The sequence below is a fragment of the Zootoca vivipara genome, chromosome 3 (assembly GCF_965207765.1).
Source record: "Zootoca vivipara chromosome 3, rZooViv2.hap1.1, whole genome shotgun sequence".
In the NCBI taxonomy this organism is placed as follows: domain Eukaryota; kingdom Metazoa; phylum Chordata; class Lepidosauria; order Squamata; family Lacertidae; genus Zootoca; species Zootoca vivipara.
The window spans coordinates 12209125-12353303 of NC_142586.1; the positions used below are offsets into that span (position 1 = coordinate 12209125).

At 44.9% G+C, this 144179-nt stretch overlaps 1 protein-coding gene across 2 annotated transcripts; it reads right to left on the reverse strand.

Moving 5' to 3' along the window:
• Window positions 1-7073: 7073 nt before the first annotated feature.
• PAK5 (p21 (RAC1) activated kinase 5) lies at window positions 7074-66138 on the reverse strand. 2 transcript variants are annotated; one of them, XM_088665593.1, is made up of 10 exons: window positions 66088-66138; window positions 59704-59785; window positions 51296-51510; window positions 34521-35306; window positions 22726-23220; window positions 20726-20859; window positions 18113-18239; window positions 13545-13670; window positions 12200-12334; window positions 7074-9651 (listed from the first exon to the last, which is right to left on the reverse strand). In XM_088665593.1, the coding sequence occupies exons 1-10, from the start codon at window positions 66136-66138 to the stop codon at window positions 9496-9498; spliced, it is 2307 nt and encodes a 768-aa protein (XP_088521719.1). In that variant the 3' UTR covers window positions 7074-9495. The 2 variants fall into 2 exon arrangements, with proteins under 2 accessions (XP_088521719.1, XP_034965976.3); XM_035110085.3 differs by lacking the exon at window positions 66088-66138.
• Window positions 66139-144179: the final 78041 nt, after the last annotated feature.

Here is a 144179-nt window from a genome sequence, read left to right on the forward strand (position 1 = left end):
ATCAAGTGGTGGAGAATGTCATGCCTGGTGGCCAAATTCTGCCCTCCTGGGCTCTTCTATCTGAGATCCTTTCCCCTGGAACATCCTTCACTAGCTCTGCTTCAAACCCTCCTTAAGTGTTCTTGCCTGGGTGGAATGTGTCCTTCAACTCAGATAATTACCTGGATGCAAGACAGAGAGGCAGATTCATTTGGATGTTCTCTCTCTGTGATTATTAAAGTTTCTAACTGCTAAGAAGACTCATTTTCCTTTGTTTTGCTTATCTCAGGGGTCAGCAAACTTTTTCAGCAGTGGACTGTCCCTCAGACCTTGTGGGGGGCCGGACTATATTTTGAAAGAAAAAATGAACGAATTCCTAGCCCCACAAATAACCCAGAGATGCATTTTAAATAAGCAGACACATTCTACTCATGTAAAAACACCAGGCAGGCCCCACAAATAACCCAGAGATGCATTTTAAATAAAAGGACACATCCTACTCATGTAAAAACATGCTGATTCCCGGACCATCCGCAGGCCATATTTAGAAGGCAATTGGGCTGCATCCGGCCCCCAGGCCTTAGTTTGGGGACCCCTGGCTTATCTACTGCCATGGGGGGTGGGGTGGGGGGTGGGGAGGAAGCCGATTCCCAGAAGCCTGACATTTTGATGCAGGGGGGGGGGAGGTGGAAACTGCAACCTCCCTTCCATACAATCACAGCTCTCCGGGACTTTGGGGAAGTTGGGTGAATACTATCCAGAGACTGTGAATCTGTTAACTCTTTCTCCTCTAGTGTTTCTTTCTGCTAGCTGTTCCCCATCCAGTATTTCCCAGCTTCTGTCTTCTGAACGATGCCCCTTTGCAAACCACTGCTCCAAATCTATATTGCTCTCCTGCTACCGGAAAGATTCAGGATCAGAAGGAGGGGGTAGCTCCCACCATTCTTCCTCAGTGAAACCCTCCTCAGCACAGTCCCTGACACAAGAGTATGCTGTTAAAAGGATCTGGGGTATGGATTCTGTCCAATACCTAGGCTAGGGCCATGCCACAACCCCAATGAGGACCCCTCTTGGTGTCCCTATTTGATGTAAGTCATAGGGCTCCACGTAATGGTGGTTTGCCCTTAGTTGGACTCCCTGCAGATGGGCAGGAGTTGAGACACAGTCAGGCTTCATCCAATGCCTAAGCCAAACCACTCACATCTGTAACCAATAAAGATGTGGCCTATTTGAACCCATAAACCAAAATTACTTATGTTAAAGGTAAAGGTAAAGGGACCCCTGACCATTAGGTCCAGTCGTGACCGACTCTGGGGTTGCGGTGCTCATCTCGCATTATTGGCCGAGAGAGCCGGCGTATGGCTTCCAGGTCATGTGGCCAGCATGACAAAGCGACTTCTGGCGAACCAGAGCAGCCCATGGAAACGCCGTTTACCTTCCCGCTGTAGCGGTTCCTATTTATCTACTTGCATTTTGACGTGCTTTCGAACTGCTACCGGTAGGTTGGCAGGAGCTGGGACGGAGCAAGGGGAGCTCACCCCGTCACAGGGATTCGAACCGCTGACCTTCTGATCAGCAAGCCCTAGGCTCAGTGGTTTAACCCACAGCACCACCTGGGTCCCTATAAACCAAATAAACCAAAATTACTTATGTTACGTGTGTTTATTTACTACTAGGGATCTGTGGGTCACGGGGGCTGGAGAATGACAGACAAAAGCCACTCCTATGATTGGATGTAAGGGCTGGCGGAGGGTGGACTGAAATTGGTGGGGGCAACTGTTTACCCTAACAGTTCAGCTTCCAGTGGACATTTGGTCCAGTCTAGCAAGGACTTTTCTTGCATTACGGTCAGCTTGGTTTCATTTTAAATGTGCGCTCTGCTCCTTTATAGATTAATCTCCTAGAGCAATTATTGGAGTGGGGTGGGGGGAGAGGCAAGGAGGCTATTCTAGGACCAACAGACATTGCCTGTCTTTTGAGAAGGAACACTTGTAAACAGTTCCTGTTTCAATGGGACTGGTTGTTTGATGTGTGAGCATGGGGTTCTTGATTAATCTGTTGCATTTTATACATGTTCATCACTTTGAGGAGTCTAGTCAAAAGTCAGAGTATGAGTCTACCAAATGAACCAGTTGGCTGAATGACAATCCACAGGCCACCAGACTAGCACCTCCACAACAACCGATTTCACTTCCCCGATTGAATGAGTTGCTGCAGTGCAATGTCTTGGATTATTATTAACATCAGATCCAAATCAATTGTAATAAATTAATCAACTGAAGGTACACATAGATAAAGACACTCATGCCCTTCAGATGCAATTACTCTTCCATGAAGACGACTAAAATCATAATGTGAGCTTCCCCTCAACCCTCCACCAGCTAAATCTGGTACTCACAAGCCAACCCCATTTGAATTTATATGTGTAACCAGAGTTATTACTGGAATGTATTTCAGTTAGAGAGGGATTTGATGAAATGTTATAAGTATCTGAGCCACTTGAGGGCTTCAATTATTATTATTTTCTTTTCTTTTCAAAGAAAAAAGACAGGCCATGCTTACATACTGAAGCTTTGGCAGAAGCCATAAGTGCATGTTGTTGCTTTTCTCATTCCACCCCCTCTTCCATTTTAGCAGCCTCAGATTCCCCACATGCCAGAAAGGCCTCCATGCTACTCTCTCTCTCAGCTGTAGTGCAACCAGGGCCGTCTCTAGGCCCGGGTCCGGTGGCGTGGGGCACCAGGTGCGCCTCTCAGCTGTTCAGGCCGCTCTCCGGAGGCGTGCGGGCCTGGGGCCGCCTCCGCCGTGCACAGGGGCATCACAACAGGGGGCGACCAGGCTGGATGGCGCAGGGCGCTGGCCCTCCAGGCGGCAGCCGCGCCAGCCTTTCCGCCCGCCGCGCCGGGAAACGGGCGGGGGGCGCCGGAGCGATCCGTCACGCCAGGGCACCAGGCATGCTTAAGACGGCCCTGAGTGCAACATTTGAAAGCCCTGATATAAACCGAGGTAGATTTCCGCTCGGAATATGCAAGTTAAAGACATTCACCACAGCAAGATTGCAAATATGGATGTTTTTATTTGCCCCTGCATTTCCCCTGCTGAGTTGTTTGGTCTGCACAAAATCTTTTGAAGAGAGCAATGACATCTAAACAATGCAATGGATACTGCTGGCGGGGGGGGGGGGTGAGATACCTATGGATCAGAAAATTTGATGCCCCCCCACATTAAAATTTAAAATGTGGCTCACTTTGCAACAATCATTTGATCAAATACTCATGGAAATTTTATTTTTAACACAATCCTTTTTATTAATAAATACATTTTTTTAGTGGAAAACAGATCCCCATTACAGCAGTACCTTGGTTTAAGAACAGTCCGGTTTAAGAATGATTTGGTTTACAAACTCTGCAAACCGGAAATAGTGTCCTGGTTTGCGAACTTTACCTTGGTCTAAGAACAGAATATGAACGGTGGAAGGGCCCCGGCGGTGAGAGGCCTCATTAGGGAAAGCGCGCCTCGGTTTAAGAACAGTTTTGGTTTAAGAACGGACTTCCGGAACGGATTAAGTTCGTAAACCGAGATACCACTGTACTTTCATTCTTAATAAATTATCTGTTCTGGGCACATGGGCTCTGCTGCAATATTCCTTTGTCTTCATTAAGGCCACTTTGTACAATACACGTTCTGATGTGAAGATTAATCTTCTTTAAAAATAAATTTATAGTTACTGATACATAAAAGGGGCAGGGTTGTTGCACACTTATAGGATGGGCTGTAGCTCAGGGTTAGAGCTTATGCTTTGCAAATTATCCCAGGATCAATCCCTTGAACCCATGGGAGCAAAAAAAAAAAAACCATTGTGGGACAACACATCCCCAAGCACACACATTCCAGTATATACCGGTAGTTTTTGTGTTGGAAAAGGTAACATCAGCCCTCGCTGAGATTGATGACAAAGATCAATGTTGGGAATTAATCTCTTGCTGCTGGTAAACACCAGAACACAGAAAAACGAGGGCGCCCATTGAAAAGAATGCTCTGGGTGTTTTGTTTTGCCCTTTCATTGCAATCCCAGGAAAGCTATACTACCAACCAACATTGCCAGTCGAGGCAAAGATCCAGTAAAGGTTTGGGCCATTATACCTTTGCAGCACATCCCCTCCAAAGAATCTTGGGAATAGGGTTGCCAGACTCAATAGTGGACAGGACTTCTGTGCCTTTAACTGCCCTGCTCTCTTTTGAGTCTGGAAACCTTAAAGAGAAACCAGCAGATCCTTTGCTTGGAAATTAAACAAAGGGTCTGCTGGTTTCTCTTTAAGGTTTCCAGACTCAAAAGAGAGCAGGGCAATTAAAGGCACAGAAGTCCTGTCCACTATTGAGTCTGGCAACCCTACTTGGGAACCTTACAAAGTTCCCAGTTCCCAGCACTCTTTACAAGCAACAGTTCCCACGATTCTTTGAGTAGGTGAATGTGCTTTTAAGAGAATGGGTTGACTTTACAAATGTTCCGTCTACACAGGCATATCAGCTTGCCGGAAGGAACGACCCCCCACGTCTCCTCTCCTGTGCACTGTTCCAAAGGCTCTCCTGAGTCCCTGGGACAATTTTGAGGGCATACAGCGGGTGGAGAGAGGAGGAAGCCCTGTTGCATTTGTAGAAGCTCATCCACGGGGCTTCAGCTGATGGAGATAATTAGATGAATCTCACCTAAAGTGTATGCAGATGCAGCCTAGGCCCATGTTTTTAGAGAGTGGGTTCCTGATGGGGGCAGAAAACCTGAAGGCAGCTGAGAAACCTAAATATAACTCTGAGCTCTTATGCTGACTGTGAATGATTGTTTGAGTCTAGATCAGGCATCCCCAAATTGCGGTCCTCCATATGTTTTGGACTACAATTCCCATCATCCCTGACCACTGGTCCTGTTATCTAGGGATCATGGGAGTTGTAGGCCAAAGCATCTGGAGGGCCGCAGTTTGGGGATGCCTGGTCTAGATAGACTTGCTTTGGGTTTCAAGTTCTGTGAAATGATTGACTCCTGATCCGATGAATCTGCTTTATTATAAGAAAGCAGACTGACGTTTATGTAGCTTTGACTAAAGTACCATTCACCCCTTGGCATGTGGGTTGGTCAGAGTTACTCAGTTCTTCCACACTTACTTTAATTACTGCTTTGCACCAGCCCTATCTGGGCCTTACCTTCCAAGTCCCGGACTGCAGAATCTGGGACCGGCAGCCGTGTGACACCGGAAGTTGCGTCGACGTAACTTCCGGTGTCGCTTTGCCCTTCTATGGGCACCAAAAATGGCCGCTGCTGGCTTCAAAAGTAGCTTCTACGCATGACCAGAAGTGCGTCAACACAACTTCCGGTGTCGCCCCGCCCATCTATGGGCACCAAAAATGGCCAACGATGACACCAGAAGTCACATCTACGCACTTCCGGTCATGCGTAGATGCGACTTTTGAAGCCGGCGGCAGCCATTTTTTGTGCCCATAGAAGGGCAAATCAGAAAAAACATGGCCGCCGGCAGGAGAAAATAACGGAGAAAAACGGGAGACGAAGTGATACGGGGGACCACCGGGAAAAGGTAAGTAAAAACGGGGGGTTTCCCGGGGAAAACGGGGTACTTGGCCGCTATGATCTGGGCTGTACCATGCCAGCATGCAGGTGGAAGTTCACATTCTTAAAAAGTCTTCCATACAAGAAATGTTGCCTGCACATAAAAAAATTAACATGCCAGGGAGAAGGATGCTAGTACAGTCTTGCACAAAGTTTTTTTTTTTAGTGAGTAGCAGTGGCTTCCACCCCAATGGAGGAGCATTCCATCTTGTGACCCCCCCTCCTGGCAGTCCGAAGTGGTATAGTCCAGCCCTTCCTCGTCAGCGGCCAGAAATCAAGCCATAGCTGCCACCCAGGGAGCATTCAATCAATCTGAGATGGGCAAGATGGAAAAAGTTCAGGTGGTAGAGGAAGGAGGACCTGATGCAAAGCACAAAATGGCAACCCCATTCATGCCTGGGAAGAAAGTGTGAGTGAAGATCTACACCAGGAACAAGAGGGCGATAAATATCTACATAGGGATCTGCTGCCCCTGTGGATCTTGCCACCAGAGGTGGTTGCCTCACCTTGCCCCATGGGTGGACCGGCCCTGGGTGCTTCAGAAAAGATGGTGGCAAAGCTACGTTAAATAAAAAGTATGAACATTCTACTTATTGCTCAAATGGTGTGCAGCAGGGGGTCTTGGGTTGCCCTGACGATGATGTATCTATAGATAGCTAGGGGTAAGGAATACCTTATGGATGATGCTCCCTTAGGATTTCATCTGAAGCTGGATCATGAAGTTCAGGTCTAGTTTAGTAGCTCATAAGATCAGGCCATTAGTTCCAAATAAAGTTGTAAGAGTGAACACCAACATTGGCTTCACTGGCAAATTATTTTTGTAACCTCAAGTAAGTTTGAGGTTTATTTCTTTAGTTGGGATAATCACCTAAAGCACTAACAACACAAGCCTAGGCATGCCGACACAGAAAGATGTCTCACTGAGTTCAATGGGACTTACTCCCAGGTAAGTATATATTGCAGGGGTGGCCAACTCCCAAGAGACTGTGATCTACTCACAGAGTTAAAAACTGGGAGTGATCTACCCCCTTTTGGGGGGTTCAGGTCAAAGCTGTTGAGTTTTTTTTAAGGAAGGGAAGCCCTGTTTTGGGGGGTTTAGGTCAAACTTGTGCTTCTTTTAGGAGGGAGGGAGGCCCATTTTTGTTTAGGGCTTCAGGTCATAGTTGTTCAGCTTTTTTTAGGGAGGAGGAAAATTTTGGGTGAGCTTTTTTTAGGGGTGCCAGTGATCTAGCAGGGATCTACCACAGACATCCAGTGATCTACTGGTAGATCACAATCTACCTGTTGGACGTGCCTGATATATTGGATTGTAGCCTCAAGGTGTTATGCAAACTGAAGAAGCATTACTTAGCGTGTTACTTTTTTGAGTTGGTTTTTCAAAAAAATAATTACTGTATTTGTGTTGGAATAAAGTACAGGATTTTCATCATCATTGACAAATCTATCTAGAATCAGCAGCCTTCTGACTTCTTGTTTTGCTTCTCTTTTATTACAATAGGTAATGACCAACTTATTTGTGTTGAGGGGGGAGAAATACCCTTCATAATGCAAAACGTTCTAACCAGATATGTTAGATTTTGGGTCAGATAATTTTTTTTCAAGTGAAGTCAGTAATAACAAAAAAAGTTGGAAAATACATGGCTTTCATATTGTGCATAATTTTTTTTTAAAAAAAATCATTAATAAATAACCCCCCCCCCCCTCCATCATGGAAATAATTATGAAGCACTTATAAAGGCAACGCGCTATAGGTCTATGGTAAACATGCAAATATATTCAACAAGCAACACAAAATTGGTTGTAGTAGTCACTGCTGAGTTCACATTCCAATAGGGTCTACACAGCATTTCCCCCTGAATGGTGAACATGTCGACTGGAATCTTACAAACACTTGGATTTCAACTTGGGAAATGCCCAGTCACTTGCTGGACATCTTGAGGTCGGTGTTTGACTCCCAAAGTGTGACTCTAAATAATGAAGATGAATATTGTGACACTGGAGTCAACACGGACTAAAACAAAGAATCGCCCACATTGCTAGCTGAGCCCAATGACTAAGTCTTTCTTTTCCAGATGACTTGGGTCCCCAGACACATCATATGTTGCCCTATAAAGGAGGATGTGAAACTGGGTGGTCAACGAGATTCTTTTGTTTACTTTTTCCACTCGAAAGGTTGCATCCAAGGAAGTTTTCCCATCTGTGTGAGGTCTTCCGCTTCAGTAGCACTTTCCTTCTCTCTGCTCCCCTCCCCAACATCTGATTTGGTTCCCCCCAACACTCTAGGGGAGATTGACTGGGGCGCAGTGGGGAGGTGGGAGAGGAGAAGAAGGAGAGTTCTGTTGCCCAAATGGGGAGTTCTTGCGTGAATGGGATGACTTCATTGGATACAACCAAAAGACTCCTGCTGCTACACTACAAGCTGCACACAACCAGGCCTGCACAACATCTGTGCAACTCACCAAAAGGGACACAACTTGCTAGCTATGCATTGTGGCTTGTTATGTGTGCTGTAATAGCCTTCTGTTTCTGCAGGCCAAGAACGGTTAGCAAAAACAGGTGGTATGCTGAGCTGTTGGCAGGCCACAGCAGGAGACTGCAGAGGTGTGCATTTAGTTTGGTGTTCACAAATTGTGCAGGCCTGTCTGAAACAAAGGCAATGACAGGGCTGTGGGAGTTTGAACATAAACAAAATCACCATCCAGCTATAGGCATACAGTCATATCTTGTGTTGCGTTCCGCTCTTGTTATGGACTTTCACCTTACGAACATGACAAACCCGGAAGTATTTACTTCCGGGTTCACCGCCCACACATGCGCAGAAGCGATCTGCGCGCTTCGTGCACATGCAGAAGTGCTCGATCATGCCACACACATGCACAGAAGAGGCGCTGTAGTTGCGGACTTTTCAGGGTGCAAACGGCACCCAAAACAGGTTAAGTCTGCGACTAGAGGTACCACTGTATGTCATAAGTGGCATATGTCGCTCAACTGCAGCCTTTGCAATTGCAATATTTTGACAATTGGAAAGCTTACCTCTTGGCAAGCAAATCTCTATCTGGACTCTTTCTGTGGCCACTGAGATTTGATATACCGCCACACAATAGCTGTCAGTTTGACATGATAAATATATAAATATGTAATTCAGCCCTTGGCATAAGGTCCTGTGTATTTTGTAAGATACTCATTGCTTCTGGACAATACTGAAATCTTTACACATTATTTCCAAGGGGAGAAAAAGTATCTTGTATTGCTCAGCAAGTTGAATGTTTGCAAAATGAAGATGTACATTTGACTAACACAGATGAAAAGTTCTTGTCAACATTCTGAGCTGTTAAAGTGTGTGTGTGTGTGTGTTCCTTTTCTCATCAAAAGGGATAGAAAAGTAGGAAAGATCTTGCTCAAATGCTTATTAACTTACATCTACCACCTCTACCTGCACGACCGCTATGACATCAAAGTACTGTAAATTATCAAAAGCAATGTACAGAAAATTACAAATTGATTTCAAAATACGTCACATTGCTACAACTGAGATAAAAAGTGCTTGTTCGTTTTTGTCAGGAAAAAAGTCCTTCTGAAGTAGAAGTGCCGCCTTGCTTCGGTTTGAAATAAAATTTGGAGGCTCCATCTGGGTTGTGCTACAAGTAACGTCCTTCTGCTTTGATAGTTGACAGACTAACGACACCGATGGATTGTGAAAGGTGCATCCCACACAGGAATATTAACTGTCAACATGCCTGGTTACCAAGCAAAGGGGAAAAAAACTTCATAAACTCAGAGAAGTCTCCTTCATCGTGTGCCAGCAGTGGTAGCTCAGCAGAGATGCCTTCAGCTTACTTGCCAGCTTTCATCCAGCTCCTCCAGAAGAAACAAAAAGTGAGTGGGGAACCCTACTGGATTTAGTGATGCCTGTATTGCCTCATGAGAGGCACTATGCAAGAAGGAGGCCCAGCCAGTTTCAGAAATGGGTGTCTCAACAGTTCCTGTGCTGTTCCTCTCTGGGAAGGCTCCCTCACCAACATCAAGTCTAAGAAGCCACGGAGTACCGAGGAAACCTGGAGAAGCAAAAACAACATTGTGAAGAAGCATAGGTGCCAACTTCCAGATCGAAAAATCCGGGATCGGCAGCTGTGTGGAACCGGAAGTCGCGCTGCGGCCATTTTGGAACTGGGCAGAGCGACACTGGAAGTTGCTTCTGCGCATGCTCTGCCCATTTCCAAAATGGCCACCGCGCCAGAAATCGCTTCTGCGCATGTCCAGAGACTCCTGACATGCGCAGAAGGAGCCTCCCCGGGCCGGTAAGAATCCGGGGATTTACGGGGTTTTTTTTAAATCCAGGCTGCCAGCGGGAAACGGCTGGAAAAATGGGGGTTTCCCGGGGAATACGGGCGACTTGGCAACTATGTGAAGAAGGCAACACCTAAATGATTAGTGCTGCAGCCTTCTGTCCTTTAATGGCAGTGTGCAGCATAGCTGTGGGACTTTCATGTGTTCAGGAGTTCAGTGAACATTATCCAAGGCCTGGTCTATGGATGTAGCAGGACGAAGGTGGGAATAAAGTGGCGAAGTCCTAGATTGTGCCTCTTCAGGCTAGTAATCTTGCTAGAAATTGAAACAAGTGGCTTACAACAGGAGTCGACTTCATGAGCAGGTGTGTGCAAATTCTTGAGCAGGTATGTGCCAAACAGCGCTCTGCTCATAGCCCCAACCACTTCTTCTTCCTCTGAACCCCAAATAACCCCAAAGGTACCAAGGGTGACCAAAAGGGGAAGCTTTGGCTTCAGGGCAGAAGATTACATTCTAACTGAGCAGAGGGCCCAGGAATGCCATCATCTAGGGGCAGTTTGAGGACTTACTTGCTCAGGGATGTGCTTGAGGATTAATCTAGTTCAGGGGTAGGCAACCTAAGGCCCATGGGCTGGATGCAGCCCAATCGCCTTCTCAATCCGGCTCGCAGATGGTCCAGGAATCAGCATGTTTTTACATGAGTAGAATGTGTCCTTTTATTTAAAATGCATCTCTGGCTTATTTGTGGGCCAAAAAATAAATAAAAATAGTCCGGCCCACCACATGGTCTGAGGGACAGTGGCTGAAGAAGGTTGCTGACCCTTGATCTAATTGCATCTGTATCTGGATGCTGTGAAAATAGGATGCTGAACTAGATGGGCCATTGACCTGATCCTGCAGACCTCTTCTTAGGTTCTTATGAAGGTACCTGGTAATGAGCACAAGGCTTCAGTCCATCATTGTAACGTGATGATAGGAGATTGGGGATGCACTAGCTCAGGGCTAGGGAACCTTTGGCCCTCCAGGTTTTGCGTTTTTTTGTTTAATTAAAAAAAATATTTATTCAAATTTTATACTTTTTTATACTGTTTGTTTATACTTTTAAAATTTGTACATTTCACTAATTTTAACATCATTTTGACATTTCAAAACTTCCTTCCCCCTCTTTCTGCGGTTCCTTAATTTTGTTTTTAATATCTTCTGCATATCCAAATTAACTCAATTTGCTCATTTATTCATCTTCTTTAAATTTATACTCTTATAAAACTGCAGATTATTAGAATAATCCTGCCAATATTTTTATCTGTTTATAAATAAATCATTTTCATTATTTTGTTTTTTAAAAATGATATCTTGATTTATTATTCTTCCAATAAGTTTCACCATTTCTGCATATTCCTTAAGTTTTTGTACGCATTCTTCCTTTGCTGGGACTTCTGCTTCTTTCCATTTGGGAGCAAGTAACATTCTTGTTGCTGTAGTAGCATACATGAATAAGTTCCTATACAGTTTAGGTCAGGCATCCCCAAACTTCAGCCCTCCAGATGTTTTGGACTACAAATCCCATCATCCCTGACCACTGGTCTTGTTAGCAAGGGATCATGGGAGTTGTAGGCCAAAACATCTGGAGGGCCGCAGTTTGGGGATGCCAGGTTTAGGTAGTTCTGTTACCCCAAAAATCAGACATTCCCATAAAATAAGCCATAGCAGGATTTCTAAGCATTTGGCAATATAAGCCATACCCTGAAAATAAGACATAGTGATAGGTGCAGTTCTGGAGGGCGCCAAGGAAGAGGCGAGGCTGGACGCATAATAAAAATAAGACATTCCCTGAAAATAAGCCATAGTGTGTCTTCTTGAGGAAAAATAAATATAAGACAGTGTCTTATTTTCGGGGAAAACATGGTACCCAAAAGAAAAGCTTCTGGGGCTTATGAACCAGCAAGATCTGTAGGGCCAAAGGTTCCCCAGCTGCTCAGAACCCTTCAGTCATGTACTTATTACCCTTGTCCATCACCTTCCACACAGCAGAGGGCAGAGGCCTGCAGTGGTGAGCTTTCTCCGCAGATGTAGGCTCCCTGTGCATAGGGAATTTAGAGTCATGATCATGCAGGGAGACTTAGAGGCAAAGAGCAGCTTCACCACTACAGACCTTCTCCTCCAATCATGTTTATGTGGGTGGCACAGAGCGACAGAGATGTGAAGACAGGGGCAGGGCCATCGAGCATGTCCTTTGCTTTCTCCCTCATGCAATTCTATTTGCGTGAGGCTCAGAATGACTGACCAGGGCTTTCATGAAAGTGTGGACCCTCTGACCTTATGTAGATCCTTCACCCTTGGCGGTAAATTGTCTCGGATCCTGCGCATTGCCTGGAGAGGTGGCTCATTGAAATAAGGCGGCTCTCCATCGATCATCTCTATGACCATGATGCCGAGGGACCAGATATCCACCTGCAATATACGCCCATGTATTAAAGACTGAAAGATGCTGCACACAGATGTCTAATCCCCATAGAGACATTGTCCTATTAACATCTTTAAAAGAGTTAAGTCTGCTTGGTGAAAATCTCTCCTGAAGGGCTGATGACACAGGGTGGATCTGCACACAGGGGGAAAAGCCTGTTACGAATAAGTCAGAAATTAAATCGTTATAACAAAAGAAAAGAATGCTATGTAAAAATCACATAGAATTTTTCTGCTCTCCGACACCATTTGGCATTGCGGGTTTATAACGCATTCGAAACATTTTTTATTTTATTTTTTACTAATGTAGCTGAGTCCCAAGAGTAAGATTACACATTTGGTTCAGGGTAGCTCTGGAAAGATATCTAATCCCAACCCAGGCAGTGCTTTTTTTAAAAAAATCTATAATTTCTTCTCCTGCTTGAATAGACAGTATTACCCATTTCCATGCACTGGGTTTCACTGGGTAATGACACTGAATTTAGTAATGACATTGAAACTAGAAATTAGTCAAAAGGGAAAAAAAAATCCTTCCAGTAGCACCTTAGAGACCAACTAAGTTTGTCATTGGTATGAGCTTTTGTGTGCATGCACACTTCTTCAGGTAGCTCATACCAATAACAAACTTAGGAGGAGGCACACAAAGAAGGGCCTCAGAAGATGATCTCATGGTCTGGGTAGGTTCATGGGGAAAGAGGCATTCCTTGAGGTATTGCAGACCTGAGCCATTTAAGGCCTTATAGGTCAAAACCAGCACTTTGAATTGGCCCCGGAAGCTAATTGGCACCCAGCGCAGTTGGACCAGGATCGGTGTAATGTGTTCAAACCGTCTTGTTGTGGTGAGCAATCTGGCTGCTGAATTCTGCACTTCTCTGAGAAGCCAGATCCATTTGGCTCTTCCTTTCCATTTTAGCTTATCATTATAAGAACTGTCGTGTAGCTTTAAAAAAATGGTGCCTGGGTTTGTTTGCTCTCCTCTTCCCTCCTCCTCCCCTTCCCCACCTTTCCTTTTGTGCCGTTTCTTTTAGAGTGTAAGCTGTGCATAGGAATGATCTTTGTTTTGCCTCACCGCATGTAAGCTGGTCCGGAAGTCTTTTTTGCTTTCATGATAATCTGCTTCTGTTAATAAACGTTTAATGGAATGGTTGATTAAATGAATATATGTTGCTGTATGGAACAAAACACTGATTATACTTACCTCTGTTCCATAAGGCAGTCTGGAGATCACTTCAGGTGCCATCCAGTAGGGGGTTCCAACAAGTGATTTCCGTTTCGGAACGTCTTTTGAAACCTGGGCACAGAATCCAAAATCTGACAATTTTATCTGAAATAAAAGAACCACCAAATAAATAACACATCAGAGAAATAATCCAGTGAGCAGTGTTGAGGCGTATTTAGCAGATGCCCATCATTTTAGCTGTACTGTACAGTATTGATAATTCTCTCTTAAAACTAAACAAGGCTCTGCTTTGGTAAGTGATGGAATTACATATTTTCCAAAGTAGCCAAGATAAAGCTTACTGGGAAATGATATATAATGAATTGAAAAGGATGTTCAAAATAACCTTTGTGTGAACACACACACACACACACACACATACACATGCCAGAAGCTTTTCTTTTGGGAATTATATTATATGGCAGAACTACCTAAATTGTACAGAAATTTATTTATGTATGCTACTACAGCATCAAGAATGCTACTCGCCCTAAAATGGAAAGAAGCAGAAGCGCCAGTAAAGGAAGAGTGGATACAAAAACTTGTGGAATATGCAGAAATGGCAAAACTTACCGGAAAAATAAGAAATCAAGATAACAATCTCTTTTTTTAAAATAAAAGAATGGAAATGGTTTATTGAATGTTTACAGATAAATTGCAAACCGATAAAAACATTGGCAGGATTATTGTAATAACCTGCAGTTTCATAAGAGTATATATTTAAAGTAGATAATTAAAATGAGCAAATTAAATGAATCTGAATATGCAAAAGATATTTTTTAAAAAAATACATTCAAGGAACTGCAGAAAGAGGGGGAGGAAGTGAAACTCTGAAATGTTAAAACGATTGTAAAATTAATGAATGTATAAAGCTGAATTTTGAAAACAACAACAACAACACAAAATAGCCAAGATAAGGTTCATCCAGGGATGTGCTGGAAAATGAAGATTTTCAGCTCATTTGTCCTGTTGGGCTACAGTTTGGGATCCAGAACAGAAAGTTGAAGGAAGAGTTAATAAGGAAGCTTCATAAATGGTTGCAATTGCAGAGACTGGCATTTTTAAAATAAGCTTTGTCTGTCTGCTTTTTTGGCATCGGTGTGTATTTTACCATTAATCAAGTTCTTCTTGCCCATTTCTCCTACCCCACGAGTCGACATCGTTAAAAAAAGAAGAGCGAAAGAAAGAATGGTTGTTATTTGTAAAACAAAGGCACCCATAGCACAAGCTTCTTTTTATACCATTACAGAATAGATGCAGCCAAGGCAAGTTTTGGGTGCCAGATCCATTTCCCTTGCTGTAGGAGCGCAAAAAGGTTTTTTTGCATGTTGATTGCTCCCCTGAATAGATAAAAGAGATGCTCCTTTTAAAAAAAGAAGAGGAGGAGGAGGAGGAGGAAAAATAAAAGGATTATACAACCTCTCATGACAAAATGTGCATTGTAGAGAGTAATAGGCATAATGAGGCTTTGTATGCATATCTACAAAGCAGAGAGGAGATGGCTTTTCACCAGCACCTTTTTTAAAAAAGCAAAACTGAAGAACATCTATTCATGATGATGGAAATAATTTTCTTTCCTTTTTGATGTTGGTCTATCACTCTCTCTGAGAAACTCTGCAAGCGGTCAACTCTATCGAAACTGTGCAGTGGGTTTGTAAGTGATCGAGGGTGTGCATGGTCAACTTGAAACCCTGTGAAGTCAATAGGATTTTGGTGGGATGTAACACCACTGGAAGCAGACAAATACAACATTTCCTGTTTTCTCAGAGTGGACACACAAGGGAGTGTTGCTCCAGACAGGGAGGATTTCCTGTCACACCTGATCTGGAGCATCCTCCCCCAGGTTGTGATCAGGTAGATGGGCATGACCCTGGCAGACCCTATAAAGGGGCTAGTCACACAGCCGTCTTCCTCTTATTCTCTTGCTCTTACCCTTCATGCCTTTTGCTGTCTGTTGGCTCTCAGCCAACAGCACATGAGCTCACCCCCCACAGAGGATGAACCCACACTTTTCTCTGTAATGGTAACTGCAAGCTAAAGCCTGCCTTCAGGACCATACTGTGAACTGAATGTAAGTAAACCTTATCATGACTTTTAAAAGAAGACGGTTGTGTCATTATTATTTTTAAGAGGGAACTAAAGCTGGACCATAAAGAAGGCTGATTGCCGAAGAATGGATGCTTTTGAATTATGGTGCTGGAGGAGACTCTTGAGAGTCCCATGGACTGCAAGGAGATCAAACCTATCCATTCTGGTGGCCCCTGAGTGCTCACTGGAAGGACAGATCCTGAAGCTGAGGCTCCAATACTTTGGCCACCTCATGAGAAGAGAAGACTCCCTGGAAAAGACCCTGATGTTGGGAAAGATGGAGGGCACAAGGAGAAGGGGACGACAGAGGACAAGATGGTTGGACAGTGTTCTTGAAGCTACCAACATGAGTCTGACCAAACTGCGGGAGGCAGTGCAAGACAGGAGTGCCTGGTGTGCTCTGGTCCATGGGGTCACGAAGAGTTGGACACTACTAAATGACTAAACAACAACAACAAAAGGGGATTTACCAGGAACAATCCAATCTGGACAAGCCAGACTGGATTGCTTATCTCAAATGCTTCTCACGAATCCATCAACTAGCTTCCTGCAATTTTGGTAAGCCTAAGTAAAATTTGGTAAGCACCCTGAATTCAGAAGGAACATTGAAAGATGAAGCATTATTTGGCAGTGGCAGCCAGCTGCATCTGTACTTCTTGGGGAACGAATGCTCCACACAAACTTCCTAGCCTGTTTGATAACAGAAAGAGGTATATTTCAACCTTGAGTCCCCAGATGTTGTTGGATTACAACTCCCCCCATCCCTAGCCGGCTTGGCCAGTGATCAGGGGGAATTGTTGTCCCAACAACTTCTGAGGACACAAGGTTGAAGCATGTAAAAAATCTAAGGAATATTGGGAGATGATATACACAGAAATAAAAAAGATGCTAACGTTGACACCCCCCCCCCCAAAAAAAAGCGGAGATGTGCCTTTTGGGTATAATAGAGGGTGAGATACCTAAGAATGTATTACATATTTTTCTTTATACAGGTAGGTAGCTGTGTTGGTCTGACGTAGTCAAAACAAAATAATTTTTTTCCTTCCAGTAGCACCTTAGAGACCAACTAACTTTGTCATTGGTATGAGCTTTCGTGTGCATGCACACTTCTTTATGCACATGAAAGCTCATACCAATGACAAACTTATTTGGTCTCTAAGATGCTGCTGGAAGGATTTTTTTAAAAAAAATCTTTTTCTTTATGCAACTGCTGCGGCCAGAATACCCTGTGCACAAATGTGGAAGGACAAAAAAACGGTCCAGCGAAAGAGGAATGCTGGAATAAGTTAATAGAATATGCGGAGTTAGCGATGCTGACTGAAAAGATAAGAAACCAGGATGAACATTCCATAGGAGAGGATTGGGAAAACTTTGTATAATATTTAAGAATTACAACAGTTAGTTATATAAATCCCCAAGTAAGACCAGACATATGAGCAGCAGCTCAATTAACTAGATGGATTGGAAGGATATGTAGCACAACTAAGAGTCAAAAGGAATCTATGGAGGAAGGTGTGGGGAAGTCGAATAATGTAGAAGGATGACGAAGAATATTGTGAAACGGATGTACCAATGTACTGTAAAAACATAAATGAAATTTAAAAAGAAGAATACTGTCACAAAAAGCTGCCATTAGACCTGCAGCTATACTTTTGTGAGCTTTCATGGTAGCAGAAAGGGGGCAGTCCTGAATTATTATTATTTTGTTGTTATTCCAGCAGGTTCCATAAAGACAACAGAGAACGTGCCTGTTTAAGGGAAGGGAATTGCAAATGGCAGAGGCCACAAAGTGAGGCAATCTTTCAGGTGTTCTGATCCCAGGCTGTACAGGGGGAAACATCAAAAATACATCCAATCCAACACTTTGAACAGGTGACTAATTGGCAGCCAGCAGCTACACCTTTTCTCTGCAGCACTGGGAAGAAGAGGTAAGGTGCAGTTGAAAAGGAAACAGAAACCCAGTTTTATATGATCTGGCTGGGATCCAAAGCACTGCCAATGGCATTCCACTCGTGCCAGTGGGGCTTTTCAGCTCCCCCTTCCAGAAGCAGCCCCCCCTTCCCTACAAGCCAAAGGACCGTGCAAAGCAGCAGGCCACAAAGAGGGAGGGGTTGATACTGCAAAGAAACGCCATCTTTTCTGCATGTGCACAGAAGCTCTTCCTTTTCCTGTTTGGGGCATGCGTTGATTCTGGCCTCGGTTTCCTATAATTGATTTCTGCGCAACACCCAGAGTTATGTTCCATGAGACAATATCCATTTTCAAGAAGAAGAAGAAGAAGAAGAGGAAGAAGAGAAGGAAGAAGAAGAAGGAGGAGGAGGAGGAGAAGGAGAAGGAGAAGGAGAAGAAATTGTACAACATAAAAACATGCCCATGTTGTGAACTGCGCTGAGATCTGCAGATGAAGGGTGGTATACAAAATTGATTCATAATAATAAATCAACTGCTGAGAAACTTACTCGCCCATCACTTGTGAGAAGTATAGAGTCGCTCTTTATATCCCGGTGAATGACGCCTTGATTGTGCAGATAGGACAGTGCTCTTAGTACAGACAGACAGACCGTAGCAATCTGTTCTTCGTTCATTCTGGAATTTTTAAAAGAAAGCAACACATGGAAACAAATCCTGCTGTAGTGCTTTCACCTACTTCAACTCCCATCATCCCTGACCACTGGCCATGCCGGCTAGGAACAATGGGAGTTGTAGTCCAACGACGTCTGGGGACCCATGGTTGGGAAAGGCTGTTCCATTTTTTGGGAACAGGCAGTGTTTCAAGGGGCTCTAGGGAAGCAAGTCTAGAGTAAGAGACTAGGGTGATGTCTGCTGCTTCCAGGAACTCTTCTTGTTATGAGATTTTTGTGGGTGAGCAGAGAGTTTGTTTGGATCCTGGGTGAGAACTCAGAGAGTGAGAGTGTATGTCAGAAGGAAAACGAATTGACGTTGATTTATATGCATTAGTCACTTTGCATTAATGGAACACTTTAACATGTAACGGTTATTTTGTAATATTTAAATCGTCTGTTGTTTTTTTAAAAAAGGTTTTTGTACAGCTTTTAGAGATGTTTTAAACATATTAAGTGGTACAGAAATTAAATACCGTATTTTCTGGTGTATAAGACGACTGGGCATATAAGACAACCCCCAACTTTTCCAGTTAAAATATAGAGTTTGGGATATACTCGTAGTATAAGAAATACGACCCGGTGTATAAGACAACCCCCGACTTTTGAGAAGATTTCCCTGGGTTAAAAAGTAGCCTTATATGCAGGAATATACAGTAATCCATAATACACCAATCTAATTTTTATTTTTTAAAATTATTTTGACACAACATCAATGGGCAGTAGCTCATTTGGTAGACGCTTAATCTCAGAGTTGTGGGTTTGAGTCCCACATTGCGTAAAATAGTCTTGTACTGCACGGAGTTGCACTAGACCTCATGGCCCCTTCCAACTCTATGATTCAATGATTTTATGAACAACTTCATTATACAGATAAATTTGAGTTCACAAAAAAAAATTAATGAAAGTTGTGCATAAGGTTCACTCCCCACCCTTTTTCCTCACAGCAACCCTGTGATGTAGGTCAGGCTGAGGGGAAGTGACTGGCCAAAGGTCCCCCAGTGAGATTCATTGCTGGAAGCGGGATCTGAACCCTGGTCTCCCAGGTCCTGGTCTTAAACTCTTACCATCCCACTGGCAAACACTTGTGAGCACTCAAGACAAGGATGGAGCCGGCACTGCATGTTCAGATTGCCATAGTGAAGGCAGGGGGTGCGAGCAGATGAAGATTCCTGACATCTCTTGCCTAATGAATGGTCAGTAGCTAATCACAACCCTGGCTGTGGCCAAGTCATCGGGCATGATGAACATTCTGTCCACTGTGGCCTCGTGTTATTTATCTAAATATTGCAAAGCCTTCAACGAAACCTTAGAAACCTTCTTGTTCAAATGACAAGAAAGGAGTGCTTCTCATGAATCCTGCCTCTAATGACAACACTTAAGAGTTTTCTGGAAGCATCTGTTTGCAATTAAATGCCTGTCAAAATATTTGGCACGGTGACTAACAGTTCAGAAAATAGCTCCTAATGAAAGCTACGAGGTTTTTTGGGGGTTTTTTTTTTTAGTATGTGGGTCTTTAAAATAGCCACAGCAGAAAAGTTACAGAGCAAATGAGATGGTGCCCTATTTGCGAATCAGCTAGTGTACAGAATTAAGCACACAGACTTCCAAGTTGCTCATCCATCAACACATCCATGTTGGAAATCAAACCTGGCAGGCTCCCCCACTTCCTGTGTTCAGCATCTTACCAAACTGTGCAACCAAACTATGTTTAGCAAAATCACAGGTTGCCATGGAAACGGCAAAGGCAATGAATAGGAATTAGCAGGATAGGATGTACCCAATGTGCGTATGGCTCCCACCAACTATTATTCCTCTGCTGCTGCTAATGATAGAATGGCATAATGTGTTGACTTAATGCTAATGCCAAATCCTTTCCTTCCTTTTCACCATTTTACGAACTTTATCTTCCTCTGTATGCATGCTGATGCTCCACGTACAGGGGTTCAATTCATCGATGTAAAGGTAAAGGACTCCTGGACGGTTAAGTCTAGTCAAAGGCGACTATGGGGTGCGGCGCTCACCTCGCTTTTCAGGCCGAGGGAGCTGGCGTTTGTCCACAGACAGCTTTCCGGGTCATGTGTGGCCAGCAATGGGACACCATGATGGAAGCCAGAGGGCATGGAAATGCCATTTACCTTTCTGCCAAAGTGGTACCCATTTATCTACTTGCACTGGCATGCTTTCGAACTGCTAGTTTGGCAGGAGCTGGGACAGAGCAACGGGAGCTCACCCAGTCGCAGGGATTCGAACCGCCGACCTTCCGATCGGCAAGCCCAAAAGGTTCAGTGGTTTAGACCACAGCACCACCCACGCCACCCTGATGTAGCGAGATCAAGCCAGTTTCAGCGAATGGGGAAAGCCCTTGCAGGCAGCCAAACCATGGTGCAAACCAACAGATGTCTGGAAGGGTTGTCTTGCCTTAAAACGTACCCATTTCATGCAGCTTACCTGGTGTGAGTCACTATGTCGGTCAAAGCGCCGCCTTCCAAAAACTCCATAACAACCCACAGCTCATCGCCCACAAGGTAGCTGTTGTACATATCGACCACGTTCTCGTGATGATAGTCTCTCATTATTACAACCTTAAAGAACAGAAGAGGGGAACCTCTGAATGGTGTGCTAATGGATTTTTGTGCATCTGTTGTTGTTTTTTTAATTCTCATAGGCCAAATTGTGAATACATTTTTAATAAAACAGCAGCAGCAACACACACACATCTAAAAAAAAGTGTTTTAATGTGAATTATCAACAAAATAACTTTGAACTAAAACATATTGACCTTGAACCAAAACTAAATCCTTATGTGGAACTGGGCTTTAAGTATATGTTTGGTTGAAGCATACAGATCCTGCCTGGTAACTCTGGATCAGCCCCCCCCCCCGGTGAATTAAAAAAGTGACTTGCAATGTGAAACAATGGGTTTATGATTGTGTAAAGGGTTTCTGTGCCCACGGTAAGTGTGTAGAAGTAGACTTTGAGGCGGGTGCAAATTGGAGTGAATGAAGCTGCAGAAAAGCCATTTCCCTAAACTATTATTTATTTATTTATTTATTTATTTATTTATACCCCGTCCATCTGGCTGGGTTTCCCCCGCCACTCTGGGCGGCTTCCAATAAATACCAAAATACATTAAAATATCACAGATTAAAAACTTCCCTAAACAGGGCTGCCTTTAGGTGTTTTCTAAGTGTCAGGTAGTTGTTTATCTCCTTGACCTCCGATGGGAGGGCATTCCACAGGGCAGGCGCCACCACCGAGAAGGCCCTCTGCCTGGTTCCCTGTAGCTTTGCTTCTCGCAGTGAGGGAATCGCCAGAAGGCCCTCGGCACTGGATCTCATCATAATAATAATAATAATAATAATAATAATAATAATAATAATAATAATGCAACACAGGAGCGCTGTTCTCCTTTGCATCTTGCTGGCAAATGGAGAGAGAGAAAGCTTGCCCTGTATATTCACAACTTGGTTCTCTGAATAATGAATTGTACATTTAAGGAAGGTGGCATGAATGCTTTCTATAAAGAGCTTTGGGAAGACAGGGAATGGGGATGGGCTGGTGCCATCTGAGTGGCACTCTACGACCACTTCCAGCACTGCAGCAGATTGTCTGGTACCAGCATCTACCCTCAGAGAAGAGTGGTAGCAGGGGGGCAGATCATGTACTTTACATGCAAAACATGCCAGGTTGCATTCCTGGCATCTCCTGTAAGGGCAGGGACTTCTCTGTTTCAGAGAGCCACTCCAGTTAGCGTGGCTAATATTGTGATAGATGGAGGAACTGTTGGTTGTGTAAGCCTGTGCCCTCAGTGATGCTGTTCTGCAGGACCCTGGAGAGGGTCTGGATCTTTTTGGACCTCCTTGCTTTAGCTTCCTGAACTCAACTTTTCTGCCATCGCCTTTGGCAATTTAGTATGAGATTGGCAGTTTCTGGGGGCAGTTGCCAAAATGGGCTGTTGAAGGCTCTGTTTTGTTTGGAGCTAAGGAGACAGGGGGGGAGAGAATAAATGTTTTTGTTACAAAATGATGAGAGAAGGGTGACTAAATCAAAGCAATGGCTTCTCCGTATGAGAGAGAAGTCCTGGTTTCTAGCTCAGAGTGCAAAACCCTCTCTAACCTTTATATACCATAGACATCTGACAGCTCATAGAGTGAAAGACGTGGATACAGAATATGCCTCTTAACGACACTTTGTCCAATTCAGTGCCATCCTTAAGTCCAATTAGAATTGATGGGCACAATCCGGAGGCATGCTTACCTCTAATTTTATTTTATTTTTATTACGTTTCTAGCCCACCTTTCTTCCAAGGAGCTCAAGGTGCCATGCCCAGATCTCCCCGTTCCCCATAGCTTCCTTACCTCTACTTAAAACCAATGGGCACAGGGTGCTCAAGCCCAGTTGAAATCAGTAGGGTGGAAGCACCTCCCCACACTTCCAAAATGGCGTACCTCGTTGAAGAGCAGTTCCCTCCTTTGCTGCTTCCTGAGATCCATCTTCTTCACTGCAACTTGCTTCCCTGTGTGCTTCTCTGTGGCGATGCAAACGATACCAGTGGAGCCTTCCCCAATTTTGATGAAGTTGTCCAAGTACTCCCGAGGGTCACCCGGGCTCACCACCAGCTGTAAGGCCGCTCGGAACTGCTCGTGAGAGACCCGGGAGGGCTGTTGGTCTGAGGAAGAGCCCCAGCTTGGTGGAGGATAAGCACTTGAAGTGATGCTCGGGGAGCTTGGGTAAGAAGCTGTGGAAATGTAATGTGAGCTTGGCTGGAGAGAAGGCTGGTGGTGATAGTGGGAGAATTTGTGATAGACTGCTGGGTACTGGTAGCCACTGCCTGAATACGTGACTTTGCTTTGACTTTGAGGTAGCTTTGTTGGGCCTCGAGGGTAAGTGTCTGACCCAGACAGCGGTGGGCTTACAACCATCTGTGCTCGATCATAATCCAGCTGTGAAAAGAAGCAAGTCAACAGGTAAGCATGGTTTCACGTACATTGAGAGACCTACATTGGCTCCCAGTACATTTCCGAGCACAATTCAAAGTGTTGCTGCTGACCTTGAAAGCCCTAAATGGCCTCGTCCCAGTATACCAGAAGGAGCATCTCCATCCCCATTGTTCAGCCCAGACACTGAGGTCCAGCTCCAAGGGCCTTCTGTTTGTTCCCTCACTGCGAGAAGTGAGGTTACAGGGAATCAAGCAGAGGGCCTTCTTGGTAGTGGCGCCTGCCCAGTAGAACACCCTCTCATCAGAGGTCAAGGAAATAAACAACGATCTGACTTTTAGAAGACATCTGAAGTTTAGGGAAGTTGTTAATGTTTGATATTTTATCGTGTTTTAAATATTCTTTTGGGAGCCACCCAGAATGGCTGTGGAAACCCAGCCAGATGGGCAAGGTATAAATTGTTGTTGTTGTTAAATAAATAAGTATCTTTATTACGGTCCATAGACCCACAAAACAGTTTCAAAACAAGTTACAGTTAAAACAACCAAACAATAGGCGAAAGAGACTGAGGTAGTCATTTTGTTATGTCTAGAGCATGATGGTCTTTGTTTCTTGTGACCCCCAAAAGAAACTTTGCCATGGTCAGTGTATATTATTGTTGTTATTATTATTATTATTATTATTATTATTATTATTGTTATTGTTATTGTTATTGTTATTGTTATTTCCCAAATAATGATAGGATGTGATTGCTCTTGTGGCATCTCTCAAGTTGGGCCATCTGAGCATGGCCAGCTCCCTACTAAATACATCTCTCAGGAACAAATGCTGGCCCCTACTAAGTGGGTAGCTTGGTTAGAACCAATTGGTACTTGGTAGTACCAATAATGCCAAGGTTGCAGGTTCAATCCCCAAATAGGGCAGCTGCATATTCCTGCATTGCAGGGAAGGGTCCCTTCCAACTCTACAATCTATAATTCTATGCTACTTGTTTCAACTGATGCATAGTAATCTCTTTCAATGAAACACATTATTTCAAGATGACTAAATGCCACAGCTCAGTGGTTAGGGAAGGGAGCAACTGATGGCTGCAGCTGGAAGCACCTGGTGCAGGTAGATTGCCGACAACTGTCATTCATAGGGGAGTCACAGGTTCGTGGACAGCAAATGCTTTGGATGTCTAAGATCCCAGGTTGAAACCCTGGCATCTCCAGTTAAAAGGATCTTTGATAGCAAGGGTGGGAAATATTTCTGCCTGTAGCCTTGGGGACCATCAGGTGGTTGGCATGGGTGACACTTGGTTAGATGGGCTAGTAATCTGATTTAGAACAAGGTGTCTTCAAATATTACTGATTTCCTGCTTTTCCAAGATGCATATTTCTCTGACTCTAGTTAGAGATAATTGCAGCCTATTCTACAGAAGCCAGATGGAGGGGAAGAACCGTGGCTGAACTCCAACTTCCATCAACCCTGACCACTGGCCATGTTGGCTGCGGCTGATAGGGAGGTCCACTGGCTTCTCATCCTTAGTCTTCAGACATAGTCTTCAGACCAGGAGCACAAATCCACAAAGAAATTGTCCTGCATAAGCTGCATTGAACTATCACAGGTCCCATTCATCTCAAGTTCAGGAGAACTTCCCACTAGATTTCACCCTACATGTGCATTCTTCTACCATGGGTTGCAGAGCTACTAAACACACATTGTGGGTTACTTGGCTGCTTCCACAGCACATGAGCTCTTGTATACTGGAATTGCAAACCTGTGCGCGGTTAAGGCAGATCTCATCAACTTGAACGGGTTTTTAGGAGTCCCATTATGTACCTTATTCGCAGCTCAGGTCTTTATAGTTATTCAACCCTATAGCAGATATGCCAGTCTCAGCACCTTTCTTAACTGGCAAAGATCTCCTCCATCAGTGGAATGTGACCATATTATCTCTCTCCACAATTACAGTGACCATTGACCTCTCTCAAGCAGTCTGGGTTTTTCTTGCACTCCATCACAGGTGCTGACTTACCCCCCACACACATTGGAGGGAGGCTGGGATCATGTGATGTCAAGGGGGGGCAGAGGGCAAAAATCACCTTCCATGCCTCCCACCCACACCTGGTGGACCAGAGCTCGCCCAGCAGGCTAGTGTTCACCCGGCAGCAGTGGGGGATCAGCCCCCCACCTAGAAATATTGAGGGGACTGAAGCCCCTTCTGCACTCTATAGTTGCCGCCCCTGGCTGAAATCATCTACCGGTAGAATCTGACCCTGCAGACTGCTACATACCAGATCTTCTTAAAATCCACAGTTACCTGTTGGCCAACTCTTTCCAGGCAGAGGTCCATGCCTTAACGCTCCACATCTGAGCATTTCTGGGGTGCCCCCCCAAAAAAGCTTTCCCTGCAAAACCCCTCCCTTTAAAGCTGAATCAGAGCAAATGTCGATTCAGATCTCCCACAGAGATCTGTTTGCTTCGATTGTGAGGTTTTCACAGTGGAAGCTCTAGAGCGACAAGAAAAAGGTGCTTGGACACTGAGCTTTAAAGAGCAGAGTATGCCTGGAAAGAGTGGAGAAAAAGTAAATGTACAGATAAGACCTTTGTCTTCCATACTGTTAATGTAATAGGAAGAAATTCCTCTCATCTGGCCAGCCAGATGAGTACAGTAAGTCTGATCCAGCTGCTCTTCTAGCTGTCATGGTTTGAGCAGAACAGCTGCTGCCGCTGCCCAGGATGGAGCAAGACACAGTGCAAAGAGCATGTGCCACATAAATCTCTGTTACATTCTCTCCCACACACCCTGTAATGAGTGTGCATAACAGTTTCTTGATGGGGTTAGAGGGGGTATTATTGCGCAACATTTATTGGCATCCTGAAGCCTGTGAAGAAACAGAGTTTCCTATCAAATGGAAGCCCACCGTGACAGATTGATGTTTGTACAACACACAACCAATTTCCCTGACCATTCCCCTTGTTTGACTAGACAGGAGATGTTTCATACTGTCCGCAACAGTTCAGAAATAGCTTAGTTTACAACCCAGTCTTCGGAACAGAATTCCTCCCCCTCCCCCGAATTTGTTTCCCTAATTGTAGAATCATAAGTTTTGGGCTAAGAGGGATTGTATCCTTGTCAAAACTTTTCCTCATCAAAAACTGAACAGTGACAATTGCTGGCATTTTAATGTGCCTAAGGATAGCAATCAGAGGCCATACATTAAGTCAGGAATGGTGGAATCTGTGGCCTTCTAGATGTTGTTGAACTCCAATTCCCATCAGCCTAAGCAAGCATGGCCAATGGACAGGGATGATGTGAGCTGTAGTCCAAGAGGGCTGCAGGTTCCTCACTCCTGCATTAAGCTCAAAAAGAATGAAATTGCAACGAGTTGCTTTAGCAGGCTCCTGAAAATGAATGGTGATTTCCATTCTACCACATACTAGATTATCAACTAAAGGTTTAATTGTAGATGTAAAATAATTTGTGATCAGATATTTGGTAGGAGATGATGGGAGTGGAGTCAAGCAACACCTAGAGAGCCCTGGGCTACCCACCCCTGCCTTATGGGTAAACTGCTGTAATGCCAGTGGTTCTGAATGGAGCATAAATATCCTTGGTTCAAGACATCCTTTGACCTGTGTGGATGGTCTTAGCACCTCTGAACCTTTTTCGTTTCTTACTCCACAAAAGGATGTAGTGCAGCAGGGGGGAAATGCGGGCAACAGCAGGTGATATGATCAGGAGGCTGGAACATCTTTCTTATAAGGGAAGGTGAAAGTTTTCAAGGAAAAGGGTGTGTGTGTGTGTGTGTGTGTGTGTGTGTGTGTGTGAGAAGAATGGTGTTCACAAATAAAACTGAATGGCAGTAGATTCCATTTTGATGAGAGCAAGGACATATTCACCAAGCACATAATTCAATTATGGAATTGGCTGTCATGTGGTGATGACTACTGGTTTAGATGGCTCTAAGGGGGGGGGGTGTTGAACAAATACACAGAAGACAGACCTATCAATGGGGCTTTATGAGGTAATCTGTGCTGGATACCAGTTTCTGTTGAGAGGGGAACAGCTGGAGAGAGGTCTATTGACTTCATCTTCTTCTTGTGGGCTTTCTGGACAATGTAAGAAACAGGACACTTGGCTACATGGACCCTCATTCTGATCCAACGTGGCTGTTCTTATGTTCTTCACAGTATGAGCTATAGGTGACTGTAGCTACCAATGGTCTACTGAAATCAGTCCCAATATTTCAATATGTCCTTTCTAAACCTGAAGCTATCGCAATAGCACAATGAGGAAAGGTCACAGCTCAGTGGTAGAACATCTGCTTTGCATGCAGAAGGTCCTAAGGTCAGTCCCTGGCATCTCCAGGAAGGGCTGCTATCAGTCAACATAGACATTATTGAGCTAGATGGACCATTGGTCTGACCACATGGCCATTGGTCTGACCATATGGACCATTCGGCAGCTTTGTATGTTCTTAATACAATGGACCTAGAACTTCCTTGTTCTCAGAAGGAATTTTAACTCAAGTATTGTATTTATGCTTGATTTCAAAGCTGATGATCTTAATGCTATTTTTAAGGTAAATGCTTTTCTCTAGGCATATGAAGCTGCCTCCCAGTTGGTGAAATTTTAGTCTGTCTTGCTTGGTAGTACCCAAGTAACATTGGTTCTCCAAGGTTTAAGGCTTTGATAGTACCTGCTACCAGAAGCCCTTGAACTGGTGATGTCAGGGAATGAACTAATGTGGGCTTGAACAAAGGATCCTTCTTTCAGCATTTTAAAAATGCCACTTTTTGTGTGGTTTTACAATGTTTAACTTTTTTCCAATATTATTCTAATTAATGGATGGATTGATCAATTGGGTGAAAGCCAAAGAGCTGAACTTATTAACAATCGGTAACTGGCAGAGAGAACCACTAGCGAAGACTCAAAATCAAAAGATGTAGCATCTCTACATAACCTGTAGGAACAGATAATTTCCAGGGTTAATAGTCCAGCCTTTACAAGATGACAATGATGTTTTACGTTTACGCTTAATCAGATTTGCTTGTGAGAGTTTAGAATTCAGACTACTGCATTCTTTGTTGTTGTTTTTAAATATCCCACCTAGCTTTTTATCCATTTATTCTTGACATTCTCAAATATTCTTCTGAGCCAGTCTGAGGAAATTGTACCTATGAGGGTGCAAGATTAACAACAACAAAAAATGTAAACCATTTCTGAAAAGGATTAATTTCCAGCTTTGTTCAAAGCAAAAGAGCTTGGGATAATGTGTGTAACATCTCCGACGTGGGTGGGGGTTTCAACGCAGACTCATGATGTAGCACAATTACAAATAATTATAGCTGTGAATTTATTTAATCAATCAATTTCAGTGGTGCACAGGGAGGACAAAGCATAGAGCTCTTAAACAGCTCTCCGTTGCTAGTTTTACTGCTGGCTGGCAGCCAGGAGTTCCCTGATCCATGTTAGTTAAATGCACATTAATCTGAATTTGGCAGTGTAATCAAGGATCCAACTGAACTGTGAAATTGAATTCTGCAGTGGAACATCATTTGACCATTTTATGCTAAGACTGCAGGGTGAGGTGGAGGGGAGAAAGGGAGTTCGCTGCAGCATCAATTTGTCACTGTAGGCTGCTGCATGGCACGGGAGTGTTTTTGAGTAGGTTGTTCTAAATGGAGGGAGATAGATTTAATGCAGAGATTAGTGTCTGGCAAACTCTTGTGTCCGGCGAACTCGCTCGTCTTTTAATCTCACAGCAAGCTTTGATGGAAAGAAGGCTTCCTGCGAGCTCAGAAGTGTAGAACTGCCGGGCTTCTCTTTCTCAAAGAAGAGCTCTTTCAAAGGCTCCAAAAACTGCTGACTATCCACCCAGTGTGGAACCCCCAACTGCATTTTACAGCTGCACATTTCGGAGATATAAAAGAGCTGGATGCCGGCAACAGATGCGTGTGATTATTTCGCCCGTGAATTAATGGCAACCTGCTTTAATGAGCTCGCTGTATCTCGCAAAATGAAAAGGGAATCCATGTTTGCTGGGGATTGGCTCAGCACCATGCTTAACATGGGAGGCTGGCTGCTAATAATCTAAGTGCATGGCTGGCTGCGTCTCTGACTCTTCCTCTAGTGCAAGACCTCTCAGTTTCAGATTTTTTGTAGAAGTGGAGCGGTGCCTTGCATTCATAAGGAGAGCCTCTCTGGAAGAGATCGAGCCTATTCCATATTCTGTTGCCAACGTTGATGAGCATCTCACCAAATAGTTAACAAAAAACCCTAGTTATGGAGGGAAATAATGACATTTGTCAGTCGCTTCGGTTGAAGGGACAGATTGCTCTTTTGGGTGGGAGACCTTCCAAAGATCTCTGGTTCATTAGAAGGCCTGCTCTCAGTTTTTTTTTTCTGAGTGTCTGAGGCTATACCTTTTCAAACTTTTCTCAGATCATGACAACTGAAAGTGTGAAAGCCAAAAATGCAGGAACCAAGCATGCCTTGAAGACAACCATCCCTGGACTGCTACAAAACCAGATGTAAAGTTGATATCCTACCAAGGTAGCATTGGTTCCTGTAACTACAGTGTGAGAATCTGGGCTGGGCACAACTTTGTAATGCAGAAGCTGTTACATTGATATATATTTATATTTGTTTACAACCATATCCCACTGTCCGTCCATGATGGAATTCAAGCCAGAAGGTTTCCCATCTGGCCTCCCATCCAGGTAGTGACCAGACACAGATCTGCTTAGCTTCCACAAGGTTCTCTTTCATGTGACTTTAGACCACATCTTGAGAGGCTTTGCTGTGTTTGCTTTTTAATTATGTGAAGAGCTATAGCAGTTGCCTCCTCTCTTTCTTCCAGATCATTGAAATTAAGCATGTCTATATGCCAGTCCTCTTCCACCTTTTAAATGAATGGTTACAGGTTCTCTCCATGAGAAAGCTCTTGACCAGGCATCCCCAAACTTTGGCCCTCCAGATGTTTTGGGCTACAATTCCCATCATCCCTGACCACTGGTCCTCTTAGCTAGGGACCATGGGAGTTGTAGGCCAAAACATCTGGAGGGTCGCAGTTTGGGGATGCTTGCTCTTGACAAATATCCAGCAAATTATTGAGAAGAGGTTGGTTGGTAATTATTCTGCCCCCTCTCCTCCTTGTCTTTTGATAGTGATGTGGGCAGCTCACATGTTAGATAGAGTCTAATTACCTTTCCATGTTAGTGATTTGAAATTTACTTTAATGAATTAAATCAGCATTAGCATTTTTTTTAAAGGCATGGCCAGCTACAAGAGACAGGTTTAAGGGAAAAAAGAAAAACAAAACAAGCTTTTGTAAAAATGCACTCATGCTTATATTTTACACACACTTGTGACTCAAGATGCTCCATTATTATTATTTTGCTTTCTGTGACATGCGTAACAGAAGATAAACTTGACACACCTTAATTCTAATCAGGTCTAAGCATAGAGATCCATAGCATTGATAAATCCAGACAGTGGCATGCACTATACGTATTGTTTCATTGCATACTTCTTTTTGACATTTATATTTTAATTGATTCCCCCAAAGGAAATTCTTTGAATGACCGAAGAAAATGGAAAGAGGTGGAGGGAAGGGAATCTGATTGTTCAGGTCCAGGTCAACAGAGCAGATTAAGTTCTGACAAGAAATCCATCAAAAGCACAGCACTGAAACGGAACATGCTGCTGCTGCAGAAGCAGCTGCTCTGCCTATTCTCTGTGTAACGCAAGCAAGGATGTTCTCCCTTTGGCACAAAGGGGCTTTTAGTTGCTAGGAGGTGGATATCCCTCCTGCTTAAAGAAACAACCATTTTGTACACTTCAAAAGAGCAAGGTGTAAGAGATTGCTGGGGGGTGGGTGGGGAGTCAAACATCTGATTCGAATGCCATCGAAAGCGCTGATCCAGAAATCCAGCCTCTATGGGTACGTAGGTGGATAACTGCATCTCTGCAGAATAGCAGAGGAAAACAGACGATGGACATCCCATTCTGACATGTTCAATTAAATAAAATGAAGTGCAGTTTCCCCCACACGATCCCGGTACGAAGCTGATTCACTGAAGTGAAGAATGACTCAATGGGCATTGTGGACTGCAGTTCAGGCATGTGATGAAATGTGTCGCATAGCCCGTAGCCTGCCCCCCCCCCTGGATTTGCCATGGGGCCGAACTGAAATGAAATGAAGAACAGGCTCAGAATGCCAACTTGGAATGAATGGGAGAATGTGCTGATGAGCAAAAAATAATAATAAACTTGTGGGGTTTCCTGTTACAAGATGTGGTAGTGACGGCTATAGGCTCAGATGGCTTTTCAGGGTGATTAGACAAAGTCATAGATAAGCAGGATACCCAAATGGAAGTTGGAGCCTTTGAGGCAGTATATCTCTGAATGGGGTTGGGGTTTTTTTTGGGGGGGGAGGAAGGCACAGCAATTCTGTGTCCATCTGGTACGCAGGCTGAGACCCTACCTGCCCACGGACTGTCTCGCCAGAGTGGTGCATGCTCTAGTTATCTCCCACTTGGACTACTGCAATGTGCTCTATGTGGGGCTACCTTTGAAGGTGACCTGGAAACTACAATTAATCCAGAATGCAGCAGCTAGACTGGTGCCTGGAAGAAGTTGCTGGTACCTTATAACACCAGTCCTTAAAGACCTACATTGGCTCCCAGTACGTTTCAGAGCACAATTCAAAGTGTTGGTGCTGACCTTGAAAGCCCTAAACGGCCTCAGCCCAGTATACCTGAAGGAGCGTCTCCACCCCTATCATTCTCTCCTCTGAGAGCCTTCTGGTGGTTCCCTCACTGTAAGAAGTGAGGATACAAGGAGCCAGGCAGAGAACCTTCTCGGTGGTGGCACCCGCCCTGTGGAACGCCCTCCCACCAGATGTCAAGGAAATAAACAACTATCTGACTTTTAGAATACATCCGAAGGCAACCCTGTTTAGGGAAGTTTTTAATGTTTGATGTCTTATTGTGGTTTTAATATTATGTTGGGAGCTGCCCAGAGTGACTGGGAAAACCAGTCAGTTTGGTGGGGTATAAATAGTAAATTATTATATTCTAGCATGGAAGGGAAGCTGCCTTCATGCCCAGATTTCTGGGCTTCCTGGAGATGTCTGGTTGGCTACCATTGGGAACAGGATACTGGATTAGATGGGGATCAGGGTTCCTTTTATGCTTTTATGGGCAAAGTCAGCTCATATTGTACAGTTCTAAAAGGCTCAGTTAAACTAGCTCTTACTCTGGAATAAGCCTACCAGGATTGTACTGGGGGCAACGGCATATATCGTTGCAAAAGTCTTCTCCGTAGCAAAGACTTTTACTATTTGCTTGTATCAATTGAAGCTCAACCACATATGGAGCAATAGCAGCTAGGTATGGATTTGCTATTTCATAAGGCTTGCTCATGTCTGTGCATTTAGGCTGTAGCGTTCCATGCACATGCTCAGGCACTTGGCAAGGAGAAATATTCAGCCTAGAAGTAGGAAATGGTTAACATTTTGGAAGGTCTTCGGGATGATATTGAAGTCGCTGAAAAATGTCAAGGGAGATTTACAGAGATGGGGGCAAAATTTAGATACCTCCATCTCCGGAGGTAATTCCAAAAACAAACCTTAACTAAAAATAATGATGGGGAGCTAAATGATCTATGTCATTAATTGATTTTTAGACTTAAACCATCACACACACACCCCTGGGGAAGACATCTGTTGTTGTTTTTTCCTTATGCAAAAACACTGTTTGTTTTGGAAATCATAGACTGATTGCAGCAGACAGATGAAACAGGCGCTACAGTCCTATATCTGCTGACCAGGAAGTAAGTTCCATTGCACTCAACAGCCATTTACTTCTGCATAGTCATGTATAGAATGGCACTGTGAGTCAGAAGCATCCTTTTAACATGGAACACTCAGATATGAGAGGTATTTTTGAGAAGATGCCCTTTATTCCTATGTGCTCAAATCCTCATGGGAAAAGGCTTCAAACGATTGCTCCCAAGATTGAGTGGGCCTGGTGCGTGTTGCGTCTGCATGACGTCACATCGTCTGGAGAAGCCGGCCACTGAACTGACAACATGTGATGCATGTGACATCATGCACACACAATAAGGGTGTGTGTGTGTGTCTTTCCAACAAACATTGAGAAGGGTGAAGACACATTGGCCCACTAAAGTTGGGGCACCTGGCTTCATGAGAACCATGGCGTTGCTAGCAGGAGAAGCTATCAAGCATCTAGAGGAGTCATGGGGAACCTGTGGCCCTTCAGATGTTGTTGGAACACAACTCACGTCAGCCACAGCCAGCATGGCCAATGGTCAGTGATGGTGCGTACTGTAGTCCAACGACATCCTTGATCTATAGGCCATTCTAGACACTGCATTGAATGTGTGAGTGCCCCCCAAAACAGCAACCACCCACTGACTCCCTCCTCTTCAACATATTGGATAACTTACCTCTTCCTGATCTACATCACTGGATTTCGCTTGTTTGCAGTGGAGTGCTAATGCCGTAAAGTTAGGACCCACAACAGGCAAATTCTATTTAACGTAGTGGGAAGTGGGGTGGGACAGATAAACATTTGGCTATTATTATTATTATTATTATTATTATTATTATTATTATTATTACTATTTTGCAGCTGTGCATTTAAGTGTCGTGTATAGGATGCCACAGCAATTGGACTGCCCTCATTTTTGCTATTTGTCTGACTGTCCTTTAATGCAACTTTCCCCCACTGCTGTCTGGTTTACTATCTGCCAAGTAAACAAATGATGATTGGCTGCCTGGGCAACTTCTTCTGCATGGTGGTGGTCAGTGGGGTGGGGGTGGGCAGGGAACAGTAGCTGGGTATGGAAACTCTGGTACCAGCTAGCCAAAAATGTATAGATCATTATGGGATGCATACTTAGATCCCCATCCAGATGCACCTCCCATTGGAAGAAATGAAGTGAGCACCCATATTTGGATACACATCCTATTGTAAACAATGGGTTAGCTGCTGGAAGGACACCTAAAAGCACAGATATCTGAGACTCTCTTCAATTAGATCTGATATCATGAAGCAGACAGGTGGGAAATTTATAGGCAACAAATTGATTGGTTTTGAACATCTCTAGTAATATCTGTTGGCCAAACAAACAAACAGACAAACGAAAAGCCCTATCTCCCCGGGAAGAAACCACGTCTTCTGTAGGACCCACAGGGATACTGGGGCTAAAATCAGATTGCAAAATAAGTGTTCAACTCCAAATACTGAAACGACCACAATGTCGAAAAGGTTGACCTGTAAAAATTTACCTTTGGAATGCCTGCTGCGGTTTCTGATAATCGAGGGTAGGTATATGAGCTATACGAATGGCCTTGCTGATGGGACTTAAAAGCACTTGCTCCATAGGGCATGATTGGCTCTTGGAGACCAGAGCCTGACCTGGACCTCTGTCTCATGGCAGGTTGAGGGCTTGTCTGGTTTACATAGGACGACTTTGGCCTTTTGTCATAATCATCCTTGGCCCAGTTGCTGTCACTGTACTCTAGTCTCTCTCCTGAGCAATGACTGTGAACGGAAGTCCTAGAAGGAGTGAAATGAAAAGGTTCTTTATAATCCAGGGACGATCCGCTAGGAGCCCTCTGATATTCCAGCTTCAAGCCACCATACTCATTCAGTTTGCTTTTCGTTTCCATGTGAGCATGATAATCTGGCAAAAACCTAGACATATCAGACTTCAGGGGCTTAGCTTCCGAAAAATACATTTCACTGGCTTTCACTTTCGCCATGTGCCCATTTTGCTTGGCAGCGCAGCTGCCCCTGGAATATCTGTCCAACTCTTCCCCATGAATGCTCTTGTCTCTGTATTTTTCAGCAAGGAAGTCCGTAGCAGTCTCCGACTCACTCGAATACTGAGAATACGTGATGTAGCCATTTTCCTGCTGGTGAATTTCGATGTGATTGGCGTGTCCCAGGCGAGGGGTGGGAGGGCTCTCCTTCCGGAGCGAGTTGGAACGTGTCACAGAGATATTGTCGAATTCTTCAAGCAACCCATTGATTGAAGTATCCTTGCAAGGTTTATTTCCTCTAACGATGGTCTGGGAACAGAAGATAGCTTTTGATTAAAGACCGTCTTAGATTTCATGTTACTGTGATAAAACTATTGAGCAGAGCAATTTCAACAATGCGGCAAGGAACAGACTGACAGCCCGCCATGTCCCTCCATCAAATGTAATGTTTTAGGACCAAAAAAAGCCATTTCCTCCTAAAGATGCATTATTGCATACTGCTGAAAACTCCATATACAAGTAGAGACTATTATAATAAATTGCTACTTGATGCCAGTCTGTACCAATGCCAGGCAAAGCTAACAACTAGTTTGCCAGCATACAACTGAATGAAAAGAAATCGCTCCCCAGTTTAGATTTACTTATACAAGTGGATATGGAGCACAGGATGTGCTGCTTATTATTGGGCACTTTATTCTTCCCTAAAAAGAACACTTAAGGTAACACTACCAAGGCACTGTGAGGCAGAAAGAAGAAAAGGAACGAGATATACAAGGGATACTTTTCTTTTTGGCTCTAAACAGTGTTCATGGCATCTCAAACTGAGCTTTAATAACCTACTCGCTTCTCACAGAGCCAGAAGCCCAGGAATAGCTAGAGTGCCATCCTGTCAGGAAATGGGCTGAGGGGGAATGGTGGAGACCGGTCCCCTCCTCCTGCACTTCCCAGAGAAGAGGGAGAAAGCATAGATTTAGAACAGTGGTTTGCAGAAGGTCACAGGTCAGAGACTGCAGAGGGGAGAAGCTGGGAAATAATGGGAGAGGAGGAAGAAGAAGTAACAGATTCTGTGTCACTGGAAAGCATGCCAGACCCTCCCTCTCCCAGGTCCCGGCAGGCTTTGAGAGTAGGAGAACAGAAAGCTCAGAGGAAGAAAGCACAGATTAGCCGATGTAGGAATGACGTATAATAGGAGAGATGGAGGGGGTGGGACTTTATTCGGAGCAATGCCATTGTCCGAGAGGAGACATTCTACATCTCCTTCTGTGAAAATTGAATAAATTTCCTTGGTAAGAACGTCTTGTTTTCCCATTTCTGGCAGCCGGGAGGGGGATCGGATTCCCGGAAGCCTGACACATACCCCATACGTGTCCTGATTTTCCAGGAACAGTCCCAGAATTATGAAAGTCACCCTGGCTTCTGAATTGTCCCCATTCCCCACCCCCAGTGCTGCCGCCACCATGCTTGGGGAGGAGGTTGAGCCGCCACTTTTCTTGAGCGGTGGCAGCGAAGGAGCATCCCATTGCCTCTCCATGGCTGCTGCAGCCAGCCTCCTCCCTTGAGGAGGAGCTAGAGAGGGGTCGAGGAGGAGGAGAGGGTGCCATCAGGGCCCACCCCCACGGCTCTGAGGGGCAGGCAGAGAGCAGGGCTTGCACTGGTTTCTGTTTGCAATTATAAGCTGGTGTTGCTGTTTTGTGGCTTTTGATACTGAAACCATAGGGTCGAGCGAGATGCAGCAGATGTGCTCCCCTTTGACTTTGAAGCCATTCAGTAATGTGACAGCGTTTCAATGGACAGCCCATTCATATTTAATTACCACATCATAAAACAGCACGGTTGGCAATGAAATGCTTTATAATTTAATGCAAGGCTGAAGCACCCAAGGGAAACCCACTTCCCCTGTGTCAACATGTTGCTCAGATACAAGGGCCAATTTAATATTCTCCCTGTGTTTAGGCTTCAAGGCAGAGGAGATTCTTCTCTCTCTCTCTCCCCTCCCACCTTGCTCTCCCTCCCTCACTTATTTTGTCTGTGCTTGTGGATTCTCTCTATGCTTCTCTGAGCAGAGAGGGGGACCCTATGGAGGCATGAGGTTGCTCTGCATACAAAATGATTTATTCCCCCTTCCTCCACCTGAAACAGCTGTTGTTTCATTGTTGTTCAACCCACACACCACCTCCTGGAGGAATTCTGAAGACACCGTCACTTAATTGGGCCTGAATCCTAATGAAAATCCATGTGTTGAAGAGAAAGCTACTCCTTGCAATAGATGGGAGATGGGAGCAGGGAAGGGTGTGATTTGCCCAGATACTGCGGCTTTGTAAAGGCCTCCTGGAGCTGACATAGGCAGTGGGTGATACTAATTCCTAATCATCATCAGTGCTTTTTTGCAGCTGGAACTGAGAGGAACTCAATTCCAGCACCTCTCAGGTGGGTGCCATTGCAATTATAAGAGAACAAGTTCATGGTGAGTTCCAGCACCTCTTTTTCTAGAAAAAATAGCACTACTACTACTACTACTACTACTACTACTACTACTACTAATGTTTTTTGTACCCTACTGATCTGACTGGGTTGCCCCAGCCACTCTGGGCAGCTTCTAACAAATATAAAAGCATAATAAAACACCAAACAATTAAAACTTCCCTATATAAGGCTGCCTTCAGATGTCTTCTAAAAGTTGACATCTGATAGGAGGATGTTCCACAGGGTAGGCACCACTACCAGGAAAGCCCTCTGCCTGGTTCCCTGTAACTTCACTTCTCTCCATGAGAGAACCGCCAGAAGGCCCTCGGAGCTGGATCTCAGTGTCCAGGCAGAACAATGGGGGTGGAGACGCTCCTTCGGGTATACTGGGCTTTAAAGATCATGCCAGTAACCAGCAGCCCATAACCTCTTTGTGAGCATCAAAGCGTGGGTCCCTCATTTGTGGAATTATCTCCCCAGGGAGGCACAATTTTTATCTATTTATATTTGGGAGCAACAATTTTTCTCTTAGCCCAGACTTTTTTACTCTTAAACTTAGGGGCAGCATTGTGGCCTCTTCTAATGGAGTCGGATCCTGCCTTTTGATTTTTTTTAGCTGTGTTCTTAGGGTTTTGTGGTTGTTCTTAGTTGTTGTTGTTGTTTTAAAAAAAGTTACTTTGGATAACTTTGTGAGAAAATAAATCATCATCATCATCAACAACAACAACAACAACAGGGCCTTGCCTGCCTGATGGCCATATTTGTTGGATATTTGCAAACTGCATTACACAGGGCATATGTTTTTAAAGAAAAATCAAGATTATGTTTTTGCTTTTTAAATATAAAAAAACCCCAAACCCATACAAAAGGATTCATTTGGGGCACAGTTGCTAATCTCCAGTGATTTCTCCTCCAAGAGGAAACCAAAGCTTGGTATGACTTGACTGTGGGACTTCATAACGCTCAAGGATGTGGGGAAACTCAGAAGATTTATGGTCACAGAATGAGGGAAAGAAACATGGTAACTTCCAGATATTGTTGGAATCTATTCTCTACGAGCTCCAACCAATGTGGTCAATGGTCAGGGATGATGGGAACTGTAGTTCAAGAACACCTGGAAGGCCACCCCCTTCATAATAGTATAAAATTACAAAATATTGTTGCATGTTCCCCATATTGCTAAGCAATGAGAAGTCCTGTTTCCTCTTTTATCACATATGGAGAAGGAAAACTCTGATCCAAAACTTTTGCTGTCTTGCAGGATATCTTCAGGAGAGAAAAAAGCTCAGGAGTAAACCCTACACAAATCTGGAGTGGAGTCCCTAAGATGGCTGGATGGCGCCTTGTGTGGCTCCTTCCGACAACTCCTGCAGCCAAGCTGGTGCCTAACGTATCACTCTGCTTTCCATTGGATCAGATCACATCAGCATGGCTGAAAGGAGGGATCTGGTCATCTGGGCAACCCAGGATCTCCAGACGCAGTGACCAGGCTGAGCTTCACCACTGGAGGCACACTCCATTGTCTCCCCATTGCCAACAATACCAGCAAGGCATAGTTGCAGGCAAGCAGCATATATTCTCCTAGGAGGTGAGCTGAACTGGTGTCTCACATCAGACCTTACCTAAGAACTTAAGAAGAGTCTGATGGATCAGACCAAAGATCCATCTAGTCCTTCACTTTGCTCTCACAGTGGCCAACCAGATGTCTATGGAGAACCCACTGTACCCCTCCCATGATGGCAGCAAAGAAGCAGATAAGAAGAGTTCTTACCAAGTAGTTTATTCAATATTCACAGTGAGAGACAAAGGAATGTGGTCTCTCTCTAGGTAATGGCGTTGCTCCAAGTAAAGTCCCACTCCCTCCATCTCTCCCATACAGTATTACGTCACCCCTGTGCCAGCTGATCTGTGCTTTCTGCCCCTGAGCTTTCTGTTCTGCTACTCTCAGTGCACACCTGGTCCTAGGAGAGGAGTGGTGGTCAGGAATGCTTTCTAGAGACACTGAGTCTGTCAGCTGTCTCTCCCCTGGTGCTTCTTCTTCCTGCTATTCTCCCAATATTTCCCAGCTTCTCCCCTCTGAACTATGACCCTCTGCAAACCACTGTTCTAAATCTATACTGCCCTCCTTTTCTCAGGAAGTTGCAGGAAGGGGGGGCGGTTCCCACAAGCCGAGCCTGATCACAACCGCACCGTCCCCAATTGTGATTCCCAGCAAAAGGCTTGTGCTTTCAACCTGCATTCATAGTCCACACACCCATTTTATTGTTTATAACAATGAGTTGACCAGAGGTACAAGTTGCTCTCAAAAAGTTTCCAAACAGGGGCTGGGGCAGGACAAGAAGAGGACGTTCTCCCACATGGCACCCCTGAGCATAGCAAAGACGAGAGCATGCACCGCCCCACCGTTTCAGCTGCTATTTGTTATCATACCGCTACCTCTGGTGAGTGCTAAACAGCACGCATTAATGCAAACCAGAATGCAGCTTGGGAGAGATCAATATCGCAATGCTAAGTTATGCCACACCTCTGTGCCATAGCGACTCTCATACATTAAAATCAATGAAAGCCAATCTCTTTGAGTTAAAGCCCACTTCTCCTTAAGAGCAGATATCTTCTGCTTTCCATTGCTTTCTGAAGAGTTCCGGCATTTGTTCTGGCTGCCGGTGACAATAGCCATAATTCATGGTGTTATGTTAGCGGCCTGTTCTCTAGTGATAAGCTATAATGGATCTGTCTGTAAGAACAGCTGTCTCACCATGTTACAAAGAGGAGATGAAAAACAGCTCCTGTTTAAAAACCACTGTATTAACGCTGACTATAATGAAGTAGATGATTAACTGCTTTGCCCCAATAAGAACTCACGTTAAGCAAATAATTCTATATTTTATGTTCATGTTGAGGATGCATTCCCGCTTTTCCCTTAAAGAAATAGTATATTTCTAAGTGTGCATTTATAGGACAAGTAACAACTAAAATGGACAGAAACATATACACATGCAGCCATTCGTGAAAGATTCCTTTGAAGAGCCAGGCCTAAATTCTGTACAAATCTAATTAATGTTCTCATATTAATTCATGAATATTTGAGGGGGAAAGAGGAGCTTTATACAGAGGGAAAGGCACTTACATCCCTAAAGATAAATTAAGTATAAACAACCATGTTCTGACTTCAGAAAATAGTCAATGATAAACTCCCCAATCCACCATTAATATAAAATGGCTATTCACAAGTGGGTGCCAGGGAAATTGTACTGGTTTGTATTCTGACCCCAATATTATAGTTGTCTTCTAGTAGACGATTAACTCAAACCTATGTTCTGTCTGATTCTATCCCATTTTATTTCTGTTGGTGGGTGGATAGGGGAATTGGGGCTGAGTGAAAACAGTCACCAAAAATTCTCCATGCTGTCTGTAGGTGTTGAAACTGGGAGACAGAATTTTGCCCGATGTTCTCTCTGATGGGGAGGTGAGAGTTCTCTGCCGTTTGGGTGGGGATAAAAAAAGAAAATGTCTGGAAAATTTCTCAGAAAACACTCTCCTGAGAAATTCCTCTTAAATAATGAATGGTGGATTGGTGGATATTGGTGGATGAAGGAAGCAATGGGCTAAGAGAGGAGGAACAGAACAATCTTTGCCCATCTGGTGTCCGTGGGTGGTGCTGTGGTCTAAACTACTGAGCCTGTTGGGCTTGCTGATCGGAAGGTAGGCAGTTCAAATCCCCGTGATGGGGTGAGCTCCCGTTGCTCTGCCCCAGCTCCTGTCAACCTAGCAGTTCAAAAGCACACCAGTGCAAGTAGATAAATAGGTACTGCTGTGGCAGGAAGGTAAACAGTGTTTCCATAAATTCTGGCTTCTGTCACGGTATTCCATTGGACCAGAAGTGGTTTAGTCATGCTGCCCAGATGACCCGGAAAGTTGTCTGCAGACAAACACCGCCTTCCTCGGCCTGAAAGCGAGATGAATGCCAAAACTCCATCGTCGCCTTTGACTGGATTTAACCATCCTGGGGTCCTTTACCTTTTACCCCTCCAGATGTTTTTGACTACAATTCCCATCCCCACCAGTGCTTCCTTTATCACTATAAAAACAATATTTGACAATATTAAAGCTGTTTCTGCAGTTGCAACCAAAAATTATGAATGGTGAACCTGGGGAGGCCATTTCACTCCATATTGGCCCTCCATTGAGCACAGTGGGACTTTCTTCTGAGCAAACATGAATAATAGGATTGCATGATAAGTCTCCCTGATCCTTGAGTTGTGGACAGCCACATTAATGCAATTGCTGCTACATCCACATCCCGTGTAAAAGAAGTGAAGCAAATCCATCACACTAGACGAGCTGCCAATTTCAATCCCATATGCTAGCATTACATATTAACCGAGCATATAGGTTTGCCCTGGCAGAGTTGGCTCCACAGCGGTTGAAAGACCCTTAGAATGGTGAGCAAGGCATCCCGATTCCTCTCTGTTCCTGAGAGACATCATAGCTTTGTACCTGGGCATAATCCCTGCTGCCGTTGCAGTCATATCAACCCACACTTCTGCACATTGCAGAAACTTTGACAGGCTTATTATCTTTTCATGCCGATGCAGCTGTATCGACTGTCTGATATTAACTAATAAAGATAATTTCTGTATTAGCTGCTGCAATGACTCAGAGAGTTCCTTCCCAGGCATTGCAACAAGTGGTGTTCTTATGGTGTTCTAAGTTGTCCTGTGTCATGTACATGAAAGGTAAAGGACTCCTGACAGTTAAGTCCAGTCGCGAATGACTCTGGGGTTGCGGCGCTCATTTTGCTTTACTGGCCGAGGGAGCCGACGTTTGTCCAAAGACAGTTTTTCCGAGTCATGTGGCCAGCATGACTAAGCCACTTCTGGTGAACCAGAGCAGCGCACTGAAACACCGTTTACCTTCCCACCGGAGCCGTACCTATTTATCTACTTGCACTTTGACGTACTTTCGAACTGCTAGGTTGGTAGGACCAGGAACCAAGCAATGGGAGCTCACTCCGTCATGGGGATTGGAACTGCTGACTTTCCTATTGGCAAGCTCTAGGCCACAGCGCCACCTAGGTTTAGACCACAGCACCACCTGCATAAACATATATCCATGTTTAAGTGAACACCAGAGGAGACTAACACAGCACTTTTTTACCATGTAGGCAAGAGCAAGTTATAATAATGCACACACTGTATAAATAGTAAGTTATAAATCAGCATGGTAGCTGTATGCATTTTCCAGACAAGTGGGCTGCCTGCCTTTTCAGACCAACTTAGCATTCAAGACTAGAACCATTTAATGATGATTATATGCCGTCTGCATAATATCAGTTTCGCACTACCCTGCTGGAGACCCAGGGACCCGCTATGTACTATTTTACAGACCCCTGCACTTGCATGTATTGCAACTTCTTGTACAGCTTTCCCCAGTTCTATTGCCAGAGGTGGATAAAAAAACATTTTAACTGCTGAAGCAGTTAAGCAGTTAAGCAAGCACCCTGCCTCCTTCCAGTCTAATTGCTCCCTGTATTTTCAGTTGGGGGGGGCTCCAGATGTCCTTTTTATTGTGCTTTAGTGATGATTTCTGCCTCCCCTCCCCTAGAGGGTATAAAACCCATACCCTGCCTCCCCAGCTGGAGGAGATTGCATTATCATCATCCTTGGATTTCAAGGACTTCGGCCCTGAAACTGTTGCCGAGCCATAAAATTTTCAGTTCAGTCAGAGAGCCAATGTTTATGAAACTAGGAGGCTTTTCCCTGTAGGGGAACAAACTAAACTGAACTGCAGCCTGTTTAAACCCCCAGTGAACTCCAGATTGTTGCTGAAGCAACATCTGAGCTCTTCTTTCATAAGCTATCAAGCCAAGCTCCATTTAGCGCTGTCCAAGGTCCTGTTGGTGACTGAACCTCTGACTGTCCCCCTGCTCACTAGCAGCCCAAGCTGGCTGTGATCACCACCTAGAACAGACAAATCTGCCTCTATTCTGATTAAAACCTTCTTCTGCTGCCTCTCTTGTTCAAGGTCCCAAACATATATCGGGAGGCAGGTGGCAGAGAAGTACTCAGTCCCCAGCAGAGCATCTTTTGCTGCCAGCAGGTCAGAGAAGGACAAATCCCAGAATCTTTGCAGAGAAGATGTCTCCTTGAGGATTCTGGGACTTGTAGTACCAGCTTCCAAGTGGGAAAATATGTCCCACTGGAGATTGGGAGCAGCCTGCCTCTGCTGCCTCAAGGAATGATCTTGGGGTAGGAAGACACAGAAGACATGGCATGGGGTATGATGAGAATTCAACAGGCGTGCTCAAAAAAATATTCTATCCTTTATGGAGGGAACAAGGGGGCAATCACACATCCTAATAAGCATCTGGGGACGCGGGTGGCGCTGTGGTGTAAACCACAGAGCCTAGGGCTTGCTGATCAGAAGGTCAGCGGTTCAAATTCCCACGATGGGGTGAGCTCCCATTGTTCAGTCCCAGCTCCTGCCCACCTAGCAGTTCGAAAGCACGTCAAAGTGCAAGTAGATAAATAGGTACTGCTCTGGCAGGAAGGTAAATGGCGTTTCCGTGCGCTGCTCTGGTTCGCCAGAAGCGGCTTTGTCATGCTGGCCACATGACCCGGAAGCTGTATGCCGGCTCCCTCGGTCAGTAAAGCGAGATGAGCGGCACAACTGCAGAGTTGTCTGCAACTGGACCTAACAGTCAGGGGTCCCTTTACCTTTAATAAGCATCTGACATGTTGCCTGTTCAGATCTTGGAATTTGCATACATCGGTTGCAATCTCAGATTATGAAGTGAGAAAGCAGTCCCTTAATAAGGGTAATCACATGCAAATGACAACTTCATCACACTGGATTTATTTTAAACAAAACTCTCACCACATTTCTGTTTAAAGAGATGACGCCTTATCTGCATGCTGAAACGCTTTCTGCTGCCACCTTGTGTCCACAATTAGCAATGAAATATAGCAGTGACTCTTATTCCTTTCTTTACAGGAGCGACAATTTAGCCAAATACCCCAATGATGAAATGAAATCATCTCAGACTTTTGGGAAAGTTTCAAAATCTAACAAGATTATAAAATTGAATTTCAGAAAACGATCTTGATTTTTCATTTCAGAAATTGTGTGTGTGGTGTGTGTGTGTGTGTGTGTGTGTGTGTGTGTGTGTATATATATATATATATCCTGATTCTATAGAACTTAGTCCCAGTTATGCATGCATAGGATCAAAGCTTTTCTGGCAATATTTTCCTAAAATTGATATGATTCCTGATCATATCACGCCATGTTGTCCAATACTCAAAGAAGTACACAACTGGTTTGACATGCCTAAGGTGGTTTTGGATTTGCTTCTCTCCAACAGCAGTTCCACTACCACACGTCAAACTGCTTTTGAAACTTTCCAAAGTAGACTGTCGTATGGAAAAGGTGGAGGGGAAAGGAACATTCCACCTAGTCTTTGAGCATTTGTAACTTAGCACTTTAGATCTGGACTACATCTCCCATAATCCCTGCTGTCTGGGACTGATAGGAATTTTGGTCCGAAACATCTGGAGGGCATCAGGTTGGGGAAGGCCAATCTAGATCATTGCTTCTTCATAACAGAACCAGTAAAACATGTGGATAAGCCTCACTTATCCACTACTTCTATCACTACTATTTGAGGTGTTAAGACAGAGTCAATGAAATAAGATTTTGCAATGTGCAGTTCATTTGTTATTTCATGGCTGTTTTTATGGAATCAGTAGGGCAGTGTCATTGTAGGTTGGCATCAATACATTGGGGAAATCATCAGTCGCTTGTATGACACATTAAAGAAGGGTAGCTGGCTTAGTCTGCTGTTTTGTAGCAAAGCAACAGTGACAGCAACTATGATTTGTGTATCTGGATAGCTCAGTTGGTTAGAACATGGTGCTTGCGGTTCGATTCCCGCATGGGACAGCTGCATATTCCCGCTATTGCAGGGGGTTGGAGCAGATGATCCGCAGAGTCCCTTCCAATTCTATGATACCTTAAAATTAAGAGTGACAGCCAACTGTGTTATTTGAGTCCACTGATTTCAGTGGGTCTTCTCTGAGTAAGACAATGGTTGGCTATCACCCTCATAGATCTACTGTGGCATATAAGCTTTGAAGGTCTGGTTGTTGCAATCTGGGAGCCCCAAAGACCATCAAATATAGTTCAGCTTTTCCATTTTGTGGCAACAATGTAAGGTCAGTGTGTGCATGTATTGCAATATAGTCCATAATGCAAGATGGTCCATAAAAGCTTATGCCGCAATAAATCTGCTAGTATTTAATATGCCAAAAGACAGTTGTTTTTAACTCACCTTATTTCATTGGTAGTTTTATCCATTGGCACTAGGTGGCACATTAACACCATTTCCAGACAGCTGTGCAAGAGCAGTCTGTCTATAACACACATACAGCATAGGGCCTTTAGGAGTGGGGTGGGAGCTGCTGCCAGATTTTGTAGCAGTCCATTCAAGTCAGAAGATGTGGTTGTATCCAATTGCCTGCATTAAACCCATTGCTCACACTCACACAATAGGTACTTGTGTGTTTTCAAGCCAAAATACACATTCCATATTCTCATGCTATTTAAATCCTTTGGTACCCACTGACATAATACAATATCATATCGTGGAATTCCATTGTTTTTGCCCAAATGGTTCATTTTATATTTTTAATCTCTACTTCCCAGTACGCTTGTCTATTCTCTCACTGTCAGCAGTGTGAAGGGAAGTGAAAGAGCTCAATTGCAAATCCCTCGCTGAAGCCCAGCATTGAACAATTTGCAAACCCAGCAATGGCTCTATAGTTACGCAGCTTTAAAACTTGCCGGCCCCATGATGTAGTGTGCAACTAACTGGTTGGAGCGGAGTAGAAGAATCTGTGCAGCTTTCCTGTAACATTTGCACAGTCTGCTTCTTCGACAGGGTGCCATACTTTAAATGCATTCAATGCAAAAAGTATATTTAATAGTGTGCAGGCTAGGGACAAAGGTGAGAGCTGTTTCCTAGTTCTGCTGGATCTCTCAGCGGCTTTTGACACGATCGACCATAACATCCTTCTGGACCGTCTAGAGGGGTTGGGAGCTGGGGGCACTGTTATACAGTGGTTCCACTCCTTCCTCCTGGGCCGTGTTCAGAAAGTGGTGGTGGGGGGATGAGTGTTCAGACCCCTGGGCTCTCACTTGTGGGGTGCCTCAGGGTTCTGTCCTCTTCCCCATGCTTTTTAACATGGACATGCAGTCACAGGGAGAGATCATCAGGGGGTTTGGACTGGGTGTTCATCAGTATGCGGATGATACCCAGCTCTTCCTCTCCTTCAAATCAGAACCAGTGAAGGCGGTGAAGGTCCTGTGTGAGTGCCTGGAGGCGGTTAGAGGATGGATGGCGGCTAACAGATTGAGGTTGAATCCTGACAAGACAGAAGTACTGTTTGTGGGGGACAGGAGGTGGGCAGGTGTGGAGGACTCCCTGGTCTTGAATGGGGTAATTGTGCCCCTGAAGGACCAGGTGCGCAGCCTGGGAGTCATTTTGGACTCACAGCTGTCCATGGAGGTGCAGGTCAATTCTGTGTCCAGGGCAGCTGTCTATCAGCTCCATATGGTACGCAGGCTGAGACCCTACCTGCCTGCAGACTGTCTCGCCAGAATGCTGCTTGCTCTAGTTATCTCCCGGTTGGACTACTGCAATGCGCTCTACGTGGGGCTACCTTTGAAGGCATTGTGTCACCCAGCCTTGCGTTAGAGCCGGCCCTGCCTGAAGGAGCATATCCACCCCCATCGTTCTGCCCGGACATGGAGGTCAAGTGCTGAGGGCCTTCTGGCGGTTCCCTCATTGTGAGAAGCCAATTTGCAGGGAACCAGGCAGAGGGCCTTCTCGGTAGTGACACCCGCCCTGTGGAATGCCCTCCCATCAGAAGGCAGCCCTGAAGGCAGCTCTGTTTAGAGAGGCTTTTAATCTTTAATCTGTTGTAAGCCACCCAGAGTGGCTGAGAAAACCCAGCCAGATGGGCGGGGTATAAATAATAATTATTATTTATTTTATTATTATTATTATTATTATTATTATTATTATTATTATTATTATTATTATTACATTTAGGATAGCCACCACCATCTCTGTTTGCACCATGCCCCACCTGCACACACCGGGGGGGGGGATATACCAGAATGAGAGTCTTTTTATGCAGACTACAAATTCCATGATGCAGTGTGACTGCAAGTATAAGCACATATCGGATCTAGATTTACTCTTGAAAGAAAGAAGTGGGAATCATAGGGACAGAACTACCTAAAATGTATAGAAACTTATTCATGTATTCTACTACAGCGGCAAGAATGTTACTGGCCCCAAAATGGAAAGAAGCAGAAGAAGTCCCAGAAAAGGAAGAATGGATACAAAAACATACGGAAAATGCAGAAATTGAAAAATTTACTGGAAGAATAAGAAATCAAGATAACAATTTTTTAAAAATAAAATGATGGAAATGGTTTATTGAATATATACAGATGAATTATAAACAGACAAAAACATTGGCAGGATTATTGTGATAACCTGCAGTTTTATAAGAGTATAAATTTAAAGAAGATAAACAAATGAGCAAATTAACTTAATTTGGATATGCAGAAGATATTAAAAATAAATTTAAGGAACCATAGAAAGAGGGGGGAGGAAGTCAAGTTTTGAAATGTCAAAATGAAAAGTGAAATGTATAAACTTGAAAAGTACAAAACAAAAATACAGCAAATACCCCCCAAAAAATGAAAGAAAGAAGTGGATGATGGAAGAACAAATACTAAGGATATTAAGTTTGGGCCAGTGGTTTTTCTGTGGGGATTCGTTTCTCGAAGCTAAGTCACACTGCTCCTTTTGCCGCCACTGTTGCTCCATCGAGTTCAGCATAATGTCTGCAGTGGGGAACCTTCTCATCGTGTGGAGGTGCTGCGAGTGATTTAGAACCCAGTGTGATCACAAGGTTGCACGGTGAGTCAATCACCGTGGAGAGATGGCTCCATAGTGCAATATGCTGAACAAGAGGATGAGAAAGGTTGGGGTAGGAGGGGGAAAGTGACTCTGGGTGGAGCTAAAGGTGGACCAGCAAGTCTCTTTCAATAAACTTGCCCTGAACATGCGAGTAAGGCGTAAAGAGGGCCTTACTCCGAGGACTCAGCTATACAGCTGCAAATATAACGTTTTAAGTGCATTATACAAATGTGACACTAGATGGCGACGATGAGCTAATGGAAAATTCCATATATATTTTACAACTTTTTAAAACGCATTTTCACAGCGTTTTTTAATATCTGTGTAGAATCAGCCCTGGTAAACGATCTCAGACAAGTTATTATCATTCAGCCTAATTCACATTGCAAGGCTGTAACTTAGCAAGAAAGCTTTTGCGATGTTGATTATTTATTACGCCCTGAGTTAACCACCTTGGCCAGCTTTAATGAAATAAAAACATGTTGAATAAATTCACTGTGCTTTACATGCAGACGATCCCCCATTCCACCAATGTAACAGATTTAAAGCAGCAAGGCATTTCAAGATCTCTGATGCCCGAAAGTCACCACCAATCGGAGTAGACAGTGTTCGGGTAGATGGACTTTGCATACATTTCAATTAATTAATACACAGCATTTCTACCACTTTCCACCCGAGAGAGAGGCAATGCTGGATTATGAGTGGTGGGGAGGATCCTTAGTAAGGTCTCTGTGGTGCCCGAACAGAAAACGGATTTAAAGGAAATTGGATAAAGGACTCTTTCCCTCACCAGCACACAATAGCATATTATCCACTCCTAGGTGATGCAAATTGTATATTCTGAACAATAAAGAACATGGCCACTAGATGACAGCAAAACCTCAAGATCCTACAATGCAGGTAAACTTACCTTACATGAGACCCCTTTCTCTGCTTCCAGATATTCCTTTCTTTTAATCCAAAGCGCTAATAGAATTTAGCATAATTAAAGGCGGCGCTAGGATACACTGTGTTCTCCCTTCATTCATAGGATCGCACTGCATGAATCTCTTGAGCCTGCAACAATGCAGCTGGAGGAGAGGGCAAGAGGGTGGTAGAAAAAACTGTGGGTGGGTGGGTGGGTGGGGGTCCTTTTCCCATTAAGGAATAACAATGGCCATCATTCTGCGTGGCTTTAAGAGGATCAAGCGAATTCACGGACGCTAACCCTACCAATGACTACTATCTACAATGGCTACATTCTTCCTCCGCTGCAAGAGGCAGTGTGAATTTGAATATGTTCCTGGAGACAGCAGACAAGGAGCAGTTAGGGCTTTGGTCTGATCCAGCTGGCTGTAATATTCTTTACATGCAAAGCTTTAGAAGACTGGACAGGGGGGGGAAACAAACAAACAGCGAGCAGACAGTCCTGACAACTGGAATTGTGAATATATGCTGTTCAGTTGTCTACATGGTTTCATTAACTGATATCCATCAATCGCTGCATAAGAAAATGCAAGCTGACTTCAAACTGAACTCCAAAGTCCTCGTGGATTTATTTAAAGAACATTGTTTTTAAGCCTCCCAGCTTACTGCTTCATAAGTAGCTAGGATGATTGGGTGAGAAAGTGGGAAGTAAACATTGATTTCCGCTTTATATTACCCAAGATTATATTATATTATATTACATTAAATTACAACTTTTTGCTCAGAGACGGCTTGTTAAAAATAACTATTAAGAATATCGATTTGAAAGGATAAACTGATAGGCAGCAAATAATCTACAACAAACAAGGACACAAGGAGAAAACCTGCTTTACTCTTGCTGGAGGGGACAGGGCAAAATTGAGGATGACAACAAGGTCTATTTTATGGACTTGTATATACATGTCGTTAGCCTGGGGTTCAGAGGAACATTACTCTTTTTGTGTATCCTCAGCTGAACCATGGTGCTCAAAAGCTGCTCAATGGCTATGTGGATTTGGGGAAAGTCTGCAATGTTGGTTTTGGGATGTCTCTTGGTGTTCCTGCTGAATCGAATTCTCAAACCCTAATTTGAAAATATGCTTTTGGTTGGGTTGTGAACTGGAAACTCACACTTTTCTCTCCTGTGTCGAAACTCCAAACTTAGGAGTTTTGTTTGTTTTAGTTAGTTACATTAAGCATCTATAGAGGTTCCACCGCTCGCCCATTTCTGTGTATTGCAAAGCAAAATTCATTTAAGATTGCAATCTTTGCATAACAAACATGTCCTATTGTAAGGGGGAAGGCTTATATGGAACAGCCCCCCTCCCATCATCAGGTCGAGTTCCTCTCAGAGCAGTAGTCCAGCAGCGGATCAGATTACAGGAGTCAGGAAGCTGAGGGGGGGAGACAAGGCTCTGGCAGCGTCAAACAGCCTCCACACCGAGTAGAGAGGGAGGAAGCTGGGGAGGAAGGGACCGGAGAGCAGTCAGAGGGCGGCCCTTCCCCCCGACGCCTGAATTGAGGCGTACGGTACCCAGTAGGACAAGGGGGAGGCGCTTTGGAGTTCCCAGGCTGTTATGTTGGGCGTGAAACAGAAAGAAGCCATTGCGAGATTCTAACTCAGACAAAGCAGACATGCTTTCCAGGCACTTTGCACTGTAAATAGAATGCACAATAAAAAACATCTTAAAGACAAGCAGATATGGAGCATCGTTATTCAAGAGTAGCCGCAAGAACCTCTGACACCTATGGACATGCATGTCCAGCTATTCAGGTATTTTCTCAAGAGAGAACCTGCCCTTTTCTTCTGCAACAGAAATGGGCAAGCTCCCTGAAGGACACGTCACGGAGTTTCCACTAATATATGCACTAATTGGGGTGCATATAATCTGCTTACCTTCATTGGAGCAAGTTGGATCGGGGTAATGCATGAAGGATCCACCATAGGCTTCGGCCTGTTTGCTGTGTCTGCTAGCAAACTATGCCACTGTTGAGGTAGTCCGGTGAACTTCTGTTCTCTGTGATCAAATCCAGTGTGCACCCTGTGTTCAAAATTTGAAGGGCCGGAAATTTCAAGCTTTTTCTTTTTCTTTCCAAACATGGTGGAAAAACCTGGGAGGACAAAGGAGAATATTACCTTTGCGCTAAGATATTTTAAGTCATTCAAGCACAATTTGCTACATTGGATGAAATGGTTAAAAACGAGAAATTGATAAGGCTCCATGCCTATGATAGAAAAAATGTCAAGCCTTTCAGATGCCGCCAGGCTCTTTGTTGAGAAATCTGAATTATGGACAACACCAGAATTTAAGGTAGCAATAATCAAATATCTGAAAGACATTTTGCAACAAATTGTTTTCACACCGGGAGAGCAGCCAAAAAGAATGGTTTCATTTAGTTCAGAGTATAAGGGCAATATTCAGTGTTAGAGATGATCAGAGAAGACCCATTGAAATCAATGGTCAAGCACATGTTTGCATGGTCATCTTGTGTTTAATGGCATTTCCACTTAAAGGATCTTGGATTGCAGGCTTCCTTCTGTGACCTCAGAGCAAGCTACCCCAACCTGGAGGAGATAATGGCAGGTTGTCATGTTTAGTGAACCTGAGGAAAGGCAATCCCCCTTATTCTACAACCTGTTAAATTGTAACTAGTGGCAGCACGGGGGGGGGGGGCACACAGAGAAAGGGCAAAGTGGGTGGATGTGTTGTGTCCCTCATGTTAAGACTTTGAAACGAAAGGAAATCAGGATATGTTAATGACAGCAATGGGGGTAAATGGGAGGCAAGCTCCTTCTTTGCCCCCTCCTCAGCCCACCCTCTGAAACTGCCCATGATTGTAACCGCTATGATCCATATCGAAAGAAGATACACTGAATTATATTGAACGGTCATGGGAAGGTTACACTCAGGCTATTGAATTCTCTTCCTTAAGGAAGCGAATTTGTTCCCCTTTCTGATGGCATTCCGTCAATGTATGAAGACCTTTCTCTTAATGCCCCTGCCTTTTTAGCTTCTGAATTCTTACCTGCCATCTTTTGTATGTGCTTTTATATACTGTGTATATATATATATATATATATATATATATATATATATATATATATAAGAAATGTCATCTGCATCAGCCGCCAACCATTGCATCTATATACAGAAGTACAGGTTCCTACACACAGTATGCCAAACAGGAAAAAAATGCCACCAGAGAGACACAAGTTCTAAATTTAAATCATACGAACGAAGAAGCACTCGTTTTCAGCCACTCAAAATTCTGCAGACTTTACCGCCGTCGGGTTGTTGTTACCGTCTGCAAGGAGAAACGTCACGCGGAAATATTTATTTATTTATAATATGTTTTTTAAGTGGTTGGATATTTGTTTCGATTGTTTTGGATCCTTCGGCCTCAATGGTCTCATTTACTCCGTTAGCCGCCCCTTGGCTAGCTGCTTTTTAAACAGAGTTCTTGGGTATGTTAAGGGACAATTTGAATAATCCTCCAAGCATATCGGAATGAAGCTTGAGTTGACCTGCTGTGTGGCAAAGTGATAATCTGATTGCTTTCCTCCCGTGCTCTCTGATTGCGGGTCAGAGCCCTAATTGCCTGATTGGGGAAAGGGCACTCAGTTAATTATGGTCGAAATTGTGAGCTAGGTCATGGTGCGCATTGAAGCAGATCACTTCAGCAAGAAGCACGCCATGGAAAGATCCAATCAACCTGCCAATCCATCCATCCAATCTTAGTATTTTCCCTTGGAATACAAGCATTAAATGAAACCTGAGATACAACACACCCGCTGTTGCATTAAACAAAGCAGTGGAGAATTCCAGAGAACTTTCTTTTAAAACCCCCTTTTTTTTGCTGCACAGAAGAAAGTAACTCAGATGATCTGAAGGGGGTGGGGATGCAACCTAAAGGATCTTGGAGCTTTAAGCAAAAGCTGCTTGGAAAACATCCCAAGAAATTCCATATAAATATGGTGTCACAAACCCTGCAGATTTCGTTCAAAAAAAACCCAACAACTTTGAATGGCACATGGTACAATCCCAAGCATGTTTACTTAGGCGTAAATCCCTTTAAGTTCAATCAGACTTAACCTCTGGTGAGTATGTTTAGGATTGCAGCCTAAAAATGGGTCCCTGCAAAATTCCTGCCTTACAATGCAGTTCCATGCATTGTATACCTTGGGATTAAGCACTACACGGGATGGTTATGAGGAAAGGATTACTCTGCTATACCTTGCAAAATCTTCATTAGATGCTATGTGATTATTTGTTATTACACCTTGCTACTTCCCCCTTATACTTCCTAATTAATATCTCTTCTGGATAAAACTTTGGTAGAATACAGAAAACGATAAAGCAATCCTAGTTAGCATTTAGTTCTCATTCAGTTCAGAGGCTAGCAGACCTACCTGAGCACAGGCATGCTTAATAATAATAATAATTTATACCCCGCCAATCTGGCTGGGCTTAATCAGTCACTCTGGGCGGCTTCCAACAGAATATTAAAAACATAATAAAACATCAAACATTAAAAACTTCCCTAAACAGGGCTGCCTTCAGATGTCTTCTAAAAGTCAGGTAGTTGTTGATTTCCTTGACATCTGATGGAAGGGTGTTCCACAGGGTGGGTGCCACTACGGAGAAGGCCCTCTGCCTGGTTCCCTGTAACCTCACTTCTTGCAGTGAGGGAACCGGCAGAAGGCCCTCGGAGCTGGACCTCAGTGTCCGGGCTGAACGATGAATGGTTTTCTACTGACCATTACAATAGACTCCACCCTTGAGCATTGTAGTTCAGTGGGCAATTGATTCATGCAGCGTATTGGCACGGAGCTCTGCCCACCCTGATTTGTTCCACGTCATTCAGAAGCTGACGCCACCCATGATCAACTTGACCGATCAGGTGTATGCGAAAGCAACTTAAGCAACTCACCAGGGTGATCAGTCATTTTCTATGGAGGAGATAAACTGATCTGAAGGTTGCATCCAACCAACAGTGTCACTCAGCTGAAAGTAACTGAGAGTCAGTGGAATGGAGAGGGAAGCAATTTTTAGGGATTCACCCTTCCCCTGCAGCCCCTGGCCCTTACCTTCCAAGTCCCGGACTGCAGAATCCGAGACCGGCAGCCGTGTGACACTGGAAGTTGCGTCGATGTAACTTCCGGTGTCGCTTTGCCCTTCTATGGGCACCAAAAATTGCCGCTGACAACACCAGAAGTCGCGTCTATGCACTTCCGGACATGCGTAGATGCGACTTTTGAAGCCGCCGGCGGCCATTTTTGATGCCCATAGAAGGGCAAATCAGAAAAAAAAAAATGGCCGCCGTCAGGGGAAAATAACGGAGAAAAACGGGAGACAAAGTGATACGGGGGACCACGGGGAAAAGGTAAGTAAAATCGAGGTTTTCCCTGAGAAAACGGGGTACTTGGCAGCTATGCCCTGGCCCCCAGTGTGCCCTGATGGATCCCACAAGCCATGGAGTAGCTGAGGTGAGATGCAGGGAGAGGGGGAACCACCCAAAATCGCTACCTTCCTAGTTCTGCTGATGGAATTCATCAGCTGAGTGATGATGACAACCCTGAAAAAAAGGAGAGCCAGGTAAAAACTAATGGTACTGGTTTTGTTAATGCATTGCAATTTCTCTTTAGCTCACAGCACTAATAGGGGGGAAAGGACCCAAATCTAAACTGAATTTCGCCTTCCAGCACTCTATAAACCTGTCACTGCTTAATTACTGTAATAGGTGATATTATTTCTGTACAATATTGCAAATTGCACTGTATTTCACTTAAGTAATATGGTGCATACCCATAACTTAGTACTATTACATCCGAAACAGACTGATTTACTTGCCAGTTTAAATAATTCTGTTGTATTTTACGTAAAGGTTGTGCATGCTGGGATAACAGCAGGAAGAAATCTTTAAAAGTGAAAATGGGATAGTACATAGCTGCAGGGTTATATGTCAACGTGTTCACACAGGTAAAACATGACTTAAATATAGACCTTTCAGTTTCAAGGCTGAAACATTTTTCAGTATGTTCCTCACTTCTGAAAACACACCCACACTAACCACTTTGTTCCCTGTTTGACTTGAGATTTTGAAATAAGGGGAACTGTCCTATGCATGCCACATGGTGTTGGTAGGGTAGGAGAGCGGGTGGCACTGTGGTCTAAACCACTGAGCCTCTTGGGCTTGCTGATTGGAAGGTCAGCGGTTCGAATCCGCATGACGGGGTGAGCTCCCGTTGCTCTGTGTCCCATCTCCTGCCAACCTAGCAGTTCGAAACGTGCAAGTAGATAAATAGGTACTGCTGCAGCGGGAAGGTAAATGATATTTCTGTGTGCTCTGGCTTCTGTCATGGTATTCTGTTGCCAAAGAAGTGGTTTAGTCCTGCTGGCCACATGACCCGGAAAGCTGTCTGTGGACAAATGCCGGCTCCCTCAGCCTGAAGCAAGATAAGCGCCGCAATCCCACAGTCGCCTTTGACTGGACTTAACTGGATCCAGTGGTCTTTTACCTTTTTTAGGGGTGGGAGAATCTGTCAATTTTGGGTTATCATTTCCCCAATCTTAAATTCAGCTCTCCATATTACCACATCAGTTTGTGATGATGATGACGATGATTTAAAAAGTCCTCATGAAAACTAATCTGCATTTTAGCGAACATCTCTCCTAATACAAAATTTGTATGCCCTGCAGCCTAATATACACCCTATTGCTAAGCAATTTCCTGAGATAAAATGCATTTTTGCATGTAGTGTTCACTAGTGTGCATGCATTTTAATGCACATTTTACCCCAGTAGATGCTTTTAACTTGGCTGGAGAACTGCATCACAAAATTCAGAAAACTTCACATTTCCACAGAGGGCTGTGTTTAGGTTCTTGAATTTCAGAAAGTCTAGATTATGTAGGTTCACATTTAGATGCAAAGTGAACCGAATCTCTCCCCCACCTGTAGCAGAGGGTTTCATGTTTACATTTGGTGTCTTCTGTTGTGATTTAAGTCCATAGCCTATTGTTTACTCCAGGCACCTGTAGGCTTACCTTTTCTGGTTGCAGAGTAAGGGGATGCAAACATTAAGCATTTGCAGAGATTTGCTTATTTGCAAAAAAGAATAACCTAAGCAAAATTTTGCTTCTGAAATCATCGAAGTTAATGTCCACTAATTTCATACAGTACTGTGACAGAACTTGAATTCTTTATACAGAAACAGATTATCATAACTGGTGCTAGCTTAGAAGAAACTTCTGCACATACACATTAAATGTACTAAATCCATCAGTTTTAGTACAATTTTGTGGCATATGCCATTTTCTAACCAAGGAGTAAATTACACAGCAGAAAAACCAATTGCGGATAAAACAGTCGCAGCTATAACAAACAAGAGATAGCACCCCAAGTTAAGCATGTAATAATCTTTCCTGATCAACTGATAAACTTTTAACCAGAGTGTGACATTGTAAATCTTGATGAAGCACGTATCCTGAGATACAATGGACTGTCAGGCAAGGAATAATGGCAACTCCCAGATGAAATGATTGGCTCCAAATCTCCATTGGAAACAAGTATTCATCTGACCAAGCATTTTAGTTAACTTTGGGTCAGTTAAGTGTACCCATGTCACAAAACATTCACTGTCTGGGCCCCCCATTCTGTGAACTTTCAGAGGGGTGAAAATGTTTGCCTTGCCTCCTTAAGTTTAAAGCAGCAACTACCATTTAATGCTGGTAATTTTACCACAATTCACAGTGCAATCTTCTCCCAGAAAAGTGCTTGCCAAGAGACAACACTCTTTATCTGTTGTTGGGATGAATTTGTTTCAGTATTCCGGAACCTGCATTTTTTTTCTGCCTGCAAGCAAGCAAGACTTCAGTTCTTATCATCTCTTGGTATGATTATACAGCAAATCAGATAAATGTATAGATAGTGAAGTTTACAGGAAGACCAGATAAGTTGAAACTTTCAATTATTTTTAAGCAACAACAACAACAACAACTCAAGCTTAAATTATTTGGGTTCTACAGTGGTACCCTGGTTCTCGAACTTAATCCATTCCAGGTGTCCATTTGACTCCCGAAACTGTTCGGAAACCAAGGCACAGCTTCTGATTGGCTGTAGGAGTTTCCTGCACTCAAACGGAAGCTGCGTCAGATGTTTGGCTTCCAAAAAAAGTTCGCAAACCAGAACACTTACTTTTGGGTTTGCGCCATTTGGGGTCAATTTGTTCGGGAGCCAAGCCGTTCGAGTACCAAGGTACCACTGTATTCAACTAAGTTCTAGTTACAGGTAGGTAGCCGTGTTGGTCTGCTGTAGTCAAAACAAAATAAAAAAATTCCTTCCAGTAGCACCTTAGAAACCAACTAAGTTTGTCATTGGTATGAGCTTTCATGTGCATGCACACTTCTTCAGATGATGCACATGAAAGCTCATGCCAATGACAAACTTAGTTCGTCTCTAAGGTGCTAAGGGACCCAGGTGGTGCTGTGGGTTAAACCACTGAGCCTAGGGCTTGCTGATCAGAAGGTCGGCGGTTTGAATCCCTGTGACGGGGTGAGCTCCCGTTGTTTGGTCCCAGCTCCTGCCAACCTGCAGTTCGAAAGCACGTCAAAATGCAAGTAGATAAATAGGAATCGCTACAGCGGGAAGGTAAACGGCATTTCCATGTGCTGCTCTGGTTTGCCAGAAGCGGCTTTGTCATGCTGGCCACATGACCTGGAAGTTATACGCCGGCTCCCTCGGCCAATAATGCGAGATGAGCGCGCAACCCCAGAGTCGGTCACGACTAGACCTAATGGTCAGGGGTCCCTTTACCTTTACTTAAGATATATGTATCCCACCTAGCAGTTTGAAAGCACGCAGTGCAAGTAGATAAATAGGAACCGCTACAGCGGGAAGGTAAACGGCGTTTCCGTGTGCTGCTCTGGTTTGCCAGAAGCGGCTTTGTCATGCTGGCCACATGACCTGGAAGCTGTACACCGTCTCCCTTGGCCAATAATGCGAGATGAGCGCGCAACCCCAGTCGGTCACGACTGGACCTAATGGTCAGGGGTCCCTTTACCTTTTAAGGTGCTATTGGAAGGAATTTTTATATTTTGTTTCAACTAAGTTCTACTCAGAGTAACTCCACTGAAGTTAGTTATGCCCATTAATTTCAGTCTACTCCCAAGTGTGACTAACATTTATCATCTTAGAATTTCATCTTAGAATTTTAGAATATAACCACGCAACCTTGCTGAACCAGACCAAAGGTCCATTTACTGCAGCATCCTGTTGCTATCAGTGACCAGACAGATGTTTCCAGGAAGCCCAGAAGCAGACCATAAAAGTGTCAGCCCCCTCCACCCATTTCAATTTGCAAGTGTTTGCTTGTCTACAAAAGCCGCCACATCATCGGATACTACAAATAAATGCAACATATATTCCTCTGGTGTTCCTCTGGGTAGTGACATGGGCAACTGGGAGTAGGGTCACCACTTCACACCTGACCTCCCACCTGCTGCATCACTGGGCTCTATGGGAAGGAGAACTGTCATGGGGTGAGATACCTGGGAGGTTGGCATAGTGCAGGTGGAGTAGTGGCACCAATCCAGATCTCCGGCTGCTATACCCACATAGCAGGAGACAAGTACGTATGAGTAGAATGGAACTAATCAGTGGGAGCCTTGTGCGAGGATTTCTGCTTGCACAACGGGGTGATACTTTGTGCCCCCACATGCCCCAAACAGACTTGTGGGGGGGATAACCCTAGGAACAGTGTCGGGGGGGGGGGAGATGGGGATCCCATCTGGCAAGCCAAAATGCTTGCCCTGACAGAATGCTTGCCCTTAGCACAAGGTCTCCCAAACTTAGGCCTCTAGCTCTTTTTGGACTACCATTCCCATCATCTCTGACCACTGATCCTGCTATCTAGGGATGATGGGAATTGTAGTCCAAAAACAGCTAGAGGCCCAAGTTTGGGAAACTCTGCCTTAGCACAAAGACGAATGCCTCCCTTGGTTCAGAAGCAAACAGTGCCTCGAATATGTGATGGTTTTGGTGAGGGCCAGAAAGAACAACCCATCTCTTTCCATGTCCATGTGCATACTTGAAGACTATTTGCAAATGGCTACAGTTCATCCTGTTTTGAGTTCGGTCGATGTTCCCAGCTCTGCTCCAAATGTCTTCTGAGTTGGCCATTCCTGCCCCGCAGCCGCCACCGTTATTGAAATCTATGCACTAATACAGCAAGAAGAAAACATTGAAACGGTTCCAAGCCATCTGGGCTTTGCCATTGTCAATGTTTCTTCCAAAGCACACAATACCTTGTTTATTGTCGAAAATGCCTTCACTGGTCACACCACAGCACAGCAGGGTTTCTCGGGATGGTTGGCCCATGAGAAACATCTAATAGAGATGCACAATGAAATAAATAAAACTAAATAAAACAAACACACACACACACACCATCAAAGACAATGTGGGCTTGTACAGAAATAGTAAACGCTGGCAAAGGGTAACTAGAGAAACACTGTTGTCATTTGAGGAACAATGTTCCACCGCCTCCCGCACAATAAAAGCCACTTTTGTATTTCCTTTTTTCATGCATCAGCTGATATTACAGAGCCTCTAAAACAGCACTCACTGGAAAAAAAAGTGAGGCCTGTATTAGCTTTCTGGCTGACAGCCAGTGAAGAGTCAGGTGCTCCTCACAACAGTACTGGTTTCCAATTCCTCACATGCTGTGTGACTCCTGGCTCTCTTATTCTCCCAGTAGTCATTTGTCCCACTACGTGACACAGATCTACACCAGTGATGCAACTGACAAGCCAAGGCAGGAGCGAAGACATGTCAATGGTATCCAGTAAACATGCAACCAGCACTTCAGGGGAATCACACCAGCAGTCGTGGAGGAAGGGGCTTCAGTACCTGGGGTGGCGGGGGCGTGGCACATCACACACGGGGGTGTGACACATCACATGAGTGTCCCAAGGGGGAGGCACCCGCCCAAATGAGCGTTGTCCCAATGGAGTGATGCCCACCCGTGCAAGCGTCCCAAGGGGAGGCGCCCACCCATGCAAGCCATCGTCCCAATTGGCGCCTGACCATGCGAGCATCCCAAGGGGGAGGCATCTGTCCAGGAGAGCGTTGTCCCAATGGGGCAGCTGCTGCCCCCTTCCTCAGCCACTGCACACCAGGAGAAACTGGGCCTTGTTCTCAGTAATGTGTCCAACCCATATCTGGGCTTGGACCACTTCAGACTGTAGGTGGGGACTTGGTCATCTCCAGACTTCCAATATTTTTCTGGGGGGCTGCACGTTGTGACTGGTACCTCTTGCGACTTACAGGCAGAGGGCCTTCTCAGTGGTGGTGCCCACTCTGTGGAACGCCCTCCCATCAGATGTCAAGGAAATAGACAACTATCTGACTTTTAGAAGACATCTGAAGGCAGCCCTGTTTAGGGAAGCTTTTAACGTTTGATGTTTTATTGTGGTTTACTATTCTGTTGGGAGCCCCCCAGAGTGGCTGGGGAAACCCAGCCAGATGGATGCGGTATAAGTATTATTATTATTATTATTATTATTATTATTATTATTAGGCAGAGGGAAGGGAGGTCAACAGTAGGCTAAGGCAGAGCCAATGGCAGGCAGACCCAACCAATTCTAGCTCTTCCCCCATTCTTCTCCTCACTGAGTTTAATCATGGTAGCTCTAAGACCAAGGAAGAGGAAGCTGACATTCAGTGCCACCTTCTGGGCCAGATGGAATATGAAGGCAAGCAGGTGGAACATGGGTGAGGGCAAACTGAGGTCAGTGGAGCATTGTATTTGCCCTAACGGACTAGCCTATACTGCTATAAAAGTTGTTTAGCACAAATAAACTGGATTACAATCAGGGCCATCTTTACCAGATGCGACGCCAAGGTGAAAATATTTGCCCAGCACCCCCAAATTACCATGGGTAGTGGGGGGGGGGAAGCTGCACACTGCCAGCCATGTCGCTGTGGGAGAGGGATCCCCGCAGAGGCTTGGGAGGGAAGTTGTGCCCCTCCCAAGCATCATGGGAGGAGAGCGCAGCTTCCCTCCCAAGCTTCCTTGAGAGGAGAGCGATCCCCACAGAGGTTTGGGAAGGAAGCTCCACGCTCACCAGCCATATACTGTAGTTGGTGGGGCGCAGCTTCCATCCTAAGCCTCTGCAGGGATCGCTCTCCTCCCGCGGAGGCTTGGGAGGCAAGCTGCATGCCTTCCAGCCATATGGTTGGCGGGGCGCAGCTGGCGGGAGTGCAGGGAAAGGGGAGGCCGCCTGCAAAGCCGTGTAGCTCCCCCACTCGCTGGGGTGCTCCGAGAGGATGCACGACTAAGCCCTATCGGAAAGACGGCTCTGATTACAATGCTCTGCTGCCACCACACATGTAAATCAGGATGAATTCAAGATGAATGCTAGTTGCAAATCAGAATGAATGCTCAGGAAAGATCAGAACCCTCAGTTTAAGCTTAGCAGCAGCAGCAGCAGCAACAACAACAACAACAACAACAACAACAACAACAACAACAACAACAACAAATTTAACAAATTAGTGTATTTTAATGTTTTTGTTGGAAGCCGCCCAGAGTGGCTGGGGAAACCCGGCCAGATGGGCGGGGTATAAATAATAAATTATTATTATTATTATTATTATTATTATTATTATTATTATTACCCCACCCATCTGGCTGGGTTTCCCCAGCCACTCTGGGTTGCTTCCAGAAAAATATTAAAATACAATAATTCATGAAATATTAAAAGCTTCCCTAAACAGGGCTGCCTTCAGATGTCTTCTAAAAGTCAGATAGTTGTTTATTTCTTTGACATCTGGTGGGAGGGCGTTCCACAGGGAGGGCGCCACTACCGAGAAGGCCCTCTGCCTGGTTCCCTGTAACTTCGCTTCTCGCAGTGAGGGAACTACCAGAAGGCCCTCGGCGCTGGACCTCAGTGTCTGCAAAAGCAGATCAGGATGGATGCTCAATAAACTCGATAAACAGTTTAATTCTGTGGTGTGGATGTGCCCACAGTCTCTGGTCCAACGCAGACTCACAAAATAGCACGCATCTCTTTTTGAAAAGGCTATACCCAGAAGAAAGTCTCTACACAGTGTTGTGTGCAGCATAACAAAATACAGGTCCTAAGAAAATTACCATTTTTCCCTGGTCTGTATTAGAAGAGAAAATATTGTCAATGATACTGATGTGTCAAGGACAGAGATGGTGGTGATTTATCAGGGGAGAAAGATGGGTGAGAGGAGTAATGAATGCATGTTTGCAGTTGCCTAAGGGGAAAATCTGAACCAGAAGTCTGAAATTTATTTCTACATTAATGAAATGTATTAGCATTAATTGAGCCTTTCTCTAATTGAAACGAAGATCTTATAGTTGCAGCAGAAGTGTGAAATCAATTTGCCCCGCATTCAAGCTGTAAAAGAAGTCTTGAAAATTTTCTCAGACTGCATCTTCTCTATTAATGATGGCCAGCTGATGAAAATTGGCAGAGCTCCACTGAAATCACTGGTTTTATATCTGCAGAGGACCCTGATGCTATGTGTTCTGGATAATTGACAAAATTGCAGCCGAAAGGATCATACAATGCTGTTCGGTTTCAATGGTCCTCTAACGCCAAGCCAAGATGTTCATCTTGCAAAATGTCCAGTATACTCAGCTGCATCTCTCCTAGAGTGCCAATTGTAATTAAGCACCATTTCTTAAATATCCAAGAAATGAATGCTGCTTGTAATGAAACCAAATTATAGAGTGATGCTAACAAAGAATATGTGGATCAAGGGGCAGAAGAAGTATAAAAATCATCTAGATCTGGCATCATCCTATGTACACAACAGTCTCCATAATCCTGATTGCAGTATACTATGAGCAACACAGTCGTGCTGCCTGCAACATTTCAAGGATTCAAGTCACATCGAAGTGAGACAAAATACCATGGGTTTTTTTTTTCATAGAAACACAGTGAGCAGAGCAAATTCCCATTTCTTTGGTCAGTGGGACTTTCCACAAGGCAGAATGCCATGGAAGGTTATTTCTGCATGTGTTTACAGCAGCAGCAGCACAGAATGTTTTGAAGCATACAGCAAGGTTCATGGAGGCATCTCTCAATCAGGTCTTTCCAGAAGTCATAGGGGAAATCTGTACCATACATCTAAAGCACATGCAAAGAATCCTGGGAAGTGTAGTTTTTTCCTCAGGCACGATTTCTAACAACCTTAACAAGCTACAGTTCCCAGGATTTGCGGGGATAAGCCATGTGATTTACACGTGCTTAAAATCTATGGCGCGAACCTGCCCATACTGATGCAGCCAATGCAACATTTTGTGCTACATGGTGCACAGCTAGAGCAATGCAATTGGATTAGTCTTCTAGGATGGCCTGTGCTGGTGTGTGTGCCCCTGCCAATCCCACTTCTACAACACACACACACACACACACACACACACACACACACAAGCAACTAAAAAAACCCCAGTGTATAGAGCAAAATTAGAAACTGTCATGCCTGGCGCTTCCAGGCAGTCTCTATTTTTGGGTGCGATTCAATCCCGCAAACCAACAAATTCAAGCTGTGCAATTATAGTTGATTGGGAGGTCTTGTGCAACGTACCCACTTCTCCTAAAGATTGATCTTTCTGCGATAAGGAAAGTGTTAGGGAAATGAAATGGGAAGTCTGGTGCAACGTGTATCTTGCACGACCCATCTAATCTTCTTGCATACAAATCAGAACACATGCTCCTTAAATAGGCAGCGGTCATCTAACCATTCTGCAAGCAGCTCAGGATGAAAGCTCAAGAAACAGGTTGTTTGGAATTTCCTGTTACCTCTTTACAAACAAACTGCCTTGCAAAGTTAGTTGCTTTGCTAAACATAGTTTGCATGTTTTCCCAGACCAGCATCTCTTTGCATTTTTTTTAAACAAAACAAAACAGTTGCAGCTTTGTCCTGTGTAAAATTATCACAGTGAGTCAATAATAATAATAATAATAATAATAATAATAATAATAATAATAAAATATTTATATCCCACCCATCTGGCTGGGTTTCCCTAGCCACTCTGGGCAGCTTCCAACAAAATAATAAAATACAATGGTCTGTTAAACATTAAAAGCTTCCCTAAACAGGGCTGCCTTCAGGTGTCTTCTAAAAGTCTGGTAGATGTTTTTCTCTTTGACATCTGGTGGGAGGGCGTTCCACAGGGCGGGTGCCACTACCTACTAATATAAGCCTTCCAGAGTGGCCACTATCTAGTAATATAAGCCTCCTAGGAATCCTTTAAGTTAAAGGTAAAAAAAGGGGGGGGAAGGACCCCTGGACGGTTAAGTCCAGACAAAGGCAACTATGGGATTGCAGCGCTCATCTCACTTTCAGGCTGAGGGAGCTGGCGTTTGTCTGCAGATAGCTTTCCGGGTCATGTGGCCAGCATGAGTAAACCACTTCTGGCACAATATAACACTGTGACGGAAACCAGAGAACACAGAAATGCCGTTTACCTGCCTTATTTATCTACTTGCGCTGGCATGCTTTCGAACTGCTAGTTTGGCAGGAGCTGGACAGATCAATGAGAGCACAACCTGTTGTGCGGATTCGAACCTCCGACCTTCCGATCAGCAAGCCCAAGAGGCTCAGTGGTTTAGACCATAGCGCCACCCGCATCCCAGGGATATGAGTTGTAGTCCAACACCCTTTGGATGGCACCATGTTAGCTATCCCTGTTGACTTGGAGCAGCATTCAAACCTTCTGATCAGCAAGCCCAAGAGGTTCAGTCTTTTAGACCACAGCACCACCTGACAGTAAGAGCTGTTTGGCAGTAGAATGGACTCCCCTGGGAGGTGATGGACTCTCCTTTGGAGGCTTTTAACCAGAGGTTGGATGGATGTGTCAGCTGAGATTCCAGCATTGCAGGAGGTTAATTGAACTAGATGACAGCATGGTCCCTTGCAACTCTACAATTCTATGATACACTTGCAACAGGGAAAGTTACATGTAAGCCCTTCAGGAATTATTCTAGACTATAGTCTTTGTTACAGGGATGCGGGTGGTGCTGTGGTCTAAACCACTGAGCCTAGGGCTTGCCGATCGGAAGGTCGGCGGTTCGAATCCCCACAATGGGGTGAGCTCCTGTTGTTTGGTCCCAGCTCCTACCCACCTAGCAGTTTGAAAGCACGCAGTACAAGTAGATAAATAGGTACCGCTCCAGCGGGAAGGTAAACGGCGTTTCCGTGAGCTTCTCTGGTTTGCCAGAAGTGGCTTAGTCATGCTGGCCACATGACCCAGAAGCTGTCTACGGACAAACGCCAGCTCCCTCGGCCTATAGAGCAAGATGAGCGCACAAGCCCAGAGTCATCTGCGACTGGACCTAACGGTCAGGGGTACAGGGGTACCTTTACAGTCTTTCTTAAAGAGGACAAGGAAAGCAGCCAGCCACAACCTTTACTTTTTACTATCTGAGAAGCCCTACTTGTTAAGCAGGAAGAAAGCCTGATGTCCCCTGCTCAAGCAAAATATAAATAAAAGCAAGACCAGCTCTCACTTGCCTTAACATAACACACCGGACCCTTGAATACTGCTAAATCTGAGAAATTAATTAATCTACATCAAATGCAAGCCAATACGGATTTGTGAATAAGAACTGCTTCTACAAAGAGGATTTTTGTTTGCTTGTTTCACTCACCTCCCAAAGAGCAACAGCATCCAATCCCAGTACAATCTGGGGGGCAGCCATTTCTGAACATCTCTTGCTTCCAAGTATTCTATCCAAAGATGCCACTTTCAGAGGACTGTGGCCTCTGCTCAGTGCACCAGATGAGTGCTACAGGCTCTAATTTTCCTCCCCTTCATCTGCTTTAAGGTTGCTGACTGCTCAGCATGAGATAAGCACAGAACAATGATACAAGTTTGCCTAGTCCCTGCTGCAAATATTGTCCTTCCTTGAAGTTGAGAGATGTTGATGTCAAAGCATGGCATTTTGCACTAAATGTTCACTGGTAGCTGATGAACCTAGGTCCTGGTTTCAGCTACCAGTGAACATTTAGTGTCAAATGGGATCTAGGCACTGTAACCTTTGGCATTAAAGTTTATTGTATCTAGGAATGGCAAAACGTACACAGGTTTCACTTGTTTTTTGGTGACTGTTAATTAATGGGGCATTCAGTAAACTCAGTACATGAAATGAACTAATTCAGATTTACTAATTGATTGATTGATTGAAAAATCTCCAAATTACATCTGAAAGTAGTTCCCGTAACAAGGAAAGGGAGAGCCTAGTGTGCCATCTTTAGTTCCATGGGGGGAAATGTGCAATATAAATGCAATAATAAACAAACAAACAAAATGAATTAAATTCGTTTTGTGGTGGAAATTTGTGATGGGCAATTTTCACTTCAATTTTAATTTAGTTCCATACTATATATATATATATATATATATATATATATATATATATATATGAGTTTCATTGCACTTTATGTTTGACCATTGCATTGACTATTTTTTACTTATCTGGAAAGCAATGCTGCAGGCTAGCTTAATAGGCACATAGCAGGTTAATTTAGGGTTACCTGACGTCCCCGGTTCCTGGGGACAGTCCCCGGATTTGCAAATCTGTCCCTGGACAAATTCCGTCCCCGGAATGTCCCCAGATTTGCAAATCTGTCCCTGGACAAATTCTGCCCCCGGAATGTCCCCAGATTTGCAAATCTGTCCCCGGGAAACATGGCAGCGGAAGCCTCAGCAGCCCGGAGCACAGGAAAATTGGCGGGCGCCACGGCAGTGAGCAGCTCCTGAAGCCAGCCAGAGCCAACTGCGCTACCAGGCTGGCCCCTCCTGGGCAACAGCCGCCCACCCGTGACTCCCGAGCCTTCCTGATCAGTCAAAACAAAGGGGGAAGGAGATTGGGGAAGACTCAGGAGTCATGGGTGTGTGGTGTGCCGTTGCCCAGTTTTTTTAAAAAAAAAACTGTGCATTTATGTTTCACAGGGTGCACCTTTATACAATATGCATGTGTGCTTGGGCCCAGGGTCTTTTGCCTCACCATCCCCACTACTGACTCCCTGTTGCTACTCAGCTTCTTTAAAAAAAAGTGTCCGCGGATTCATTGAAAAAAATCTGGTAACCATAGGTTAGCTATCTGACAAGAGGTGCCTCGCTACATCTAATGGTAGAGCTGGTCCTGGCAAAACACCCTTGGGAAAATCTTCGGGCATCATGGTTTCACCATTCCTGCCACATATGGACAGTTACATCCATATTGTGTATTACGATCCCAGTTGAATGAGATGTAATGAAACCGGTCTCTATTATATAAATTCGTGCCTCCTGCAATTTAGGCTTTCCAAGCTTCATTTTATCTCCAAAGGTTTGCCTACATATATTAACTAGTCAGAAGAATCTCTTGAGTTTCTAATTGTGCACACTTATTTCATTGTATTTTGAAGCTCTATGTTCTGTCTGCTAAAACATTTTTCGTCTTCCTCGTTGATAAGATCAGCAACAAAGCCTGAACTTGCTTTCGGCCCCAACTGATCATGGAAAGCTTAACGCAGCTGCAGAAAAGGCACATCTAATCGAAAATCGGGGCACATTGAAAAGTGAGCAGCATTAGTATAACTGTTCCTCGCCGTTACACAGCAGCTCCCATCAATCCACAACTGTACTCTGATGAGCTGCTATCTGCCCTTGAGAGTATCTTAACTTTTTATTCGTTCAGACTGTGACTCTTACAAACAAATAGAAAAGACACTTCACCGTACAAATATCGTACAGAAGGGCAAACACTGAAACAACTATCTGCCATAGGGATTACGCTTGCCCTGTACTCCTTAGCTCTAAATCGAGCGAACATCAATCCAGGGGAAAAAAAACACCAAATTGTCATTTGCTCCAACTGAGCTTTTCTCCAGGGGAAAGCTACAGGACATGAAGAAGGGTGGATAAGCCCTAAGCCTTCCTAAAGAATAAATAAAATGTTTGGTATCCATTAGCAGCCACTTGTCCTGGCACCTGGGGCTTGCAATACCCAAAGGAAGATGTTGAAGTGCTGAGGGCTCTACTCAACAGAGAATCCTTCCTTGCTTTCTCCTACTCCTTCTCTGCTGCAGGATGTGGCCCTGCCATTGTCTTCTGATTTAGTTTATCTCCATTTCTCATTTTCCAATCTTAATTTCAGTTCTCCACATTTCCACATCAGTTAGCAATTTATTAATTTAAAAAGAAACCCTCTCTCTGTTTTTGCTTTTATTTGTATCAGTTTATTTTATCTTCCTGTATTATGAAAAAAAAGCTTTTTAAAAATAGCAAGGGTCATGGAAATTCATTGACGTGTCGGTGCAAATTTATCCTAATATTCACATGTTTGTATACAGTTTACTCTATTTTTTTGCAGAGCATATTTTAGGTGACAGGAAGAAGCAAAAACTTTCCTTCCCCCTCCCTTGGGCATTTGACCCTTGATTTGAAGGGGTTCTGATATTTGCGACGTCTTTTAGACAGATCTGTAAGACCTGTCTTTTATCTGTACATATGTATTTTAGGCTTTTATTGGTTACATTTGTTATATTTGGTTTTAGCATTTTTTCCAACTTTGTAAGTCATTTTGGATTACTTTTGTGAGGAAAAAATATATTAAACGAATACATCTAGAAATAAGTCCTTTGAACTCAATAGGACTTACTTCTAAATAGACCTGTGCAGGATTCTGCTGTTAGCGTTCCTTTCAACAGATCATTCAGTAATCCAACGATACGTAATTTTATGCGGCTTGGTGCATGAAAACTGTACTAATGTAAAGTTTTGACAATGCTTCCGACTACCAGCTCTGATTATTCCAATTATTCCACCAGTGTTCCATCATTCTACAGTGGTACCTCAGTTTATGAATACAATTGGTTCCGGAAGTCTGTTCATAAACTGAAGCGTTCATAAACTGAAGCAAACTTTCCCATTGAAAGTAATAGAAAGTGAATTAATCCGTTCCAGATGGGTCCGTGGCGTTCGTAAACTGAAAATTTGTAAACCAAGGTGTTCATAAACCGAGGTTCCACTGTATATCTACATATATTAATTACATAGATGTTTATACATTGCTTATGTTGCAAATATTTGCGTTTTCAATTCCTGTGATCTTTCACGTTTCACTCTTTGCACTCCTCCCATTTGGAAAATGCCTTTAAATATCCACTCTTGCCACCATTTCTCAGACAATATGCACTTTAGCTTTTAATGCAGTGCTATGCTAAAGGATGCTACTATTAAAAGCTTGGGAGAGCATGTAGCAATTTGCTTTGAAATATTGCAAAGATGCTTCTCGTGGTGTATAGCTACTTGAAGAATGAACACTGAAAGATGCTAAAGAATTGCCCTCTTTTGTCTTCTTCTAAGACAAAGACTCTGTGATTTATAGCATTGTATGGTTTTTATAGTTTTATTAAGCCACTAGGATATCAGTCTCTATGTGCATACAAGGGAGACAAAAGAAAGTCCTTCGCATAGCACTCAGGATGGTAGAAACATTTGGGGTGAGGGGGGGGAGCAGAAAATGGATGAAGAAGCTGTGGTTCTCCAGATTTTGTTGGGCGACAAATCCCATCTTCCTTGATCATTGGTCATGCTGGCTAAGGCTGCTGGGAGCTGGAGTAGAATGACTACTTTGTGTAGGTAAAGGACCCCAGGACGGTTAAGTCCAGTCAAAGGCGACTATGGGATGCAGCACTCATGTCATTTCAGGCCAAGGAAGCCGGTGTTTGTCCGCAGACAGCTTTCTGGGTCATGTGGCCAGCATGATTAAACCGCTTCTGCCACAATGGAACACCGTGATGGAAACCAGAGTGCACGGAAATGCCGTTTACCTTCCTATTTATCTACTTGAACTGGTGTGCTTTCGAACTGCTAGGTTGGCAGGAGATGGGACACAGAGCAACGGGAGCTCACCCCGTCATGGGGATTCGAACTGCCGGCCTTCTGATCAGCAAGCCCAAGTGGCTCAGTGGTTTAGACCACAATGCCACCTGCTCCCTTGCATCATGTGGATACCCCATAAAAAGTAGGTGAACAAACTATGGCTGTTTGAGAGTGCAGCCCTGATCTGAAAGCACCTTTAAAACTGGTAAATATGCACACAACCGGTTTTGTTTTTGCCATTTTGAAACATCTTGCAAGGCTTCTAGTATCAGCAGCCGAATGTTTAATTCCCTGTTTCAATTTAATTAAATCTTTCAGTCAATTGTTGGCAGACTCTGCAGGGGGGAGGTATTAAGAGACCCCCGAACTACTAATTGCAACATCTCACTTTCCGTGGCAGTTCTCTAGCAGACCACATTGCCAGGCTGTCAACCACAAAGAGGCAAATATTCTGTATTTTCACAGTGGATGTCTTCTCTAAGCAGATGCTCCCAGCACCCGGCAGCTGAGAAGCAAACTCTTTAAACAGAAAGCACTTACGCAACCCACTGAATCCTGGCATCTATGCAGAAAGATAAGGAATGGGAGGAGGTGCTCTGGAGGAGCTAGAGAGGTTTCGACAGCAATCTCTCCTCACCAGCTGCAGCTCTGCCTGTAGTATACGAAGACTATATATTCTCACAATTTTGGCCCCAAAATAGTGATTTCTGGAGGACAGAAACACCACCCCCTGCAACAACAACAACCCACTTGTGAATATTATCCAAGATCTATTTATTCACATTCTCTATCTCTCCCCCCCTGCCCCCGATAGTGCTGCTTCAATGCTATTTTTCTCTTTGGCTACTGTTTGTTTCAGCTTCCTAGATTCATCACAGAGGTGATCCCAGCCAATCACAGCAGATGGGTGGGTATGTCTGTGCTATGTACCCAATCAGATTTGGCTCTGTGGTGACATCACTTAAGGCAAACGAAGCCATTGAAAGGTAAAGAGTTGGGGGCCCTTTCTGTGCTTACCATTTACAGTGGGACATGTGCTGTTTGATGTGGGTGGCAATGTGGTCTTTCTTACAGTAGGAAAAAAATCTGAGAACTAGTTCAACAGCAGTCCTAGTTCTGGCACAAGTGTTTTACAGCCCCTTGCTAGGCTTACCTTCGTGACGCGGGTGGCGCTGTGGTCTAAACCACTAAGCCTCTTGGGCTTGCCAATCAGAAGGTCAGCGGTTTGAATCCCCACGATGGAGTGAGCTCCCGTTGCTCTGTGTCCCATCTCCTGCCAACCTAGCAGTTCAAAAGCACACCAGTGCAAGTAGATAAATAGGTACCGCCGTGGCAGGAAGGTAAACAGTGTTTCCATGGGCTCTGGTTTCTGTCACGGTGTTCCATTGCACCAGAAGCAGTTTAGTCATGCTGGCCACATGACTGTCTGTGGACAAATGCCAGCTCCCTTGGCCTGAAAGCGAGATGAGCACCGCAACTCCACAGTCGCCTTTGACTGGACTTAACCGTCTAGAGCTCTTTTACCTTTTTAACTTAACTGATGTTTTTAAAAGTGAACCTGCAGCTGATTATGTGCAGCTTGTAAGATGCCCCTGCTTTTAAGGTGTGTGTAAAATGTTTCTCCTTTCCACACTAATGGCAGGTTGTCCCTGAACTGGTAAATCGTTTCATGGCCATAGTCCTTACATACCCTCAAGTTCTTCCAACCAGTAAGTGTTGGAGGTATGAGCATGCACACAGGGATAGCCATTCTACAGCTATTTAATTTATTTAATGCCTAGTATTCTAGAGGACTGACCCTGTGGGATTATGGAGAACCTGATTATGGTGACAAATGTTTGCTTTGCAGCTAATCACTGTCATCCTGAGCCGGACATGGGCCCTTCACCATCATCTCTATCTGCCATATCTCTCTTCCAAACAGACATGACAAACTGACAGTAGAGAGAAGTGGATTGGAACAGGCATCTCCCAAACCACGCCCACCAATCTACACAAGATGCTTGTCCACATGCCACATATCTGAAAATATTGATGGTCCGTTCAAGATCTTTTTAAAAAAAAGTTTAATTTCTTACAGTAGGAAAAAACAACAACGGGTTTTTGAATACAGTGGTACCTTGGTTCTCAAATGCCTTGGAGCTCAAACGCCTTGGTTCCCAAACTCTGAAAACCTGGAAGTAAGTGTTCCGATTTTCAAACGTTTCTCAGAAGCCAAATGTTTAATGCGGCTGTCAGCTATTGTTTCTGGGGCGCCTGCACCAATCAGAAGCTGCACCTTGGTTTTCGAACATTTCGGAGGTCAAACAGACTTCTGGAACTGATTAAGTTTGGTGCTTTTGTTTTTGCTATTTATTTTGCGTCTTTGTTTTTGAGGCTTTTCCAGTTAATTTGTTTTTGTGACTGTGTGGAACCCAGTTCAGCTGTGTGGAACACTTGTTCCGTGAAAAAAATCACGAGGCACACCACCATTAAAAAAGTTAAAAAATTTAACTCTGTGCCGCCCTATATTATAATTATGACTGTAAGAAACACTTGCCAAATATTGCTTTCCGGCGGGTTAGTGTTGTGTATTGGCGGCCGCCAGGCTCGTTTGCACTGAGCTTTGGGAAAGAGGAGGAGAAATATTGCTTTCCGGCGGGTCAGTGCTGTGTATTGGCGGCCGCCAGGCACGTGACAATGCAAATCGCCCTTCTCGTCGCCGCACATCGCGGCACACCAGCCAGCGTCTCACGGCACACTAGTGTGCCGCGGAACAGCGGTTGAGAAACGCTGACCTACAATACTGTCTTATTTATTTTATAGTACAGTTCATTGATTATTGCTTTCATTTTATGGATCAATGGTCTCCTTAGATAGTAAATTTCATGTTAAATGGATGTTTTAGGGTTTGTTTTTATAAGTCTGGAACGGATTGATCCATTTTGCATTACATTCTGTGGGAAAGCATGCCTTGGTTTTGGCACGCTTTGGTTTTGGAACGGACTTCCGGAACGGATTAAGTTTGAGAACCAAGGTACCACTCTACATTATTCTGGAATACTAGCTGAATGGTACTGACAATGCATGACAATGTGTCAGAAAATCTGAAAAACTGTTTTGCTATAAGTGGAAATTTTGGGAAGGGAGACACACACACACACACACACACACAGAGAGAGAGAGAGAGAGAGAGAGAGAGAGAGAGAGAGAGAGAGAGAGAGAGAGAGAATGAAAGCAATGTAAATGGACAGGTGCACATTGTCATATTTGGTGCAGAAAAATAATCAAAAGAAGGAGTTGTTGTTCAACCCTTCTGAAGATGTTCATCAAAGCCAGCGAGTTGCTTTGGCTCAGCAACAATATATACCACCTATTTTTAAAATAGTGAGCAAAATGAGTTCATGCATCATGTGCTGTGTAGGAGTGCATTGTGATTCCTACCATCCTTCTCCCCACCCCCGAACTACCTGTCCCCTTTCTCAAGAATTATATCATCTTTATAAACCTTGTTCTCACCACCAAGAGCTATGTTCCAGCACACACTTTCTCTAAATGCATATTCAGATGTATTGGGACAAGTCATTTGCCCTAAGATGTACCTTAGCTGCAATCCTACTCACACTTACCTGGGAGTCTGTCCCATCAAATTTGGTGGGACTTGCTTCTGCATAGACATAGTCAGGACTGTGCCGCTAAACTAACAATAAGGTTAAATCTAGGGGGCAAATGTAAGCCTGAGTTTAGAGAGATAATTTTTTTTCCTTTTCATTTTTCACTTTCTTGGCTAAGATATAATCTATTTCCTTCACAGAAATATATTGGTTGTCCTTGAATCATAAACAATATTACAGTGGAACCTCGGTTTATGAACACCTCGGTTTACAAATTTTCAGTTTACGAACGCCACGGACCCATCTGGAACGGATTAATTCACTTTCTATTACTTTCAATGGGAAAGTTCGTTCAGTTTATGAACGCTTCAGTTTATGAACAGACTTCCGGAACCAATTACACCCATGCTTCGGGTTAAGTACGCTTCAGGTTGAGTACTCCGCGGACCCGTCTGGAACAGATTAATCCACTTTCCATTACTTTCAATGGGAAAGTTCGCTTCAGTTTATGAACGCTTCAGTTTAAGTACTCCGCGGACCGTCTGGAACAGATTAATCCACTTTCCATTACTTTCAATGGGAAAGTTCGCTTCAGTTTATGAACGCTTCAGTTTATGAACAGACTTCCGGAACCAATTACACCCATGCTTCGGGTTAAGTACACTTCAGGTTGAGTACTCCGCGGACCCGTCTGGAACGGATTAATCCACTTTCCATTACTTTCAATGGGAAAGTTCGCTTCAGTTTATGAACACTTCAGTTTATGAACAGACTTCCGGAACCAATTGTGTTCATATACAGAGGTACCACTGTATATAATTCTGTGCATTTGACAATCTCTGATCAGAAAAGCCTCGCTCCAACCTTGCGATTGAGTCAAACCTTGCTCTCCTGGATAGGCCATTTAGAGAAATAGTTATGAAACATGCCTGCAACAAGCCAGTTTTCTGATACAGCGCAAGTGTAATTTCCTGAACAGCCAATTTTGGGGGCTTCAGACACAGATATGTGTTTGATACCCCTGGACAAAACAGAGAGGTATTGAAAAGTAGATATTAAGGCACATGTGTTTTTTTAATAGAAGATTTTGCTTTGATTTGATTTCTCAGGTGCAGGTTTTCATTTGCTGTTTTACAAGCTGGGAATATTGTTACTAAAGCCCATGTTAGTGAATTGCCCAAAAGTGGATTGCTTCACTTTGTATCCATGGTAAACTGGAGGTGTCAGATGCTACCACTCGGAACAAAGGAGTCGAAAAGTTAAAGCTATTTCCTTGTTCTTTTGAGTGATGTATTGACTGCCCTGAGAAATACAGCCTCTTAGACAAGAAGAGTGATATGTGACACAAGGCTAATAGGAAAGGCAGGCACAAAGAGTTTTCCTCCTCATCTGTAACTTATCGGCAGGTTCAAATCAGCTGCAATATGCTGGGGTATTTGGGTTTTTGCTGTTTTCTCCCCACTCAGAAGAGCCCTAGAGCTTCTCCATGCTTAGTGTCGCACCCTGCCTCTTAAAAAAGAGTGATTCTAGCAAACACTACAGCAAATAATTCTGCTATGGGGGGGGGGCGTTATTTCTTGCTTGAAAAGCCAGTAAGCTCAACAGAGAGAGAGAACATCCCATATTGCTTCAGTAAGTAACAACTACAACAACAAAAACTTATTATTTGTACCCTGCCCATCCAGCTGGGTTTCCCCAGCCACTCTGGGCGGCTTCCAACAGAAAATTAAAATACATTAAAATGGCACACATTAAAAACTTCCCTGAACAGGGCTGCCTTCAGGTGTCTTCTAAATGTCAGGTAATTATTTATCTCTTTTACATCTGATTGGAGGGCGTTCCACAGGGCGGGCACCACTACCGAGAAGGCCCTCTGCCTGGTTCCCTGTAGCTTTGCTTCTCGCAGTGAGGGAACCACCAGAAGGCCCTCGGCGCTGGACCTCAGTGTCCGGGCTGAACGATGGGGGAGGAGACGCTCCTTCAGGTATACTGGGCCGAGGCCATTTAGGGCTTTAAAGGTCAACACCAACACTTTGAATTGTGCTCGGAAACGTACTGGGAGCCAATGTAGATCTTTCAAGACCGGTGTTATGTGGTCTCGGCAGCCGCCCCCAGTCACCAGTCTAGCTGCTGCATTCTGGATTAGTTGTGGTTTCCAGGTCACCTTCAAAGGTAGCCCCACATAGAGAGCATTGCAGTAGTCTAAGCGGGAGATAACTAGAGCATGCACCACTCTGGCGAGACAGTCTGCGGGCAGGTAGGGTTTCAGCCTGCGTACCAGGTGGAGTTGGTAGACAGCTGCCCTGGATACAGATTTACCTGCACCTCCATGGACAGCTGTGAGTCCAAAATGACTCCCAGGCTGCGCACCTGGTCCTTCAGGAACAGGGAGTCCTCCACACCAGCCCACCCCCTGTCCCCCAAGAACAGTACTTCTGTCTTGTCAGGATTCAACCTCAATCCATTAACCACCATCCATCCTCCAACCGCCTCCAGACACTCACACAGGACCTTCACTGCCTTCACTGGTTCCGATTTAAAAGAGAGGTAGAGCTGGGTATCATCCGCATATTGATGGATACCCAGGCCAAACCCCCTGATGATCTCTCCCAGCAGCTTCATGTAGATGTTAAAAAGCATGGGGGAGAGGATGGAACCCTGAGGCACCCCACAAGTGAGGTTAGACTTTTACTCATTGTGCATGGTGGTATATCAGTGAGAAATGCCGTGCTTTTTTTAATGGGGGCACTCAAGGACACGCAGTACTGGCACCTCCCTCCCCTGAAGAAAAGCACTGGACAAATGGCAATTGTCTGGATGCAGAAGCAGCTCGGTGAGTATGGAGGAGTTGCTAAGCCTTTCCCCCTGACCATAGGGTCACTGCTGTTTACTGGGAGGTAGGGGGCAGAGTGGCAGGGAGGACAATGTCATGCAGAGTCACAGCTTCCTAGACAAAAAGAGTATTATGTTGCACAAAGCTAATAGGAAAGCCAAAACAAAGTGTTTGTCTCATTGTCTGTACTTTATCAGCTGGTTCAGTTCAATTGGAATAATCAAAATTTCATAGCTGATTCAGAATTTGAACCCTGCGCTCTTGTTTCCTAGTCCGACACTCTAACCACTACACCACACTGGGTCACCGTGTAGCCCTTCCAGTTTTAAGATTCCATATTTTGAAACTAACTTCTTTTATAGAAATGTATTTATATTTTCTCTCTGATCATTTACATTACTCTTGATCTAATCCCGGCACCCCCAAACTGCGGCCCTCCAGATGTTTTGGCCTACAACTCCCATGATCCCTAGCTAACAGGACCAGTGGTCAGGGAAGATGGGAATTGTAGTCCAAAACATCTGGAGGGCCGAAGTTTGGAGATGCCTGATCTAATCCATAATTTTAGTCGGCCTCGACAGAGTTAGCGAGAGTTCTGCCATGACAGGATGTTTTCTCTGTAATGCTGAGCCAAAGGGTTCTCCAGGTTCAATTATTGTCTCAAAAACAGTAATTTTAGGAGGTACAAACCTGCCCAGAAAAAAAATACCTAGCCCTACATTTTTTGTAGCTGCCTTTGATTCCCTTCTCTTTCAGTTCTCCTTGAGTACCGGATGCATTTGATGTCAGGTTATCAAAACACTGCATAGCCAGTCAGATTTAGCTCCATGCTGCTCTGAGGGCAAATCCAGTCCATTTAACATGACAGCAACACTTCCTGCACATTCTGTGGTCGATCCTACTCTATCAGGGAAGACTCGACGAATCCAAAAGATACCTGGCCCTTCCCAATGAACCTTAGGAGTGTGTGGAATAACCAAAAGGAACATTCTGGAATGTCTTTTTCCAAAGCTTGTCCATCCCCACGATTTTCACTTAACCTTCCCCCAGTTTCTCACCAAGTTTGGCCAACTAGGAGCCAAAGTATGACATAGTTAGATGCTACCTGAAGGAGCGTCTCCACCCCCCATCGTTCTGCCCGGACACTGAGGTCCAGCACCGAGGACCTTCTGGCGGTTCCCTCATTGCGAGAAGCCAAGTTGCAGGGAACTAGCCAGAGGGCCTTCTCGGAAGTGGCACCCGCCCTGTGGAACACCCTCCCATCTGATGTCAAAGAGAAAAACAACTACCAGACTTTTAGAAGACATCTGAAGGCAGCCCTGTTTAGGGAGGCTTTTAATGTTTAATAGATCACTGTATTTTATTTTTCTGTTGGAAGCCACCTAGAGTGGCTGGGGAAACCCAGCCAGATGGGTGGGGTATAAATAATAAATTATTATTATTATTATTATTATTATTATTATTACACAGTTGTTGCTGTAGTTTCTTTTAAAGTTAGCTGACACAGGAAGTGGAGCTAGTTGGATCAGGACTAAGGCATAGGGGGTGGGGCGCTTTAACCATTTACCCTGGTCATGATGTCAATCAAGAATCCCCACCCCATGTTAGCAATGAGAAGAAAGCTCCCATAGGCTCTGATGGAAGCATTCTCCCTCCCATTGTGATAGCAAGCATGGGAAATCCAATTCTAACAGGGACCTAATCCAGCTCTGCTGCTTCCACCAGTTATTAATGAAATGAGGGTGGAACAAGCTAGGCAACACCATACTATGGAATAAATGTCATGTCTACTTTGGCCCCAAGTCACTGGGACACAGGTGGAGCTGTGGTCTAAACCACTGAGCCTCTTCGGCTTGCTGATCAGAAGGTTGGCGGTTCGAATCCCCACGACGGGGTGAGCTCCCATTGTTCTATCCCAGCTTCTGCCAATCTAGCAGTTTGAAAGCACACCAGTGCAAGTAGATAAATAGGTACTGCTCCGGCGGGGAGGTAAATGGCATTTCCGTGCACTCTGGTTTCTGTCACGGTGTTCCTTTGCACCAGAAGCGGTTTAGTCCTGCTGGCCACAGCTCCCGGCTCCCTCGGTCTCAAAGCGAGATGAGTGTAGGAACCCCATAGTTGCTTCTCTCCGGACTTAACCGTCCAGGGGTCCTTTACCATTAAGGAATGCAGACAAAAACAAGAAAACATTGGAATGAAATAATAATTTAAAGGATCTAATCTTGGAGCACCTGTAAACGTACCTGCAGCAATGTAAGCGATAGATGCAGAACTGCTTCTGGCAAATTTAATCAAGCCTTCTCTCCCGCTCTGATCAGGATGATTACGGCTCAGCCCAGAGCCATCTCTCTGCTGCCTTTTGACACTGATTGACAGGTGCACAGTGGGAGGTTTGAAGCCCCGATTATCTATTTTCTTTCATCTGCTCTCTCAGAGAAAGACCTTATTATGGGAGTGCTGTACTGTTCCCCCCCCCCCCCCGGCTGCATCAAACTGTTTCCTTCAAGAACAATGAAAGAAAGGATTATGGCTGGGGACCCACCGAGACAAATAGAAAGCAGCAGTATAAACCTGAGATGGGCCAAGTTTTCTGTAAAGCTGTTCAGTGATAGCTATGGACAATTCCTTTTCCAGCGCATCTTCAGAAAATTGAAAACGGTGGCCCTGGAGCCTGCAGGTGTTCCCTCCCAGTTCTCTCAGCCGTGTATGTGTGTGTTTAAATAATGTAGCACTTAATCCAAACTATGGACCATCACCGCATCACATGAGAACACAGCAAAAACAGCTTGGAGTCTTGAGTTGACTCAATGTGACTCTCTCTTCACCTGTGTAAGGCCCATTTGGGGGCCTTCGCTGTCCACCAGCTTAGCTGGCAGATCTGGGTGAAATGAAAGCTCTGCCTGACCCAATACCATTCACAGTTCTGCCCATGTCTGGATTGCTCTGCTCCATTGCGGGTCATGGGTAAAGCATTCTAATCCTTCAAAAAAAAATGGCCCCCAATCCAACCCAGAGTTGACTTCAGTTAAATGCATTTGTTATCATGGGGCTTAAGCTTGCTTGGCTCTGTGTTGGGCTGCAGCTGTCTTCCTTAGCTCCGCAAACTCCTACGCAAATAACCCTTTCTAGTCATCAAGGTTATTAATTTTCTTTCTTTCTTACTGTTTGTTTGCTCTTCTGCTGAGGAATACTGCCACAACACTGCTTCTCGAGAGGGAGATTTTTCTCTTAGCGGTTGAATTTTCTGCATGCAGCGTCTGAGCTATAGTGGATGCCTAGGGCCAGCCCTATCATTTAGCAGAATGAGGCAGCTAGGCGGGGGGGGGGGAGAGTGACAACAGGAGGTTGGAGGGCACGAGAGTTGTATGTGCCATTTGGCCTGCCCTGTGCCTCCTGACTACTGCAATGTGCTCTACATGGGGCTACCTTTGAAGGTGACTCGGAAACTACAATTAATCCAGAATGCGGCAGCAAGACTGGTGACATGACACCAGTCCTAAAAGACCTACATTGGTTCCCAGTACGTTTCCAGGCACAATTCAAAGTGTTGGTGCTGACTTTTAAAGCCCTAAACAGCCTCGGCCCAGTATACCTGAAGGAGCGTCTCCACCCGCATCGTTCAGCCTGGACACTGAGGTCCAGCTCCAAGGGCCTTCTGGCAGTTCCCTCACTGCGGGTGGTGAGGTTACAGGGAACCAGGCAGAGGGCCTTCTTGGTAGTGGCGCCTGCCCTGTGGAACAACTATCTGACTTTTAGAAGACACCTGAAGGCAACCCTGTATTGGGAATTTTATTGATGTCTAATGTTTTACCATTTTTTATGTGCTGTAAGCAGCCCAGAGTGGCTGGGGGAACCCAGCCAGATGGGTGGGGTATAAATAATAAAATTATTATTATTATTATTATTATTATTATTATTATTATTATTAACAAGTCTACAATCAGGTGCAGTGAAGAATCCTGTCCCATTGCTAGCGGTGAAATAGGGTTACATCCACGCCATATATTTAAAGCACATTTAACAAACATGGTTTTCCTTGGGAATCCCAGGAACTGTAATTTACCCCTCACAAAGCTACAATTCCCAACACCATTATTATTGCTCTTCTTGTTTAGATTTGTTACCTACCCTCAGTTATACTGTGCTCAATTAGACTTAACTCCCAGCTAAGTTGATATAGGATTGCTGCTTGAATGCCTTCGTTTCCTCTTAAGCATAAATGGAAAAAAGAATGCATTTAATAGAAGAGGGCCAATCATATCTTACTGTTTGTTGGTATTGATGAGATTGTATCCTATTCTCACGATCTGTTTCCCAATGAAAGAAACAATAACAAAAACCAGTGTTTTTACACTATTGATTTTTAGACTGTAATCCCATTGGGGCAGAGACCACAGTCTTTACTAAAACTAAGGTGCGATTGAGTGCACAAGTATCTTAGAACCACTGACAACACTAAGAATAAGAAGTTCTGGTCAGGACTTTGTAAAGTAGAATAAACAAATTTCACTGTTTGTTTGTTTGTTATTTATTCACAAAATGTATACACCACTTGACTGTAAAAAAGGGGAAAGTAAAAAAAGCCTCAAAGTTCTCCACTAAGCCTTGGATATGAGTATTTGCCTACTCCTTTATGTTAGGGTCAGAATTTCCAATCTAAATCTGCATACATGGTTTTAGGACCTCAGAATTTAAGGTGGCAGAATATATAGGGATTTCGATGTAATTTTAAAGTTGCCTGTGTAAAAATAAAACACAACCAGAAATGGAAATGGTCATTAAAAAATATCATCATCACTATATTATATATATATATATTAAAAAAAAAACACATTCACTTTATGAGGTGGTTTTCATGGGAAGTATTAACACAGATCCTTGGTCTCCTGTAGTAAAAGGCAGCCTGATTGCAGAAATGCATTGTGATAGTTATCATTTCAAATTGCAAAACCCACATGATGCCTAACTAATATTTCATGACAGACGGCTCTTGGGTGGTAAACAAAGGGCCTGTGGGCAGGCCCTTCTGCCTGCCTTCCACAAAAAGGCAACAATGGGAACTCAAATCAACACACTCCTCAGCGGCGACAAATCCAACACTCCAGCTGGTTTATCATTTACGGAAGGCCTCCTGGTTCTATTTGAAATGCCACTATTTTTTTTGTTCAGTTATTCTGATGGAGGTTGAAAAGATGCCAACTCTTGGGCAGTGGGCAAGGAAGTATTTCAAAAACCTGGTGAGAACAAAAAAGAATCGAAGCTCTAGGCATGTGCGTGTCTGTATTTGAAGGCATTTGATTTGGAAAACAGGGTGGGCGGGAGAGATGCCGAAATGCATTTGCCCGCAAAAATCTTCCTCAGCAACCTGTTATTCGATATGAGCCAAAAAAAAAAAAAATCAAGAACAACAGATATTCTAATCTACACCTATTGAATGTCAGATGAGCACTTGATATTTGATACTGCACAGCTTGTTGGACAGAACCTGATCATTGGGTGTGTTTTTAAGTTTGAAAAATGCCTGCAGCTCCTCTCTAGTTGCTCGCAGTATTTAACACAAAATGAGTTGACCACTAGTAAAATATAACGTTTGACTTGTAGCAGTGCATTTGCAAACCCATAAATCATAACATTGAATGTCATATACTTGGGTCTCATTGCTTTCAACATGATTTAGTGTTACACTATACCAGTCAGCTCAGAAGCTGGATATCAGTGTCCAGGATGAACGATGGAGGTGGAGACGCTCCTTTAGGTATACAGGACCGAGGCCGTTTAGGGCTTTAAAGGTCAGTACCAACACTCTGAATTGTGCTCGGAAACGTACTGGGAGCCAGTGTAGATCTCTCAGGACCGGTGTTATGTGGTCCTGGCGGCTACTCCCAGTCACCAGTCTAGCTGCCACATTTTGGATTAATTGCAGTTTCCTGGTCACCTTCAAAGGTAGCCCCATGTAGAGCGCATTGCACTAGTCCAAGCGGGAGATAACCAGAGCATGCACCACTCTGGCGAGACAGTCTGCAGGCAGGCAGGGTCTCAGCCTGCATACCAGATGAAGCTGGTACACACACAAAACAATACAAATCATTTTGAAAGTCCTCTCAGCTTGCCATGAGGCACAAGGCAATGTTGTTCATGGTATATGTATAATTTAGCCTCTAGTTTCACATACCTAAGGGATCTCTCTCTTTCTTTCTTTCTCTCTCTCTCTCTCCTTTAGGTATGTGGAACTAGAGGCTAAATGAAATGCTGGGGTGGGAGGTTCTGAATGTTACAGAAACAGTAGGGACTGTTTAAGCCTCTCCCTCCAAGGGCAATGGTTCAATTATAATCTCTCGGCCCCAGTTTCTTTTCCCAGGTGTTCTACTACCCCTTTGAGGCATCAATCATTCACTTCATGTTTCAGAGAGAAATGACAGGGGCTACCGTTTTATCAGCAGTCCAACAAGACACACAAATTAGTTGACTCATTGTTTCAATGGGAAACAAAAACAAACAAAAAATGGAACTTCCGGTTGATCGAGAAGCCGCCATAAGTCGAAGGTCCGTTCGGCGGAGCGGACCTTGGCGTGTCAGGGATGGGGAAAACTGCTCCAGTGCAGAAGACCCCCTAAAGAACCCCAAATCGAGCGTTTTGGGGACATGATCGTCCGGCAGGCACAAAAAGCGGACTCCTCTCTCCCTGGTAAGGTTCTGTTTTGAGCCCCCGAGAGCGAGGGAGTCAGAGCCCCAGCGTATCGGAAAACGACGTTTCCCCTGACAGCGTGAAGCTGCAAGAATGAGCGGTATCAGCAGTCAAGTCTTCCAAAGCAACTTTTAAATTTAAGGACTGCACCGTGCGTAATCCGAATATTGGCCATTGGAGGAGATTTAAATACAGAAGTCGATCTCCCCCATTGAGAGATTTGAGAAGCAGTTACCTTTCCCGAAGCAGGAAAGATATTTAGAAAGCTTTAAATTCCCAAAGATTGGACCTAAACTCCTCCCTTGAGGGAGGGTAAAGGGGAAAAGTGTTGAAGTTAATTAAAATCCCCGTAAAGATTTTTTTTGGATTGGGGAAAGCCCCCTTGTACACTGGAGTTGGCACCCCGGAGGGATCAGCGAGCCACCATTATGATGTCACAAAAGAAAGGAATTTGTTTACCTCTCTGAGGTTGTGAACTGTCAGCAGTGAAGAGAACACAAATTATATGACAGTGAGCAATAAGATTGCTAAATGCTCTTTCCATAAATGGCTATAAGAGTCTTAAAGTATGAAGAACTTATAATGCTATTTCGCAACCAGTTTGGATATAACTTTTGTTTCTGAAGTTTGGAGACATAAACTATGCCATTTCCTGTTTTGCAACCTTGGTTGTGCCCGTGAAATTTGAGACGTGTAAGATGCCAGCAGACAAAACAACACCTGAGTTTCCTGACTTTCAAGAGGAACTTTTAAAATTGTTATGGGAAATCAGAAGCGAGGTGCAACAGAATACATAACAGATTGAAAGGATGAACCAGCAATGAGTGGAAATGGAAAAAAGAATGGGCATACCAGAGAGTATAGAGAAAGGGAAGAAAGTTGAACATTTAGCTGTGTTGGACAATGCAAATGATCTTAAAGAAGAAATGGAAGGGAAAGATCAAGCTGTTGTAAAAAATTTCCGAGATTCAGCATGGAACATTGTTCTCTCAGTGGGGGAGGGGGGGAAGACCCATGCTTGGGTCAAAAGGATCTTAAAGAAGAAATGGGGAAAGATCAAGCTGATGTAAAAAAGCACCAAAATCCACTACAGAACATTGTTCTCCTAGTGAGAGAGGGAGAACAGGATCCATACTTGGGTCAGAATTTAAGGGGAATAAAAACTGACAAAGGGTTGAAAAATGGTAATTCTAGTGTTTGGCATTTTGTAGAATTCAGCGAATTAGGGGGGGCAGCAGGGGGGAAAGAAGGAAGTGTGGATGTTAAGTCATGCTAGAGTGGGAGTGGGGTGAGAAGGAAAAATGGATATTATTGAATTGCTTTATGGAACTTGCTGAATCATCTGGGAGACTCCGAGTCCAGGGGAGGGGTGGTAGAATTAGACGTAAATGTTTGAATGTTATTAGGAAGAAAGAAGTATTGTTTAAATCAGCGTTTCTCAACCGCTGTTCCGCGGCACACTAGTGTGCCGCGAGATGCTGGCTGGTGTGCCGCGACGTGCGGCGACGAGAAGGGCGATTTGCATTGTCACGTGCCTGGCGGCCGCCAATACACAACACTGACCCGCCGGAAAGGAAGCCGGCCGGGTCACGACGCGGAGCGAGCGCAGCTCTCAACAGCCACCACCACGGGAGGGTGGTTTTAGACAAACTTAAAGAAGCTGGCTGGATGAGCTCAACCTGAAACTTGCTGAGCAAAGGATTGTGCTGGCAGAGAAATCAGTGGCTTGTGGAGCCTTATTACAGGAGATTGCAACCAACACAGCAATTGGCAAGTGTTTCTTACAGTCATAATTATATAGTCAATATAGGGCGGCACAGAGTTAATTTTTTTAACTTTTTAAATGGTGGTGTGCCTCGTGATTTTTTTCATGGAACAAGTGTGCCTTGGCCCAAAAAAGGTTGAGAAACACTGGTTTAAATTTATGGATATTTCTGGGAAGTAGTTTTAGGCTAGGGGGTGAAATAGAAGATAAATAGGTTTGAAATTAATTATAGGATAGAAATAATTGATGAAATGTCGATAAGGATAATGATGAAATGTTGATAATAAAATGTGGATAATGAAGAAGAAAGTGTTAATGAAATAGAGACAGATGAAAAACGTTGTTGAAAATGATTTAAGATATAATATGAAAATTGCTAAAGATGAACTAAAAATGGAACCAGTGAGGGGGGAATCGAGGAAGTCCATAAGCAAGGTAGATAATAAGAGGGGAAACAAATGGGGCTGGTCCATTTCAAACCCCTCCCCCAATTCATTTTAAAACTAGCACATATCCCTAAGGGAGGGTAGTAAGGATGAGGAAGGAAGAGAGACGTATCGGTATAGAGTCATTCCATAGTATTTTCTCAATCGTACACTTTGTAGAGGAAGACACACTTTCGTCAATATGCCTTGATCCCTTCTATTTGCAAACTGGGGTTGATAATAGGCTGCGTTCTTGACAGAAATTACTCAGCAATGGAAAAGAAGGCAGACCTATCCACACTCTGACATCTTCTGAAGCTAATGCCTTCCGTCAGAAGCAGACTTTTGCTGTGATAATTGTGTGGGTTTGGACATCGCAGTATTTAAAAAGTCACATCTGTACAGAGCCCTCTGTGGCAAGCTTGTGATCTTTATCCTCTTAGTTTCAATGAGCGGTTGGTGAAATTATGTGTAATGAGGCGACAATAATGTCTAATTCCAGGCCGGTTTGAGTGCGGCTCCCCTCTTCACCCCGAGCTGCAGATCTTATAACCTAGATTTCAATTCAATCTGATTGCACAGCTTGTGTAAATAATGACATTTTACGAGGAGAGAGGGCTCAGTAACTGTCTGCTGCCCAAGGTAACTCAGATATCACATTACCACGGTTGAGAATTTGTTTAAAAATAAAACACACACAGCACTTTTTAAAAAATTGCTTTCGCCCTACATGGTCCCTGACTTTACTTTGACAATTTAAAAGGAAAGAGTTTTAAATTAACAAATGATGCTATCAGCAATAATGCCATATATGAAAAGCGTGCCATGTCTTTTTCTTTTAGTAGTGCTTGGAGTAACATGGGGAAAGTTAGGACTTTCTCAAGTATATTACAATACACAGTGGTACCTTGGTTCTCAAACGACTTGGTACTCAAAAGCCTTAGTTCCCAAATGCTGAAAACCCGGAAGTAAGTGTACTAGTTTTCGAACGTTTTTCAGAAGCCGAACGTCTGTCAGCTATTGTTTCAAATGCACCCGCACCAATCAGAAGCTGCGCCTTGGTTTTCGAACATTTCGGAAGTCAAATGGACTTCCGGGACAGATTAAATTCAAGAACCAAGGTACCACAGTGTTTGGCATTTTTGTTTTTGCTATTTATTTTGCGTCTTTGTTTTTGAGGCTTTTTCAGTTAATTTGTTTCTGTGACTGTATGGAACCTAGTTCAACTTCTGATTGATTGATTGTGTGACTGTGGAAATGGCTAAAAGCCCCCCATCCAAACAATGACTATCAGTCATTAAATCAAAATTTGATTTTAATTTTTATCACCTACAAAACTGTCTGATTTATTTTTATAGTACAGTACATTGATTATTGCTTTCATTTTATGGATCAATGGTCTCATTAGATAGTAAATTTCATGTTAAATTGATGTTTTAGGGGTTGTTTTTAAAAGTCTGGAACGGATTAATCCATTTTGCATTACTTTCTATGGGAAAGCGTGCCTTGGTTTTGGAATGCTTTGGTTTTGGAACGGACTTCCGGAACAGAAGAAGATGAAGAAGAAGAGTTTGGATTTGATATCCTGCTTTATCACTACCCGAAGGAGTCTCGAAGCAGTTAACAATCTCCTTTCCCCTCCTGCCCCACAACAAAATGTGACTAGCCCAAGGTCACCCAGCAGCTGCATGTGGAGGAGCGGAGACGCGAACTCGGTCCCCCAGATTACGAGTCTACCACTCTTAACGACTACACCACACTGGCTCTCTCACCACATTGGATTACGTTTGAGAACCGAGGTACCACTGTAGATCCAAATTGTACCACTAAAATCAAGGGGAGAGGTTGGCCATGTCTGAAGTCCTGTTGATTTCAACGGGAACCAACAGAAGTAGCTAAATCTGCTGCTGACCCACACTTAACATTCTGTGGTTTGCTCATCGATAAACATCTGGGCACAGAAGCAAAGAGGAAATGGAAGCTTAGCTGAAATGCAGGAGAACTTGCAGGCAGCATCCCCCATTCAACTGCCCTGATATACTAATCTTGAAGTGCTTCATCACCTTTGGTCATTGTTCCACTACTGTTTCACTTGGAAAAGTTCACAGAATAAAGTTGTCCTCCCGAGCATCTGTGAGCATTGGGATCTGATAAGAAAAGCTGGAGCACAACATCACCTGAAGGGCCACCACTGTCCTAAAGCTTCCATTACTCAGGTGATCAAATTTTAAGGCTTCAAACGCAGGTGGCAATTGTGTTTCTGAATGCTCCCTCATATGACAAATCTAAGAACACAAGGAATGACTTTATATTGCATCAGGCCATTGATCCATCTAGCTCACTACTGTCTCCTCTTCAGGGTTTCGGCCAGGGGGTTCAGTTGTACTAGCAGATGCCAGAGATTGAAACCATATGCTCTACCACTGAAGAAAGAGATGTATTATAATCTTCCCCGTATGCAGTTAAGGTTTTTTTTTATGTGGAAAAGGATTACAAAAATATTTGGGGGGGGGAGCAGCGTGTTGCTGAGAACTGCAACTTAACGTTTCACACCTGGGAGATACATTACGGTTTCCAAAGCAACGGTTGCCTTCAGTCACAGACTGGGTCAGTTTGCCCTGGGTTATTGTGCCGATGCCTGCATGCGCCTTAAAATGATGCAGAAGCCATCATTTAAAGAGAGCTTTTCTCCTGGAACTAGTTATCTTGCTCCACTGCTTAAAAATATTAAAAACAACTAATGAAAGCTTCTGATGAACAGGATCAGAGCAGGCAAAGCACCTTTGGTCCTCCAGATGTCGATGGGACACAATTCCTGCCATCGCTGACTATCACCCATGCTGGCAGGGGCTGATGCAGCTGGTGTCCAATAAAATATGAAGGGTCGCAGCTAAGCTACCCCGGACTGTGGCTTGAATCACACAGGCCTAACTATAGAATCATAAAATCATAGAGTTGGAAGAGACCACAGGTCCATTCAGTCCAACCCCCTGCCAAGCAGGAAACACCATCAAAGCATTCTTGACATATGCCTGTCAAGCCTCTGCTTAAAGACCTCCAAAGGAGGAGACTCCACCACACTCCTTGGTAGCAAATTCCACTGCCGAACAGCTCTTACTGTCAGGAAGTTCATCCTAATGTTTAGGTGGAATCTTCTTTCTTGTAGTTTGAATCCATTGCTTCGTGTCCGCATCTCTGGAGCAGCAGAAAACAACCTTTCTCCCTCCTCTATATGACATCCTTTTATATATTTGAACATGGCTATCATATCACCCCTTAACCGTCTCTTCTCCAGGCTAAACATACCCAGCTCCCTAAACCGTTCCTCATAAGGCATCGTTTGCAGGCCTTTGACCATTTTGGTTGCCCTCTTCTGGACACGTTCCAGCTTGTCAGTATCCTTCTTGAACTGTGGTGCCCAGAACTGGACACAGTACTCCAGGTGAGGTCTGACCAGAGCAGAATACAGTGGTACTATTACTTCCCTTGATCTAGTCCAGTGAGGGAGCTGAGTCTGTTGCAGGGAACACAAAACAGAGAGCTCTGGGGCAAAAGCCATTTATACTGATATATTTAGTGTAGCAAAAGTGTTAATGGACTGGAGTCCACGTTGCCACATGATATAAATCCAGGTGCGACTGGCGGTGTAAGAGGACTCAACAGTACTGACCACCCCACCCCCGGACAGCAGTGTTACTGCTACTTACCAGGACCGGGGGGGGGGGGCATAAAGTTCAGAAGGCAAAGTAAATCCCTGTGTTTGTATGGGGTTCCATAAGGCGAGGGGGTTCCTCGTGTGGGGAGGGAAATGGGGCTGTGAAGGTTAGGGGGCTTAGGGAAGGTCCATGGGGTGAGAGGGGGGCTCCTCATGAGGGGAGGGAGGGGGCTGTGTGTTGGGGGCAGCCATGGGCGAAAGGGGAGCTGGGGGCTGGGGGTGTTTGCATGGGGGTCCATGGAATGAGGGGGGCTCCTCATGGGAGGGAAATGAGCCCCCCCTGCCCTTCCCTTCCCTTGTCCTACCCCCTACTCTATCCTAGCAAACAGCAGCACCACTGCTGCTCAGAGCCTGGCTATTTCTGTGTATATCTATGGTATCAGCATGATTATTATTAACTAATTGATTGCCTGCTAAGCAACCATCTCAAGGTACATACGCTAAAGATATTGAAAAGCACCAAACTCGTTTCAACAACAAAAGATTAAAAACAACAACAACAGCAAATCCAATTAAAACAAAACTAAAACCATAGAAAGTTGCCACGTGGCAAAGACCCATTTATCCAGCCAGGAAAGCCTGCTATAGCAACGTCTTCAATGGTTTACGGAAAGTGCCAATAGTGGGCAACTGTTGTCATCTTGACATGAATGCTATTCCACAGAATAGGAGTAGCTATCTTAAAAGCCCTGCTCAAAGTTAATGTGGAGTGGGCTTCGGAGAAAATTATAACTTGCAGGACAAACTCTTCTGCAGACTGCAGCGATCTGCTGGGTGCATAAGATGATCTCTCAAGTTAGGTAAAAAAAAAGGTAAAGGATCCCTGGACGGTTAAGTCCAGTCAAAGGCGGATATGGGGTTGCGGTGCTCATCTTGCTTTCAGGCCAAGGGAGCCGGCATTTGTCCACAGACAACTTTCCGGGTCATGCGGCCAGCATGACTAAGCTGCTTCTGGCGCAACGTAACACCGCTTCTGGCGCAATGGAAACCAGAGCGTACGGAAATGCCGTTTAGCAGTACCTATTTATCTACTTGTACTGGCATGCTTTCAAACTGCTAGGTTGGCAGGAGCTGGGGCAGAGCAACGGGAGCTCACCGCATCGTGGGAATTCAAACCACCCACCTTTTGATCGGCAAGCCCAAGAGGCTCAGTGGTTTAGACCACAGCACCACCCATGTCCGTGATCTCTCAAGTATCCTGTGCCTTACACGTTAGTACCAATTCCTTGAACTTGCCCTGGTGGCAAATTGGCAGCCAGCGGAAATCCTTCAAGAATGTGTTATAAACTGCTGATTGTTTTCCCCACAAGCAACCCAGCTGCTGCCTTCTGCCCCAGTTGCCACCTCCAGACCACCTCCAAGGGCAGCCTCACATAGAGTGTGTTGCAGTAATCCAACTGAGGGGTTACCAGCACATGAACATGTGCGGTCGAGCTAACCATGAACAGCTGTAGCTATTTCCCCCTACCAATGGAAGTTGGTAAAAGGTACTCTAAAATATGTGGAAGGCATGGTGAAAGCAGCTGTAAATGATCATTGCGATTGATGTGGCTGAGTCAGATTGAGGCCAAAGACTGGCCTAAGATAAAAACAACAACAACAACAGGGGTGTACCCAGGATCAAAACTGGGGGGGCAAGCCATGGGGACCATGCCAAGGGATCGCCGGCTGCGCTCGCTGCTCTCCGGCAACCTCCTTGCCTCTCCTCCCAGTGGCGGAGAGGAGGAGCGAGAAGAGGCTCTTTGGCTGCCTCTCTGGAACTCGCTCGCTCGAGGGCTGCTGGCTGCGCGCTCGCCCCCCCGCTCGCTGATTGGGCGAAGGGGTGCTCCTCCCAGAAATTGGCCCCTCTCCACAGGCGGAAGGGGAGCTGGTGCCCTGCTCCAGGTGTGAGGGGCGCGGGAGGCGCCAGGCCAGCAGAGCAGAGCTGATTTGCGCTCGCGACGACGACGAAGCGCAGCGTTGAGGGAAACGCGCCTGCCTTCTCTCCACAAAACTCGCTGGCAAAACTCCTCCCCCCAACCCGCCACGCCTTTACAAGAGCTCAAGCGGTTCCCTCTGAGGATTCCCTTTCCCTTCTGGGTGGCTGTGTCGCCGGCGGGATGCCTGCCTTCCTCGCTCGGCTGCTGGCTGTTTCATCACTTTATAACTGTTTAATTTTTTGCTTCTGGGGGGGCAGCTGCCCCCCGCCCCATGCTGGGTACGCCCATGAACAACAACAACAACAACCAGTGCTTCGATGATGTTCTTGAGATGTACTCTAACCCTCCTTGAAATCCTGAATTGTCAGACATATACTGGCAGCAAATTGAACACTTACTAAAGATCTCCAGTCACATTCTTCTCTGCTGGCTCCACTGTTCGCAACAACTGCCACCTCCCCCCCCCCCCGTATTTTCCTTCTCCTGTGACTGGGGTAAGCTGGGGACCCAACAGCAGGTTACTCCATTAGCCTTTCCCTAGTGAGGAGAAGATGCAGCCATGGTGGGAAAGAGGAGACAGCAGCAGTAGCAAATGGTGCAATTCACGGGGAGGGACAAGACTGGAAAACTTCAGCTAGGAAGACGGGAAGCTGCCTTTTACTGAGTCAAACCACTGGTCCATCCAGCTCAGTGTTGTCTATGGCCCTTCCCCAGTTTACATATCTGGATATTTGTTGGTTCAGGTTTGGAGGCGACCTCAGAGTGCAATGAAAAACAGAGAGGAATATTGACTTGGAAGGGGATTTCACCGTCTCTACAAGGCAATGCTGTCAGTGGAAAGAGCGCCTACAAACTACTGGGGAGATAGCAGCTGGCTGGAAGTTAATAAGAGCCCTGACACATGCAGCAGTTATTCACTGTCAGCTCCCTAAACCACACACACACACACACACACACACACACACACACACACACACACACCTCAACTCATAACCAATGATTTGGAGCAGTAGAGATCATTACATTTTTTTTTAAATGGCCTTTTATTTTGACCTCCTGCTGAAATAATAGTGCAACCTCATCATTTTCCTATCTTAAATTTGGTTGGCCTCATCTCTGCCTAAATTTGCACATATATTTTTAATTTAAAAAGTCTGCATGAAAATTCACGTGCATCCTCATACTGATTTATCCCAATATACACACTTCCCCTTGGACATTTTCTTAAGTCTGTGCACTTCTGCTACCGTTTTCCCATCAGTAAAACTCACTTTTGTATTATTTTCACTCATATCGATGTAGGTGTGGGCACTTTTCATTGCTCTACACATTTCTGTATTGCAAAATTTGGACCAGTGAGGATTTCAAAGGAGAGCTGCCTTTCAGTACATGTGCTGGCCTAGAAATTGTGGCTTTTGTAGACCAACATTAAAATGTGACCCAAATGAATTTCTCCCCCATTCTTGCTTGAGAACAGGTCCCATTTTGTTTGACGGGGCTTAGTCCCAGGTAAGTGACTAGGGGAATGCAGCCTGAAAGTTTTTGTTACGAAACTGAAGGGTAAAAGAAACTTACCTTGTAAACAAAAAAGTTAAGTATTTCAAGATTCCTGGTCCTTATCTCCTACATCCATGTGGAATCCCCTCTTACAGCTGTTGCATCTGAAAGGAGCATTGATGGGGAAGGAGAAACCACATGGGAAAATAATTAAGGAGGTACCAGAAAACCATCATCATAGTCCCCTTAGGTCTGGACTTCAAGACATATTCCAAGACATCTGTCAATCTCCTAGCTCTACAAGGGTGAAACTTGGGATAGTAACAGTGGTCCATATGCAGCGACGTTAAGAAGAAAAACGGCCCAGGGTATTTTTGTAGGAAGGGTGACTTTCACAGGAAAGAGAACTATGTAGGCCATCTTGAATTCTTTGGGGAAAAGGTGAGATACACAGTATCTTTGGAAGAATGTAGTGGTTATCAGCAGTGGCATGCAATGACTTTTTTTTGGTAGGTTAGGGACAGAGGTGGCAGCTTGCAAGAGTGACGGGGGGGGCGTCATGTGTGTGATGTCACAACATCCTGATGTTTTGGGTGTGAGCTTCATCTCTCCCTCTCTAAGCCAGGTAGAAGCTTCCCGGGCTTTGGGAAAGAGGCTCCAGGAATTCATACTTTAATACTCTGATTTACATGGAACATTTAGGAGACTAGCCTCGTCCCCCTAGTACACTTCAGCATTCACAGAAGTAAACAGGAAAACAAAACACCAGTAGTTGTAAATGGGAGATATGCTTAAGCCCTGCTTGCATGCTCTCCCTCCCAAATGGCTGAAATGGTGTCCCTAACTTTGCAACTTGTGAACTGGTTGATGAAGCTGGGAGAGTCAGCCATATTGAACACATATCAAATGGAGAGGCCCCGTTGACATTCAAGTGGCGGCAAACCAGCTTGCCGTTATCGCTGTTACATTTGGCTTCTCTCCTTGCTTATGTACAGCCCATGTGCTTCCAAAGCTGGCTTTGGTTGGCAAAGGCCCCCATCCACCTGCCTCTCAGTGTACGTGCTGTACTGTCAGCGACAACCATAACAGCAACCAGGCACAAATCTGCTCCGTTGTCCGTTCATTCCCCTCAATTTTTATATGATTCCTGGATTTTAACTCTCAAACTTGCAGCAAGACTTGATTGAGCTAGAAATGAAGTACACTTTTACATTGGTTATTGAACTTAATCCATTCTGGGAGTCCGTTTGACTCACGAAATTGGTTTGGCAACCAATGGAGTGGCTTCCGATTGGCTGCAGGAGCTTCCTGCACTCAATTGGAAGCTGTGTAAGCAAAATGGAACACTCACTTCTGGGTTTGTGCCGTTCGGGAGGGAAGCCGTTCGACTACCAAGGTACCACTGTACCTCTTTTCAGTGGTCTTCAAAAGACACCGTTTCAGATGGTCAGGTCTGAAAAACACCCCTGCCAGAGCAACTGCCTACTGATATGCAGGGAATACTGAGATGGACCAACGATCTGGATCTGAGCCAGAAAAAGGTGTTTCCAAGCACATTTTCAAAGTGCAACACCCCAGGCAGAAGATTCTGGCTCCCGTTAAAGAAAAAAAATGCATATGCTTAAACAGAATGTGAAGATTTGAATAACCCTTCAAAGGAGGTGTTATCCTTCAAATGAACATCTTTCTCTCCTTGCAGAGGGCCTCTTTCCTTCACCAAGATTCAGAGACGATTTCATACGTGAAGACAAGTGTTGTTGTATACTGACTTCCTAGACCAGGGTCAAAGTGTCTGTGGTCCTCCAGGTGTTTCTGGACTCCAACTCCCATTGTGAACAATGGTTAATGGGAGTTGTAGTCCACCCACATCTGGGTGGCAGTAGGCTTCCCATCCCCTTCCAGACAACAGCAAACATAAGCAAGTTGAAGAATGGCTTCTCTCCTCCAAGTTGTTATAAACTGGGTATAAACAGAACTTCTCTATTCATAGGCTCAGTTGATTCAGGTTGAACAGTATTGTCTCAATGGATAGCTTTCAGCCTAGTCCTGCTCCTGCTCTGGAGGGGAGGACTCAAACCAATGGCTTCATGTTACAAGAAATGAGTTTGGAGTAGATCAGGCATTGGGAAACTCAGCCCTCCATATGTTTTGGGACTACAACTTCCATCATCCCTACCTAACAGGACCAGTGGTCAGGGATGATGGGAACTGTAGTCTCAAAACATCTGAAGGGCCGAGTTTGCCTATGCCTGGACTAGATGAACCGTGGGTCTCCTCCAGCTCTACAATTCGATGATTCTATGACTCTAGGGACATTAGTCACCCTTGCTTAGAAGTTGCTATTGGTGACCTAGGCTGCAATTCAATACCCACTTTGCCTGGAAGCAGTAAGCCTCATGTAAATCAATGGAGCTTACTTTTATTTATTTTATTTATTAAATTTGTATACCGCCCTTCATCCAAAGTTTTCTGGGTGGTTAATAATAATAATAAGCCATCCACATCCCATAAACACATGTAAAAAAAAAATATGTTTTTGTTTTTGTTTATTAGATTTGTATACCACCCTATGCCTGTATGGTAGATCTCAGGGCGGCTCAAAACTGCTAATCAGCCAAAGGCCTGGTTAAAGAGGAATGCCCAAAGATGTACCATATTGGCCCGAATATAAGCCACATCTGAATTTAAGCTGCACCTTTAAAATTCAGGGGGGGGCAATACCCAAATATAACCCAAATATAAGCCACTTCCTTAAAATTCCACAGGCGCTCACACCCGTAAATGGCAAATGTAGAAGAAAATCCTACGAGTACTAGAGAGGACCCGCAAGTGGGTTAAACACCTGTTCATAGCACCATAAATGCAAATACAAAAATCAATACTGCACTGTAAAATACGGGGAAAGTGATGAATGACATTAGAATTTACTGCACAACAGTCTCAAGCTCGCAAATCGGCAATAAAACATTTTACGGTATGTCTGTTTCAGCAGCGATATTGTAAAAGCCAATTTTTGTAAGGTTGCGAATTTAAGCCGCACTTTAACTTTTCACGACTGGAATTTGAAAAAAAAAAGTGTGGCTTATATTCAGGCCAATACGGTATAGTGAAGGTACCAGCCGAACCTCCCTGGGGAGAGCATTCCCCCAACAGGGAGCCGCTGCAGAAAAGGCCCGTTCTCACGTTGCCACCCTGTGGACCTTCTGAGCATACGTGCATAAGTTTATGCTGTTAAAATTGTAACAGCTCTACTGAATAGAACTAGCATTCTTTCTAGACCAGTGATTCCCAATTGGTCGTCTGTGGACCCCAGGGGGTTCATGTAACCCACCCAGGGGGTCTGTAGCACCATTCATAAAACCAAAACTACCATAGAGATATATTCTCCTTCTTTTTCAAAAGAGGGGGGTCCATGGCTTGGCTTTGAAAAGCAGGGAGTCCGCAGTTCTTATCTAGACATTGGCCAACCATAATAAATAAATAAAACAAAATATATTATTTATATCCCGCCCACCTGGCTGGGTTTCCCCAGCCACTCTGGGCGGCTCCCAAAAGAATTAAAAGCACAATAAAACATCAAACATTAAAAAAAAACTTCCCTAAACAGGGCTGCCTTCAGAAGTCTTCTAAAAGTCTGCCTGGTTCCCTGTAACCTCACTTCTCGCAGGCAGAGAACAGCCAGAAGGCCCTTGGAGCTGGATCTCAGATACTTCCAGGAATTCTCCTGGGTATGAGGGCAACACATCGCTTACATTGGGCATTCCTTGGAAACTGGTATTTGCTGCCCACTGATTGACTCTCTGTAATTGTTTTTCTAATCCTATTTTACAAGCCACCTAAACCTGCAGCCATCATCACAGGGGATGGAGATAGGATTCATGTCCTGCTTATGGGCTTCTTAAAGGACCATCTGGTTGGATGTTGCCTAAACAGAATGCTAGGCTAGATGGTTCTTTGGGCTTCTTAAAGGACCATCTGGTTGGATGTTGCCTAAACAGAATGCTAGGCTAGATGGTTCTTTGGTCTGATCCACATGAATGGAAGAGCCATAGCTCTGTGGCAGAACATCTGCTTTGCATGTCCTGATTCAATCCTTGAGATCTTCCAGAAGGGTGGGAAAGACTCCATCTCTGAAACCCAAGATAGTCGCAACCAGTTAGTGAAGACAATACTGAGCTAAACAGACCAACCATCTGACTCGATATAAGCTAGCTTCCTGTAATCCTACATGTTAAGGCAGTGAATTTCCTACATTAACTACGACCCTCTCTATCTGGCATGGTTACTCAGCGATAAAATGCTAATTTATACATTTCATAAAGGAAAGGCAGACACATTTTACACTCTCCAAATGCAAATAATATTAATGATTTTAAAAATCCTTGAGGTATCCCAGGTCCAGGACTAACCTCTTGACACTGATAATCACTTCTGGGCGGAATCCTAGCTGCAGTCATATAATGCTACTTTATTCCAGTTTTTAATTATGTGGATATATGAGATGTTGAAATTGAGTTGGAAATAAACTCATAAGTGGATCATCTTATGCAACGGGAGGGGGGGGTGAAGGAGAGAACTGGTGACATTTGCCAGCTAAAGAACATTTAAGTTTGCTTAGCTGTCAAGCTATCACTCAGAACAAAAATAGACAGCGTGCTGTGTGCCAGAAACAGTTTAGTTATTCAAGGAGAAGTAGATTTATTCTGTAACATTTTTCTTCCACATCCACATTCCTCATCCGTGAGTCTTTTCGCAGCTCTGATTGCTACAAAATTATTTCTCAGGGAATCCATGTTTCGGATGAAGGCAAGATTTAGACCCCCCCCCCAAACCCCCTAAAAAGTAATAATCATAAAGAATGCTTGAATGAGAGTTTCAATCAATACAATGCTTGTCTAAGGCACTGTTCTCACTAAGGTGGCCACTTTCAGTATGTGGTGAAAGCTCACACAATTTATTTGTTTTGAAAGAACCCCTGTACCTAAAATGTAAATCTAGGAGCTGGTGCCTATTTTTAAACTTGAGATGCTTGTTTTTTTATGTGTGGGAAATTGTGTTTTCTATATAGAGGAGAGGTCCATCATATGAGCTCTCACCTGCAGGTGGTAAAGTCCAGGCAAGGATGAGCATCTCGGTGAGTTCTAGGCTAGAGAGCCACCATCTCAACTTGTGATGCTATATATAAGTACCATAGCAAATATAAGAAGCTGACTGATTAAACCAGGCATGGGGAACCTGTGACCCTTAGCCTAACTTCGCATGAGTGGAGGGAGCTGGCGGGGAGAAGCAGGCAGGAGAGAGGAATGGGAGGAACATTTACATTTACAAAGTGATGAAAGGAGGAGGTGGGGAAAGAGCTTTGAGAGCAAGTCAGACTTTTTGCAAGACAGGTCTATCCCTCTCAAGCAGAGATCTGGGGAGGAACGAGGAAGAGAAAGAAGAGAGAATAGAGGGAAAAAAGAGATGAGAAGAGAGAAGAGAGAAGAGAGAGGAGAGAAGAAGGAGATTGGCAATGCAGCCCACAATTCCTCCTAAGGGAATTCTGCCTTCACATAAAAAAAAAGGCTCACCATCTAAATGAAACAATGCATACACAGATTCAGGGTTCAGACATTCAAAGTCTGGATACGTAAGTTAATGTATGCATGAGCACCTTGCAAACACACACAACCTCTCCCCCCCCCCCCCCGCACAAGCATGACACGGGCAAGGAAGTCACATGTAGCTTCCCGTTACATGTGAATCAGTAAACTATTGCTAGTGGCGTCCAAATGAGCCGGGATATGAAATCACAGCTTGACGTTGGCTTATGAATTCCAGCTTATGAAATCCTCAGCCCACAAGCTACCACGGGGTCTTTTCTGAATAGTCTTCTCCTGTAACACCCCAGCCCCGTGAGAATTGCATTTTACATAGATCTAGGGTTGTTTCTCAATCCATAAATCTGTCTTAGGACCATGAATTATGTATTCACATAACCAAAGAACATTTCACTGGGTGTATTTGGAGAACCTTCTTCCTCTCTCCAATGTGCAGTGACTTTTGCATTTGCTACAGTATGGGAATAAACTAATTAGGCTGAGGGCAATTATTCTAAAGTATGTGGCAAGCAGCTTGCCGGGGATACAAATATGCAGCTCTGCATTAAAGATCAAACCACTGTGTCAAGACACTTGGTATGACTATTCATGGTAGATGGATCATCTCACTCTCTGGATCATCACCTTGTCATCCATCAACGGTGTCCCTGAAATTTTTTACCCATTGCTTGGGAAGACAGGCAAACTAATGCCTGTGTACTGGAAGAACCAAAGATCACCAGTGTCAAAGCAATGATTCTCCAACATCAACTTCATTGGACTGGATATGTTGTGCGGGTGCCTGATTATTGTCTTCCAAAGCAACAACTCTACAGTATTTCAAACTTAAAAATGGAAAGCATAATGCTGGTGGTCAACAAAAGAGGTTTATTGGCAAATCTTTTTAAAAAATGTAGTATAAATACCAACAACTGGGAAACACCAGCCTGCGAGCGCTCCAATTGGAAAACAGACTTTACCAAAGGTGTCATGAGCTTTGAAGACACTCAAACTCAGGACCAAAGGGAGAAACGTACTAAGAGGAAGGCACGCTTGGCAAACCCTCACTGTGCTCAACTCCCACCCAGAAACCTATATCCCCACTGTGGAAGGACGTGTGGATCCACAGTCACTTATGGACTCACTGTTAAAACCATGTTTATGGAAGACAATCTTACTCAGCTACAAGGGAAAGAAGAAGAAGAAGAAGAAGAAGAAGAAGAAGAAGAAGAAGAAGAAGAAGAAGAAGAAGAAGAAGAAGAAGAAGAAGAAGAAGAAGAAGAAGAAGAAGAAGAAGAAGAAGAAGAAGAAGATATGGATCATCACTGTCAGTACCTGTTGGCATCCACATCAGGGATGCGGAACCTGAGTACCTTCAGATGTTGTTGGACATCAATTGCCATCAGCCACAACCAGATGTTGAGTAGTCGGGCACAATGGGAGTTTCAATCCAACTATATATGAAGCGTAAAAGATTCCCCCTCCATGAGCTACATGGAAACTCATGGGTGGAGAATGGCACTCTAGGAAGAGAAAGAGAGGACTTAAATTGGCAAGAAGCCCAGAATAGGCAATCACATGAGAAATGCATTGTCTATTCCCAGTTTGATCCTTGCTGGTTTACTGGCTATCACCTGACTAGTCCTGGACTGAGGGTGAGTCACTGCCAAATTATGCCACAATCAGATTTATGCATGTTTACTCAGCTTTTGAAAACTGGAGATGCTAAAATCCTTTTATCTTTTTGATCTAGGGAGGCTCATCTCATGAATATAAAGTTCCGAAACAATTTTTTCCGTTTACTAATCACCAGCAGTTAGGTGCCAAGGCAGCCCCTGTTTTCAGTTTGCTACAATAATCCAGCCATCATTTAGCATAACAATCAAGCCAACTATGAAAAGGGATGGCTGCTTCCCCCACATGTTTAATTATACATCTAAAATGTAGCATGTGAATGCAACAAATACATACTTGCAAACATGTGTCACAGAGGCACATTCTACAGAGACAGTGGAAGATAGGAGCATAGCAACATGGATAGAGATAGTGGGACATAGGAACATACTGTACCAGGAGATGGCTCCATTTGGCCAGTGCTGTCTACACCAGGAATGGGGAGTCTGTGATGTTGTTGAACACCAACTCCCATCAGCCACAGCCAACAAAGTCAAAGGTCAGGGATTATAGGAGTTGGCGTCTAGGTAAAAAAAAAAGGGGGGGGTAAAGGGCCTCTGGACGGTTCAATCAAGTCAAAGGCAACTATGTTGCTCATCTCACTTTCAGGCCGGGGTAGCTGGCATTTGTGCACAGACATCTTTCCGGGTCATGTGGCCAGCATGACTAAACCACTTCTGGCACCATGGAACACCGTAACGGAAACCAGAGTGCATGGAAATGCCATTTACCTTCCAACTACAGTGGTACCTATTTATCTACTTGCACTGGTGTGCTTTCAAACTGCTAGGTTGGCAGAAGCTGAGACAGACCAACAGAAATTCACTCCATCATGGGGATTTGAACCGCCGACCTTCTGATTGGCAAGCCCAAGAGGCTTAGTGGTTTAGACCACAGCACCACCCGCGTCACGAAGGTAAGCCTAGCAAGGGGCTGTAAAACACTTGTGCCAGAACTAGGACTGCTGTTGAACTAGGTTGGCAGAAGCTGGGACAGACCAACAGAAATTCACTCCATCATGGGGATTTGAACCGCCGACCTTACGATCAGCAAGTCCCAAAGGCTCAGTGATTTGGACCACAGTGCTCCCTGCATCCCCTAGTTGTAATCTGACATCATCTGAAGGGCCACAGGTTCTTCACCCTGGTCTACTCTTGATTAGCCCTGGTTCTCCCTGGTCTCAGATAGAGGATCTTCCCATCGCATGTGACCTTATTAAAGGAAGATGCCAGAGATTGCAGCTTTAGGAATTTAGGGTTGGAAAGCTTGTGCTCTACCAGTGAGCTACTGTTCTTCTCCTAGCATATACTCCACAGGAAGCTGCATCTTAATTGGAAAATCCAAGGACATGCCCTGAGTTACCTAGGATTTGAACTACCATGGCAGGATTATCTTATTTGTGAACTAGTATCTTGAAGCCCGTTAAATTAACGGGTGCTAGAACATGCGATTTCCCCCCCGCCCATTCCCGCTCTCTCTCTCCCCCTCCCTTCTTTTCTCCACCCACACGCGCAGGGACTCTCCTGGGCTGCCACCGGCACTGTTCCTCCGTCGCTGCTCCGCCTCCTCCTCCTCCGCTGCCGGGGTCCATGCCTCGGCAGCGGAGGGGGGAAGGTAGGGGCGGCCAGGGCCCTCTTTCCTTCCTGCCCTCCCCCTCGGCTCGAGCCTGCTTTTGCGAAGGGTTGGCGGGGAAGAATGAGCAGCATCCCTCCCCTGCCACCGGCTTCTTGCTGAACGCGGCGGAGGCGCGGGGTAGCGGAGGAGATGCTTCACGGAGCAGGGAAAGAGGGGTGGGCAGCAGGCGGCTCCCTGTCAAACATCTCCCTGTCAAACATCTCCTCCCCGCCCCAGGCTGCTCTTCCTCCCCCCCCCATGCGCTGCCCCCGCTTCTGTCTGCCTCTGACCCTGCACCACGAGGGAAACGGTAGGCAGAGGGGTGGGGGGAGTGTGTGTGTGTGCGCGTGCGACGCCCGCTTGCTGCTGTTCGCCGGGGGGGGAGCGTAGGGGGGAAGGAAAGGAAAGCAGCCTCCTCCTCCTCGCTCTTTAGCGCAAGCGCAGTGAGGTGCTTGTCCGGCCGGGAGCGGTGGTTGGCGGCCGCAGGTAAACGGTAGGCAGAGGGGTGGGAGGGTGGGGAGAGCGTGTGTGTGTGTGTGTGTGTGCGTCCAGTCTCTGCGTCCAATCCCTGTGTCTGTGGGGCACATGCGCGATAGCGCAAACCCAGGGACACAGGGACTGGACGCAGAGACACTTGGACTTTATTATATAGGATGAAACCACTGACTGAGATATTAGAATTATTTGTGTAGAATGGAGAGATCACTTTATAAATTCTAATATGATGGGTCCCATTTTGGGCATTATTCCTCCCATGGCATGATGAGGAGTAATCCTCCGTGCTGTAGCCTTCACACAAAAGACACAATTGCCTTTGACTGAGCCCTTGTCTATGCATCTGTAGGCATGAAGGCTTCCCCGTTACACAGAATCTCAATTAAACTGGGTTTTGGGTCACAGAGAAGCCTTCACACATGCAGGCATATATGTGGAGGCTCTGACACAGTGGCGCTCATGCAAGGGATAGGGGGCAGGTCTGCTTGACCTCACAGCTGTCCATGGAGGCGCAGGTCAATTCTGTGTCCAGCGCAGCTGTCTACCAGATCCATCTGGTATGCAGGCTGAGACCCTACCTGTTCGCAGACTGTCTCACCAGAGTGGTGCATGCTCTGGTTATCTCCCGCTTAGACTACTGCAACGCGCTCTACGTGGGGCTAACCTTTGAAGGTGACCCGGAAACTACAGCTAACTCAGAATGCGGCAGCCTTGTTTAGGGATGTTTTTAATGTTTCATGTTTCATCGTGTTTTTAATATCCTGTTGGGAGCCACCCAGAGTGGCGGGAAATAAATAAATAAATAATCCACCACCCTCTCCTGTGACCCCTCCCCACTTCCTCTGTGATGACCAACTTGCCAGCAAGAATGCCTGAATTAGGGCTACAGACAGGGGAGAAATCAGCATGCGACGATATGAATGGAACCCCTTCAAACCCATAATCTTCAAATACCTTTCACTAGAGCAAGCCCAACCCCTTGCAATGAGCTGGCAGCCCCAGGAGAGCTTTGAAAGTTTGCAGTAGAGGACGTGTGCTCCTCTGTAAAGGATGGAGAGACTTTAGGATGAATAATACTGTATGTGCTTCTGTGCTCTGGGCAAGTATTCCATTGCTCACCCCCTTTCACCTCCCCATGCTACCAGGGCCCTGAGCACAACGCATGTTTTCGTCTTTCCGCCACGAGATGAGCTAATAAGAGCTGGTACTTTAGCTTCTGGGGGAAAGGCCTGTTTCAGACTTGCCCTTGCTGAACTGGGACATGGGAAATTCACCGGCATGGAAAATGTTGTGCACTCTGACTTAGAGCTGTCACCCAGATTGGGAGGTGGAGGTGAAGCATTTTGTTTTGGAAACTCAGTTTTGCACTGTGGGTAGCCTGGGTAGGGCTCACTCCATTCAGGGGGAAAAAAATCTCTTCCAGTAAACTGTTTAGTTTGGGGCTTGTGAAAACAATGAACTAGAAGCACAGCGCATGAATCTTACCATGTATCTTTGTTCTGACAGTAGCCTGAAACTGTAAGAGTGACCACATAAGCCCCAGCCTTGCAAATAATCGTTTCCTATATAATCCTGCCTGAAATGTTAAATGAAAGCTTTTTGTTTTCTTCAATGCTGTGTGTGCACAAAGCTGTTGGAACAAGGATTTTACACAGATCCTCTGGGAAAGTGAAGTGTGTTTATTCTTTCTGTATCTGGGGCCAGCAGGATGGAGGCATTCTGAGCCAGGAGAGGGGGAAATAAGTGACAAGAGGGGTATTACTTTTTTCTAGGGGTACGCAGGGGTATGCATACCCCTAAACATTTTGTGAATCTTTGTACTTTTCTCCATTTACTGTACTGTATTTATTTTCCCCAATTTGAACTATAAATGGTGATCTTCTTGAGTTAAAATGAGAGTACCCCTAAACATTTTAAGGAGAAAAAAGCACTGGGTGTTACTATTAATTATTGAATTTGTTAGTCGCTTTATTTAAAGTACTACACAGGCAAAAAAAATGAAAGGCACAAATACAGGATGGGTGACACCTGGCTTGAGAGCAGTACATGTGAAAAGGATCTAGGAGTCCTGGTAGACCACAAACTTGACATGAGTCAACAGTGTGATGCAGCAGCTAAAAAAGCCAATGCAATTCTGGGCTGCATCAATAGGAGTATAGCGTCTAGATCAAGGGAAGTAATAGTACCACTGTATTCTGCTCTGGTCAGACCTCACCTGGAGTACTGTGTCCAGTTCTGTGGACCACAGTTCAAGAAGAATACTGACCAGCTGGAACGTGTCCAGAAGAGGGCAACCGAAATGGTCAAAGGCCTGGAAACGATGCCTTATGAGGAACGGCTTAGGGAGCTGGGTATGTTTATCCTGGAGAAGAGAAGGTTAAGGGGTGATATGACAGCCATGTTCAAATATATAAAAAGATGTCATACAGAGGAGGGTGAAAGGTTGTTTTCTGCTGCTCCAGAGAAGCGGACACGGAGCAATGGATTCAAACTACAAGAAAGAAGATTTCACCTAAACATTAGGAAGAACTTCCTGACAGTAAGAGCTGTTTGACAGTGGAATTTGCTGCCAAGGAGTGTTTTGGAGTCTCCTTCTTTGGAGGTCTTTAAGCAGAGGCTTGACAGGCATATGTCAGGAATGCTTTGATGGTGTTTCCTACTTGGCAGGGGGTTGGACTGGATGGCCCTTGTGGTCTCTTCCAACTCTATGATTCTATGATTCTCTCTCTTTTCTAGGGCAACTCAAAGTGACTTACAACCAAACAAGCAGACAACAAACCCCGCATAGATGCATTAAGACCTGGGTGAAGAACCTCTACTCTTCCAGCTGTTGTTGGACTCCCAGCTCCTATCAACCCCAGCCAGGATAGCCAATGGTCCAAAATGTCTCCAGACATATCTGGAGAGGCACAGTTTCTCCATCTCTGCTTTAAGAAACCAGCGATACTAGTTCACCCTCTGCCTGCTAGTTCAAATCTTATGGTGAATTGTTTTCATATGTGGTGGACATGCGAGAAGGTAAAAGGATTTTGGGAAATGATTTATAATGAACTGAAAAAGATGTTTAAATATACCTTCCCCAAAAAGCCAGAAGCATTTTTGCTAGGCCTGATGGGAGAAGAAATTGCAAAGGCAGACCAGAGACTATTTATATATGCAACAACTGCAGCGAGGACTTTACTAGCCCCAAAGTGGAAATTACAAGAGATACCGACGATTGAGAAGTGGCAAACGAAGATGATGGACTATGCTGAACTGTCAAAGCTGACCTATGGGGTCCGAAATCAGGGCGAGACAAAGTTCCAGAGAGAGTGGAGTAAATCCATGGACTATATTAATATGAACTGTAAAAGTTTGAAGACACTTGCAGGACTGAAATGAATCCTACGATGTGGACTTGATTTATATGAAGGAACTGTGAGATTTGGATAGGGGAAAGAAAACCGAATGGTGGGAGGAAGGGGAGTCACAAGCTCGGCAGAGCGAATGGAAAGGAGATGGGCAAATATATGTGAGAATCTATTTTGTTTTGTTTAATTGGAAAATTTAATAAAAAGTTTATATACCATATATATATATATATATATATATATATATATATATATATATATATATTCTTTCTGAGATATATATATGCATAATATCTTATTTCCCCTGCCCTTGCCCCATGGGCAAAATACGAATAACGTTACAGGCATGTTAAGGATTGCTCCAATTAATGTCTAAATATAATATAATGCAACTCCTTGAAAGATTCCATCAATAGTGTCCCCGGAAAATTTTACACAGACGAACTAGTGCCAGTGTACTGGAAGAAGCAAAGATCACCAATGTTGACAATCTTACTCGGCTACGAGTGATCGCTAAAGAAGAAGAATATAATGCAGGCATCCCCAAACTGCGGCCCTCCAGATGTTTTGGCCTACAACTCCCATGATCCCTAGCTAACAGGACCAGTGGTCAGGGATGGTGGGAATTGTAGTCCAAAACATCTGGAGGGCCGAAGTTTGGGGATGCCTGATATAATGCAATGCATATGAAATTGCTTTGAGTTTAAGCCATCAAAAAGAGCCTGAAAATGTAAAGTAGCTGTTAATAAAAGATATTGGGGATGAAAGTGGATTTAGTTTGTAAGAAAATTGTTTTGTATACATAACTTGTATGGATTGCACCATACCAATGCATAGCTGCCAAGTATCCCGTTTCCCCCGGGAAACCCCCGTTTTTACTTAACTTTTCCCAGTGGTCCCCCGTATCACTTCGTCTCCCGTTTTTCTCCGTTATTTTCTCCTGCCGGCGGCCATTTTTTTCTTTCCGATTTGCCCTTCTATGGGCACCAAAAAATGGCCAACGACGACACCGGAAGTCGCGTCTATGCACTTCCGGACATGCGTAGATGCAACTTTTGAAGCCGGTGGCGGCCATTTTTGGTGCCCATAGAAGGGCAAAGCGACACCGGAAGTTACGCCGACGCAACTTCCGGTGTCACACGGCTGCCGGTCCCGGATTCTGCAGTCCGGGACTTGGAAGGTAAGTACCAATGTGAACACAAACCATAGCCAAGTATGGTATCTGCCAGGCGCTCAATAGTCTTCTCATTTTTTAAGTCCCAGTTCCACAGTAAGAACAGAAGAAGAGCCTACTCAATCAGGACCCATCTAGTTCAGGGTATGGAAGGTATGAAGTTATCCGACCCCCAAGCGAAGGCAGCCCTGGGTAGGGAAGTTTTTTTAAAAAAAAGTTTAGTGTTTTTTTGTGTTTTTATATATGTTGGAAGCCGTATAGAGTGGCTGGGGCAACAGAGTCACATTCAACAATTGAATAGAACGTCCCTATTTTCATTGGAGAACTGTTGGGGGGTATAAGTTTCATTAGATGTCCACAAGGTTTTGAAGAGTAGGTGCCAAAATCCCAAGGGAGCAGAAAAGACTATTTATGTATGTGACCACGGCTGCGTGGATGTTATTGGCACAGAGATGGAAAGAAGATAAAAGTCCCAACCAGGGAAGAACAGCAGATCAAACTGATGGATTATGCCGAAATGGCTAAAATGACCGGAAGAATCAGAAATCAGGAAGACCAAAATTTTAATAAGGAATAAGGAAAATTTATAACTTATCTTAAAGACCATTGTAAACAGCTAAAATAATTAGTAATAATAATAATAATTTTATTATTTATTATTTATACCCCGCCCACCTGGCTGGGTTCCCCCAGCCACTCTGGGCAGCTTCCAACAGAAAAATTAAAATACAATGATTTGTTAAACATTAAAAGCTTCCCTAAACAGGGCTGCCTTCAGATGTCCTCTAAAAGTCTGGTAGTAGGATTGGAATGTTACTTGTAGCTTAATGGTGACTTTTGGATACGATGGGGAGATAAAAGATTTGGATTATTATAAAAGATGCAGGAGGAAATGATTAACAATAGGACCCGCAAAGGGGAGGGGGGAGTCCAAGAGATTCCTTGGAATCTTGTTTTTATGTTGTATGTTGGACATGTGACTGTAAAATTTTAATCTGAAAAACCAAATAAATAAATCTATTTTTTTATTAAAAATGTTTTAAAGAGTGAAAAGCTATTCTTTTCCCACTTTCTCCATGCTATGCATAATTTCATAAACTTTTCAGTTGTCCTTTTCTCAATTTTTCCCAACTCTGCAATATTATTTTAGTGAGACCCTACTGAGCCACCAGGCATATCTGGCGAGCCGCGTTCCATGTGGTCACAAGTTATTCAGGCCTGATAACAGTATTGTGCTGATTTCCATTAGTCCCAGCCATTGGCATCCTGCTTTTTCAGCCTCGCTTCAGCGTTCATCCAGTAACGCTCTTCCTAGAGAAGTGCTGCAGCAGATAAGGGCAGGAACTTGCAAACACAGAAAGGAGAATCCAGAAGGGGAAAGGACAATTGGAGGGCAAGAAGTTAACTTGACTGTGAGCCACTGCATATGGAAGCCAGCCAACTCAAAGGCAGAGAGATAAGTGGAATGGATGGCTCCAGGAGACGCTGAACAGACCCCTTAAAAACATGGGAAACCTTCCAACGCTTAACAGTAAAAGATAGGTGCGCTCGCTTTGCTTTAGAGGTCCCGAGCTTGTCATGAGCTAGACAAACCATCTAAATACATCTTCTCCGGTTACTCATGCCTCTACAGTCAACATTTGTTCATCATCACAATTATCACAGGACTCAGAGCAAAAGAATTTCAAAATCCACATGCTTACTCTAGTCGGATGTCAACATTAGATTCGAAATCAATACAAAGTGAAGGCCTTCAAGCCTAAGGAGAAGTGGAGCATTTGCAGAGATATTTTGGCCAAAATATAGGACAATCAAGAAAACAAGTCTGCTGCAAAGGTTTCCAGAAGGGAACAGTGTTATAAAAAATGAGCTTAGCAATTCAGAAGATATGGAGAGTTGTCCACTTTTTTATGCAGCTGCTATTTTTAAACAGGTTCTAACACTCTGAGTGCCTCCATACTGTCACTATTTCATGGGAAGGACTCAAGCACATGCTGGAAGTCTAGCTTCGCACAATTGTTTTATCTATTTAATTTGCGCAATTATTTTTCTTTAGTTTAATTTAGCAATATCTATGTACCATTTGATTGTGAACGGAATCTCCAAGTGGTTTACAAAAAATAAAATAAAACGAGCCTTAAAATAATCAATAAAACAAAAGTTGAAAACAGGGATATTTTGAAATTTAAAAACGATTCAGCTTTATTATTCAGCATGAAACAAATCTGTATAAATACCAAGGCAAGTTTTATAGAGTATATTGTTGGTAACAGTGGTTTTCTCAAATGCACCTAATATAATCTGAAAAATAAATGAAAACATTAAAAATCAAAATAATTAAAATTAGCAGAGCTCTGTCCTCCCAGCACAACAAAACCATTTTTAATGGACCTTTGGCAGTTAGGAAACTGGTGTGGAAAGCCACAGAAAAATGTGGCTTGAATGAATAATGGGAAGACTTATCAACATGCCACAAGCAAATCAGGAGGAATGTTCCCTGATGCATAGGCTGCTCCTCAAACAAATCAGAATGCATGTTCCACAAAGGCTATGCAGAGTCTAACCGCCAAGTAAACTTGGTGTGAACATAACAGGATGTAGTATGTTCTATTGTCATGGACTGGCTGGATATAGAGGAGTGTTGGGAGGCACCAGCTAGGGAACCCCCAAGGGAAGAAGGCTCAGAGGCAGTGGATTGGTGGTGTGATGATGATAAGTGCTCAGAGGGAGCAGACTGGGGGGAGCAGGTGCCGGAAGTTGAAGAGGTAACAGGGTTTAGTGAGCAGGAAGAGTCAGTGGCAGAGAGCAGTGCATAGACAGAGGCAGAAGCAGAGGCTGGAGAGGAGAAGGGTCAAGAGACACAGATGAGGCAGGCTGCTGAAGAAGCCAGGAGGTATGCCCCTCCTGCTATGACCAGCTCCCCTGTCCCCCTGAACCTACAGAGGTATGAAGAAGGTGGAGAAGACACACACAAGGTGTCAAGAGTCTAGGCCTAAGCTGTTTTGCTTCCTTGAATAAAGAGCTTACTTCACAAACACTTTGCAACTTATCCCTGACCTGCTCCAGACACTAACCTTGATATCCATACAACAAGCTTAGCAATTCAGAAGATATGGAGAGTTGTCCACTTTTTTATGCAGCTGCTATTTTTAAACAGGTTCTAACACTCTGAGTGCCTCCATACTGTCACTATTTCATGGGAAGGACTCAAGCACATGCTGGAACAAGTACAACAAGTTTCCTAGAGGAGACTTTTTAACCGTTAAGTGCATCCAAATTTTGTAAGCACCAGTGAGACCTGCAACAAAATCTTGCAGTGTAGAGTGCTCCTGATCAGAGTTCCCACCAGCCATGCCCTTTTTCAGGATATTCCATTTCATTCCACCTCCCTGGTTGTTTATTTCTCCCTCACAAGTCACTTAAATTCAGGCCCTCATTGGGCAGTTGGTGTTCTTGCCTCCCCCCCCCCTCCCCGGATATATCTGGTACTTCTACAAACTTCCAGGTCCACTGATATTTTCCTCTAGTGTGTGGATAATTAATAATTATAATTATAATTTATTCATACGCCGCCCATCTGGCTGGGTTTCCCCCAGCCACTCTGGGTGACCCCAAAAAATGGACGGTGCTGCTTTCTCTAGACAAGAATTTACACTCTGAAAACAAGTTCACCTTTACCATATATTGGACAGATGCTGCTGAATCAATAAAGTGTACGTATAACTGACCATAGGATTGTAATTATAATTCATGAGAGCTCACTGCAGTTCTAAATATACAACATACAGGACACAGCCGATGGCGGAGACAAAGAGAGGCATCACCTTGCTGTGTTACGTGTTTGGGTGAGACTCACTTATCCGAGCTGCACAGACTTGGTGCAGCGCTTAAATGCAAATGCACAAACCGCGGGATTGGCTACATGTTGAAGGCAGAAGGCAAAATGTTACACACACACCCGCTGCCGCCGAGAACTAATAATTGCCAGTTCATTGAAATAGCCACGTGTGAATCCCAAGTACGCCCAGCTGAAGCAAACTTGCAGAATCCCAATGTGAAAGAAGGACACTGCGTGCTGACAAGGAAGGTATTAACTGGCTTCCAGCCCAAAGCCAAAGGCAAGCAAAGCCTGATAAAGGGCTCTGAAAGGGCGAGGAAGAACCCCCAAGGCAAAAGTAGGGGAATTTTCTCCCCTCAAGTTGATGTCAAACAGCAAATCCCATCATTCCTGACCACGGGCTGAGGTGGCTGGGTCTGAGTCCAAAGGAATAAGAAGGGGAGCAAGCTCCCCATTGCTGCCCTAAGCAGTGGTTTAATGGGAAAGCATGCTAGTAAAAAAAGGGGGGGTAAAGGACCCCTGGACAGTTAAGTCCAGTCAAAGGCGACGATGGAGTTGCAGCGCTCATATCGCTTTCAGGCTGAGGGAGCCGGCATTTGTCCACAGACAGCTTTCTGGGTCGTGTAGCTAGCAAGACTAAACTGCTTCTGGCACAACAGGACACCGTGATGGAAACCAGAGCGCACGGAAACACTGTTTATCTTCCTGCTGTAGTGGTACCTATTTATCTACTTGCACTCGACATGCTTTTGAACTGCTAGGTTGGCAGGAGCTGGGACCGAGCAACGGGAGCTCACCCCGTTTCGGCAATTCGAACCGCCGACCTTCTGATCGGCAAGCCCTAGGCTCTGTGGTTTAGACCACAGTGCCACGCCCAAAGCCCAATCACAGACCCTCCAAGTGTCCCTATTTTCCAAGGAGAGTCCCAGATTTACAGAAGCCGTCCTGGTTTCCGATTTGGTCCTGGAATGTCCCTCTTTCCCATAGGATGTCCCTATTTCCATCAGAGAAATGTTGGAGGATATGCAGTTATGTGACCCCCTGAGCCAAGGAGACATCTGAAGGCAGGCAGCCCCGAATAGGGAAGTTTTTCAATGTTTCATGTTTTATTGTGTTTTTATATATGTTTCATATATGCCCAGAGTGGTTGGGGCAACCCAGTTAGATGGGAGTAGTATAAAAAAATTATTATTATTATTATTATTATTAAGAAACAGTGCTAGAAACTGAGATGTGAAAGCTAGAAGCTAAATGGCACCTTAAATTTAGGATATGGGTGCAACAACGGATTGTCTAGGCACACTTTTTTATAACAAGAATACAAAGCTGAAAATGAATGAGCTGCAGCTAAAATATTATGTTCATTTTTCACATGGTCCAGTCCTGCCCCTGCCCACTCCCCTAATATTCTTAAGAAGGTCTCTTCTCCAGTCTTCAGAGAGTAGCTGGAAGTGGGGAGGCAGAAAAAGGCCCTCCTTTCCTTCCGATCTGCAGTTTTAATCTGAAATCTTAGGCACCCAGAGCTCAGAAGCTGTTCGTGCTAATGAAATTCCCTGCTGCAAAATGCGCCTAGAACAATGGGAGTTTCAAACACTGTTAAGGAATTGGACGTCCCTGTTTTCATTGGAGAAATGTTGGTGGGTATGTGATCACTCAAGCCTCTTTTGCAGACCTTATAACTCCTGTGAAGCTTCGAAAGCTTTTGCTGCCTGTTGAAAAGAGGCAATGAAAGTTCCCCAGCCACCAGTGATTGGCCATACTTCTTCCCTTCGCCCATTTAAAGAGAGGGGGAAACATAGGCCTCTGTGAACAGCAGCTTGTATAGCAATGATATCAGCTTTCATGTTTTCAAAGGGCTGAGCTTTCCCTGGTAAGCATAGAGAAGACTTTGACAACATCATGACAGAAAGTCTCCTGAATGCAAAAAAGAAATAAGGAAATCCCTGCATTCATATTTTTGAGCCCATAGGATCCTAAATCATTGCATTTTTAACATACGACACAGACATCTACACTGGGGTGGACAATGATGACCTAATTCTCAGTGAGGTTGCAAACTTGTGACTTGACTGTAGCACTTGACTGCAAATGGGGGTTCTTGTGATTTGAACACTCACACATGGAGCATCTAGAAAATTAAATCTCTGTCCTGTGCTATATTATTATTATTATTATTATTATTATTATTATTATTCAAGTTTATACATTTCATTAATTTTACAATCATTTTGACATTTCAAAACTTGACTTCCTTCCCCCTCTTTCTGGGGTTCCTTACATATATTTTTAATATCTTCTGCATATCCAAATTAACTTAATTTACTCATTTATTCATCTTCTTTAAATATACTGTATACTCTTATAAAACTGTAGGTTATTACAAGAATCCTGCCAATGTTTTTATCTGTTTAAAATTTATCTGTAAATATTCAATAAACCATTTCCATCCTTTAAAATAAATAAAAATAAATTGTTATCTCGATTTCTTATTCTTCCGGTAAGTTTCACCATTTCTGTGTATTCCATAAATTTCTGTATCCATTCTTCCTTTGCTGGGACTTCCGCTTCTTGCATACATGAATAAGTTTCTATATATTTTAGGCAGTTCTGTCTCTATAATTGCCCAAAGAAAAGATTCTAATAACAAAGGTTATTTTAAACATCCTTTTCACTTCATTATATATCATTGCCCAGTAAGCTTTAACCTTACTACAAGACCACCACATATGATAAGAAAACAAAAATTTAAGGAAGAGGTCTAGGCTAAAACCCTGTTTCCTGTTATCAAACACTCTATATTCCTAGAACTGCCAGATTCTATGGTCTAGAAAACAAGGAACAGGCCATTGTCTGTTTCTTTAGCCAAACAAACCAGAGTGTAACCTTAAACCTGTATACCACCTAAGATAAATTAATCTGCACTCCATTTTAAGACTGAGACTAATATTTCTGCTTCTCCACAGGTCTGAGAGGTTTTACGTTTGTCTCAGGCTGCTTTCTAGGCATGGAGTTTTCCATTTATCCTGTGCTTTCCCTGGGAAAACCCACTCTTTACTGCCCAATCGAAGCAAACATCAATTTGCTGAAAGCCTGGTTGACATTTTCTCCAATTCAGTGGTCAAGAGAGGGCTTCCCCAGGAGCAAGCAGAGGGGCAAACGGGAAGAAGTGTAGAGAAGCCCTAATTCAAACTTTTGTGGCAGAGGTACGAAAAATGGGGCCCTCCAGTTGTTGAACTCCGATCCACATCAACCACAGTACGGGCGATGCGAATGGACAATGGGAGATAGAGTTCAACAACACAACAACACGTGTGCATATAGAAAACTATATGACAATGTTGTACCGATGGTATCTGACCCAGGGCAGTTTCGAGCAGGTCGGGCGCCCTGGCGCTGAGGCACGGAGATCGTTCCGGCACACACCCCCTCGCAGTGCGCGGCATGGCTTCCACACTGCTTTGCCGCGCAGTGCCCCACCTGCCGGCCTGGAGCCCCACACCACCAGAACTATACCTAGAGCCGGCCCTGATCTGACCCCTAGTAAACTAGCAAAAATGTATATATTGAATTGAATTTATTCTTACGGTCACAGACCAGTATAACAGGTACAAATATCTGCTGGAAATGTAAAGAAAAAGAAGGCACCTTTTATCATATGTGGTGGTCCTGTAAAGTAACAAAAGCATTCTGGGAAATGATATATAATGAGTTGAGGAAAAAAAATGTTTAAATTAACTTTTATTTAAAAAACAAAAAACAACCAAGAGGCTTTTTGTTGTGTATTAATTCAAATATCCTGTATCTGGCGGGAGCACAGTCCATTTGCCTGTTTAAGGGGGACAAACACAACCCTCAGCAAGATTGGGTTCCATCGGAAAGTTAGTGTGTTATTGGTTCCCGCCTAAATGTATCTGTCTTCACTTCATCCTTGTTCCTATAAATACAGCTTCTCCTTACCCTATTCCCCAGTCCTGTTTTGCCCTAAATAAAGAACTGTTCTCTTGAAGATGTGTATCTGGACTTCTTAAGCCACGACACAACTCTTTTCTCTTAGGAATTTTAGGTGCTGACATTTCAAAGGAGCAGAAGAGACTTTTTATGTATGTGACAACAGCCGCACGGATGTTACTAGCTCAGAGGTGGAAAGAAGACAAAGTCCCGGCCAGAGAAAAATGGCAAATTAAACTGCTGGACTATGCTGAAATGGCAAAACTGACCAGAAAGCTCAGGAACCAAGAAGACCCTAACTTTAATGAAGAATGGGGGGGGGGGAACATAATTTATCTTGGAGACCAGTGTAAGCAGATGAAAACATTAGCAGGATTGCAATAACACTTGTAATGTAGCAAATACTATGGAGATAGTGGAGTGACATACAATATGGACTACTGAATAATATGCACTTGAAAAGGTTGACAATAGGACCCATGGAGGGGGAGGTGGGAAGTCCAGAGTTTCATTGGAATCTTTAAATATGGATGTGTATGGTGGTATTGTTATAATTTTATACTTGTAAAATCAAATAAAACTTATTTCATGAAAAAGAGTTCAATAACACGTGGAGGATCACAGGTCCCCACCTTCTGTTTTGGGGCTTTAAAGCAAAATTGGCTTCTTCCCCAAATGTTATGTGGCTCTGGTGTTGGCCTGATAAAAGTATTGCCCTACTATGTATTTTGGAATTATCACAATGAGAGATCACCATGACATTCCTTTGCCAGCAATAATTTCCTTTTGTCATTCCATTGTCTTGCTGCTTACAGCCTTGTATCTTTCTACAACAAGGTCAGTTGCGATACAGTTGTGGTTTTTCTCCCAACTCTACCTCAGAGATAAATTATTCAGAAGTAACTTAGACTTTAAAAAAGAGAGAAAAGGATACTGTACTAAAACCCAAACCATCACATCCAGTGATAATTAGGTATCACATGAAGAGTCAGATAAAAGAAGCAGGAAATATCAAAAAAGAGCTTTTACACTTCACATAAAACAATGGCAGACCTAAGTAGCTTGGAAGTGCATTTTTTAAAAAAAGAAAAAGTCAGCATAATCATAGACTTGGTGTGTTCGTTTATTGATTTCATTGGCAAGGCTCCAATGCCCAGTGCTTACATTGTGGCTCACACTCTCTCAATGAGCTATTCTTAGACTAAACTCCTGTGCAATATTTGTCTCCTAAAGAAAAGTTGAGTCTTAAGCTTGAAGCAAAACTTCCTCCCAATGTTCTCTTTTGAAACATCATTGATGTAGTATTATATAAAAATAACTACAAAAGTGAATCTATCTGTTTGGTGTGGTTTGTTTGTTTGTTTGTTTTTAGCATTTGATGAAGGGTGCGATCCTATGCACATTTACCTCAGAGCAAGCCTCATTGAACACACTGAGAATTACCTTTGAGTAAACCTGTACAGGAGAGTAAAATAATGTGTGTTCTACTTAGTGAGGGATTATCTTGTCTTGCTGTTATGCAAAGTTCTCTAAAACAGACACAAGAGTCCTATTTCCTTTCTTGAGATCACTCAGCTTCCCAAAGAATATTTCCAATATTTATCTGACTGGACGTTTACATGTTTATCTCACCTTGTTTTATGTTTTATGAACAAGGGGATGCAAACATTAAATAAAACACATTTTTTTTAAAAAAAAAATGCCAGCCATGCATCATCATTTTAAAATAAGCAAGAGTATCAAATCAAAGAACTAGCAGCTCGCAGTTGAGAAATACTCTCCATCAGGTTCTTAAAAGAGGGCATTGTTTCACTAGCTTTGGGAAGGTGGCGGTTTTTTTCCTGTGTTTCCTACCTCCTCAACATCTAAAATGACAAGGTCACAGCAGGGCTTACTGCACAACACACACGGAGAATATTAAATTTCCCCAGTTTCGAACCGCGCCTTTAATCTGCAAGACCAGAGAATCGCCACGCTCTTAACGCAGGCAGTCACAGCAGTTCCTTAAATCTCCCCCTCCCCTCCCCTCCCCGCCCAGCACACCCACACCCAAAAACATGCTCGTTGGTGTGTGTGTGCATGTGCATGTGCGCAGACATGTATGCATGCTGCATGTGGCCAACTCTGTGGACAATCCTACCGAAGCATGTATATTTCTGCAAACAGATAATGTCCGATCCCTGAGATATCATGTGCGCAACAGCCCTGCCCAAAAACGCATGGCCACATCCCTCACTAAAGAGCCCTGGTATTTATTATTATTATTATTATTATTATTATTATTATTATTATTATTATTATTATTATTTTGCGGGGGTGCTTATTTGGCAGCTCAGACCATGCTGGAAATGAGAAAGAGAGAGCTGGGATAGCCTCTAATGGCACACAGTCTTCCACACCCACAGCTGCTTTCCCATCCTTCCAAGAGGATGCCCGGCGCATCTTCCCTCTAGAAAAAGGCAGCCAGCGCTGCCTTCGGGAGAGCGAGGCTCTTCCGTCCCCCAAGGAAGCTGACAAAGGCAGTGGCAACCCGGGGTGCCCTCTCCTCCATCCTCCTTCCTCCCAGCCCACATCCTCTCCAGGTAGAGGCTACTGATGCCCCTTCCTCCAGCTCTGGGTGCTGCGGCTGGAAATGGTCCTCGCGCTGGAACCAGCCTTTCTCCCCATCCCCGCGTAAGCCTGTCGCGCTTACCTAAAAGGCTGCCGGCTGGTTGTCAAGCGAGCTCCGGCCGCCCCGGCGCCTCCGTTACATCGCTCCGAGCGCCATGTTCATGCTCGCCGAGGCTTGTCACTAGCAAGGAAGCAAGGCAGCAGCACCGCTCGGCGGCTCCGGCTCTGATGTTGCTGCTGCTGCTGTTACATCCGGGCTGCCGCCGGCCAAAGAACTCCAGCTCGCCTCGTAGCGGCGATCCGAGGAGGTGCTGCGCTAGGCGAGGGGCGCAAGAAACGCGCCCTGCGCACTGGGGGGAGTGAGCTGCGCGCGCCAGGCGGGTATGTGTGCCATCCGCCCCGCCCCACCGCCTCTTCTTCAAGCCGCAATGAGAGAGACAGAGATTATGAAGAGCCCAAATGATGCCTAAAAAGGAGAGCTGCCTTGGCTTTCCGCTGTTCTGAATTTCAATTTCTTTCCCCCTTGTTATTTTTTCCCCATGGTGTTTTCTTTTATATATATAAATTTGTTTGGTTTTTCAGATTAAAATTTTACAGTCACCTATGGAACATACAACATAAAAACAAGATTCGAAGGAATCTCCTGGACTCCCCTCCTCCCCTTTGTGGGTCCTATTGTTAATCGTTTCCTCCTGCGTCTTTTATACTAATCCAAATCTTTTATTTCTCCATTGTATCCAAAATTCACCATTAAACTACAAGTGATACTCCAATCCGACTAACGATTTTCACTGTTTACAATGGTCTTTAAGATAAGTTATAAATTTCCCCCATTAAAAATTTGGTCTTCCTGATTTCTGATTCTTCCAGTCATTTTAGCCATTTCGGCATAAGCCATCAATTTGATCTGCTATTCTTCTCTGGTAGGGACTTTATCTTCTTTCCATCTCCCTATGTTAATATTAACTTACCCTCCAACATTTCTCCAATGAAAATAGGGACAACCCATTCCTCCTGCATCAGCATCACCCGTCTGACTGGATTGATCCAGCCCCTCTGGGCGGCTTCCAACACAACAAAACATTAAACATAAAAACACCATCCCAATACAGGGCTCCGGGGGGCGGGGGCAGATAACTCCATACCCTCCAACCTTCCTCTGATGGAAAAAGGGACAGGAAAGTGGGACATTCTGGGATCAAATCAGAAACCGGGATGGCTTCTGTAAATCCAAGAGTGTCCCTGGTAAATAGGGACACTTGGAGGGTCTGTATTAAGGGCTGGAGAGAAGATTTGCCTAGCAAGAGAAGGCAAACCACCACCAGCAGCTAGGGAGGAAGTCCCTGCGTGGTGCAGGTCAATGAGCTGTTGGTTCCATCCTGTTGGCAGGATTATTGACACCTTTACCAATCATTTGTGATATGAAACTGATCATTTGTGATATGAGGAATTCTCCTTCAGCCCAGGCTAGGCTTCATTAGAAAAGGGGAGTTAATGTTGTAAGGAAGTGATTGGGGGGGGACACACATGTCAGGAAGAGCTCTCCTCAGGTCCTACTTCACATCCGGCAAGTATTTTTCTCTGGCTGGAACTCTGATAATGGTTTTGACTCGTAGGGATGGGGGGTAGCAGGCAGCAGATGCTGAGGTAGCAGGAGTGGCCAGGGCTAGGAGTACAATGTTGTTGTTGTTGTTGTTGTTGTTGTTGTTGTTGTTGTTGTTGTTGTTGTTGTTGTTGTTGTTGTATTTTAATTACTATTATTATTTACTTTACTAGGTTTACATAACAAAAGCATAAGTTCTTTCCACGTATCTTTACATTTTGCCTTTTTTCCTTTCCCCCCATTCCTTCCCACCCTGATTGGGACTTCCTTCCTCATATCTTTAACCATTTACACCAGGGGTGGCCAACTCCCAAGAGACTGTGATCTACTCACAGAGTTAAAAACTGGCAGTGATCTACCCCCCTTTTGGGAGTTCAGGTCAAAGTTGTTGAGCTTTTTTTTAGGAAGGAGGAAGGCCCATGGGGGGGGGCAAAGTTGTTGAGTTTTTCCAGGGAGGAGGTGAAATTTTGAGCTTTTTTTTTTAGGGGAGCCACAGTTGTTCAGCTTCTTTAGGAGGAGCCAGTGATCTACCACAGACGTCCAGTGATCTACCGGTAGATCACAATCTACCTGTTGGACATGCCTGATGTACACAGTCTGTTCATTCATGCTTGTATATTCGGGTTGGCTTCTCCCCTTTCTACCCAATTCCTATAAAATGCCCACTGGTTTGTGATTTTTTTGGCATTTATTTTCCCATCTATCCTCTGCCGCTATCTGTGCAAATATTTCTGATTGTACATATTCAAAAACATAATCGTTCCATTTTTCCATATTCCATTTAGCTTTTCCTTTTCATCCTAGAGCAATAACTGCCATTCCAGCTAAAATCATGATCTTATACAACTCTTGATTATTACTTTTTACTTTATTATTTCCCAATATGCCTAGGAGTACAATGTGACAGTTAAGTCCAGTTAAAGGCGACTATGGGGTTGAGGCGTTCATCTCACTTTCAGGCCGAGGGAGCCGGCATTTGTCCACAGACAGCTTTCTGGGTCATGTGGCCAGCAGAACTAAACCACTTCTGGTGCAAAGGAACACCGTGACGAAAACCAGAGCGCACAGAAATGCCGTTTACCTTTCTGCCACAGCGGTACCTATTCATCAACTTGCACTGATGTGCTTTTGAATTGTTAGGTTGGCAGGAGCTGAGACAGAGCAACGGGAGCTCACCCCATTGTGAGGACTCAAACCACTAACCTTCTGGTCGGCAAGCCCAAGAGGCTCCCTAACCCTTAGACAAACCTACTGCCCTCGAGTACAGTGGAAGACACTGTCCTCTCACCAGTGACATTTCTCTGAACAGACCTTGAATGGGGATGTGCGTTTCTCAGTGCTTCAGCCACAAGATCCTTTGTGCCACCACTTGTGTAGCTAGGGTTGCCATATTTCAAAAAGTGAACATCTGGATAAAAAAGCTGTTGAAATTGCAAAGAATTTGGACATTATGGAGCAAATCGGCAAAAACAACACTGCCGACATGGGCTGCTGTACGTCTGGAGCTTCCCAGACTTTTTGCCATTATATATATATATATATATATATATATATATATATATATATATACATATATAAGTTCTTGCAGGCAGTTAATGAATGCTCTAATGGAATTTGAGGCATGCCATTCAAATTTAGGGCTTTCCCCCCCCCCCAACCGGAACACACCAGAACTCAGTTCCGGCCCCTCTCAGGTGGGCACCGCTGCCATTATAAGAGAACAAGGGAGGCCTTTGTAGTGAGTTCCACATGATACCTTTAGTGATCTGGAGTCTGTGTAGGGAAACAAATTAGGTAACGGGCATGGTCTGTACAACAACTTGAATGCAACTTGAAACTCAGCAGGTGGGAGGGAAGGAGGGAGGACCTCTTGGCATTTCAAGCCGCTAATGTCCCTTTTGACTGCACAGGGAGTGTGAAATATTCCAAATCTGTAGAATCATTGTTGGTTTCCTTTGGTGATGGCCCAAACCCAGCAGGATTCAGGCAGCGTATTTTTGCCTGGTGCCGTCGCACACTGGTGCATCACCTGGTAGACTCTGTAAAATGCAGCAACATCTAAGCGTGTCTTCTATTTAGTTAGCAGAACTGAGGGACTGAGGCCAAAATTGGACAGATCTCCAGGTCCTGCAGAAGCAAACCTTCCGATTACTACATGAAACAAATATCATCCCCGCAAACACAGAAACTTTTTTTCTCTCTGCGAACTGCATCCTGCAAGTTACTTCTTTTCTCGGCAGCACTTCTATGAAATCTTTGGTATCGTGGGGCAAATCTATACCGGCAAGGCACCTGCCTGATCAGAAGCAGCATGCTCTGCTGTCTTGAAGCAATGGGATTTGTGAAGTGCAAGTAACTAACACTGTGCAAGCTATTCACTGCGGAAAATGACTATACCTTCACTCTACCAGCCTGGCAATTTTACTTGCAAGGCAGCTTCTAGAATCTGAAGTATTGCCTGTTGCGAGTTCACCTCATGCTTGGTTTCCTTTTGTTGAAAGCTATTCTTTCCGAAACTTAATTGGCATTGTGAAGCTTTCTCCTTTTGTACCTGTCGAGCTCTCCACCGCTCAGCTGTTGAGATGTTTGGGAAACTTTGCCAATCAGAGAGGACCTCTTAGCACATGCCATTTTTCTACATGGAGGTAACTCCATAAAAGTATACAGTATTGCTTATTTATTACATTTTATCCCATCGTTTTCCCTCCAAGTTGCTCATGGACATTGCTCTCCCCTTCCCCATTTTATCATCACAATGCCCCTATGAGGTTAGTTAGCCCAAGAAGTTGTGACGGGACCAAGGTAACATTGCATATTCTCTACAAAGATACAAAAATACCATTGTGGACCCATTCACACTGCCCTGCACCCCAGAGGGAGAGTCCAAGATGAGGATGGATGTAAAGAAACTGGACAAGACAACGTTTTGGGATTTAAAATTGGCCACAACTTTCATTGATTACTGATGCAGGTGCTGGTGGAGGAAGGGGGGTGGGGGTCGCGTACCGCCCCCGGCAGCACAATCCCAGTGGGGTGCCATCGCAGTTGCCCACACACACACTGGGCGCCACAGCCCCTCAGGTGGCACACCACACCCCCGGGGCGCACGCCAGCCTCGCCCCTGCCTGCTCTCCACCCCTCCTGGTGCTGGAGCATGAAGCTCCTCCACTGAACGCAGGTAAGCTTTGGCTCAGGCATCGGTTGTACATGCATTCTCAGCCTCCAGATGGAGAGCTGATGTTTAAGCAGCGTCATGCCTGGGATTTTGACACCTCCTTGAGATACAGGTCCACCGAGGTGGCCCTCTATGGTCCATCTGTCCCACGCTTGGCTTCTGGACAGAGACTTCCATTTCGACCCCTCTAACAGAGTGCTCTGAAATTGCACCTGCTTGAGGAAGCGTCACGACTCCCAGGCTAGCTGCCTGGTGAAATCAGAGATGCAGAGAGTTTCTTCTAGTTCTTTTATTTAAATCAACAGAATGCACAGAGAGACCGTGAATTATTCTCAGTCTTGAGGCATTGCTTGAGTGTCCCTTGCAGTTACTTCCAAACACCTCCTTACTGCCTACAGTGGCTGGAGACAGAATCTTTCTGTCTCTGTTTAGCCTTCTGCTCGAAGATGCAAAAGGATTGCCTGGTCCTCGGAGAAGGAGGAGGTTCTACCAGACTTTCAAGTGATGTAGTGTCCAGTACATCTGCTGTACTGTTTCTCCCACTCCCAGAGTCCTGTCTCTGTTCATGACTAAAGCATCTGCTTCCTGCCAACCTAGCAGTTCAAAAGCATGCCAGTGCAAGTAGATGAATAGGTACCACTGCAGTGGGAAGGCAAATGGCATTTCCATGTGCTCTGGCTTCCGTCACGGTGTCCCATTGCACCAGAAGCAGTTTTGTCATGCTGGCCACATAACCTGGAAAGCTGTCTGTGGACAAACGCTGGCTCCCTCAGCCTGAAAAGCGAGATGAGCCCATAGTCGCCTTTGACTGGACTTAACCACCCAAGGGTCCTTTCCCTTTCTCTTGACCAAAGCATCTGCTAGCTTGCTCCTCTTCCTCATCCTCCATTATTTCCCAGCTCTTTGCTTCTGCTTCTTCTGGGGTGTGTCCTGTTTCCCACCACCATGAATCTGGGTCCATACTATTGTCATCTTCCTCCTGCCTGGAAACCTTGAGGTGGGGGTTTCTACCACTCCTCCTCAGCTGCCTAGTCCCTGACTGGTAGGAGTGATGCTCCACTTCACCCCAACCCAATATTAGACTAAGGGATTCCACCCTGGTGCCTTATCTGCCAAAAGCTGTACCATTGTGTACGAACCATAAAATATTCAATATTATTGCATGCGAAGCATAGAGTCCTTGACTGGTTCATCAGCCAATCCCTCTTCACAAGGAACTCTGGAAACAGTAGCTCTATGCAGAGAATCAGAGTCTGGTAACAAACTCTCAGCACCCTTAGCAAAGAACAGCTCCCAAAGTTCTTTGGGGGAAGCTATGACTGTTTCATGTGGCACCATAGTGCTTAAGGGTATAGTGTGAATGTGGCCACAATGACACACAACCCAGTATTTAGGTGCTTCCTGTCACTCTTTCCACTTGGCTAGGAATTAAATAGATATTGGAAACAGTGCTTGAATTTCTTAAATTGCAAAAATGGCAAAGATAATTAAAACCTTGATAAATGCAATAAAATTGACTTAATCTCTCTCTTAAAAAATTAAGTCTGAATCAATTATTTGAGGCTCCTCTCTAGCTAATAACTAGGTTTCCAGCCATCATGTCAGAGCACCCAGTGAAACTGATAGCCAAGACATCAAAGTCCTTAACTGCTGGTTAAGCACTAAGAGGATTAATGTAGCAAAGTTACATTAATTCATCACATCCTGAAAAGATAGATCTGGGAGTACTTGTCAAAACGAATGTATCTTCCTATTTGATTGGCAGGTGAGATAGTGGTGCCCTTTCCTCTTCCTGTTAGTCTCAAATACTTGCGGAACGCCCTCCCATCAGATGTCAAGGAAATAAGCAACTATCTGACTTTTAGAAGACATCTGAAGGCAGCCCTGTTTAGGGAAGTTTTTAATGTTTGATGTTTTATCATGTTTTTAATATTCTGTTGAGAGCCGCCCAGAGTGGCTGGAGAAACCCAGCCATACGGGTGGGGTATAAATAATAAATTTATTATTATTATTATTATTATTAACCTTCCTTCCTCTATTAACTTTTCAATTCTGATCTTGGCTTCATCTTCCAACCCTTATGAAACTTAACACCCTTTATACTGTTGCATATATAGAATTATAAATATATTAGTTCGATGGGGTCTTAGAGGAGGAGTAGAATCTATGGTGGGGGACATGTTGTGCTTGTTCTAGGATAGTTTGTCCACCTTTGGTCCCCACTCTACACTCAGCTCTCACTTATGCCTTCCAGAAGCTGTTAGCATGCCAACAGTGGCCACACCCCAGGAAACAGCTTTGACTGGCCAGCTAAACCAAGTGAGGGTAGCCAATAGGTCTCAGACCCTCAGGGAGTTCCTCTGCATGCAAAGACAGGCTCTGGCATATTAAGCAGACGAGAACAATAGTGGGTCCAATGGTCAAGAAGGTGGCTTCTTCACATGCCGGAGGGAAGTGAGAGGCAGATGGGGCTCATCAATCTGGGAAGATAACCCATCTAAGAGAAGGAAAACTCTGATCCTAAACCTCTGCTGTCTTACAGGATATCTTCAGGAGAAGAAAAGGCTAAGGAGTATGTTCTACACAAATCCTGAGTGGAGTCCCTCAGACGGTTGGATGGCACCTTTAAAAAAATGTAAACTATATGAAAATGTAAGCATTAAGAGCCCACAAATGCTTCTGAAGATCAAATTAGAACAGGGTTCCCAAACTAAGGCCCGGGGGCCGGATACGGCCCAATCACCTTCTAAATCCGGCCCACGGACGGTCCAGGAATCAGCATGTTTTTACATGAGTAGAATGTGTCCTTTTATTTAAAATACATCTCTGGGTTATTTGTGGGCCATAGGAATTCGTTCATATTTTTTCCCAAAATATAGTCCGGCCCCCCACAAGGTCTGAGGGACAGTGGACCGGCCCCCTGCTGAAAAAGTTTGCTTACCCCTGAATTAGAGTCACAGGAATTCTTGATTTACCTCCACCTGTCTAAAGGACAGCCTTGAGAAACTTAGAAGATCTCAGGACGAAAATGGCCTTAACTGGAATCTGGCTAAATAAAATGGAGAATATAGTAGGCTTATGAACAGCTATTAGCCATATATTCCATCTTCAGAGGCAGTTGCTGTGGGGCAAACAACAGGAGTTGTATTGCCCTCCCAACCTGCTTCTCGACTTCCCAAAAGCACCCAAATGACTGCTGTGAGAAACAAGATGTTGGGCTCTTGGTCTGATCCAGCATATCTGTAGTATACCTGCTAGCTACTTGAGTTTCCTCCGAATTGTATCTGTCTCCATGCAGGCCAGCAACGAACCACATGGGCAATCAGTGGAAATATCCAACCCCTCAAAATGGGGCAGTGTATTGAAAATTGCAGTAGATGAGTCTTATAGACAGTCATTCAACAAAACCAAGTGACTCATGTGGAGACAGATATCATCCATGGTCTCATCCACCTTTAAAAAAAGGCTTACCTTCTCTGTTGCTCCCCAACCCTGACTTCACACAAATCCAGGATTGTGATGCAGCACTAGGAATCCTCCAATGGGGACTGCATGTTGATGGCATTACATTTTTATGTTTATAGTAAGATATATGTGGGACCCAGGTGGTGCTGTGGTTAAACCACTGAGCCTAGGGCTTGCTGATCAGAAGGTCGGCAGTTCGAATCCCTGTGACGGGGTGAGCTCCCGTCACTCGGTCCCAGCTCCTGCCAACCTAGCAGTTCGAAAGCACGTCAAAATGCAAGTAGATAAATAGGAACCGCTACAGCGGGAAGGTAAACGGCATTTCCATGTGCTGCTCAGGTTTGCCAGAAGCGGCTTTGTCATGCTGGCCACATGACCTGGAAGTTATACGCCGGCTCCCTCGGCCAATAATGCGAGATGAGCGCGCAACCCCAGAGTCGGTCACGACTAGACCTAATGGTCAGGGGTCCCTTTACCTTTACTTAAGATATATGTATCCCGCCTTCTGCCAAAGGAGCCCAGGACAACCCAACCTATATCACAGGATTGTTGAGAGAATAAAATGGAGTGTAAGCGAACTATGTATGCAACTTCTTGAGAGGAAAGGTGGGATTAGGGGTGCAAAAATAAAAAATCAATACAGTAATAATAAAACTAGGTGAGATTGCCTTTCCCTGCCTTTCCCACTAGGTGGCTGCCTAGAGAAGCACTTCATGGATGCAATTTTGTGGATCAAGCTTTGCTGCTGCTGAATATTCTTGGTGCTGCAAGGCTGCCTTGGCTTCTGGTGCACACAGCAGCAGCAGGAGGAGGCAAAGGGAGTTTGGAAACCAGATGTTGTCATGGAGCAAAGAAAAGAGCAGAGAAGAAGAAGCTGCTGCAGCAACAGGAGGAACAAGGGAAGGTGGCCAATGGGCTCAGGAACAGATGGCCAGAGAACAAAGCAGCAGCTCTACAGGACCTGGAAGGTGTTCAGTAAATATCACTGGAGGTTGGAGAAGGCAGCAGACTGGTTAGACAAGAACCCAGAACTTTAGCCAGGAAGAGCCACCATGCCCAATACTCTAGATCTATGGCAGGGGATGCAGTGGGCAATGCTATCATGCCTTGCATGGGCTTTTTTGGTGATCCCTTGTAGCCGAATAAGATTGTCTTCCATGAACATGGTCTTAATGCTGTGTCTGTAAGTGACTGTGGAGGCCAATTCTGGATCCACACGTCCTTCCACAGTGGGGCATAGGTTTCTTGGTGGGAGCTGATCACAGTGAGGGTTTGCCAAGCGTGCCTTCCTCTTAGCAGGTTTCTCCCTTGCGTCCTGAGTTTGAGTGTCTTCAAAGCCCATGACACCTTTGGTAAAGGCTGTTCTCCAGCTGGAGCGCTCGCAGGCCAGGGTTTCCCAGTTGTTGGTGTTTATGCTACTTTTTAAAGATTTGCTTTGAGAGAGTCTTTAAACTTCTTTTGCTGACCCCCACCATTACCACTTTCCATTTTTAAGTTTGGAATAGAGTAGCTGCTTTGGAAGACGATAGTAAGGCATCCAAACAACATGACCAGTCCAACGAAGTTGATGTTGAAGAATCATTGCTTTGGCACTGGTGATCTTTGCTTCTTCCAGTACCCTGACATTAGTTCATCTGTCTTCCCAAGTGAGGTGCAATTTTTTTGGGAAACACCGTTGATGGAATAATCTATTGAGGAGTTGGAGTTGGCCTTTATAAGTGGTCCATGTTTCACAAGCATCCTTTATATACCCAGTCAATCACTGAGCACTATCCTGCAGATAACATCCTACAAGAAAGTACATCCTGCACAATACAGGAACTGGGTCTTTAGTGTTATGGTTCCTACCCTCTGAAATGTCCTCCCATTAAATATTTGACAGGCACAATCATAGCTGCCAAGTATCCCGTTTTTGTCGGGAAAACCCCTTTTTTCCTACCGTTTCCCGGCGGTCTCCCGTATAGGTTATTATCCCGTTATTCTCCCTTAAATCCGCTTCTGCCGGCGGCCATTTTTCTGGTGGCGCTTTGCCCTTCTATGGGCACCAGAAAATGGCAGCGCCGGAAGTCGCTTCTACGCATGTCTGGAAATGTGTAGACGCAACTTCCGGTGGCGCTTTGCCACCAGAAAATGGTGGCGCCAGCGCCGGAAGTCGCTTTTACGTGTTTCTGGTCATGCGTAGAAGCAATTTCCGGCGCTGGCGCTGCCATTTTCTGGTGCCCATAGAAGGGCAAAGCACCACCGGAAGTTGCATCTACGCAACTTCCGGTGTCGCAGGCTGCTGATCCCGGATTTTTCTGTCCAGGACTTGGCAGGTATGGGCACAATCTCTCTCTCTCTTTAGTAACTACTGAAGACCTTCCTCTTCCAGCTTTCCCAGTTTTCCTCTGTACAGTACTGTATTTACAAAAAGTTAACAATTGTTCTATCACTGTGTCCCTTTGAGAGGAAAGGTGGTATATAAATTTAGTAAATAAATAATAAGTAACATTTTAACATAGTGTGCAGTTTCATCTTTGCTATGGTTTATCTGTTGCAATGGCTATTGTATATGCTCTTGTAACCAGGGCTGCAAGCTTTAAATCAGTTTAGGCCACGGTCTTGTACAGGGGTCCCCAAACTAAGGCCCGGGGGCCGAATGTGGCCCAATCACCTTCTAAATCAGGTCCGCGGACGGTCCAGGAATCAGCATGCTTTTACATGAGTAGAATGTGTCTTTTTATTTAAAATGCATCTCTGGGTTATTTGCGGGGCCTGCCTGGTGCTTTTACATGAGTAGAATGTGTCCTTTTATTTAAAATGCATCTCTGGGTTATTTGTGGGTCATAGGAATTCGTTCATTATTTTTTTCAAAATATAGTCCGGCCCCCCACATGGTCTGACGGACAGTAGACCGGCCCCCTGCTGAAAAAGTTTGCTGACCCCTGGTCTTGTACATACTTACCCAGGAGTAAGCCCCACTGAACTTGGTGAGACTTATTTCTGAACAGACGTGGATAAGATTATGTTTGCCGATTTAAAGATCTATTAATAATACATCCGATAGTCATAAAAAGCTTGACAATAAACATGCACAGTGCCAGATTTACATATAATCTTAAACAAGCTATAGCTTAGGTTCCCACTCTCCTGGAGGCCCCCCAAAAAATTAAAGGAAAAAAACCTGGATGTACATTTCCAAAATATAAGATAAAAAAACAAATGAAATAAAACCTACATACAGCAACAGTGTTTTGTGTTGAGTAGGCACCTATGATTTACCATATGGCATATATTCAACACAAAAAACAGTGACAGTTTATTGTTGACAAAGGACAGCTGGACATATAAAGGACCCCATTACCTTCAGTAGCTTAGGGCCCCATCAAACTTAAATCCAACCCTGAACATGCAATAAAGTTTTTCAGAGTTTTAGCTGGCTAATAGGTGTTGGCAAGTGTTAATCGGTCAGCAGCTAAGGCGAACACATATTTATTTTTGCAAGGCCAATTTGGGTTCTGGTGCGTTGCTTTAAGTTCTTAAAGTTCTTAAACTACCTTCAGTATATCCACATCACACTTCTAGTGAAGGTTAGTGTTATGCGAAGATGTTTGAATGTAACAGATGGTATTAACTGATTTAAAAGCATTATACACTGTTAAGCGCCAGCTGAAAACATCCCTCTTCAAGCAGGCCTTGGGTTGACTAGCATGAGTTGTGGGAGGGGGGGATTATCATATTGTTGTCATTCTTAATTTTAAGATGGATTTTGTGCTTTTTATATTGTAATAAAAATATAATAAAAATATTGTAATAAAAATATTGTATAAAATAAAAATATTGTAATAAAAAGATAAAAAGCATCTTAAAAAGCAGGGACATAACCTTGCTGACAAAGGTCCGTATAGTTAAAGCTATGGTTTTCCCAGTAGTGATGTATGGAAGTGAGAGCTGGACCATAAAGAAGGCTGATCGCCAGAGAATTGATGCTTTTGAATTATGGTGCTGGAGGAGACTCTTGAGAGTCCCATGGACTGCAAGAAGATCAAACCTATCCATTCTGAAGGAAATCAGCCCTGAGTGCTCCCTGGAAGGACAGATCGTGAAGCTGAGGCTCCAATACTTTGGCCACCTCATGAGAAGAGAAGACTCCCTGGAAAAGACCCTGATGTTGGGAAAGATGGAGGGCACAAGGAGAAGGGGACGACAGAGGACGAGATGGTTGGACAGTGTTCTCAAAGCTACAAACATGAGTTTGACCAAACTGTGGGAGGCAGTGCAAGACAGGAGTGTCTGGCGTGCTATGGTCCATGGGGTCACGAAGAGTCGGACACGACTAAACGACTAAACAACAACAACAACAACCAAAATTAATAATAATAAATCTTTAAATACAAAGAGAAGCACCTGCTAACCAATTAATCAGCTTTCACTTTTTCATTACCCAAAAGCTTTTAAATGACTAATTAAATTGTTGATCACTCAAACACTGAAACTCTATTTTCTGTTCTCTTCAGTTGCATTGTATGAGCAGGCTCGTTTGTTCATCGAATGCTCGCAGCGCTGAAACCTGCCTGTCTTCCTCTTTCAGCTCTTTGTCCCAACATCGCTTCGTCATTCCTTCCCTCTTCCAGCAGATTGCAGAGTCATTCCATCTCAGAAGAGGTGGTGCATTGCTCTCCCGGTACCCTAGCCTCTGCCTTGCAGGGCACAGGCAAAACAGCTGCTGCAATATTTTCTTACTCAAAGCTTTCCTCTGCCACCCACAGCCCACATACCCTGGTCTCAATCAATTCCTTTCATCCAAAGAAGGAGCTACGCTTGCATCATGGAATAGATTAATCTCCCTGCCACTTGCCAAGGCTCCCTGCTGCTACTTTGCCATTCTCAGCATAATCTGCCTCTTTTCTTCCACATCGCAGTCGGAGGGAGCACAGCAAACAAGCATCAGAAAATACTTGCGTATATCTCTGTTTTTCAAATGCCGTTTTATATTAACGCTATTAAGCCATGGGAAATTCACAGAAAGAATGCAGCACATAGATGGGGCTGATAACAACAACAACCAGCACTGCAGAGCGGAAGAGGGTCCTAGTGCCCCTGCTCCGCTCGTTTACCTCTCTCCCCCGAGCGGCACGGCTGGCGGGCGTCCAGGAGGAGGGAAAGGGAGGCCGCTGCGCAGCTCCCCCACTTGCTGGGGCGCCCCTCAGCGCCCCGGTGCCCTGGCGCCCCGCACCACTAAGACCAATGGGTGAGCCACCCCTGCTGGGTAGGCAGGAGCTGGGACAGAGCAACAGGAGCTCACTCCGTCACAGGGATTCAAACCACTGACCTTGGGCAAGCCCAAGAGGCTCAGTGGTTTAGACAACAGTGCCATCTGTATCTCATAAGACTTTGTACAGAACTAGCAAGGCAAAAGAAACTTTGGGGGAAGAGAACATTACTGAATGGGAATCATGTATTTATATGGTGTGAGATACCCAGTGGTGGCATCAGGGTAGGACTTTGGGACAGAGGCCCAGGACCCCACTCCACAAAATGAGCAGTGGGGTCCTCAAATGTGGAAATGCTTTCCACATTTTAAAGTAAGGGAAGTACATTACTGCATAAAGAGGGTGTGCGGTAATTAAATCCAAAGATGAAAATTGCCAAACTCTTCCACTAGAGATGCTGAATCTGTCTTGCCATTTGTAAATAATATCTGTCATTCCCCCCAGATTCCCAGTGCACAAGGACACACATCAGTGCTTTCGTTTGATAGCAACCCTAACAAATCTAAGCTTGCCATTACAACTGTTTTGCAGCTGGAGGCTCTAAGTGACTACTTTTTCAATCATGACTTTAATGCCAACTCTTGCATCATGTTACAGACCGATGATGTCCCAGGAAATATTTTATCGCTATGGTAGTTTTTGCAATATGCAATTGCCGCACACCATAACCATATATTATGAACGCTGTAATCTAATTGGTTAATTAACGGAAAGCCTGGGAGTTAATCTGATTTTTAAAATCAATCAATCAATCAATGGTTGCCCACCCTAAATGCAACACAAACGTGACTGCGCTCAAAGAAAAATGCTGTCATGATTTAGCATCTCGGTGATCTCTTTCCAATTGCTTTGGCAAACTGCAACACAGGAAATATTTGCTGTATCTCTATGCAGAGAACAACATTATGGAAGGTCTGTTAACTCTGCTATCACAGCAGGTGTTTTTAAAGCCCTCGTATTTTTCCAGCTGTACTCTCTGAGCAAAACAAATAAATAAAGCCAGCAACTGATCAGAAGAACTTCTCTCCAAATTCTATCTCACATATTTGCTTTGTTTCACTGTAGAGAACAGAATAAATGAAAAGTCAACTGAGTGTTTCTTAACATACAAATTTAGGAAGGCTTAAACATTTAAGCTGGCAATAGGGTTGCCAGACTCAATAGAGGACAGAACTTCTGTGCCTTTAACTGCCTTGCTCTCTTTTGAGTCTGGAAACCTTAAAGAGAAACCAGCAGACCCTTTGTTTAATTTCCAAGCAAAGGGTCTGCTGGTTTCTCTTTAAGGTTTCCAGACTCAAAAGAGAGCAGGGCAATTAAAGGCACAGAAGTCCTGTCCTCTATTGAGTCTGGCAACCCTAGCTGGCAAGTTGAGTTAAGCAATGGCAATCTTACATGCCAAAAGGAGGGTTTTACTGAGCTTGCTATTAGCATCTGAAATGGCTCCATGTGAACTAGATTGCACAGAGCTATTTGCAATGTCCTGGGAATATTCATGGGTAGATATGTTGGGGATCATGTAAGGTTTTGCCTCAGTACTCTTCCCTCAAGACTGATTTAGCACAGCCTGACAGCAGGCTAAGTGAGAAACATTTTAGCCAATAACACACAGTAGTTGGGCCAAATTGCTGGGCTTGGTAAACCATTTCACCCACAAGTGAAACCTGAAAAATGAAAGTTCCTGGTTCAGGACTAGAGTATTGCTAAGCATTTGTTGCAAATGTTGCATTCAGAGTCTCGGGAGACTACTAAACTTTCCACTGCCTGCCCTGAAGCAGGGAAATTCCATTATTGCTTCCTGACCTTATATGTTTCTGCTAAGGAATCTAATACAGCCTGTTGTCAAAGATTAAGGATAAATGGACCTTTGGCCTAACCCACTGCAGCTGTTTTTATAACTACAAAAACAGTTGTTCATGAGGCTTTATCTGAGCCTGGTTCAACCATATAGATTATTTTGATGGCTAATCACTGAAACAATATAACCTGCCTTATCTACTGCTGGAAACTTCAGAGTAGCCACAATTATTCACCCCCTTCCTAGCAACTTTCTCCCAACACTTGTTAGGTTTAAGTAATAAACATCTGGGCAAGTCTTTCCCAGCACCTGTGCTGGCTGGGATAGATGGGAGTTATGGTCCAGTCTATCTTGAGGGAACTGGGTTGGTGAAGATTGACCTAGAAGGATATAAGAACGGGTCTAAAAAGCCACATAGCTTACCCTCCTTGACATCTGGCGGGAGGGTGTTCCACAGGGTGGGTGCCACTACCGAGAAGGCCCTTTACCTGGTTCCCTGTAACCTCGCAGGGAGGGAACCGCCAGAAGGCCCTTGGAGCTGAACAATGAGGGTGGAGACGCTCCTTCAGGTATACCCACATTCAGCTGTTCCTGTCTCTTACCTAGGAGCAAGCTGATCCACAGTCACCTAGGGGGAGGGAATACCCTTGCCATCATAGCATGCCCAGAGGAGAGACCCCAAAGGGATACTTGCATATTGGTTTGAAAAGTGCAAATGGGATAGTTTCCATTTAAAATGCGAGCAAAATCAAATTTCTCCTTCTATTCCAGAAGACATCAGCCAAATCAACGGAAAGAACTGATGATACCGTTTGTCCAGAACGGTGGTTTTGTGTTCTCTCAGAAAAGAAAATTTAGTTGTAGCTGTAACTGAAGAACGATGAGGATTTACAGGTCATCATCTGAGGGCTAACTCCTCCCTCCCATTTTATTACTGCAATCTGAGCCTCATTGTTCATACCCCATATGCGAGAATTGCATAAAGGCCTGAAGCCAGGACTCCTGCTGCTAGGGATTTTACTTGGCTGTTGCATGAGCACTGCTCTGCCAAGGCACCTCATGGCTGTCATGCAGCCCTTATGTTGAGCCTCTGGTGAGCACAGATGGGAGATGGAGCCAATTTACGCTATCCATTTAATTTAAATACCTGCTGTATGATTTTCCCATTTGCAGTTTATTATTTCTAAATGTTGCAAGATGCACTGGATAGAAAGCTGCCGTCAGAATGATAACATCTTCTACACCCCAAGCCGAGTGCGCAGACAACGCTACAAATTAGCCCTGTGGAAATTAGCCGGGAACAGTCATCCTTAGCTGCAACTTATTGAAATGGCCTTCTTTACCATTAAGGAAATCTGCATTCGCGTTTGCTAAATGCAAATCGATTGCTCTAATTGGAAAGACGTGCCTATAGTGGGAAATCAGGTTCTCCCCTTAAGGAGAGCATGGGTTGCGGAAGGGTTAACAGGACGTTCCCTGGTCAGTAGGGGCGGGTCAGTTTGGATGGCCACTGAGGGTAGTGTTGTTGGGGAGACTGTTATGTTGCCACAGCCTATATATGGGGGCAAGCAGCTTGCGCTTTCGCTTTTGGGTGCTTGCAATAGATCTCCTGCCCTCCCTCCCTATATTTAGGGGTTTTGCTTCGCTTGACGTTGCTGTGCCTGTCATGGGGTCGTCCGTATTGCTGCGGGGGCCTAGTAGGAATTTTGCCATCTGGCTGATTGTCTGGTGCCCGGTGGTTTTTGCCTACTACATAGCAAAATGTCACAACTTGTAAGGTTGGCTGTAAGGCATTGGTTCAAATTGGATGGTGGAGCGGTAAGGATTTGGCTGGGCCTGCCCCTCAAAATTGATGCTGCCTTTAGGGGTATTCCGTTAAAGGAATCCTGGGGCTCCACATGTTTGTCCGTACCCCCGCTAGGGGCTAGGACCGTGCATGAGCCTCGGGGAGCATCTGGGGGAGAGGTCATAGGGTGTGGTGCCCTGCCCCAGCCTCTCTCAGAGGGTGCTTACCTATCCTGACTTCCCCAGTACGCATGGGGAGTCAGATCTGTCCCAGGCGGGGGACAGATGGCATGGGAACCAATGCCTAAGCAACCACTCACATTCAGTTGTATTTAAATAAAACTGTGGCCAAAATTTATGCAAAAAACCAAAACTTAATTGAAGTGTGAGTTATTTGGTGGGAAGTCTTGGTACCTTGACACGCAAAAAACACGAGAGTTGCATATGCCGAAAAGGAAGGAAAGAAACTTAATCTTCAAAGTGCCGAAAAGAAAAGTATGGGCTGGGTGGCATCCAAGACTAGTATCCTACTCAGAGGAGACCCATTGGAATAGATGGACAGGAGTAACTTAGGTTCATTAAGTTCACTGAGTCTACTCTGGGCAGGAATACAGCACACTGTTTTTAATGCCACTTTGCAGTTTGGCGATTACAAAGATAAATGTTGCTGTTGTTTTCCAAAACAGGCAAAAACCAAAATGGTGGAGCCAATTTGCCAGATGGGGAAAACTTCCTGCCTGGCCCCTAAATCTGGCGACTGACATAGTCCATAGCAAGGTCATAATAAAATAAAATAAAAACCTAATCTGAGGGAGAACTTGTGTGGTGAGAGAGAGGCTGAAAAGGCCCTGCATGCCGGGCATTTATCCCTGCCCTGGGCGTGGTGCCAAGTGCTGCTACTGGTCAGTTGGCACCGTGCCCAGGGGAATGCCCCCAGTATTCCTGCCGCCATCGGCCAGGAGGGCGAATTCGGCTGGTTCACAGGGGAGGCCCAGTGCCCGCCCGCGGAGGGCAAATCGACTTACCTCACAACCAGTAGTAAGCTGGAAGCAACAAACACAGTCCAAAGACTTCAGAGTGTGCCAGTCATGCAGGTAAGCAAGCCTTCTTACACAGAAATCAATGAAACTTGAAACTGTATTTAAACTATTGTTTTTGCCCCAGGAAACTGGCACGTTGGCTTCAGCAGAACCCCTCTTTGCTGCCAGTCATTTCTCAGAGATCAGCCCTAAGCTTTGTCAGACATGGACCAAAGGAATGGGTTAGAGATTTCCGTTGCATGGCTGGCAATTTAATAGGAGAGCTTGCCTCTTGAAAGCAGCATGTATATCTCTGATCCCTGCCTTTGCATCCCATTAGGTTTCAATCTTTTCTTTTCATTTATTTGGTATGAACATTTCATATTGGTTCATTAATTGATTTAAAAGGTGGACTTTAAATCAGAGTTGTTCATGTACAAACAACATTCCTACAATCAACTATCTATTCTCATGCCAGGCAATCAATGTGCAAGCTTCCTATTCTCAAATGGAATTTCTGCTGCAGTCTTTACTGAGGTTAAAATCTGTTGTTGTTGTTTAGTCGTTTAGTCGTGTCCGACTCTTCGTGACCCCATGGACCATAGCATGCCAGGCACTCCTGTCTTGCACTGCCTCCCGCAGTTTGGTCAAACTCATGTCCGTAGCTTCGAGAACACTGTCCAACCATCTCATCCTCTGTCGTCCCCTTCTCCTTGTGCCCTCAATCTTTCCCAACATCAGGGTCTTTTCCAGGGAGTCTTCTCTTCTCATGAGGTGGCCAAAGTATTGGAGCCTCAGCTTCACGATCTGTCCTTCCAGTGAGCACTCAGGGCTGATTTCCTGAAGAATGGATAGGTTTGATCTTCTTGCAGTCTATGGGACTCTCAAGAGTCTCCTCCAGCACCATAATTCAAAAGCATCACATCAATTCTTCGGCGATCAGCCTTCTTTATGGTCCAGCTCTCACTTCCAGTGAGAGCTGGAGGTTAAAATCTATGCCTGTTTAATTAATATTTGCATCTCCATGAGTTACTATCATTTCCACGTCCATTGACGAAGATTCGGTCAAATGAAAGCTTGTGAGCTATGTGTACTATTGCTAGAAGAAGAAAAATAAACAGGTGCTTAAAGGGGCAGAGAGGAAGTGAACAGATTCACTATCTACTTCCTCAAGCAGGCAACATGCCTCAAACAAATACATACAATCAGTGTGTGTGTTTTTTCTGGGGGGACGCATACCCCTAAACATTTTGCGAATCTTTGTACTTTTGGCCATTTACTATATTTATTTTTCCTGATTTGAACTATAAAATGGTGATTTTCTTGACTCAGAATTAGAGTACCCCTAAACTTCTTTTTTAAAAAAGAAAAAAAAGCACCGCATAAAATTGCACGTGAGGTAAAAAAAAAAATACATGATTTTTATTTAATTTTCTTTTTTACATTTTAAAGTACAGTTGTACCTCGGGTTACAGACACTTCAGGTTACAGACTCTGCTAACTCAGAAATAGTACCTCAGGTTAAGAACTTTACCTCAGGATGAGAACAGAAATTGCGTGGCGGCAGCGGGAGGCCCCATTAGCTAAAGTGGTATCTCAGGTTAAGAACAGCTTCTGGTTAAGAACGGACTTCCAGAACGAATTAAGTTCTTAACCTGAGGTACTACTGTATTCATTTAAACAACCTTATAATATCGATGACTTCCCTTCTTCTGTTTCCATGGTTCATTTTTGTGTATCATAAATCCCTGCATATTTTACATAAAGTTACTAGACCATTCAGTATTCCATTATTACATCCATCAAAACTTATTTACACTGTTGAATTTATCTTAATGCTGCCAATGTTTTCAAGTATACACAGTCCCCCCCCCATATATTCAATAAAGGCTTTCCAATCTTCTTTAAACATATGTTCTTCTTGTTCTCTTATTCTATAAGTTAGGTCTGGAAGCTACACATATTCCATCAGTTTAAGTTGCCTATGTGAGGTCAAATTTCACAGAGAAAATCTGTATTCCAAGAGCTAAATGTTTCAGCAGTACAGTTGTACCTTGAATCTCAAACACCTTGGCTCTCGAACCAATTGGCTCCTGAACGATCGAAACCTGGAAATGAATGTTCCAGTTTTCGAATGATTTTTAGAAGCCAAACATCCGCCGTGGCTTCCGATTGGCTGCAGGAGCCAATCAGAAGCTGTACTTTGGTTTCCAAACATTTTGGAAGTCGAACCGATATTTTTTCCTTCTTCCCCATCAAAGCTAACATTGTTTCCACTCTAACTTGATGATGCCATTTTTTTAACGCTAGTGGACATGTTCATATGAAAGTTAGATTTCGTTCTACTTAAGCACTGTTACCTGCCCCTCAAATGAGATGGCATGAAATTGGTTAAAAATGTAAGCAAACAGAGGGACCCTAACGACAGAGGGAATCTCACCCGAGGGATAAAACTAAGTGAAGCTGTAATGGGTAAGTGACAGAAGCCAACAGAAGGACAGTCTGCTTGGCTCCCCAGAGATGCAACCCAGCTGTATTTGTGCCTGGGACTAATAGGCAATTGGAGGAAATGTTGCTGTAAGCTTTGAACTGTGAATCCCCAGAAGGATAATTCAGTCTGGCTGTCTTGTTGTCATGGTGACAAAAAAGTACCACTATTTATTTTAATGTTACCTTATGCTGCTTGTCAGGGAGTGAAAGGGGACTGCTGAATATAATAGCACAACATGCTTGCAGCAGTGACTCCCAGGCGTTGGGATTAAAAACTCATCTGCAAAGCTGGACAGCTGGGAGCAGGCTTCCCCAACTTTCCTCCAGGTGTTGTGGGACTCCTGACCTTTGCAAGTTCTTCCAATGGCTGAGGAGGCTAAGCTGTGTTCCTCCAGATGTTGCTGGACTACAGCTCCCATCTAGGGTTGCCAGACTCAATAGAGGACAGGACTTCTGTGCCTTTAATTGCCCTGCTCTCTAAGAGAAACCAGCAGACCCTTTGCTTGGAAATTAAACATGATCACGGGCCATGCTGCCTGGGGCTGAATGGAAGTTGGAGTCCAATAACATCTGGAGGGCACCAGGCTGGGAAAGACTAGCCAACTTGGGTCCTGTGAGGGACAGGGGATATCGCGAAGTCCCTCCCCTCCTGAGTTCAAGCCAATCCCCGAGCACAGGGGGAAGCAGAGAGAGTTCCGATTCCAGTGGGGAAGCAGGAAGTCGTGTCCGAGGCTCAGGCAAGGTAGAGGAGCCAGGGTCCCAGGTGGGACAGGAAGGGGCGAATAAGGGCGGGAGACCCATCCCCCCAACTCCGGAATTACGCAGAAAGAGGAGGGGAAAGAGGATGGGTCTGCCAAAGCTTTTGTGTTGGAGAAAGACGCGCCAAAAGCCATTAGGAGGTTCTGAAACCGACTGACCACATCACTCCGTGTAAATAGCAATGACTTAAGCACTGTAAATACGCAGCACCAATAAAAGAATAAAATGCAGAGCTGCGTAGCGTCGTTACTCTGAAGTAGTCCGCTCCGGCCACTGTGACAGCAACCTCCTAATCCTTTTTGGGCTACTTTGGAGTTGCCGGGATGAGCGTGTCAGAGGCGGAGAGATGGCGGCAGATCGCGGAGCAAGCCCAGCAAGAACTGCAGCAGCTGTCGCTGCAGGCGCAGGGGGAATTGAAGGCAGCTAAAGAAGAGACTAAGAAGGTCCAGGATGACCGGCTACAACTTGCGGAACAGGTGAGAGCGCTACAGGAAAGAGAGCATGAATTAAGGGCGGTGGCGGTAGACCTCCAAAACAAGCTGGATGCAGAGAAAAACAAGGCGGGAGGGGCACCCCAAGTCCAAGTGCTGACAGGAAGGAGAGCCGGGACGCTAGTAAGCAAGTTTAATGGAGACCCGAAGGAATATCAGGGCTTTGAGACTGAGATTGTGTATGCTCTTGAGCTGCACCACGATGAGTTCCCTGATGATGAGCACAGGGTAGCGTTTATTGTGGAGCACCTTACCGGGGCAGCCAGGGAGTGGCTAAGACCGTTAATTGCAACAAAGAATCCTTGCATGAAGAATGTCAAACTATTTCTAGAAGGTTTGAAAACGATGTATTCGTCCGATAGTCATATGGACCAGACTAAGGAGGAACTTCACAATTTACGCCAAGGAAATATGACAGTTCGCGCGTATTGGGCGAAATTCACCATGCTGGTGCACAGATTGGGGTGGGAACTAGAGTCACCCCCAATGCAAGCGGCGTTCTACTTGGGGTTGCATGAGGAGGTGAAGGATGAGCTCTCGAGAGGTCCAAAGCCCAGTAATATGGATCAGCTGAGCAAAGCGGCTCTGGCGGTGGGGGTGAGACAGGAATCCCGGTGGAGCGACAAGCAAGCAACGCGCGCAAAGCGGGCTTGGTTCCCACGGTCGCAGGAGTAGCCACCCCCCCAACAACCCTTTCAAGCCACGCCTGGGGCCAGTCAGGACCAGGAACCCATGCAGATTGATAGCGCGCGCGCGCGGGCTTTTCAAACCCCAGCGGCGCCAAGACGCAAGGAGGGAAGGGGTGGGAATTGCTTTCTCTGCAACTCCCCCCAGCATCTCGTCAGAGACTGCCCACATCGCAGGGAGTGGCAAGGAAAGGCGGGAACGGTTGTGCCCTCCCCCACTGACGCAGCACCACAGCAGGGAAACGGGAAAGCCTGGCTGCAGGAGACAAGGGGCAGCAGCCAGGCACAGTCAGCAGACAACAGCCCCAGCCCACCCACCCGCACAGAGAGGAGCAGAGCCAGCCCACCCCTCCCAGAGCAGGAGTGGTTCTAGAAGTGACGCTCACGCTCCCTAATGGCTATCCCCTGACAGTCCTCGCCTTAATTGACAGTGGGGCGTCAGCGAACTTCTTCTCGAGGAACTTTGCAGAAGAGCACCAGATCCAGCTTCTGCAGCTGGATTTTCCTCTGCACGTGGCGACCATTGACGGCAGAGAGCTGCTGGGAGGGGCCATCACTCATCAACCCCCCCCCCCATGAAAATGACGGTGGGAAGGCACTCAGAGACACTGGCATTCAACGTCACCACCATCTCAGACCCCCCCATCGTCTTGGGCATGAGCTGGCTGGCGCGCCACGACCCCTCCATCAGTTGGCACCAGAGATGCATCACTTTTGGATCGGACTTTTGCCTGGAACATTGCATGCAGCACCAACCAGGGGAGGGGCCTCCGATAGCCACGGTGGCCACCATGCACGTCAAAGGGGGTGAGGCGATACCCAAGCCGTACTGGGACCTGCAGGAGGTCTTCAGCGAAGCGGAGTCCGACCACCTACCCCCTCACAGGCCTTTTGACTGCCAGATCAACCTGGTGCCAGGGGCAACTATACCCCCAGCCAAGCTGTACGCCATGTCAGACCAGGAACTGGAGGATCTGCGCGCTTTCATCGACAAGAACCTCAAGCGGGGGTTCATCAGAGAAAGCAAGGCAGCAGGGGGCAGCCCGGTCTTCTGGGTGGACAAGAAAGACACGCAACAGCGCCGTCTGGTGGTGGATTTTAGACGACTGAATTCAGTGACAGAGCCAGTGGCTTTCCCCATGCCCAGAGTGGATGATCTCCTGACAGCGGCACGCAGGGGCAAGATTTTCACCAAGCTAGACCTGAGGGGGGCGTACAACTTGATCAGGATCCGGGAAGGCGATGAATGGAAAACCACGATGTTCACGCCTCTGGGCTCTTTTGAATATCTGGTGATGCCCTTCGGGTTGCAAGGGGGCTCAGCATGCTTCCAGGCCTTCATGCACCACGTCCTGGGGTCCCTCCTCTTCAGGAAATGCTTGGTCTTCCTGGATGACATCCTTATTTACTCCAATGACCCAGTGCAGCATGTGAAAGATGTCAGGGAGGTGTTGCAGCGCCTGAAGGAGAACCACCTGTATGTGAAGCTGGAGAAGTGCAAGTTTCACACCAAGGAGGTGGACTTCCTGGGCTACAAGCTGTCAGACAAGGGGCTGGCGATGGACAAGGACAAGGTGCAGGCCATTCTGGACTGGCACAGCCCCAGGACGCGCAAAGATGCCCAACGCCTACTAGGCTTCGCCAACTTCTACAGGAAGTTCATCAAGAACTTCTCTCGCGTTACGGCTCCCATCACTGACTGCCTGAGAGGCAAGCAGAAGTTCAGGTGGACACCAGAGGCGCAAGCAGCGTTCGAAAGCCTCAAGAGGGTGTTCGCCTCAGACCAGAACCTGTTCCACGTGGTTCAGGACGCGCCCCTACGCGTGGAGACAGATGCTTCTGATAAAGCTGTGGGCGCCATTTTGTTGCAACTGGACGCCAACAGAGAGTGGAGACCCTGTGCCTTCTTCTCCAGGAAGTTGACCCAGCCAGAGCGAAACTACACGGTGTTTGATCGGGAACTTCTTGCGATCCACGCTGCGTTTCCAGCACTGGAGACACTTCCTGGTGGGCGCCAAGCACCCCATCCAAGTGTGCACGGACCACAAAAACCTGGAGTTCTGGAGAACTGCCAGGGTGCTCAACCAGCGGCAGATACGGTGGGCAGAGTTCTTCTCGAACTTCAACTTCTCCATACACTACATCCCGGGAGAGCAGAATGTCAGGGCGGATGCCCTCTCCCGCAAGCCAGAGTACATGGAGGAGGAGGCGCCACCGGCACCCAGGCACATTTTCCCCCCGTCAGCATGGTCCTGCGGAGCAGCAGTGGTGAGCGAGGCAGAACTCACAGCACTGACGGCAGCGGATGAATTTGCCAACCGCATCTTCAGAGAACTGAGAGGGGGGGGGAGCAGGCAAAAGACTTTGCAGAACGCAGGGGGCTGCTTTTCTACAAAGGTGCACTGTACCTGCCCACCACCCAGCTTAGACGTACGGTCCTCAAGCAGATGCACGACAACCCAACGGCGGGTCATTTTGGGAGGGACAAAACCACTCACCTAGTCATGAGACACTTCTGGTGGCCAGGGGTGAGGGAAGATGTTCGAGACTATGTAAGGGGCTGTGACACCTGCCAGCGGGCAAAGGTGGTCAGAGCAGCGCCACCGGGATTGCTGGAGCCCTTAGCCACGCCACACAGGCCGTGGGAAGTGGTGTCCATGGACTTCATCACAGATCTGCCTTCTTCCAGGGGCAAGACCGCAGTGTTGGTGGTGGTGGACCTCATGTCCAAAATGTGCCATTTTATACCGTGTGCCAGGGCGGTCTCTGCAGAAGAGACAGCCAAACTGTTTGTGGATCACGTATTCAGACTGCATGGATTACCCTTAAGGGTTATTTCGGATCGTGGCCGCCAATTTGTTTCCAGGTTCTGGCGGCGGCTCATGAACCTCCTGCAGGTGGAGGTCAGCTTGTCGACGGCTAGACACCCGCAGACCAATGGACAGGCGGAGAGGGTCAACGCCATTCTGCAGCAGTACCTGAGATGTTACGTCAGCCAGAGGCAAACGGACTGGCTGGATCGCCTGCCACTGGCAGAATTTGCCTACAACAATGCGGTGCACGTCTCCACAGGGGTGTCGCCCTTTAAGGCCAATTACGGGCGTGACCTCAGATCTTTCCCAGAGAGGGAGGGGGAGGAGGAGGAGGAAGGCCCACAGGCTGAGGATTGGGCAGAGGAACTGGAGACGGTGCACCAGCAGCTCAGAGAACACTTGGAGAGAGCCAAGGAAGCGTACAAGAGGGGGGCAGATCGCCACAGGCGACCGGGGAAGGTCATTAGGGTGGGGGACAAAGTTTGGTTGTCCTCGGAGGGCCTTCCCATAAGAGGGCGATGCAAAAAGCTGGCGCCCAGAAGGTTGGGCCCCTTCACGGTCACGCAACAGGTCAACCCGGTGGCATACAGGCTGGCACTGCCGGAGGACATGAGGGTGCACCCAGTGTTTCATAGATCGCTGCTATCGCCGTACAGGGAAAGCAGCAGGCTCCGAGACAGCGAACAAACCCCTGAGGGAGGGGGGGAGAGGGAAGGCAGGGAGCAACTCAATGAGGCCACAGCCATCCTGGATTCAAGGTGGGGGGTGGGGGGACTGGAGTACCTCATGGCATGGGAGGATGCTCCACCGTCCCAGAATGAATGGGTCCCAGCCACTCAGATACAGGAGGAATTCCTGGTAGAAGAATTTCACGCCCTCTTTCCCCATAGACCCAAGCCCTGGCACATGGAAAGGGAGGGGGAGGGGGAGGAAGCACGGGAGAGCAGTTCACCATGGCGCTGGGAAGCGGAGTTTGAGGAACCAGAGGATGAGGTATGGGTGTCACCGAGATCCACCCAGTCAGAGGAAGGAGCAGATTGGCAGAACATTTTTACCCCCACCAGCTCTGACGCCACAGACTTTTTGGGATTCCCGTCCTCCCAGGCGGAAGGGGGGGGGCTTGCAGGACTGGGGGGAGGTGTTCACACCAACGGGCTCGGAAAGCACTGAGTTCTTAGGCTTCCAGTCGTCACCGACACCTGGGGGGGACCTGGGGAGGGGTGAAGGAGAGCTTGGGAGGGGGGTGGATGTGAGGGACAGGGGATATCGCGAAGTCCCTCCCCTCCTGAGTTCAAGCCAATCCCCGAGCACAGGGGGAAGCAGAGAGAGTTCCGATTCCAGTGGGGAAGCAGGAAGTCGTGTCCGAGGCTCAGGCAAGGTAGAGGAGCCAGGGTCCCAGGTGGGACAGGAAGGGGCGAATAAGGGCGGGAGACCCATCCCCCCAACTCCGGAATTACGCAGAAAGAGGAGGGGAAAGAGGATGGGTCTGCCAAAGCTTTTGTGTTGGAGAAAGACGTGCCAAAAGCCATTAGGAGGTTCTGAAACCGACTGACCACATCACTCCGTGTAAATAGCAATGACTTAAGCACTGTAAATACGCAGCACCAATAAAAGAATAAAATGCAGAGCTGCGTAGCGTCGTTACTCTGAAGTAGTCCGCTCCGGCCACTGTGACAGGTCCAAATTGCAAGTCGCTGCCATTTGCCCTGGGAAGGAAGTTGCTATTAGATTCTTGACCCATGCCATAAAATAAAATAAATAAAATAGCAAAACCATTACTGAGGCATTTTTTATGGAATTTTCTGCAAACCAATCACAACGT

Excerpts from the sequence above, each read along its gene's own strand:
- PAK5 (XM_088665593.1), bottom strand. The coding sequence starts at position 66,138 with ATGGCTGCCCCCCAGATTGTACTGGGATTGGATGCTGTTGCTCTTTGG. Across the intron at positions 59,786-66,087 it reads ATGCTGTTGCTCTTTGGGAG|ATGTTTCTCATGGGCCAACC; the intron begins GTGAGTGAAACA and ends CATCTCTATTAG. Across the intron at positions 18,240-20,725 it reads GACATAGTGACTCACACCAG|AATGAACGAAGAACAGATTG; the intron begins GTAAGCTGCATG and ends TAAAAATTCCAG.